Source organism: Canis lupus, chromosome 24 (assembly GCF_011100685.1).
Source record: "Canis lupus familiaris isolate Mischka breed German Shepherd chromosome 24, alternate assembly UU_Cfam_GSD_1.0, whole genome shotgun sequence".
NCBI lineage: Eukaryota > Metazoa > Chordata > Mammalia > Carnivora > Canidae > Canis > Canis lupus.
Genome location: NC_049245.1, coordinates 42,364,665 through 42,506,022, shown reverse-complemented (window position 1 = coordinate 42,506,022; position 141,358 = coordinate 42,364,665). Strand labels below are relative to the sequence as shown.

The window sequence follows — 141,358 nt, the reverse complement described above, 5'->3', positions numbered from 1 at the left end:
AAAAGCAAGACATATGCATGCCCCTCAAAACAAATGAGAAGAGCACAGAAATGCAGAAAATAAGGGCTGAGTTCTCCATTCCCCAAGCCATCCACGTCCTCGTTGTTATATTTGAAAATATTGAAGTATTTTCTAGATTCCTGAAACAGATGGGCCACTGGGTCTAGCATCCCCAGGGCCGGAACGCCTTCACTGCTGTGTTAGCATGACTCTGTGATCCAATCATATCTGAGTCCAATCATATCTGAGTACAAAGAAAGTGAAACGTCCTTCCTGGGGAGCTTCCAACAGCGATAAGCCCAGGGCTGTGCTGCAGTCCAAACAAATCTAAGACATGTGGCCCTAACCTCACACCGTATCTCTGTCTCCTTGGCACTTCTGTTTAACGCTGATCTCCATGCCTCAGTCTCTCACCAACGAAAGGGGCTTCCTGGGACAACCCCCATGAGTATCCATCGCACCATTAGTTTCGTCCACCCATAATCCTGCTGCAGAGTGCCATGTGTCCCTCCCCTGTCACCCTGCGCACCTAGCTTAGTTCTGCTCTGCCTATCTCAGCCTTTCAGAACTTAATGCCATTGAGATGGGGTCACTGACCACCCCCCCACCCCAAAGCGTGTTGGCTCTGGTACCACGCTGTTTTGCTTGTTTACAGGAAGTTTTAAAATCTTTTTGGGTGTATCCTCTTTTATTTTATTTTGCAAAGTTGGAGAAAAAAGAACTGAAAGGGGCTGGAGACCCTGGTGGTTGGCTCCTTGGGGACGAGGGTCATCTCTGATTTCGCATTTCCAGTGCCTAATGTGATGACCTCCCAAACGAACAGTTGAGAGACCTGCAAGTCCCCATCGTAACCCAGAGGTCACTCACATCTCCCATCAGTTCCTGGTACAGAGAGGTCCTATAGAGCTTACAGCAGCACTATGATTTTACCGGGGTTGCCGGATAAAATACGGCATGCCCAGTTATATTTGAATTGCAGATAAGCAACAAATAATTCTTTTCTTTTGCTTTTTTTATTTTTTTTTAAATTTTTTATTTATTTATGATAGTCACAGAGAGAGAGAGAGAGAGAGGCAGAGACACAGGCAGAGGGAGAAGCAGGCTCCATGCACCGGGAGCCCGACGTGGGATTCGATCCCGGGTCTCCAGGATCGCGCCCTGGGCCAAAGGCAGGCGCCAAACCGCTGTGCCACCCAGGGATCCCTTTTTGCTTTTTTTAAAAAATAAATATGTTTTTAGTAGAGGCAGGTTATACAATTATACTTGCAGAGGGCATAATTTACACTAAAAAAGTATTCATTATTTATCCAAAATTCAAATTTAGGGCATCCTCTATTTTTACCTGCTCGGTAGATCAATCCTACTCATGAAGAACTCTTTCTGTTTTAAGATTTTATTTTTATTTATTCACAAGAGACACAGAAAAAGAGAGGCAGAGACACAGGCAGAGGGAGAAGCAGGCTCCATGCAGGGAGCCCGATGTGGGACTCAATCCTGGGACTCTGGGATCATGCCCTGAGCCGAAGGCAGAGGCTCAACCGCTGAGCCACCCAGGGGTCCCCTAATGACGAATTCTTGACCAAAGAGTTTCACTTGAATCTAAGTAAGCCAGCAAACTCAACTTTCAGTTTATAGAAAATGAATTAAAAACACCACCAGAAAACAACAGGACAAGCACCGTGTGGCACCTTGTGAGGGTCCCTGGCCAGGTGTGGGTGGGGGGACATGGGATGGAAGACCGTTTCAGATCAGCAACTCAGGAGACATAACGAGCAAATGCAATACATGGATTCTGATTTGATGCTGGAGGATGATGATAGTGATGATGGTGTGTGTGTGTGTGTGTGTAGGAGGGGACAAGGGTCAGATATATTTTTGATATACTGTCTGATGTGCAGATATATGAGTTTTGATGGAGATTGAACCACAACTGTCTAAAGGAGGCCCCCAGGTGTGGGGATATGGTGTACGGTCACCTGTTGGCAAATTAACTGCTGAAAAGATACTTGAAAATTTACAAAATCATAAGGAATAAAATCAGGAGGTGGATGACATAGGATGGAAGAGCCTACCTTTTATTTTCTGCCTTTGTGTGCTCTTGTACTTTGATTTATCTGGATCATGGGCATATCTTGTTTTTGTAAGTAAGAACCAATTATTTCATTAAAACTAAGACCAAACACTCTCACACAAGCACATAAAAGTCCATCAGAAATGGCCTTGGAGGGGATCCCTGGGTGGCTCAGCGGTTAAGTGTCTGCCTTTGGCCCACAGGTGATCCTGGGAGTCCTGGGATCGAGTCCCACATCAGGCTCCTTGCAGGGAGCCTGCTTCTCCCTCTGCCTGTGTCTCTGCCTCTCTCTCTCTCTCTCTCTCTCTTTCTCTGTGTGTCTCTCATGAATAAATAAATAAAATATTTTAAAAATGGCCTTGGAGGGGAGATGGGGGGGATGGGGTAACTGGGGGACGGGCATCAAGGAGGGCACGTGGTGTAAGGAGCACTGGGTGGGATATGCAACTGATGAAATGATACACTATATGTTAACTAATTGAATTTCAATAAAGTAAGGTGGGGCGCCGGAGTGGCTCAGGAGTGGTTCAGTCAGTTAAGCTTCTGCCTTCAGCTCAGGTCAGGGTCCTGGGGTCCTGGGATGGAGCCCCACATCTGGCTCCCTGCCCAGCGGGGAATCTGCTTCTCCCTCTCCCTCTGCCCCTCCCCCTGCTTGTGTGCACCCTCTCTCTCTCAAATAAATAAAATCTTAAAATAAACAAATTAATAAAATACGTTTTAAAAATAACTAAAAAGAAAATGGCCTTAGCACAAGTCCTTCCCTTTGCACCACTGATGCTCAGACTCCTGCAAGCTCCCACTTTTGGGGGGTGGCGGGAAAATGCTGCTTGGTGCTTCTTTCCTTCTGGGTCTCCCCACTAGACCCTGGCTTCCCTGAGTTCAGAGACCATCTGCTCTTCCTTATTTCCATAAGCACCTACTTCGTGCCAGACCCTGGGCTAAAAGGGACCTGAGTTTGTCCCATGGAGGTAAAATCGGAGACTATTGGGTTAATGTCTGCACAGACTAGGTCTCCAGTTCAGGCAAATGGGCTAATTCCCAGCAGCAGGGCTCAGATCCAGTTCCTTCCTGGTGGCTGACACACCCCAATGCTGGTCGGGTCACACCCCAGGGAGCATGCCACCCTGAGGACAGGATGGAGGCCAGCATCTGTTCTCCCCAAATCTCCCAGGAAAAATAATAATGAAGATGAAACATTAACCTAAATACGACTTAAGACAAAGTCTTTATTTATTTATTTTTAAAGATTTTATTTATTTATTTGAGAAAGAGGAAGAGAGCGCAAGCAGGAGGAGCAGAGGGAGAGGGAGGGGGAGAAGCAGACTCCCCGTTGAGCAGGGAGCCTGATGCAGGGATGGATCCCAGGACCCTAGGATCATGACCTGAGCCAAAGGCAGATGCTTAACTGAGCCACCAGGGTGCCCCAAGACAAAGTCTTTAGTTTTTTTGTTTGTTTGTTTTTATTATTTTTAAAAGATTTTATTTATTTACGAGAGACACAGAGAGAGAGGCAGAGACCCAGGCAGAGGGAGAAGCAGGCTCCATGCAGAGAGCCCGATGTAGGACTCGATCCCAGGACCCCAGGATCACACCCTGGGCCGAAGGCAGACGCTCAACCACTGAGCCACCCAGGCTTCCCAAGTCTTTAGTTTTGATGCAGTTTTTAGGAGAAAAATGATTATTAATAAGTGAGAGGCCAAGACTGCCTCTTGGAATGGAAATTTCCAGATTGGCACCTTGGCCTCAGTCACTGTGTCTGTCAAGTGGGGTCCAAAGGCACCAGTGCCATAGAGTTGGTGTGACCAGTAAGTGCAATGGTCTAGGCGGGCAGCTTGGCACAGCGCTGGCTGGCGAATGTCCCATCCCCACTAGCTACTATTGAGGCTGGAAGGGACGAGAGGCTTTCCTCCTTCTCGAAGGGTCTCAACTGAGCTTAGTTATACTGACCAAAGGCAGATAACAGGTGAAAAGCACAAGAGTTTTATTAGATTTTTCCACGTCCATGGGGGCCTTCGTGAGGTAAAGGTACAGAAGGGACCAGGGAAGGAAGCTTCCGTACCGTACCTTCGAGAAAGACAGGAGAGTCACGAAGTAATGAGGCAGCGGGGTTTGAGCTGGAAGCCGCAGGGAGGGACCAGGAACTACCCGGGGAGGGACCAGCAGAAGATAAGGCTCAGTTCTCGGGCTTGTTTGAACAGATCCATCCCAGCACCGATTCCCAGTCTCTGGAATGTTCTCCTCTTCCTTGTACAGGATGGCCAGGCACCTTTCTCATGGGACATTGTATGACCTGTCTTTGGGTAGAGAGGAAGGGGTCAGGGGGCCTCACCTGCATCCACCGTTTCTCAAGCACCTGCAGGTCAAAGCAGTCAATAGGCCAAAGCAGCACACCTGCGCGCAACACGCTCCGGATGCTACCAAGGCCCTGCACACCACTGTGCCAAAGCTCGTGGATGAACAGACGCTGTCAAGCAACATTGCTGCTAAGAAAGTTTTCAAGAGCCCTTCACACTGGGAGGCTCAGTGGTTGAGCATGTGCCTTTGGCTCAGGTCGTGATCCCGGGGTCCTGGGATGGAGACCCACATCAGGTTCCCCATGGGGAGCCTGCTTCTCCCTCTGCCTGTGTCTCTGTGTCTCTCATGAATAAATAAACAAAAATCATAAAAAAAAAAAAAAAGCTCTTCACACACCCGCCAGGATGACAAGGATCGGAGACATGGGAAGCCCCGGGTATCGCCAGTGGGAGCGCATCACGGTGCAGCCACTGGACAGAAGTTTGCAGGCTCCTCCAAAAGTTAAACATAGAACCACCGTATGACTCATCAATTCCCACTTCTACGGATACATCTCCAAGAATTAAAACAGGCATTCAAAAAGGAGGAAAAAAAAAAAAACACAGGCATTCAAACAAAAATGTGGACACAAACGTGCATTGCAGCACTATGCACAATAGCCAAAGGCAGAAACATCCCAAATGACCGGCCCGACAAAATGTGGCACATCCCTCCAGTGGAATGGAGTACGAAGACTTGCTCCCATGAGGGTGGACCTCAAAAACATCATCTTAAGTAAAAGAAGCCAGTCACCAAAGGGCACATATGATGTGATTCCATTTCTAGGAAATATCCACAGTAAGCAAATCCACAGAGTGACTGCTTAACGGGCCCAGGGTTCCGTCTCACGGAGATGGAACATTCCAGAACTAGATAGAGGTGACAATCATACCACATCATGAATGTCGTACACTCCACTGAAGCGTACACTTTAACATGGCTCACATGGTGGGTTTTATGTTATGTGAATTTTACCTCGGTGTAAAAAAATTGGCATATCAGTATGATAGCTTTTATGCCGATTTTATTTATGTATTATTTTTGTTTAAGATTTTATTTATTTATTTATTTATTTATTTACTTATTGGGGGTGGGGAGGGACAAGCACACTCCCCACTGAGTGTAGAGCTGGACATGGGGCTCGATCCCAATTCCCTGAGACCATGACCCAAGTCAAAATCGAGAGTTGGAGGCTTAACCAACTGAGCCACCCAGTCGGTTTGTTGTTGTTGTTGTTTATAAAGATTTTATTTATTTATTCATGAGAGACACACAGAGAGAGAGAGAGAGAGAGAGAGAGAGAGAGAGGCAGAGACACAGGCAGAGGGAGAAGCAGGCTCCATGCAGGGAGCCCGATGTGGGACTTGATCCTGGGACTCCCAGGATCAGGCCCTGGGCTGAAACAGCGCTGAGCCACCCAAGCTGCCCACCCAGTTGGTTTAAATTTAAAATTTAAACCAATTTTAAAACATGCAAAAGAGGTATCAATCCCTCCGCAGGGAATAACAGAATAAAAATGTGAAGGAGAAGAAAACTCTGAACCCAGTTTACCCGGGGGAGGCTGGGCACTGCGAGGTCGTGGAGAAGCAGCCGGGCTTTTCAGTTGGCTCCTCTGTCCTCTTTCGTGAGCTGCGAGGTGAGCGTGCAGGAAGTCTTGGTATGTGATGTCTCCTCTCCTTGCTTCATGCCTGAAATATTTCATCTTTGAAGTCCCTCTGGACTGAAACAGGTCAGCCTTCTTCATCGTCCTGGTGCTTCTCTGTTCTTTCTACTATTTTCCTGGTGAGAGTTTACGCACTTACCCATTTGCCAAATCCGCCCTTTCCTTGGGACAGATAAATGAATGAGGTGTCTTTTCTTTCTTATGTCTTTCAGTAATATATGTGTTTTTGTCTTTCAGTAATATTATTTCAACTGATCAATTCTCCACTGATGTGAAATGACATGTTTTCCCATTTACCAAACCCCCACTGAGCTGACTGCTTTTCCTTCTGCTCGTAACCACATTCCATTCCTTTTGATAAAAAAATTGGAATGATCCATATTATTACCACAAGGACATGTGTTTGTAGCAAACAAAACTGAAATAGCACATAATGGCTGTGGTTTCCCATTGCCTGTGTCATCCCACCTCCCGGGTGAGGTCTGGGTTAGGGTTTACGGCAGGACCAGGGGGCAACAGACTAGCTGGGGTGCCAGCAATTTTGTGGACCTTCTAGATAGTCCTGATTTCCCCCCACCCCTTTTTATTAAAAGGTTTTATTTATTTATTCATGAGAGACAGAGAAGCAGAGACACAGGCAGAGAGAGGAGCAGGCTCCTTGAGAGGAGCCTCATGTAGGACTGGATCCCAGGACCCCGGGATCACACCCTGAGCCCAAGGCAGATGCCCAACCACTGGGCCACGCAGGGGCTTCTAGTTGTGACTCCTTCATGAGAGATGAGGACACTCTGAGAGCTGTGTCCGCCAGTTCGAATGCCACACCTCCTCCTGCCATCACCCAGTCCTCGTGTCCTCGTGTCCTCGGGTGCACTCTATGCACCAGGCCGAGGACTTGGGGGGTATCAGAGCCAGCAAGAGGCTGAGTGGCCCTGGGCAGCTGACCCCCATGCTGCCTAGAGCTGCTCAAGGGTGCGGGGGATTCAAATCCCATTTTCGGGCCTCACTAGCAAGTAACTTAACCTCTCCGTGCCTCAGTTTCCACACCTCTAAAATGGAAATGACATTCTCGACCTCTTGGGAGTCTGGGGGAGGGAGAAGTGAAAAGAAATGTCTGCAAAGCCCTTGGTGAGTATCCACAGTGGGACCTGTGACCTTGAGAGGGACTCACTCTGCGGTGAGCTCAGCGTCCGCGTTTCTGGGGCACAGGCCCTGGAGAAGGCCTAATTCTCGGATCACCGTGAGTCATATGTGTCACCTTCTCGACCTGGCCTTCCCCAGCCACCTGGGTCCACGAGGTCTCTCACCGTGTGATTCCCTATCTCTGCTCTGAGTTGTCTCTTCTGCATTCATGCATTCCACAAATATTCATGGAGCATCTACTATGTGCCCAGCGCTGTTCCAGGTGGGAGGGATCCAGCAGTGAGCAGAAAGGACTACAGGTCCTGTCCTCGTGGATTTTTTATTCCAGGGAATGCACCTAATAAATAAGTCCGGTACATAGAGCGTCAGAGCCCACCAAGAACCCAAGAGAGGAATAGGCAGGTGAATGGGGCAGGGAGAGTCCCTGGCCGGTATTTCAACAGGATGGTTGGGAGGGTCTCCCCAGGGGCATCTCGTTATCAGAATTTGCAGTGCTTCATTTGTCAGGTTCCTTATTTTTTGCCTGTTGGTTGATGTCAACACCCCTCCTGGCGCCCACTTTAGGGTAAGATCCCAGGAGGTGGGGGCTCTGTTCATGGGTTCACCACAGTGTCCCTAAGGATGGCCGCAGTCCCTGGAACATTGGAGCATCAATGTGTATTCATAGGATAGCCAGGGAACCCCCCCACCCCGGGCAGCAGATCTCAAAATAATAATAATAATAATAATAATAATAATAATAATAATAATAATGTTGAAGTGGAAAAATCCAGAACTGGCTGATAGCCTCTCAGAATTTCATTCAAATATCTTACAGGGCTTTGCCCATGGCCCACAGCTTCCCAGTTTTTATTTTGGCCTGAAGGAAAAGTTGGAAAATACAAGGTAGACCACGGAAATGAGAATGACGGGAGCTCAGATTTCAGGAGAGGTGACAATTTAGCTACAAATGCATCTGATTCAGGCTCACAGTGTTATTACTGGTGCTTAATATCTTTATCACCCGAGGGATCTGGATGCCGAGTGTCAGGATGATGATGCCATAGGCCTAGGTACATTTTCCTGAGGAGAAGGGTCAGGGCCAGGGTGCTCATATGATTTATGAGACAGGGAATTTTCGAGCGTGGGGTGAAGCTAGTAGTTGCCCTAGCTCATGAGACGCCAACCAGGAGGATCTAGGAAACCTGTCCAGAGGTTCCCAGCAGGTGTGTGTGTGGGGGGTCTGGAGACATTTGCGGTTGTCGTGACTTGTGGCGGGGGTAGGGGCTGCTGCAAGCACCTAGAGGCTGGAGTCTAGGGACAGTGCCAAACTTCCCACTTGGCCCCAAATATCAGCAGTGCCAGGCCTGGTTTGACCTCTCACCTGGTTCGGAACTGGATTGGGGTTGACTTCTCAGGGTTTTTTCTGCAGAGGTCTGGGTAAAATGTTCATTGTAATTTAAATTTTCTACTGCATCTGCCTCGCCCTGGCCAGAAAAAAAAAAAAAAATCTAGCCTGACCCGGGAAGCCCCTGAGCTGGTGCATTTACCCACAGAGGCACAGAGCAGAGCTAAGCAACATCCCCCCCAAGCCCCCCTGCTCCCCCCAACCCTGGCCCCAGTTTAAGCTTGCTACCTTCCTGTTTGTTTCAGTGCAGGGTGTTTTCAAAGAGATCTGAATACAATCCCCTCTGTTCACTCTGAAGAGGTAACAGACTCAACCAATTTGCATTTCTAGGCCTTCGTCTGGGCAGTCACCTGAATATCAATGCGCAAAAGTCCAGCATTAACACTTGCTTTGTTCTCTGCACTCAGCCGGGATGTCGCCTTCCCAGGGCCTCCTCACCCTGAGCACCCGGCAGGCGCTCCATTGTGTGCATATGGCTTGGTGCTAGGGCGGGAGCCCCTTCCCCCTTAATGCAGCTTGGGTTATTCCAGTTTTTCCTGTTATTACAAAGGGAGATAAAAAGAGCATCCTCGTGCACACCTGTCGGCCCCGAGTGCTTCTGCCCGGGAGTTTCCAGGAACTGAAACTGCTGAGTCACAGAGTCTGCTCCGATTTTTAGATCGTGTTTAAAAATTCTCCATAGCGGTGGAGGGTTGGGATATCGGAGCCCTACGTTACCTTAGTCTAAAGACGTGCGTGTAGATGTGGGTTCCTTTCGTCCCGGGAGTAGAGGAGCCCTACAGGGAAGGCCAGACCTAAAGCATTCCTTAACATCTGTTACTCTTAAGAAGAGTCACTGTTTTATCAGAGCCCAAAACTCCCATCTGATTGGACGGTGATAACTTTGTGAGGGCCAAGCCCAAGGAATGGTAATTACAGGAAAAAATCCTGTTTGCTGGGGACGCCGGGGTCAGGCCCCAGCCCGGCACAGAAACCATCCCCGAGAGAGCCCAGCGCGGGGGCAGCGTCTCCCGCTTCCTGGGTCTGCCCGAGGTGGAGGGTAGATGGTTAGCAGAGCCCCGTCAGGTAGAGTGAGGGGCCCGTGATGAATTCCGGGGTGCTGCTTCCCGGGAGGCCCCTGGTGAGCGGTGGGAGCAGCTCTGCTCTGTGGCTAAGCGTGCTTCTCCGGGCTGGGGTGACGGACCCTCCCAGAACTCCAGGAGGCTGGCACCTTGGGGCCTGGGTGTCTCCAAGGGAACAGCTGTCCTGCCTACAGGTGGAACACTTACCAGGCAGCAGGCTAAGCATCTGCATGTGAATGACAAGTGTCTGGAGGACCAAGGCTGTCCTGGGCACCCCGGTGTAGTCACGATGGGACGCACCTGGTCTGTGCTCCCGGGGAGCTCCTGATCTAATAGGAAAGATGGATTTAATATATAAACGGCACAAATGGGGGGGCCTGGGTGGCTCAGTGGGTGAAGCGTCTGCCTTCAGCTCAGATCATGATCCCAGGGCCCTGGGATCGAGCCCCGCCCGCATCAGGCTCCCTGCTCAGCAGGGAGCCTGCTTCTCCCTCCCCCTCTGTCCCTCCCCCTGCTTGGGCGCTCTCCATCTCTGTCATAAATAAATAAATAAATTAATTAATTAATTCTTAAAAAAAAAAAGATCACACCCATCAATAGTCACAAAGCGTGGTTTGGAGCTGGGGGTGAGGGACTACTTCCGGTAGAAGGAATAGCCTTTGACCTACTACGGACTTGTAATGGGCAAATCCTGCCCCCTCAGGGCGTAGGTGGTCGCAGCTGGTCACCCAGCCTCTCTGGACTTTCCCTACAGAGTGGAAATAATAACCTGCGATTCACTGTATTGAGCTGTGGTCATACAATTTGTCATCTACAGAGGAACACTTTTTTGAGAATAGTAAGAAGGGCACCGTTGCTGGCGAAGCCAGGAGGGCAGGCATGAACCAGGCCGACGGCAGGCAAACGGGGTGTGTGGCCCCCCCCAATCCAAGTGGACACATGGTGTGTACCTGGCCAGGGCCACCGTACACCTGCCTTCATCCTCGGAGCAGGAAGTGGTGTCCTGACTTGCAGGTGAAGAAGTGGAGCCTCACCCAGAGAGTTCACCTGCCCATATCCACCTGGAAAGTGGGTGGAGGAGCCAAGGTTTTTACGCAGGATCTTTCGACTCCCAAATCCAAGAGGGGAATGACTGTGCTATCCTGAGGTTAGGTTGAAATTCTTGCCTTTAGGCTTAATTGCTGAAAGGTGATCAAGTTGTCTGGCCTGTAGGAGGCGCTTCAAAAAATGGGCACCATTATTAGTGTGAGTAGTGAGAACTAAGACCAACATAATTCTTTTGTTAAGCAAGACTGGGATGAGCCTCTCTGCCTGTTCCAGGAAATACCTGCTCCTGGAAGATAAGATTATGCATCAGCTCCCGCTTCAGAACCTCACCTCCCTGGCCCACCATTCCAATGCTCTTAGGTCAGAACCTCTGCCCAGTCCTCACCTGCTCCTTGCCTTGCAAGACCCGCTTCAAAATCCCCCAGCCAGGGCCCTAAAATCCTATAAATACCATCCCTAATTTCCCTAATTTGAGACTCTGTTGCAGCGGTGTTGTCCTTTGCTGCAGGAGGTCTAACAAACCCAGTTTTGCTCGATCGACAGGTTTTTCTGGTGGAATTAAAGGCAGTTAAAAATGCTTTTTGTTATTTTCCTAAATAAAAATCAGTAAACGCGGTAGCCAGAATGACCCCCGCCAAAGACATTCACATCCAAATCCCTGGACCCTAAACTATGTCACTTTCCACGGTGAGAGATACTTTGCAGATGTGATTAAGTTAAGGATTCTGAGATGGGGAGATCATCCCAGATTATCCGGGTGGGTTGGTGTCGTCACAAGCATCCTTACAAGAGGAGATCGGTCAGAGGTAGATGGTGTAATGGGATCTGTCAGCTTTAACGATGGAAGCAGGGAGGGACCCCGAGTGGCTCAGTCTGTTGAGCATCTGACTCTTGGTTTGGGCCCAGGTCACAATCTAGGTGCAGGAACGTTGAGCCCTGCGTCAGGCTCCACGCTCAGCACAGAGTCTGCTTGAGAACCTCTCCCTCTATTCTCACTCATACTCACTCTTGCTAAAATGAAAAAAAAAATAAATCTTTAATAATTTGGGGTGCCTGGGTGGCTCAGCGGTTGAGCATCTGCCTTTGACTCATGGCCTGATCCTGGATTCCCAGGAGCGAGTCCCACATCTGGCTCCTTGCATGGAGCCTGCTTCTCCTCCCTCTGCCTGTGTCTCTGTCTCTATTTCTGTGGCTCTCATGAATAAATTTATAGAATCTTAAAAAAAAAATCTTTAATAATTTAAAAAAAAAAAAGATGGAGGCAGGGACTTTGGGCCAATGGGCCAAGGATGCTGGCGGCAGCTAGAAACTGGGAAAGGCACAGAAATGGATTTTCCCCTAAAGTTTCCAGGAGGAGCCCTGCCAACTGTTTTTTTTTTTTTTTTTTAAGATGTTATTTTTAGGTAATCTCTACACCCAACCTGGGGCTCGAACTTACAACCCCAAGATCGACAGTCACACAGTCTACCAACTGAGCCAGCCAGGCGCCCCTCGTTTTAGATTTCTGCCTTCCAGAACCAGAGAATAAATCTGAGTTGTTTTAAGTCACTGGGTTTCTGGAACTTTGTCACAGCAGCCGTAGGAAACAAACGCACCAGATGTTCTACAGTGAGAAACTGCACGATCCTTTTTCAGTAGAGATGGCTTTGAAGCTGGAAGTCTCTGGAGCTAGATTATCTGGGTTACAATCCCTCCCCTGACACTTCCAGGCTGGGCTGCATTGGTTGAGTTAGTAAGTGACTCTCTGAGCTTTGGTCTGTCCATTTGTAAAATGTGGGTGATACGAGTAACAGCCGTGTAAAGTTCCTGCGGTGCGCGGATGTCATGAGCCTACTCAGCGCCTGGCACATAGTAGGTGCTCAACACATCTCAGCACTGAGGTCAGAAACAGAGGAATTGCTTCTTGTCCATTTTCTCAAGAGAGAGTAGAGAAAGAACATGCGTTATTCGGATAACCAGGCAGTCTCCCCTCTAAGGCTAACCCCCCTGGCCCTGCCTTGCTTCTGAGATCGGTTGAGATCAGGTGCGTTCTGGGTTATTCTGTTATGCTGTTGCTGTATGCCACGAGCATTTAACTCACCCTCTGGCATTTCATGTCTCAGTCCACACAGCCAGTTGTATCCCCTGCCACGATTACTTCCACACGTCCACGGCATGTCTTTCTAGGTGGCTAGACACAAGCGACCATGTGCATCTAAGTGGCCCATATGTATGTGCAAGCGTGAAGCAAGGTGAAGAAGGATCCACAGTCGAGGCAGACGGGAAGAGAAGAACTCGGGGTGGAGAGTTTCTCTCCCCCTGCCCCTTCCCCTCCCAGTCCCTCTCCCGTTTCTCTGCCTCCTCTTTTTCTTTGTTGCATAGATTCCACAAAATGTGCAGAAGGAGAAAGGCAGGAATAGGGGTGGATGATAACGCTAGGCGTTTGAAACCAGCGGGCCCAGGTTCCCGGGTGGGCCACCAAAAATGCAGATCCCCTGGGCAGCTTTCTGAAATTCTGCTCAGCTCTCAGATATTCTGTTTGATTCTATGGGTCTCCATCTCCATCATTTATTTTGAAGTTGAAGTCTTTGAGCACCTCCTTACTTTGTAGCATGAAAAGACTGTCCTGCTCTTGCTCTACTCCCACCCCAGCCCTAGGATCACGCGGTGCTCTGTGGAGGCCTGCTTCCTCTTTAGTGCAGAGTAGAATTTAGAAACCAAGATCGGGTTGCTAGGTGTGCTCAGGGCTAGTGGGGTGTCCTTGCTCCCAGCCCCTCTCAGGGGACAAAGCTAGGAAATACGTGTGTGTAGGGCCATTTACATCCTTATTTATTTTTACATCTATACTAAAAATCACACATTCATATCAATCCTTGCAATTCTAAGCCAATTGCACACAATTTATTCTAGCATTCCCTCCTTCCATATTCGGACCTCTTCCCTTTAAGAGTAAGAGAGATGGATCCCGTGATTCTTAGTGTGTTTACTTATTTTCCCAATCCCCTGTGTGCAGCAAATCTCCTGCACCACTGGGCCCTGGCTCTCAGACACCCACTTTAGGTGGACACCGACTCCGGCAGGGCTGCCAGTCAGCCCTGCTCCAGCCGCCTCCACAGGATGGCTCTGACCCCATGTATGTTCTCCACCTTCAGTTCCATTTGCCTTGATGGCGCATTATGGAGGATTTTTATTTTTATTTTTATTTTATTTTATTTATTTATTTTTTTTTTAGGATTTTTAAATCTATGTTCAAAAGCGATGTTGGGCATGGTTTTTATTTCTCATGGTTTCTTCTCTGGTATCATACCAAGGTAAATCTAGCCTCAGAAAACGAGATGCATGGTTTTTCTTTCATTTTTTATCCTCTGGAACCACATAGGGATCATCTGGGTTTTGGTAGGACTTTCCTGTGAAATCATCAGGATCCTGTGGGGCCTCCGCTAGCTGGATGTGGAGCTGCTGGGACAGGTGGATACAGTAACGTAATAGATACAGGTCTCTTGCTGTCCTCCTAGGTGATGTTGGAAGGTTCCATTTTCCCAGGAAATTGTCAGTTTCCTCTAAATTTTCAAATGTGTGGGTGTAAGTCTGCCTCAGAGTGTTCTCTTACTTTCTAACTGCTACAGTGTCTGCACTGCTCCTCTTTTCATTTCTAAAATGTGTATTTTCTTTGTAATCTGTAAATACTATCATCAGGATTTTATCTATTTGTCTTTATTTTAGAAGAGCCAATTTTTGGTTTGTTGGTACCCTGAATTGATTCTAATGAATTATTATTATTTTTTTCATTCTCTCCCTCCCATTTTCTTTGGGTTTACCCCGATGTTCTTCCTCTAACTGGCTGAATTAGACATTTAGCTCATTTATTTGCCTGTGAGATCATCTACTTCTCTGGAGGTACCACCTTAGCTGCATCCACAAGGTCAACGGGGCTGGGTTTTCACTGTCCTGCTGTCATAATGTTTTCTTCTTTTTTTTTTTTTGTCATAATATTTTCTCATTGACATTATGATTTCTTATTTAACTCATGAATGTGTTCAAATTTCCAAACATATAGGATGTTTTGGGTTTTCTTTCTAGTGTGTTACATATAAACATAGTAAAATTAGGAACACAAAGTGAGCAATTTGTTTCTAGCAGAACACAGTTTTAATTTTTCCCCCTCATTTATACCTGAGACGATATTTTAAATGCACACAGTGTGTGCATTTCAATATGACTTATAGTTTGTGGGGTGGTGCTAGCTGAGGTATCAGCGCCTGGCCCCTACGAGGACCTCGGCTATCGGGCTAGCCTGCAGAGATTGGCGTGGTCCAAGACAATGAGGCGTTGGCGGGGAGCAGATGCCCCCTGGTTCCAAGGAGCCTGAAGATAGTGTGGATTAGAACGAAAGCACCCAAATTCATCATCCATCATGCATCCATCCATTGAAAACCCTTCTCCCACATCCAGGCTGCGGTCTGTGAAAGGACCCCTGTGGTTGCTAATTCCCAGGCTTAGTCAGAAGTCCTTCTGAGGAAGCACAGAATCAATGGCAGAGTCAAACAGGGACTTTTCCAGCCGCAGGGTGGAGGACGCTGTGCAGGGATGATGCTAGGCACAGGCTGTGACACTGGCGAGCCCAGCCGCTGAATGCCCAGGGCAGGCCATTGTGTGGTGTGGGACCTGCCTTTGTTGGGGGTCAGGTGCAAGGAACCTCACTGAGGCATCTGCTCCCTGGCCCCACCAACTCTCAGGCCCTCCCAGGTCCTGAGACTCTCAGGTTCTCCATTAAATGATGGGGTTGCCATCATCCCTCGGGGAACTGGGGTATTTCCAGCAAGGGATGCCCCTACTCCTCTTCCCAGGGGTATCTTGTTAAGGGGATCAGAAGAAATCCCCAGAGACATTCACACTTCATACCTTTCTACCTTTGGAGGCTTCATTCATCTGGTTCCTCAAGCAGGTGGAGGCTGGGTGGGATGAGAGGAGGAAATGTCTTTATTTGGGTCCTGAGTTCGTATCAAGGCATTGAGGCAGGTGCATCGTGCCCACCATCTTTTATTCTTTACTTCATTTTTCAAAAAGCAATGAGTGAAGGTTGGAGCATCTGGGTGGCTCAGTCAAAGTGTCTGCCTTCAGCTCAGGTCATGATCCCAGAGTCCTAGATTCGAGCTCCTGCTCAATGGGGAGTCTGCTTGTCCCTCTCCCTCTCCCTCTCCCCCTACCCAACCCCCAATGCTTCCTCTCTCAGATAAATAAATAAAATCTAAAAAAAAAAAAAAAAAAAGAAGCAATAGGTGAAAGTAACCAATTCCCTCCAGGTCAGAGAGAAGCTCATCAGCTCTGAGACAATGTGTCCCTCCTCATCACCTCTTTATAAGCCTCCACCCCGAAGAGCTCACAGCTTCTCTTGACTCCATACACTTTAGTGAACATGAACCCAATTTCTAGTTAAGCAGAGACGGTTCCTTTCTGGACCCTACCACTCAGTCGTCTTGTGCACGTCAAGACATCTCCCTGAGCCTCAGCTTCCTCATCTGTAAAATGGAATAAACTACTCGCAAGGCTGCTGGGAAGATTAAACAGAATAACGAGGTTATAAAGTGCGTTGTTCCGCAATCCCCCTAAGAAAAATGTTATTTGGTCGGAATGAGACCCAGGGCGACAACCTCAGCCATGCAGTTTGCTGGGATGGAGCAGCCACTACAACTGCCCAGTGCCTTGAGTGGCCCCTCCTCCCCGCTGTACCTCAGTTTCCTCTTCTGTAAAGGGACAGGTGTGGGGCAGGAGCTTTACTCAGTGCCAGAAATTTCGCACCCCCAGAGCCCACAGCCCCACTCACAGGTTCTACAGATGCCTCTTGGTCACAAAGAAGGACTCGGCTTCCAAAGGGCCATGAGCTCCATGATCTTTGTCCTCACTGGCCTGGTTCCTGAACCTGGGTCTGGGTGCCCACCTGGGACCTTCCGCCTTCCAGCATCCTCGCCCTGAAGCCACAGGAGCAGCAGTTTGCATCAAGCAGTGGTAATCTTGAAGAGTCTGGACTTCTACTTTCCTCTTTCCCTGAGTCTGTTTCTTCCTCTTTAAAATAAGGTCACCCTAATGACACCCCAAATCCCTTCCAGTACAAAACATCCACCACGTAGGCATCCCACTTTCTTAGTTTAAGGTAATGCTGAAGAAAGATGCTCGTATCTCACCCTCAGAGAAACCATACCCATCAACCACAACCAGGAGAGTTTCCAAAAGCCTGTGAGAACCAGAATCTTATTTCTCATTGGGTCTTTACCCCAGAAATGAGTGTTGCTGTCCCCGCCATTCAGATAAGACACCCGAATCCTCCTCAGTCCTACGGCTGGGAGGGTGAAACCAGCACGTGAACATAGAGCCTTAGACCCCAGATTCTGGAGGGACCACAGACAGGGGTTCAAATCATTAATGCAGAGGCCCTGGAGTGTAGGATGGGAAGTGTGTGGTCCTTAGGTTTGACCACAAGATGGCAAGCTGACTCAAGGCATTGCCCTTACCGTGCAGGAGTGGCGGGAGGGAAGGTCGGTCATCTGGGATCACAAATGCACCTCGACACTCTCAGCCAATAATTTACTTTCTTTCTCCAGGCCTGGATATGGCTTTCCAGAGAGTAGCAAAGATATTAAAAAAAAAAAAAAAAAAAAAAAGGTTATCAGATCAGGTGGTATGTTTAGTTTCCAAAGGGCTTCTCACCATACTGAGAATGAGATTCATAAGGTCAGGGGCACCTGGGGGGCTCAAGGTTGAACGTCTGCCTTCGGCTCAGGACATGATCCCAGGGTCCTGGGATCGAGTCCCGCATCGGGCTGCCCACAGGGAGCCTGCTTCTCCCTCTGCCTGTGTCTCTGCTCCATGTGTCTCTCATGAATAAATAAATAAAGTCTTTAAAAAAAAAAGAAGAAAGAAAAACCTGGTTTCTATAAAACCTAGCTAAGTATCTTTTCACGTGAGCAAAGAATAATTTCATTAACCAAGTCTCTGGTTTGATTATTTCATTTTCTGATGATCTGTCCCAATCAGCTGATCACATGAGTCACCTGTCAGGTAGAGATTTGTGTTTTCCTAGTGCTGTGTAGTTATTTATTTTTAGTTACGATCCTTACCCCATTTCCACTAAGCGGTAACAAAGAGGTCAAGTAAAAATGGTGCGCTTGTTATGCAAACAAACCTTCCTGATTTCTCCTCAGGGAAGAGAGGAATTTATGACTCAGTTTTTTGGTCTGATTGGATTTTGTTTGTTTTGGGAGGATGAGTCAGGGAAGGCTTCCTGGAAGAAATGACATCTCAGCCAGGCCAAGGACAGAGTGATAAATAGGAGCTAAGCGGAAGTGGGGGAAAGGGTAGGGTTGGGATGGGCATCCAAGAAAGGAGTAGCAAGTGTAAAGACCAGAGGGGAAGGAACGTTCTGGGACCTGAGCAGGCACCTGTCCCTGTGATTGGGACCTGGAGGACACCCTGGCAGGGGCGGGGGCAGGGCCAGGAGGTGAGAGAGGTGGGGAGGGGCCAGGCTCCGCAGGGTTGTGTCAAGCCTGCAGGAGGTCAGACTTCACCTTAACCGCAGTAAGGAGCATGACATGGTTTTAAGCAAGGGACTGATCTGATTCAGTTTTCATTCTAGAAAGATCTCAGTGGCAGCAGTGCGAGAAGCCAGGGCTGACAATCGCTTAGGAGATCACTACAGGTGGGAGCTGCTGGTGGCCCGGCCTGGGGTAGTGAAGCGGGGGTGAAGAAAGTGGGACCCGAGGGACATGTGTGGAACAGCACGACAGCTGGAGGTGGATTGGGAGGGTCTGGCGGTGGGAATGAAGGAACCAGGGACCACAGCTCGGGTGTCTGGGCTGAAGGGCAGTGCAGTCCCACAGGAGAGGAAGCCTGGGGAGGAAAGGCTTTGTTCCGGACGTGTGGAGAGGGGGATGCCCAAGAGACCTTCCCTTGGGGGTGTCAGTGGGCTCTCAGTTGTGAGGGGACAGCAAGAGTGGAGGGATATGCGTGGGAGCCCCCAGCCCCTAGGTCCTGGGGAAAGCCAGCTCTGCAGAACCCAACACTGAGAGAGCAGGCCGGGGAGGAGGCCAGGGGGAGTGGGGGAGGCCGGGACGAGGCCGGGGTGGGGGGGGTGGGAGGGGGTGGGGAGGCCAGAAAACCTCGAGCACATCAGAAGGAAAGCAGGGAGGAGTTTCTGGAAGGAGACAGTGGTCAGCTGGGTCAGGTGCAGCTAAGAAGCCCACGAGGGGGGACTGACAGGTGTCCCCGGTGTAGGGAGCACGGGCACCCGTGGTCCTAGCAGGAGGAGCTCGAGAAGGGGCAGGAGCTGATGGAGGGCAGGCAGCGGGCCCAGGGAAGCCGGTTTCTGAGGGACAGCAGCGACGGAGCTGGACGCTGGCTGGGCCTGGACGCTGGCTGGGCCGGGCTTGGAGCGCTTCTGTGCTTCAGGTCCCAGGAGCCGCTCCATTGCTGCTGAGATGCAGGGGGGGTGGGAGGGGTGGGAGGATGGTGGTGGGGTGAGGGTGGTGGGGGTGGTGGGGGGATGGTGGTGGGGTGAAGTGGTGGGGGTGGTGGGGGGATGGTGGTGGGGTGAGGGCGGTAGGGTGGTGGGGGTGGTGGGGGTGGGGGGATGGTGGTGGGGTGAGGGTGGTGGGGGGTGGGGTTTGGGGGATGGTGGTGGGGTGGGGGTGGTGGGGGTGGGGTTGGGGGGATGGTGGTGGGGTGAGGGTGGTGGAGGTGGTGGGGGTGGTGGTGGGGTGGTGGTGGTGGTGGGGTGGGGGGTCAGGAGGCGGAGAGAAAAGGACAGACTTGCATCCTGGACAAGGTGGAGGGTGGGAGCCAGCAGTGGCCTCAGGTCGGAGCAGGTGGGCTGCGGGGAGGGAGCGCTGAGGGAGGTGAGAGAGGAGCAGGCTGGGACCCCACGGACCGACCAGGCCCTTGGGCTCTGGAAGCGGGGAGCCCCCCCAGCTCTGGAGCAAGCGGCCCTCGAGCGCAGACCCAACCCAAAGCAATGGTCCGGCTCCCCACACTGGGCTCCCCTCCCTGGGCTCCCCACCTGGCCCCACCCAGCCAGGGGGAGCCCATGAGGCCCAGGGCGGTGTTGCCAGGCTAGTCTAGCACCGCTCCAGGCCTGGTCTCCAGGGCTCTCAGGGGGAGGCTCGGCTGGAGAGGAAGAAAGGGGAGGAAGAAGGAGGGGGGGGGGGGGAAGAGTCCCGAAGCCCAGGAGCCTGAAGGGGAGACTTGACGGCAGTGCCTTAGGCCCCCCTTCCCCAGCACCGAGCTGGGCGCCTGCACGGCAAGCAGGCTCCGGGAGGCCCGGCGACAGGCCCTGGGCACCAGGCCTGCAGAAGCTGCGGGTCCCCACGCCCCCGGAGGGACCCTGCTCTGCCGGCAGGGAGCCAAGGCTCGGGCAGCTCAGGGCTTGGCCTCACCTGCCAGCGAGCCCCGCACGCCCCGCACCGGAGACTCTGGGAGGGGGACGGGGGGGCGACCGTCGGGCCTTCGCGGTGATGAACCCGGTAGCTGCGTGATCTGAGGACGGCTGCGAGGACCCCGCTTAGAGCTGGGGTTTAAGTGAGTTCATATTCACAAAGTACACAGTAAGGGCTACGTGGTGTCTGGCCTCCACGGGGTCACTCCGGGGTCACCTCCCCGCCTCTCCGTCCCCCAATATCAAGACAACCAGAAAAGCGAATGCTTGGCCGCCTGGATGGCTCAGTCGGTTAAGCATCTGCCTTCTGCTCAGGTCCTGGGATAGAGACCCACATCGGGCTCCCTGCTCAGGGGCGATTCTGCTTCTTCCTCTCCCTCCACCCCTCCCCTCTGCTCCTGCACTCACACACACACACACACACACACTCTCTCTCTCTCTCAAATAAATACCAAAATTAAAAAAAAAAAAAAACCCAAACCCCCCAAATAAGCATATAATCTACATAAAAAGGATAAGCTTCCTAAGATTCAAGACAAATTCTGCTTCGAGACAAATACCTACATTTTAAGTAGTTCCTACTTCTAATCCTCCTCTACCTGCAGAATTTCAGGAACTGTTGGTTTACCTTTTTTTTTTCTTTTTGGCTGTCATAGTTATTTTGTTTGATTTTTTTGTTTGTTTGTTTGATTTTTTTTAAGATTTTATTTATTTATTTGAGAGAAAGAGATAGTGAGAGAGAAAAGAGCACCAGCGTGGGGGGAGATGGAGAAGCAGGCTCCCGGCTTAGCAGGGAATCCAACTAGGGCTCAATCCCACGACCCTAGGATCATGACTTGAGCCCAAGGCAGACCCTTAACCAACTGAGCCACCCAGACTCCCTACTTTGTTTTATTTTATTTTATTTTAAGTAATTGTTACACTCAACATGGAGCTTGAACTCGCAACCCTCAGATGAAGCTTTGCCTCTACCGACTGAGCCAGCCAGGCGCCCGTTATGGTTATTTTAATTAAAATCACTTTGGATCAAAGCAAGAACTATCTGAAGATACTCTCTGAACAAATCTTAACTTCCCAAGAAGGGGGGAAAAAAAAACAATAAAAGGTATTAGCCACATCTCTAAGTCACCACTCTGGCATTTTTTTTTTTTTTAACCACTCTGGCAATTTCACCAAACAACCAAAACTGTCTTTTTAGCTGCACATGAATAAAATGAGAACCAAAGGCAAGTGAAATTTGCCTCAGTCAGCATAATTTCAGGCTCTTTGCTCTACTGGCTTTCATCCCTATTTCGACTCCTTATTGCAAAACTCTTTGAAAGGGTTTTTTTTTCTTATATTAAAATAAAGGCTTTAATACATTTGAAGGAGGAGAAATGAAAGCATCCAAAGGAAAGAAACATGGTTTCTACCTACTACCTACTACCCTCTCCTCACATCAGATATATTAGGGGGAGGGTGTTCCCACACCAACCAATTCTCCAACTCCCCGGACATCGGTAGGGGCCTACAATTCAGGGCAGAGCTATTATGACACGAACTCCCAGAGTTAGAGCAGACCTCGTGGGTTAAGGGGTCAACACTGTAAGGTTCCCCTCACTTCAGATGCTCAGCACCCAGTACCTCTGACCAACGGGCTATAAATTAAAGTTCCCATGACCTGCTCTTTGGGTTCCATAATTTGCCAGAAGGCTCACAGAAGTCAGGAAAATAGTGTAGTTACTGGATTACTGGTTTGTTATGAAGGATATGACTCTGGAACAGCCAGATAGCAAAGGCGTCTAGGGCAGAGTATGGGGGAGAGGGCACGGAGCTTCTGTGTCCAGCACACACGTGGGGCACCTCCACACCTTCACCCACCTGGACGCTCTCCGAAGCCTGTTGTTCAGGACCTTCTGTAGAAGTGCTGTGATGTAGGCATGACTAAGTAAGTCATTGGTCATTGGTGTGATTAGTTCAACCTCCAGCCCCTCTCCCCTTCCTAAGGCTCAGGGCGTGGGGCTGAAAGCTCTGACCCTCCAAACACAAAGTTGGCTACCCTGGCAACCAGCATCCCCCTAGGGCCACCCAGGAGCCCCCAGCCACCCATCATCTCATTGCCATACTAAAAGACACACCACTTTGGAGATTCCAAGGATTTCAGGAGCTCCTGGCCTGGCAACAGGGGCAGAGACCAAATATATATTTATTATGCCTCAGCATCTCAAAACGAGTAAGGAGGTATTTGGAAGAGTCATTGGTGCACCCAAACTCTCTAGACAGGTGAGCATATTGGGGTTCCCTCTGCTCGTCTGCTCCACATGACCCATCAGAACCCTTCTCTGGGATTTTTCAGCTTGAAATTTTGTGGTTTCTCCCTCCTGTCTGTCCTTCAGGAAGGAAGACATGAATCTGACAGGGTCAAATTCTAAGATATCGAGTATGATTTACTGAAGGGCTAGGTCACTGTCACTTAGATGGCAGCTCTGACCCCAGCAATTCCAACCGGCAAGTTCTCATCCTCGCTGGGTCGTCTCTTGGCAGGAGTCAGTCCTGGTGCCCAAGTGAAGGTTGACCGGCCATTGGCAAGAGATGAAAGGCTACCCTGTCCCTCCATCTTCACCACTAAGCCAAGAGACACAGCTCTATTTGTTAACAGCCTGCCTGCGAGTTTTGCCAAAAGCCGAGTTGATACTAATGAAGTTAACTTTTAATTGGCTTTTGCTTTTGCCCTAAAATAATTCAGGCATTCCCAGGATGGCCTGCCCAGCAGGGCCCTTCCCACTTCCTGTGGGGAAACCCATCCACCTAGAGCCAGCCTCCGCTTCAGCGTAGCTGCCGATCACACCATCCCATCTCAATATCTCTTGGTCTCAGAGAAGAGCGCAAGACCCAGATCTGGCCAACCAGACTGCCCCATTTCCCTAGCCACAGTGAATGGCCCAGGAGTGGGATATGTGACCACCCCCCCCCCCCCCCAAGCCCAGCCAATTGGATTCCTTGAAATCGGAGGAAAAGGAGTTTCGATGCTGAGGTAGAGAAAGGATGAGAGATGGAATCTTGATGCTCCATACTGATTGTCCCCAGTCCTGGTCCTATATAAAAATCACCTCGGGCTGCCTGGGTGGTGCAGTCGGTTAAGTGCCCTACTTTTGTTTTCAGCTCAGGTCATAATCTCAGGATCGTGGGATCGAACCCCACATCTGACTCCATGCTCAGCACGGAACCTGCTTAGGACTCTCCTTCTCCCTCTGCCCCTCTCCCTAAAATAAATAAATGAATCTTTAAAAAATAACCACCTCACAGGCTTGTTAAGAGACACAGGTGGGAGCCCGGGTGGCTCAGCGGTTTAGCGCCACCTTCGGCCTGGGGCGTGATCCTGGGGTCCTGGGATCGAGTCCCCTGTTAGGCTCCCTGCATGGAGCCTGCTGCTCCCTCTGCCTCTCTCTCTCTCTCTCTCTCTCTGTGTGTGTCTCCCATGAATAAATAAATAAAAATCTAAAAAAAAAAAAAAAAAAAAGACACACATTCCTAGGTGAGAAAACTGAATCAGAATGTCAGGTGGGGAAAGAGGTGGGACTCCAGAGGTTTTCATCAGCAACGTGGGTGATCTTGGTGCATGCAGCCTGCCTGGGATGGCCTCAGAATTCAGAGTCACTCATTTATGATACAAAGAAGCCTAGATATGATGTGAAGCATTCCATCAGCTGTCAGGATATTTTTCTTATAGGGTACTCCATACCCGTATATTCCAGGATGGGCTGGATTTCCTCCTTCTTGTTTGGTTGAACAATAATTCTAAAATGTTTTCGTGTGGGCTGATTTGTGTGTGTATTTTGATGTACACTTTGCATCGACAAAAAAAAAAACAACAAACCCACACTATATCAGCTGCTTTTAATTACTGTTGGGAGACTGTGTCTTTGCATGTCACATCGCATGGAGAGTGGATGAGAGGGGGCCCAACCTTTCATTCGGGTTATATAGCTATATTTCTCTCACAGCCAGAGATGGGGAAATGGGCCTCACTGACAACCAGACACGTTTCCAACAGGACACAAATGGGGCCCCGAGCAGATCACAGATGAGGCCACACAGCGACCATAAAAATAATTTAACGCAACATCCCTCTCTTCTCACGCGAGTGACTGCACGTCCGTCAGTGTGCATCCCAACCCTGCTTTACTCCAATCAGATACTGCCTCAGTTGTTAAGATAGTTGCCAAATGGCCCAGCTTTTCGACAGCATCTGGTCCAGAACTGGCCCGTTTCTTGCATCCCTGCCTAGAATCAGCCAGCACAAGCTCTAACCCCCCACCAACTCCCTCTTTCCAAGAATCTCCCAAAGGCCCCTCTGGGTACTCTCCTCTGGGTGCTTGCAGCAGCAGCTAAATAAGCCTATTTTTATTCGACTGCAGGAATGTTCCTAATTGGACCTGGTCGGTGGGCTTCTACAACGTGACACACGCGTGTGTGTGCACACACACTAGCTACTCAGTTCTGATACTTTTCACTACAGAAACAAAATCACGACTCACACCAGCTTAAAATTTGGGAGCATCCTCTGTCACATAAGAAGGGCAGAGGCATAACAGGCATAAGGCACTGGGCTCCTGCTCTATTTCCTACTCCCTGTGCTCTATTCTCTTTCCCACATCTGCTTCGTTGTCCCGTCGTGGTTCCTGGGGTCCTGTCTGGTCACCAGAAAGAATAGCAGGAGAGCATCCCCGTCAGTGCATCTCACTTAGGAGGAAGGCAACCTTCCCCAGGCGCCCCTCCGCAGATACCTGCCTTCTCACCTCATGGCCCATAATTACATCCCATACTCTGGTCCAAGACACCTGCCGGGAGGGAAATGGCCACCAGGACAAATTAATCTCAAATTGATTACCCCTTATTCAGGGACACCTGGGTGGCTCAGTGGTTGAGCATCTGCCTTTGGCTCAGGTCGTGATCCCGGATCCACTTCGGGCTCCCTGCAGGGAGCCTGCTTCTCCCTCTGCCTGTCTGCCCCGTTCTTTCTCTGTCTCTCATGAATAAATAAATAAAATCTTTAAAAAACACCCACTTGTCCAGAGTGGATGCCAGACAAAATCAGGGGTGTCTTAGGAAAAACGAAGAGAATGGATGCTGAACAGACAACCCACAGTGCCTGTTACCCTTACTTCCAGTAAGGGCTGGAAAAGTCTGTCCTACAGTGTTGTCTGTCTGTACCTCCTTGAACATGGGCTGGTGGCTAAGGTTGGCTTCCATTTTCCAATTCTCTAATGACCGTGTATCATTTCATAATAACAGAATTTCAAATAAATTTCTTTTTTTTAAGATTTTATTTATTTATTCATGAGAGACACACAGAGAGAGGCAGAGACACAGGCAGAGGAAGAAGCAGGTTCCATACAGGGAGCCCGTTGTGGGACCTGATCCCTGGTCTCTAGGATCACGCCCCGGGCCGAAAGCGGCGCCAAACCACTGAGCCACCAGAGCTGCCCTCAAATAAATTTCAAATGAACTTCAGAGTCCAAAACTTTTTTAAAAAAGTGTTGCTATCAATTTGAAAAATGAGCAGAATGATTGCCTCTTATTTCTGTCTGGCTTTTCCAGTTTACCTACAAGTTGGGGCGGGGAGGTGACATGTCTGTTTGGGGTGTTGGACGTGATAAACCCAGAGGTATAACTAGCCTGGAGATTTTTGGTTTTTCAAACTCCACTATTGATTGGTACAAGAAATACCCTCCTGGCTCAGGAGGAGAAATGTTCATAGTTTTTCAGGTGAAAATTATACCAAGGGAACTTGGCAGAAGTCCAGGGTTATAGGGTGCAAAGACTGTAATTCCTCTTTAATAAAAAAAGGAAAAGCCTAAGAGGCAACACTTTCCAAACAATTGTCTTCTCCTGGGGCTCCGGAGGGATCTAAGGCAACAACGAGCCCCAGGTTGTTCACAAAACCAGGTAGGGTTTCTGCCTAAGAAAAGTAAACCCACAGCAGAATCTGGAGAGTGCCTTGGAACTAGAAAAACTGGTTCAAGGGATCCCTGGGTGGCACAGCGGTTTAGCGCCTGCCTTTGGCCCGGGGCGCGATCCTGGAGATCCGGGATCGAATCCCACATCAGGCTTCCGGTGCATGGAGCCTGCTTCTCCCTCTGCCTGTGTCTCTGCCTCTCTCTCTCTCTGTGATGACTATCATAAATAAATTAAAAAAAAAAAAAAACTTAAAAAAAAAAAGCCTGTGTCTTCAATCCTCTCCGTTGATCCAGCAGGAAGACCCCCAGCCCAGCTTGATTGTAGAGTGGACCCTAGCAAGGAAACCTTCCTCCAAATAAGACCAAGTTTAAACGGTAATTAAAATGGGGAGAAAGATTTCAAGGAACTCCTATAAACTGCTGAAAAGTAGCTTGATGTGAAGGGGACCCAGCTGCACGGAACAGAGGGATTTGTCCTAGATCTACCAGGAGAGGGTCAGCGGGATTCCCCAGCAGGTGGCCCAACTTAGGGGTTTGCAAAATTGCAAAAAAAAAATATCCAGACGATTGGATCCATGGGTCCTGAGAAGTGACTCAGAAAGTGCCCCCTTGTCAGCCCATCAGAGCTTAGAGACCAGGCCTAGGCTGGGAGAGAAGTCAGACAGGGCTTTGAGACACTCCTCATTGCTTCCCAAATTCAGAGGGTGACTTCCCACGGCAAACTAGGTTTCTAGAACATTGGCCAGAGAAATGAATGCCCTCAGTAGAGCAGCTTTGAAAATGTTAGTGGAAGGGAAGCAAAATGCAGTCAATTAAAAAAAGGCAGTAAGGCGGGGGGGCACCTGGTGGCTCAGTCGGTTAGGCGTCCGACTCCTGGTTTTGGCTCCGGTTGTGATCTCAGGGCTCGTGGGATGGAGCCCCACATTGGGCTCTGTGCTGGAGCAGAACCTACTTAAGATTCTCTCTCTCCCCTCACTCTTCTCTAAAAAACAAAAAAACAAAACAAACAAACAAACATAAGGAAGGGTATTTACTGACTTGAAAGATATTCATCATATCTGACAGGGTTGGCAAACTCTGTAAAGGGCCAGATAGAAATTTTAGGCTTTGCGGTCCATATGGTCTCAAGAGGCGCGGCAGGCAGTGTGTAAATAGTACGGCTGCTGTCACTACAACAGTGAGTTGAGTAGTTGTGACGGGGACCATATGGCCCCCCAGAGCCCCAAATATTTATTATTTCTGGCCAATTACAGGAAAAGTGTGTGGACCTCTGGATAGATTGGGTGGATTAGGAGCCAGGTCAGGAGAAGCTGCCTCCTTGAAGAATCCCTGCTCTCATCATTATCAAATGATGGGATGGACTCAGAGGGGGAACTCACCAGCCACCCAGCCGCTAGCACCCGAGCCAGGGAGTGCTGGCAGGTGTTCCTTCAGGGGAGGACCCTAGAGCCAGGAGACCTTGGGTGTGACTCGCTCCCTCTGGGATGCTGGCCCGTATCTCCCAGCTGCATCTGGGCTGCAATCCCGTCTCCCTTTGGGTCCTCGGGGATCTGCCCACGGCCTACCTGACCCTGAACCCCACTGCTTCAGGCTTTCACTTTACATTCCCATAAAGACAGTATTTGGTGTTTCCATCCTCCAATTTCCATTCATTCTTCCTCTGAAAACACGTCCCCCCACCCCCAGTTCCTTCCACTCCTCCCACCCCACCCCTGGTAGGTGTCTCCCAGGTTGACCCACCCTGACCTGACGAGGGACGGGGCATGGCTGGTCATCAGTCTTAGCCACATTGAAGGGTCGGGGACGGGCAGATCATCTAGAAAGAGCCTAGGAGAGGTCATGAGGCATCTGACAAGGAAGCCAAAGGAAAGCCTCAGAGGCTGTGGCTCCCGGCAGGGCAGCCGGCTTGCAAGCACAGGGGGAGGCCTGTCCGAGAATGGAGCCAAGAGAGTAGAAACGAAGCCAGCGACAGAGAACGAAGCGAGGTCCTGGGGATGCCATCTGATGGCCTGGGTCCTTAGCATCATGTCCACCCCCACTTGAACTTATCCATCCTTTGAACCAACGTTGCGTTTTCAATCTATTTAGCAACACTTGGGGCTGCAACTAAGAGTCTTAACTGGTACCTTCTGCTTCCAGTTCTTGGCACATCTCCTGCAGCTCTTTCTGTCCGGGATGCCCTTCCCAGGGTGGCTCGTCTGGCTCACCCCCCCCCCCCCCCCCACTGATTCTCTAGGGCTCAGCTCAGAACCACCCACCTCCTCCAGGAAACTTTCCTGAAACCCCTGCTCAGCCTCCTAGGCTTGCCTGGCTTCCAGATCGTGGCATTTGCATAAACCCCTCTGTGTACTGATTCATAGGAGAGTTTGTGTCGTGACAACCCAGTATGTCTTTGTATCCTCCCACTGTGCTGGAGTGAGACCTTGACTAGTGGCCGCAGACTCTGGAGTCACACAGACACGGGTTCAAATGCTGCTGCTCACCCGCAGGGTGACTTCAGGCAAACCGACAAGCTGCTCAGAGCCTCACATTGCAAGGCTCTTATGTAACTGTGCAAAGTGCTCAAGGCAGTGGAAGATTTTCAGTTTAGTTGTCTTTTTTTTTTTTTTTAAAGATTTTTATTTATTTGACAGGAAGAGAGCGAGCGAGCACAAGCAGGGTGGGGGGCAGAGGCGGAGGGAGAAGCAGACTTCCCGCTGAGCAGGGGAGCCCGACTCGAAGGCTCGATCCCAGGACCCCGGGATCATGACCTGAGCTGAAGGCAGGGGTTTCACCGAATGAGCCCCCCAAGCGCCCCCACATAGTGTTCTTTATAAGCAGAAATGATCTCTGGTTAATTTAGGCCAGAAAGGAATATGTTTAGAAGCTAAAAATAGCAAAGGAAAACCTCAGTAACTGGCCTTAGGCAGGATGTCGGCCAAGGTGGCTCAGGGTTACAGACCATGTTGTCTGGGTGCTACGGGCCCCGTGAGCCGCCAGCGTGTTCAGCCCTTGACACAGAGTCAGGGCTGGAGCGGAGTTACCCTGCTGGACCCCCGGATAACCGGTCCCACCAAGGTGATGCGCGCAGCAGGTGGTGGGAAGGGGTGCAGGGAGGAGGTGGCCGTGGCTCCCCAAGGGAGCATTGGGCTGCTTCAACCAAACAGGCATGGACGCAGGTGAGCAAACCCCCCAGACCCCGCTGGTTCCTGTCCCGGCAGCCAGAGGCCCCCTGATCCCTGATGGGCTGTTCTCTTCAGGGCCGGCCAAGCCTCACTCCTTTGCTTGCTCTTGTGTTCATTTTTTACCTTAAACATACACGATGTTATTTGTGAATCATACTTCCATGAAGCCTCTTCCGTGAGGCCTCTTCTCTATGTTTTGCTTGCGAGAGTCTCTTCTGCCAGTGAAGATGTGGGTGTCAGTCTAGTCATCTCCGCGGAAGGAGGTGAGCTTAGGTAGGGCCCTCCTACTCCACCATCCCCCGTGAACTCTTCTGTTTCTGTGTTAATTTAAAAATCAAATTTCTCAGGACGCCTGGGTGGCTCAGAGGTTGGGCACCTGCCTTCGGCTCAGGTCGTGATCCTGGAGTTCAGGATCGAGTCCCGCATCCGGCTCCCAGCGAGGACCCTGCTCCTCCCTCTGCCTGTGTCTCTGCCTCTCTCTCTCTGTGTCTCTCTCATTTATAAATAAATACATCTTTAAAAAAAATCAAATTTCTCCAGGGGTGGGTGCCTGGGTCAGGAAAGTCAGATAAGCCTTCGTTCGGCTCAGGTCCTGATCCTGGGGTCCTGGGATTGAGTCCCACGTTGGGCTCCCTGCTCAGCGGGGAGTCTGCTTCTCCCTCTCCTTCTGCCTCTCCCCCTGCTTGTACTCACTCTCTTTCTCTCTAATAAATAAATAAAATCTTTTTTTTTTAAGCCAGTTTCTCCAGGGGTGATTCAGTCGATAGAGTGTGGGGCTCTTGATCTCGGGGTTGTGAGTTCAAGCCCTAGGTGGGTGTAGAGATCACTTAAAAATAAAATCTTTTAAAAACATGAAGTCTCTTTAAATACACAGAGAAAATATATACAAAAATACACACATTTGGGAAGCTCGGGTGTATCAGCGGTTTAGCGCTGCCTTCAGCCTAGGGCATGATCCTGGAGTCCTGGGATCGAGTCCCACATCTGGCTCCCTGCATGGAGCCTGCTTCTCCCTCTGCCTGTGTCTCTGCCTCTCTTTCTCTCTGTGTGACTCTCATGAATAAATAAGATCTTAAAAAGAAAAAAGAAAATACACGCATTTAAAATGTATAAACTTGCATGAACATGAGTGTGCTGTATGATTGGGGGGGATGTACTTGTGCTGGAAATTATTCATTGCGTATCCGGAATTCAGATGCAAGTGGGCATGCTGGATTTTTATTTGCTAAGTCCGGCGGCCCTAAGTGGAAAGCTACTGGAACCGAGAATCAGCTTCTGATGCAAAGGCTCGTTCACACAGGCCCCAAATGTGTGTCCGTAGACCTACTAATCGCCCTCAACCGTGGTCAGTCCAGGACGGGACCCCAAGCTTGGGGTGTCTGGAGGTTTACCCACAGCAGATGAGAGAGCAGTGCCCTACTGGTGTGGCCACTTCCACCCGCGTCCTTGCTTCTAGGAGGAGCCGCTGGCCGTGCTGCCTGTCATTATTCTGACAGCCTGGCGCGCGTTGCAAGAGCCCAGCAGCCTGGGGTAGCAGGTGTGGGGGCAGACGGGTGACTTCGGTTGACTATGTGAAGATGAATGCTTGATTCCTTTTATTTTTTTAAAGATTTTATTTACTTATTCATGAGAGACACAGAGAGAGAGAGGCAGAGACACAGGCAGAGGGAGAAGAAGCAGGCTCCCTGTGGGGAGCCCGACGTGGGACTCGATCCCAGGACCCTGGGATCATGACCAGGGCCAAAGGCAGACGCTCAACCGCTGAGCCACCCAGGCGTCCCTAACGTTTGATTTCTAATGACAGGTGGGCTTTGGGCTCTGAGGGAATTGAACTGTACCCCGTCACCCTGTGTCATCAAAAAAAGTTAAAAAACTTTCAGTCTACTCTGTCTGAAGGCAGTGAAATGCGTAAGACAGCTCAAGACTCACATTTTTAAACCCTTTATTCAGGAGACTTCATTTCCTTGGGCAGCCAAACTTTTTTTTTTTTTTGGTGTAATAAAGTATTGTTGAGAAGCGCCTACTGGGTGCCAGGCGTCACAGTGGGGATTTCATGGCCTTATTTTACTGAATCTTAGCAGCGATCCTGCTCCACCCCATTGTAAACCTCATTGTGCAAATGAGACCCAGAGAGGTGAAGGACATTGCTTCGGGGACCACATTTTGGGGACCACAGCCAGCAAGAGGCAGCGCTGGGCTTAGGAAGGCAGGACCTCCCGATGCCAGCTCCCACTGGCTGCCCCCTGCCGCCCGCTTCCTGCCTAGCCTGTGACACCAGAGTGCAGAGCTGTGTGCCCATCACCTGTCTGCCCCCAGTGCGGGTGGGGAAGGATCCCGAACTTCCCACTGCGCAGTGTCTGCCTCCAGAGCCTCGCCCCTGCTCAGAGCCCTCCCATCGGCACCCAGGGCGGGACCGTGCAGGCCCAGGGGAGGGCGATCCCCATCCCCCAGCTTCTCCTCGCCTGCCCTGACACCCGACACTGTCCCGCTTACTGTCCTCGGTGCTATCCCAGAGGACAGGAGGGGCGCTCCGGGGCCGGGACCCTGCGCTCAGGAAGGCCCCACGCTTCATTCAGTGCTCTTCTGTAGGTCCCTTGGAATTCCTGATTTTTGGATGAGAGGCCCCAGGGTCTTCATTCTGTACCAGGCCCTGCAGACACGGCAGCCAGTCCTGCCTCGAAGGAATGGGGAATCCTCAAGCCCCCCCCCTTTTTTTTCATTGTTGTGGAGACTGCAGATGAGCGAGAAACCCGAAGGGAAAGCGAGTGGCCTCCCCCCTTCCTCGTTGCTCTGTACCCGGCTCAGCAGCCTGGGCCACTGGCTCAGAAATGCCCTTCGAGGGAGCGTGTGAAGCTTCCACTTGGCAGCCACCCGGCTTCCCCCGGGACCCAGAGCACCTCAGACAAGCCAGGAACCCCAAACCTCGGGGGCCCTGGGGCTGGTCACCTCTCGAGCCCGAAATCACGGAGCCAATGTGATTTGGGGGCATGTGAAGATACGAGAGCAGGTGCGGGGTGCAGGGCAGGTTCTCATGCCTCCCACCATCACCTCCGTTTCAGCCACGTGGGAGGGGAAATTCGAGAATGTGGTCACTAGTCCCAGGACCCACGGCAGCAAGGGATGGTGACCCGCAGCCCAGAGCTCTTTGCTGGAACAACTGTGGGGTTCAGTAGGTGAGGTGAACCCCGGGAAGCCCGTGAGCCCAGCTAGTGAGTCAATGGGGACCTTGGCACATGTGTGCAGGGCGCAGGGGTGGGAGGGGACACCGGGTGGGTCAGGGGAGCGATGATGTCCATCCAATGGGTTTTGGAGAATAAGGTGAGCAGAAGCCTGAGGGGCATCCCCTTTCCCTGGGCATCCTAACCCGCCCCCCGGGGGGCTGCCAGAGTTAGAGGTGGACGCAGGTTGTGGGGGCCTGGTGGCCTCAGGATGCTGCTGGACGGAGGGTCCTGGGCTGACTTCCAGGGAACTTTGGCAGAATGGTCACCTGGCCGCACTCCCTGGGGGGCTCCCCAGAACCTCCTAGCAGCAGGGCACAGGTTTCCCTTGTGAAGGTCCCTCTTCCAAGGTAGGAGAACCGCTCATCCCCGGAGACAGAGCTGGCGCCGAGGTGAGTCTGCACAGGCAGAGCCCACTCACATGACCCTTACCTCCCATCCGTTTCCCCGATATGTCCCCTGGTCACATCCCCATGGATTAGCATCCCTCAGACCTCAAACCCTCTGTCCTTTGCTAAAATGGCTCATAACCCCCAGAGTCTATCTTTTTTTTTTTTTTTTTTTTTTTTTTAATTCTAGGTAGGTTCCCTGCCCCATTGCGGAACCCATTGTAAGCCTTGAACTCATGACCCTGAGATCAAGACCTGAGCTGAGATCAAGAGTCAGATGCTTAACCGACGGAGCCCCCCGGGTGTCCCTTTCCACTTCTTTACTTTCACTTTTTTTCTGTGAACTCCTGTGCACGTGGATATTAATAAAAATCATGTGCCTTGGGGATCCCTGGGTGGCTCAGCAGTTGAGCGCCTGCTTTTGGCCCAGGGTGTGATCCTGGAGTCCCAGGATTGAGTCCCACCCATATAGGGCTCCCTGCCTGGAGCCTGCTTCTCCCGCTGCCTGCATCTCTGTCTCCCTCTCTGTGTCTCTCATGAATAAATAAATAAAATCTTGGGCAGCCTGGGTGGCTCAATGGGTTTAGCGCCAACTTTAGTCCAGGGCTTGATCCTGGAGACCCGGGATCAAGTCCCATGTCGGGCTCCCTGCATGGAGCCTGCTTCTCCCTCTGCCTGTGTCTCTGCCTCTCTCTCTCTGTATCTCTCATGAATAAATAAATAAAATCCTTAAGAAATAAAAATAAAATAAAATCTTAAAAAAAAAAAAAAACAACACGTGCCTTTTCTCCTGTTGAGTGATCTTTTTAATTCACAGGTCCCCATGGGTATAACCTAAGAGGTTAGAGGAGAAATTTATCCTTCAAGACAGGCATCACATCATAGGTGGTCTCCTGTCCCTGGCTTCTTTCACTCGGCATAACCTTTTCAAGGTCCATGCATTGTGTAGCATCTGCCACCTGTATTCCTTCTTATGGCTGAATAATGTCCCACTGCACGGACAGACCACATTTTATTAATCTGTGTATCCGTCGTAACGGACATTGGAATTGTTTCTACGTTTTGGCTATTACGAATAATGAATAGCTGTGCTGTGAACATTCATGCTCAAGGTTTCGTGTGGACCAATGCTTTCCTTTTTCTCCAGTGAACACCCAGGAATGGCATCGCTGGACCATACGGCGACTATATGTTTACCATTTTGAGGAAACGCCAGACTTTTTTCAAAAGTCCCTGCAAAATTTTAGACTTCCGCTGGCGTGTGTGAGGGCTCCAGTTTCTCTTCGTCTCCCCCAACACTTGCTTCCGTCTGTCCTTTCATCGTAGCCGTCCTGGTGAGGACACATGGTTTTGATTCGCAGTTGGTGGCTTAACGGGGTCGGGCGTCTCTGCAAGTACGCACTGGCCGTTCGTACACCGTCTTTGAAGAAATGTCAATTTATGTCCTTTGCTCATCTTTAGTTGGGTTATTGGCCTTTGTATATTTTGAGTAGTAAGTTCATATATTCTTTTTTTAAAAAAATATTTTATTTATTTATTCATGAGAGACACAGAGAGAGAGAGAGAGAGAGGCAGAGACACAGGCAGAGGGAGAAGGAGGCTCCATGCAGGGAGCCCGACGTGGGACTCGATCCCGGGTCTCCAGGATCAGGCCCTGGGTTCAAGGCGGCGCTAAACCGCTGAGCCACCCGGGCTGCCCCTCCCTTCATATATTCTTAATATTAGACCCTGGCCAGTTATAGGACTTAAACGTTTTCTCTTATCCTTTGAATTCTCATTTTGCTTGCTTATCATTTCCTTTGAAGTGCAAAAGTTTTTAATTTTGATAAAGACTAATTTTTTTTTTCCTTTGGTTACTTGTGCTTTGGGTTGCTTTGTTTTTGCAATCAGAATTTTTTTTTTTTTTTTTTTTTTTTTAAGGGGAACGTTTGACAGAAAAATGGGCCCGGATGAAACGCAGTCTATCTACCCAACCACCTCTCTGTCCTCAAGGAGCTGACACTCGGTGGGACTCACCCTCAGTGCTCGAGCATGCTTTTTATCTTCCTCTTGGGTTCTTTTTCGGGTTGCTAGGCAAAGTCTTTCATATTCTGATGAACCAGATGGCCCACTAAACAGCTTTGAATTTAAGCGGGATGAGTCATCATATAACGGTACTTAGGAATTCTAAAATTAGTGAAGTGTAAGCCATTTTAGGCTTTTTGTTTTCTGCGTCTTGACTGGCTGCGGCTGCAGTGTTTGCTGACTGTGGGAGCTACCCAAACACTGGCAGATGGCGGTCGTGCTATTTGAAGCGACGATCACCAAGTCCTACCCAGTCTGGAGAAACACGTACCCTATGGGTTCGTAGTAACAAGGCACTGGGGAGAGTCCAGACACCCCTCGGTAAGGAACTGGTTCGATTACGGGACATCCAAACTCTAGAATAATCAGAGCCCACACGTGTGCTGAGGGTTGAGAATTGAAAATGTGGGGGAGGCAAGCTTTTCCTCTACCCTCTTAGGTTATTTTCCTGAGGGTTGTGAATTAAACCACAAAAGGCGGAACAACGGGAGAAAAGACGCGCTTTTTCATCGACTTCTGCGGCCCAGCACTGCATGTCACGTCCAAAGAAGGAGAACTCAAAGAAGCAGTCAGAATGGAGGCTTAGACACCATTTTAGCAAAAGAAAGAGGCTTTCGGGCTCCAGGGGTACGTCGTGGAGAACTGGCTAACACATGTGTGGAGGACTGACGGACGATGGACTTTAAGGCCTGTTGATGCAAATTCATCCCACTTTTAACTTCCATCTTGGTGGGAAGAGTCACTCTTCTCTCTTGGCCTTGGTGGGAGGAGGAGACACCTTCCTCATCGGGAAATTTCCTTCCTGCTTTTATTTTATTTATTTTTTAAAAGATCTTATTTATTTATTCATGAAAGACACAGAGAGAGGCAGAGACACAGGCAGAGGGAGAAGCAGGCTCCATGCAGGAAGCCTGATGCGGGACTCGAACCCGGGACTCTGGGATCACACCCTGAGCCAAAGGCGGAGGCTCAACCACTGAGCCACCCAGGCGACCCTCCTTCCTGCTTTTAGACAGAAAAGGGGAGAGCAGGAAACTGTTTCTGCTTCAAATGCCTTCAGCTCAAAATAATCCTTATGCCGAGACGCCTGGGGGGCTCAGTGGTTGAGCGTCGGCCTTTGGCCCAGGGCATGATCCCAGGGTCCTGGGATCGAGTGCTGCAGGGGTCTCCCCGCAGGGAGCCTGCTACTCCCTCTGCCTGTGTCTCTGCACCTCCCTCTGTGTCTCTCACGAATTAATAAATAAAATCTTTAAATAAAATCCTTATGCCAAAGCAGCGCATTTGGGGGACACAACCTGCCTGGGATCCAATTATAGCACCATGAAGGTATAAATAAGGATGGGGGTTCTCCGGGGGAAGGAGAGGGTTTCCGGGAGAACTTCAGGGCCTTTGCACCTGCTCCTCCACCTGCCTGGAGGCTCTTCCCATCGCTGTGCTCCCCTCTCCCGCAGCCCAAGGTGTCCCCTGAACACTGTCCCCTGGCCAGCTGCTCAACCGGCCTCTTCTGGGCCATTTTTCTTCCCAGCACGTACCGGCTCCTGACACCCTGCGTCTCTCCCCTAATTGCCCCCAGCCCCCATCAAACTGCAGGATTCGACTACTTCTGTGCTCCCAGAGTCCACACGGTGCCGACTTCTGCGGCCCAGCGCTGCAGCGTGTGCATCCGTCCACTCGGTTTGTCCGTCCTTCCCCCCGCGGCCACTCGCTGCCTCCACAGCCTGGCTGTTGCGAACCGTGCAGCCATGAGCACGGCTGTGCAAACCCGTCTTCAAGATCCTGCCTTCAGGGATCCCCGGGTGGCTCAGTGGTTGAGCTCCTCCCTTCGGCCAGGGTGTGATCCTGGGGTCCTGGGATCGAGTCCCGCATCGGGCCTCCTGCATGGGGCCTGCGCCTCCCTCTGCCTGCGTCTCTGCCTCTCTCTCTGTCTTTCATGAATAAATAAATAAAATCTTAAAAAAGAAAAAAAAAGATCCTGCTTTCAATTCTTCAGGGTTTCTAGCCAGGAGAGGAGTTGCTGGATCCCACGCTAAGTCTGTATGTAGGTGTCTGAGGCCCCTCCGCCCTTGGTCCCAGCACGTCTTCACCAGCGGCCCCGATGGGGCCCCAGTTTCTCCCCGTCCACGCCAACACTTGCGATTCAGGTTCTTCGACAGTGGCCGGCAGTGAGGGTGAGATGGGATCTCAGTGGGCGCACGTCTGCGTTCCCGGGTGGGCCGGCGGGCCCCTCGGAGCTCCCCCAGTGCGAGCGGAGTGACCACCAGATGGATGACCCAACAGAGGAGAAATGAATGCGCGGGAGGATGTGGAATTTCTGGAACAACGGAGTGATGTGCTTATGGGTGATGCTGGTCCAGCCAAGAGGCCCGTGGTCCCCCAAGGTCAAGCGCCCTCAGCCTCCCAAGGTGTCCCCGAGCCCCACCCAAGGGCAGGGCTGTCCCCAGGGTGGGGGCAGGAGTGCACCTGGCCTGGGCCACCCCAACCCACAGAGACCTCAGTCCCCGGCGAGCAGGAGCCGCCTTGCTGAGCAGGGGTCCGAGGGACCCTGGGAGACCCGCACGGGGCGAGCAGTGGGGACACGGCCGCAGCCGAGGCGCAGCCACATGCCCCCCGCGACCCTTCGGCGCCTCTTCCACGCGGGTGCTCTGCGGACATGGGGTTCCCAGAGTTCCGGGGGTTGTCGCGGAGCTGAGACCCTGCAGGGCTCCCTGGAGGACCCGTCGTTTCTCGGGGTAGCTGCTCACGGGTTTTCCCGGCAGCAGGATCAGAGCCTCTGGGGGGCCTGAGGGTGTCCCTGCCACCCCCCCCCCCCCCCCCCGCTGTGACAGTCCCCGCAGCAGAACGGAGACCAGGTAGGTTCCCCGCAGGTGCCCCGGGGCTGGTAGCTGTCTGCTGAGGGATGAACTGCAGGCTTGGGGAGCGGGGAGGAGGGAGCCCTCTTTCTGGGCTTCTGGGGATCTGGTGTTCTCTCCCGTGGCTCCCATCTCTCACCGAGGAAAAGTCCAAACTCCCGTGGATGGCCTGCGAGGCCTCCACGACTGGCACCCCCCACGCTCCTCGTCTCTTATCTCTTCTCCCCACTCACTGGGCCCCAAGTACTCTGAGTAACCCCCATCCTGCCGGCCTCACTCCTGCCTCAGGGCCTTTGCACTTCCCATCACTTCTGTCCCTCACACGTTCCTGCTAGGTTGTCCTCATGGCTTACTCCTCAGTGCGCCCTTCCCCTACTACTGCCTGACTGTAAGCCCACCCCCCAACTCCCCGCCCCCCCACCTGCACACGCACCCCTTCCCTTACTCATCTGCCTCTGTAGTATCTGTGTGCACCTGGCCGGCTACATAGTGGACGTGTGTGTGTGTTTATGGCCTCCCTCCCCCAGGCAGGATGTTTGTCTAGGCTCTACCCCACTTTCACATCCCCAGAGCCTACAACAGTGCACAGAACAAATAAGTCCTTGAGGGAGTAAATAACCAAACGGCAAATGTCAATTGTTAACGAAAATAGTGGTATTTTTGCTGCTAGTACTATGCATGTTAGTCGCTGTTAGTAATAAAAACATGACTACTCTTCCTTCCCCTTACGCATTATTGTCAAGGGCCTTTGTAAACAAAATCTTGGGGCAGGGGGTGGGGGGCACCTGGGTGGCTCAGTGGGTTAAGCGTCTGACTTTGGCTCAGGCCGTGGTCTTGGGGTCCTGGGATCGAGCCCCGTGTCGGGATCCCCACTCGGTGGGGGTCTGCTTATCCCTCTGCCCCTCCCCCTGCTCCTGCTTTCTGTCTCTCTCTTGAATAAATAAATAAAACCTGTGTAAAAGAAGAGAAAAGAGGGTGCCTGGGTGGCGCAGCGGTTTGGCGCCTGCCTTTGGCCCAGGGCGCGATCCTGGAGACCCGGGATCGAATCCCACGTCGGGCTCCCGGTGCATGGAGCCTGCTTCTCCCTCTGCCTATGTCTCTGCCTCTCTCTCTCTCTCTCTCTCTGTGACTATCATAAATAAAATTAAAAAAAAAAAAAAAAAAAAGAAGAGAAAAGAGGGTGCCTGGGTGGCTCAGTGGTTGAGCCTCTGCTTTTGGCTCAGGGTGAGATCCCGGGGTCCTGGGATCGAGTCCCACATCGGGCTCCCCGCAGGGAGCCTGCTTCTCCCTCTGCCTGTGTCTCTGCCCCTCTCTCTCTGTGTCTCATGAATAAATAAATAAAATCTTTTTTTTTAATAAATAAAATCTTAAAAAAAAAGAAGAGAAAAAAATTCTTGGAAACCAGGTGCCCTGCTCTCTGCAATGGGCGCTGTCCGCCCCCTCGTGGCCGTCTCCGGAACTGCAGGCCACGCGCGCTCCAAGAGCCGGTTTGGTTCACAAACTCCGGATGGGCATCCCGGGCGGGCGAGGATGCACCTGGCTCCACCTGAGGGCAACTTGGCAACGCCCGACAGAGGTACATGTGAGCCACCTTTCTACCCAGCAGCCCCAAGCACAGGCATCCACCCTGAAGGTACCTCTCCAACAACACAAAACCGCTTTTGTACGAGGTTATTCATTGCACCATCGCTGGTCATTTCACTACTGGAAACCACCTGCATGTCCACATAGAGCAGCTGAACCAGCTACTGTCGGTTTTGGTGCGACCACGCGCGGAGCCCTCTGCGGGCAGGAAAACGAATGAGGAAGGTCCCTGTGAGCCTAGATGGAGCCGTATGCGGGACCCGCTCTTATGCAAAACAACAACAGCAAAAAAGCCCCAAAGAATATCGGGTAACATGGTATCCTTCACGTGAGTAAGAGGGGCTCTGAGAAAACACACCGTCTGGCCTGTTTGTGCAAGAGAAACACAGGAAGGGTAGAACAGAAACCAAAGAGGCTGATCCTTGATCCATGGGAGGGAGGAGGAGAGGAGCAGGGGGAGGGGGGCCCACGCACCAGGGACGGGGACAGGGCGGCAGTTGTCCGGGTCTATCTTTTTCTCCATCTTTGACTCTCAGCACCAGGTGATCCGTCCCACACCTGCACACACAGGTAAACAAGTGAACCCAGCCAGGATGTGGGGAACCCCAATTGGAGTGGACCTAACACACGGCCATGGGCTGGCGACCCCACCAAGGGGCGGGTGAGAGAAGAAGCCACCTCCGGAACCCTGGAAGTGTCTTGGCCGGATGCTGCAGGGCCAGCCACACTAGTTATAAGTGTGCTCCTCGCGGGGCCCGGGTTCGAGTCTCGAGCTACTCTATGTGCGTTCTAGAATTGAGCGAACCCGTAGATGCAGCTCTGGAGAGCTGGGTTGTCACTGCGGGAGGCCGAAGCTATAAACAGGGGCCGGGGGACGGCTGGAAGGAACCCGAGGTGTCGGACGGGAATCAGAGGCACCAGGAAGAGGAGGTCGTGGTCACAGACTCAGAATACAGACTGGGGGGGGATGGGTGACACACGCTCGTGGTCCCCGCTGCGGGGGCCTGGGTGCTGTGACAGCCCAGCGCGGCCTGCCCAGCCTGGTTGCCAGGTGCCGTCCTCCGGTACCGGGGCGGGGGTGCTCCGAGCAGTGGGGGACCTGACGCAGGAATAACCAGGATGATGCTGGAGCATCCGTGAGCTGCCAGAGAGGCGAATTGCTCGAAGGAGGGCGGGGCTTGCTCAAGTTCACCAGAGCTAACCTGAGGGCACCGGCAAAGTTGGAGCCAGAAAATAAAAACAAGAATGTTGGATTTGTGGGCGCCTGGGGGGCTCAGTCAGTTGGGCGTCTGACTCTGGCTCAGGGCATGATCTCAGGGTCTTGGGATCGAGTCTCGCATCGGGCTCCCTGCTCAGCGGGGGGTCGGCCTCTCTCCTCTCCCTCTGCCCTGCCCCCTGCTCACGCTCTTTCTCTCTCTCAAACGGATACAATCTTTAAATATATATTGGGCTTTAATAAAGTAAAATAAGTATTTATGTGTCTCTACTGGTATCAATCAACCAATAAACGGGGAAGAAGGCCCAGGTCTTCCTCACAGCAGACTTCCAATTGATGAATGAAGACGGAAAGAGGGAATCAAAATTACCATCAGGCAAATACCAGTATCCCTGAAATAATTACTGCGGAAGAGCCCCGGGAGGGATGCTCCCATCAGTGGGTGACAGTCGGAGGGGCCGAGGGCGCAGCCTCAGGGCGGCCTGGGACACATCTCCACCTGACCTGAAGCCGCTGCAGGCCCCACCTTGGTCACAGGTGAAGGTCGGGATGCTCAGCGCTGCGGCTCCTCCGGGGCACAACAGCACGTCTCGGGGCTCCTGCCCAAAGGCGTCACCTCATTCCCACCGCGAGAAAACAGGCGCCACTCAACCCAGACGGAGGGACATTGTGCAGGACCGCTGGTCGCCCTTCTCCCAACCGCCAAGGCCGAGGGGACGAGCGCGGGGACCGCAGCAGACACATGCCTGTCCTCATGGAGCTTACGCTCAGGGGACCGGGACGAACAAGGAGCAGGTCAACAGAAAGCATCATGTCGCACGGTGATGGTGATACAGAGAAAACAGAAACTGGGTGATGTGGGGAGAGCGGCAGGGGGGTCAGCGGGTGGTCAGCGGGGGCCTCTCTGAGCAGGTGACCCTCTGGGCAAAGACCAGAAAGATAAGCACAACAACCAGCACCGTGACAGCTGATGGCAAAGCGTCCCCCAGGGCGACAGGCCGCGTGCCACTGCCCCGAGGCAGAAGTGGGCCTGGTGCGGCGGGACCAGGAGGAGACAGGTCACGGGGCTCAGAGGCCGCTGGGTGCCTCTGCACGTCGGTTGGGAAGGCGCAGAGGGCGTACGTCCTGCAACTCCCCTTGTGTTTATTTGTGTTTTATAGAGACTTGCTGACTTACTGTGCCTCCCTCACTAGAATATAATGTGGAATCTCATCGTAAGATGTTGGCCACGAATCCCGAGTTATAACAATTTCACTGGAGGCCAAAACACACCCTTTCCCGTATGACCTGGCAATCTGGGCATTTGTCCCCGAGAAATAAAAATGCATGTCCACGCAAAAACCCGTACGTGATCCTTTGCAGCAGATGTCATCGAAGAGCCCGAACCTGCGAATGACCAGAATGTCCTTGAGCAGGTGGATGGGGAAACGAGCTCGGCTGGTGGACGGCACGAGGGGGAGGGTCGGCGCAGGGAATCACTTGCGGGGAACGCGGGGCATTATGCTGAGTGGAAGAGCCGACCTCCAAGGTCACACGCCTGGTGGCCCCAGTCATGTGACAGCCTCGAAACAACAAAAGCTGGTGGCTCAGCGGTTGAGCGTCTGCTTTTGGCTCAGGTCGTGATTCCGGAGTCTCAGGTTCGAGTCCCACATCGGGCTCCCTGCTTCTCCCTCTGCCTCTCTCTCTCTGTGTCTCCTATGAATTAATAAAATCTTAAAAAAAGGAAAAGAAACAACAAAATCTTAGATGAGCGGCTGCCGGGGTGGGTGCGAGGGGGACGGTATGCGGAGGTCCCCGAGCCGGCGCAGACCTGTCTCTCGGCTGCGTGGGTGGTTATTTATTTATTTATTTTTTAAATTTCTTTTTATTGGAGTTCGATTTGCCACCACATAGCATAACACCCAGCGCTCATCCCACCAAGCGCCCTCCTCAGTGTGGGTGGTTGTACCAACCTCCACGTGGGTAAGATGCCACAGAACCCTTCACCCACGCCGTCCCAACGTCAGGTCCCTGCTTTGGTGTTTGAACCAGTGACGCCAGACACGACCGCTGGGGAACTTGGGGGAAGGGCCTCACCGAGTCTCTTTTCTAATCTTTTCAACTTCTCGTGACTCGTTCGGTCCCCGCGCCAACACTTGGTAGCCTCTGGTTTCGAGGCCCAGGATATTCCCATTCTTGATCCTGTCCTGATACTGGTCCTGCTTCTCGGATCCAGAGGCCGATGTGCAGCTCAGAGGGCAGGTGGACGCGTCATCCCGGGCGTCAGAAACAGCAGGTGGAAAGATCTGGTGCGTCCGGGTGCGTACACGTCCTGCATTACTTTTTTTTTACTTCGGTGTAATGAATTACCACAGACTTAGCGGCTTAAAGCAACGCACACTTACTGTCTCCCCGTTTCCGTGGGTCCGGAGTGTGAGTTCGGACAGCGGGCCCCTGTGCTCAGGCACTTGGATGTCAGCTGGGGCTGCGGGTTCACCCGACTTGGGGGCCTCTGTCCAGGGCACTGGTTGTTGCTAGAACCAATCTCGTCGCTGCGGTGTGACCGAGAGACCACCGGGAGGGTGTCTGGGCTGGGATGGAGCCTCACGGGACACACCGGCATCATGCAGTGACCACCCCGGCAGCTCCAGCCCACACTCAAGACAGAGACTGACTACACAAGGCTGCGTGCCCCCTCCCCGGGCCCCCCCTTCCGCCCCCGTCCATGCCCAGACACACGAGAAAGGCCTTGCGGATGACCAGGCCGAGCGGGGCCCCGACAGAACTCCCACTTCTCCGTTAGCATCCTCTAGCGCTGGAGCCGCCGGCCGCCCTCTCTGCCGCGGGGTCTGCCGTGGCCCAGTCCTGCCGCTCATGCCGGGTGTCACCCCCACCCCTAGAGAGACACGTTTCTATTCAGTAGGTCATGTGACAGCTGTCACTCCTGCGATTTCCTGATTTCCTGGGGTCCTACTCCTCCTGCTGGCCTTCAAGGAGCAAACCACTGGGACGTCCCTGCTGCAGGAGACAAGCATCAACGCTGCGGGGGAGCCCCTGGGCCGAGCACGTCATCGCTAGAGGACCACGGTCACCGTTGGCCCGTCAACCGCTCTTTTGAAACCAGAGTGTGGTGACGTTAGGATTTGAGTTTTTGCTGGAACAGCAGAATTCAGTAGCTTTCTTAGGCTCTAGGTCCCGAATTGAATGCATTTTTTTGCATGAAAATATCGCATGAAATTGGGTTAAGAAAACACTGTTGTCTACGCAAAACTGTGGCCTGCAAAGAAATTGCTACATCCATGGGGCACCTGGGGGGCTCAGTGGTTGGCTCAGGTCGTGATTCCCGGGGTCCTGGGATCCAGTTCTGCATCGGGCTCCCCGCAGGGGGCCTGCTTCTCCCTCCACCTGGGTCTCTGCCTCCCTCTGTGTGTCTCTCACGAATAAATAAAATCTTAAACAAAAAAAAAGAAATTGCTACATCCAAAGGCACAGCAGCTTTTGTTCTAATTTGTATCCTTGTCAGCTTGCTGTAAGGAATTGTGCTGTTTTGCCTTCTCTTAGGGTCCCCATCTTTAGTTGCTCGTGACCTGGACAGAACTACAAAAAATGTGATTCATAAAATTACTTGTTTGCCTATCAGACAAATGTGGGAGGGTTGTGAAGGTTACAGCCTTATATATATATCTGCTCCTCTTGGACACTCTCCCTGGTTGTTAACATGTAAATAAGATTAGCATAAACCAGGGGTTGGCAAACTTCCTGTAAAGGGCCCCCATCAGCAAATATTTTCGGCTTTGTGGGCCACAGGGTTTCTGTCGCGCGAACTCAACCCTGCCAACCCTGCCAATGAGCACAAAAGCAGCCATTGGCAGTTCGGGGATGAACACGCGTGGCTGTGTGCCAGCAAGAGTCAATGGACACTGAAAGGTGAATTTCATGTTATTTGCCCGTCGTGAAATATTACTCATCTTTTTTCAACCATTGAAAGACATAATAGCCATTAGCAGCTCATGGGTAGTATGAAACCGGGTAGCGAGCTGGCCTGTGAGCCATGGTTTGCAGACCCCTGGCCTCGTAGGTGATCGCCATTCATCTAAAATCTGTGCCACGTGGAGATCACAGGTTCCAACCAAAATATCTGTTGCCTCTGAGTGTCCTCAGAGTCGGCTGTGAAAACAACTCGCATGGTCCCATTTGCTTGGACAACTCGGAATACTGAACGCACAACTCCGCTCCTTCCATTTTTTCCCATCCTGTTAAGACAATAAGTGTTCAGGAGGGACGAGACGGGAAGAGATGGGCTTGGCGGCTCTTGTCCGAGGCCTGACTCCCCCACACACGGGACAGAGCCTGAATGCTCGGCCCAAACAATGGGGGTTCGCTGATGGAGACTCAGGACTCCCCTGTCAGGCACACATTGATTTGGCCCTTCCGTGGTCCTCCCCACTAGCTTGCCTCTCCAGGCCTGCACCCGCTGACCTTGACTGGGGCTCAGGAGGCTAATTTAACAGCCTTGGGTAAGCATAGTTCCCATTAGCCATACAAAACATGCCAAAACATCCATATTTTTAATAAGCATTATACACATTCGTGTCAACTAATTTGGGAAGCCCTGGTTAGCTCACCTGTATCTGAATTACATTGAAAATATAGATCAATTCTCTATTTCTTAATCCAGTTAGACATTTGGTATAAGAAAAGGTCAATACGGGTCATCCACGAGACAGAATGAATAAAAAGACTTTTCTGATGGTAAGAAGATCAAGTGCTTCTAGAATCAAGCATTCCCCGACAGAGGCACACATGTGCGTCCACACGCGTGACCGCGCACACACACACACACCCCCTCTTAATTCATTTTTCTTTTAAACCTGTAAAGTTGGCCTTTATAATAAGTTATAAAGAGGGATCCCTGGGTGGCGCAGTGGTTTGGCGCCTGCCTTTGGCCCAGGGCGCGATCCTGGAGACCCGGGATCGAATCCCACATCAGGCTCCCGGTGCATGGAGCCTGCTTCTCCCTCTGCCTATGTCTCTGCCTCTCTCTCTCTCTGTGACTATCATAAATAAATAAAAATAAAAAAAAAAGTATAATAAGTTATAAAGATAAAAATTGGTTCCATCTTTTGCACAAATAGCTACTACAAGGATGACTACCATGAAGTTGGTTTCTGCATCGTATCCCAAATTTCCTAAGCCGTCTCGTCCTCCAGGGGCCCTGGTGCCGTGGCTGAGAAGGCCGCCCTGCCACCATGTTGCTGTCTGTGCTCTTCTCACCACTCTCTGCTCTAGTGGAGGTGAGGAAGGCAAAAACAAGAGAGTAACTGCTGCGGCTACTGGCTCACATTTATTTTTTCTTCCAGTTTCAAAAGAGAGGGGGCGGGGGAAGAAAAGGTGTCAAATTTGAGAATTCTTTTTCTTCAGAATAATTTTATTGGTTTGCATACGGTTTGTCAACACTCAATTTTGTCTCTCCTACTCTGACACATAAGTGCATTCATTCAGAGTCTTCTTCGCCCCATATTTCATAGATGGTAATATTATTGTGTGGCTCTGGAGGTACCTCCAAGTGCTGAAGCTTGAGGTTACTGCCAGTTGCCATGGCGACTTTCAGGTTCCGCACCTTGGACACGAATTTCACAAGGTCCATCTCCAGTTGGGTTAGGGTATTGAATGCATAGTCTTTGTTGGGGGAAGCATTTTGATTTTTCTTTAGTGGAGAGCGAAATGGACAGCCTCGAAGGCCGGAAGGATTCTGCTCCTGTCAAGAAAGATACTCAGGGTGAATAGCAACATGGGTGGCTTTGCTGTCCTGACGCAGTTCCGACAGGGTCGGGCTCACCTTGAGAGAAGACGGTTCTAGCATTGCGCTCTAGTCCAGGGATTGGCAAACTGTGGCCCAATCGGGCCCACCGGCTGTTTCTGTAAATAAAGTCTTATTGAAACGCAGCCTTGCTCATTTACTGGCACATTGCACGAGGCTGCTTTCACGCCCAAACGGCAGGGTTGAGGAGTCGCAACCGAGACTGTGTGGGCTGCAGAGCTCAAAGCATCTACTATCCGGTCTTTTCCAGAAAACGTTTGCCAAGCTCTGCTCTATCAGTTTGGACACAGTGTCATGAAGTTGGGGCCTGTCTAGTAGAGAACATGCTGTATTTCTCTCCCCCTTTCCCCGTCGGAGGCTTGTGCAGCCCTTTAGGGAGGAGCTGTTCCTCCCTTACACCTTTATCCCTTCACGACAGGTCTTTTCCTTTTCCTGGGATAACGATGCCACTTCCATTCGGTTCGGCAACTGGCGAGAAATTAAGAAACTCTTCTAGGGAAATTAAGAAGCGGGGGCGGCGAACCTGCCTCCAGGAATAACTTCGGCCCGAAACACCCCACGATCTCGAATCGATCTATCCCTTGTCAGGAAGAAGACCTCATTTAGTAGGACGGAGATCGAGCCACGCTCTTTGGGGGCCACCGAACAGCAGGGCGTCCTGGGCCGTGTGGGCCCCGAGCCCGAGGGCCGGGGGCAGGAAAGGATCGTGGCCCCGGGTCATCACAGGACCTCGGGGTGGGCGCCTCGCACCCCGCCTGCGCCCTGCCGCGTTCCAGCACCCCCCCTGCCTCCAAGGACCCCAACCAGCACCCAGGTCTCGGAGTCGGACGCGCCTGCGGCGGGCCCAGGGCGGCAGGCCCAGGGTGGCGGGGCCCGGGGAGGGCCCGGGGTGGGCCCGGGGTGGGGCCGTCCTTACCTTACTCTTCTCACTATCTCCTCGAAACTTCAGTATCACGTACAGCACAACAACGAAAAACAGCCAGAGCCATTTGCTCCCCAGCCAGCCCTGGGCATGCTCCGGGAGGTTTTGCCGGATTCGGAAGTGGCCTCCGCAGGGCACCTTCCCCTGCGGCTCTTTGGCCTTGTCTCGCAGCGGGGAAAACATGAAGGCGTAGCCGCAGGAGAGGCACACGGGCAGCAGCAAGAGCCATGTCAGCGTCCGCATGGTGAGCAGAGCTGGGGCGCGAAGCTGCTCATGGTGGGTCTGTTCCCGCGCACCCGGAGACCGGGTGCCTGGGGCCCGGCTGTTGGTGATGTCACAGAGGCCATTGTGACGCTTCGGGCGGGGGCTCAGGAGGCTCCCGGGGGTCGCCCTGGAGCAGCCTCCAAGGCGGGTGCAGCGAGGGCGGGGACACAGGCAGCCCCCCCGGCTCCGCCCTTTCTCTACGTGTCCAGTCCAGACGTTGAGGTGAGCGGGGCAGACGGAGCAAGTGTCCCTGTGGGAGCCAGAGCCGGGGGTCGGCGGGGGAGGGTGGCGATGACACCAGAGGCTACACGCTGGGAGCCCCTTGGGCTTTGCTTGGCCTGCGTTGTTCCCAGACATGATTATTTGGGGATATTTATTTATTTATTTTAAATATTTCATTTATTTATTCATGAGAGACACACACAGAGAGAGAGAGAAGCAGAGACACAGGCCGAGGGAGAAGCAGGCTCCCTGCAGGGAGCCCGACGCGGGACTCGATCCCGGGTCTCCAGGATCACACCCTGGGCCGAAGGCGATGCTAAACCCCTGCCTCCAGGAATAACTTCGGCCCGAAACACTTCACGATCTCGAATCGATCTATCCCTTGTCAGGAAGAAGACCTCATTTAGTAGGACAGAGATCGAGCCACGCTCTTTGGGGGCCACTGAACAGCAGGGCGTCCTGGGCCGTGTGGGCCCCGAGCCCGAGGGCTGGGGGCAGGAAAGGATCATGGCCCCGGGTCATCACAGGACCTCGGGGTGGGCGCCTCGCACCCTGCCTGCGCCCTGCCGCGTTCCAGCACCCCCCCTGCCTCCAAGGACCCCAACCAGCACCCAGGTCTCGGAGTCGGACGCGCCTGCGGCGGGCCCAGGGCATCAGCCACCCGGCTGCCCTATTTGGTAATATTTAAATATTGGGAGGGACTCGACTTTTGAAACCAAGGTTTCTGGCTTCCTTGGAAAACAGGGATGAGCTGGTAACACCGGCCACCACTCGGCTGAGGCCAAACAGGCCCTGTGGGTGGCCACGCTCTCCCCCGTGCCCACCGCTCCCTCGCGCCTCCCTCCCGCCTCCCGCCTCCACTCACCGATCGTCCCTGGCTGTGCGGTGCGTGGGGAAGAGGATAAATCACTTCATTCAAATTGTGATAAGCAGCGAGCACTTTAGGAGAACAGAACTGTAGGAGGCGGCTCTAGGTTAGGTTATGCAGGGAGGCTTTCCCGAAAAAGACTTTCGGGTAGTTTGAGGGGCAATGAGGTGGCTGGGGAAGGTGGGGGGTGCTGGCATCTGGGGGGGTGTGAAGACCCTGAGGGAGAAGGACCCCGCCTGTATGCCAACCGAAGCCAACGTGGGGACGTAAGCTAGGGCTCGCTGGCCAGTGTATTTGAAACCGAATGTTTTCGAAATGACACGAAACCGAAAGAATCACATTTAACGGAACACAAGGCCTATGTACCTGTTCCCCCGTGTCGTCTGGTTCACACTCGGTCCCTAGGAATGAAATGTTCAGCTGTCATCAAGGATCCACGGGGGACCCTCCCCGTGCCTCGAACCATGCTGAGCTCTGGGCAGTGACCAAGAAGTTTTCAGACTATCTGAAGGCACAGGAGAAGCCGGCTCCTACACGTGCACAGCTCATGGAGAGGCGGGGGCCTTCCTGTAGGAGGTGGTCTGCTCGGGGCCTGCAGAGAGGCAAAGCCAAAGGGCTGATTAGAAGGTAGGCCGGTAAGAGAACCCATTCCTCGTGAGGGCCTACTTTGAAGTTGCTCCTTGGGGAAGCAGCTGGCAGGTACCTCTGGCCAAGTGCTAGAGGGGGTGCCCGGTGCCCCTCGGGGGCTCATCCTTGGAACCCAGACTCTGCCCTGGCCCTCCCGAGCAGCCTCACCCGGCTCTGGTGGGAGGGTCGCCCTGTTGCTGAGCCACGGCTGCAGAGCATCTTGGGGTGGCCCTGTGTCTACATGCACCCCGTATTTTAAGTCACTCCCCCCCCACCAAACAGGGCTCTAATATGTGGCGGTTTTGGTGTGATGCAGTGAGGGGCAGACAGGCTTTATTCACGTAGATGACCACACACAACAGGAATGCTCAGGAAATTTCCCTCCGTGTGATTTTTGTCGTTTGGAAATGTTTATGTATATTTAACGATAGCAAATGCCGTCGTGGTTTATTCGGTGCTCAAAAGCCTAAAGCAGCTTTTCAATAGGAGGAGGACAGGGGAAAGGCAGGTAAGAAGCAGAAAGATCTTTGAGCCCAAGGCTCTCTGGGTCAAAAAGCAGGAAGGTTCATGGTGTCGAGTGGCAATCTTCTCAGTTCACTGTGGGGAGGCTGTAAAACGAAAGAAAGCGCGTTAAACAGCCTGTGTCCTGGAGCTCTTGCCTTCCCGTGTCCCCCCCCCCCCCCCCCCCCCCCCCCGGGCTAGCAGAGGCTCGGGTCCTGCGGGGTGGCCATGGGGCAGGAGCTGGCAGGTGCCCCGTCCTCCTCCCTCTGGCCCTCACCTGCTGGGGCTGCGATGCTTCAAGGAGGGACGATGGTCACCGGCCGCTCTCTGTGCATCAGTGAGTCCCAAGAGACGAAGGCCATCGAGTGCTTAACTCTTCAGGTGAGCGCTCAAAACAGGGCAGCTCCGAGCCCCTGCCGCCTTGCTCTCCCTCCCCTGTGTACCAGCCATCCTGCCAGGCCTGGGGTGGGGGGGCGCCGGATGAGTGCCACTGGCTCCTCGGGCCTCCGAGGGCTCGACGCCTCGCTAGGCACTGAAGGCTGAAAGGCCTCTCCAGAGCAAGCTCTCCTGGGGGGCCGCAGGTGGGGAGAGGCTGGGGCGCTGGGGGGGCTGCAGGCATGGAGGGAGGGGAGGGAGCGCCATGCAGAGCTTGGAGGTGACCTGGAGGGAAGTGGGCGGCCTGAGCTGCCCAGGTTCTGATGCTGGGGACACTGTGACCGGGTCACTGGGAAAAACTGGGGACAGTCGAAATATCCACCTCAATAAAATTAAAGCTAAAATTAGGGAAATCAAAGTTGGCAAAATAATGGCCGTTAACCTATAAAAACACCTCATGACTGAATCTGTGATTAGTGACATTCAGCTAAAAAGACTGTTTAGTTTTGTGAAAGGAGAAAACTCACTGTGACAGAGAAATTTTAGCCAAATAAAACAGGTACTGATCGTTATGAAAATAATTTGACAAAAGGAATAAAAAAGCAACTAGAAATGGTTTAACCGGGCTGTACAGGAAACACGTAAGAAGCGAGTGGGCAATTCAGGTTTGTTCTGGAAAAGTCTACAGCAAAAATTCACTGATGTTACTAGAGTTCTGATTAAAATGCTTCTGTATTCAAAGAAAGATGCCTTGGGGAGCCAAACTTTCTGCCCCTCAGAGGCAGAGAATGTGGGGCCTCTCACACCGCGCCCCCTCCTGCCCCCAGCTCCTTTTCCTGCTTGTTAACGGAAACCAGCCGGTCCCGTCAACAGTGCGACTGGCTCCAGAGAGCCGTGCTGACTCTGGGATATTCCCAGCCCTGACTCAGCTGTCCCATGGGAATTCCAATGACTGCTGTCAGCACACGTTACGCATTGGTAAGAGACACCAATATTACATATAATTTCCTTCATCTTCTTTTTTAAATATATTTTTAAAGATTTTATTTATTCATGAGACACACAGAGAAAGAGAGAGAGAGGCAGAGACACAGGCAGAGGGAGAAGCAGGCTCCATGCAGGGAGCCCGATGTGGGACTTGATCCCGGGTCTCCAGGATCGCGCCCTGGGCCAAAGGCAGATGCTCAACTGCTGAGCCACCGAGGCGTCCCTATTTCCTTCATCATCTGAGTGAAAAAGGAACTCAAGATATGCAAACGCTATGACACTATCAACGGAAAGGCTGTAATTTTCTTACTAAAAGATTATGGAAGAGAGAAAAATACACACAGGTGAGAGAAAAGCGGCCTTGCTTTATTTTTCTATCAAATCCTCAGGTACCCAACTAAATCGCTTTCATCTTGAAACTGCTAAAGTAGGGATCCCTGGGTGGCGCAGCGGTTTGGCGCCTGCCTTTGGCCCAGGGCGCGATCCTGGAGACCCGGGATCGAATCCCACGTCGGGCTCCCGGTGCATGGAGCCTGCTTCTCCCTCTGCCTGTGTCTCTGCCTCTCTCTCTCTCTGTGACTATCATAAATAAATAAAAATTTAAAAAAAAAAAAAAAAAAAAAAAAAAAAAAAAAAAAAAGAAACTGCTAAAGTAAAGGAACTTCCCTGAAGTACTCAATTAGCAAGGCCCCAGCTCTACTCAGGGGCACAGATGCCTTCCCACAAACAGACCTGCAGGCAGAGTGCATTTAAAATTCACTTCCTAGAGCGCAGTTTCATTTGGCCTAACTGTTGGCAGCAAAATCATTACAATTTTAGTCAAAAGGGCCCAACCATACACCCCACCAGGCATCTAAGTCCTTAATTATTTCAAGCATAAGAAGTGTGGCCAGTGCGTCTCTCTGGGCCGCGGGGAGAGCAGGTGCATGTGCGTTGGAAGGGGGCGGCCAGCTGCCCAGCACGTCTGTCACTGGGAACCCACGCGCCTCACAAGCAAGAGCAACTACACCAGCAAGGAGGTTTGGGAGGAGGACTTTATTGCCCCGCACAGAGAGTGAGCAGAGTACAGGGGACAGTGACACCTATGCCACCTGCTCCCGTGGAAACGAAACGGAGCCCGCATGGCGTGGAGTGCAGCATGGGCTTCAGAAGCAGTAGGACGTGTGGGTGACCCAGTGGGCCGACTCCTCCTTGGAGCGCTTGGCAGAGCTGTGAGTCGTGAAAAGGGACTTGTAAGCTTCAGATTCTTCGCTATCGGCAATGGATCTCTTTGCAGCTCCACTCAGAGGCTTCCCAATTTTTCCAGAAGAGCTCCCATTTGCTGCTGGAAGAATGAAAAGCCAAATACTTTACGGGGGGGGGGGGGGGGGGGGCCTACAGATCACTCCAAATATCACATTCTTTTTAAAAGGAAAAAAGTCTGTTAGTCTCAGTAATTTCCCCCTTCCTTTCTTGGGATAAACGTCACAGTATATCACCTCAATTGCCAACTCCTAAAGCAGGTGAAGCTACTGCACTTAAATCACTGAAAATCAACAACTATGCTCTGCTCTGCTCCCCACCCTGTGAATGCTGCAGATCGGACCGAAGCGTGGGGGCTGTCAGCCTGTTTCACAGGGCCAGGAGCAGAACTACAAGAAGGCTGGGTCACCTACCCCAGGCCAGGTGGCTACTCCGTGTAGGCTGGGGACCTGAAGCCATCAAGTAGTACTGTGGGTACTTCTCACATCATGAAATTATACATTCCTTCACCTAATAATAAATCTGTGTTTCCTTTTCATAAAAGAAATCTTTGAGTTAAAGGCAGTGAGGAGAAATGCACCGACTTCTGGACTATATGTCAAATAGCCCTTTGACATGTGGCCAGGAGGCAGGTAAAGGCTGGCTAAGTGCCTTGTGCGCCATGTAAAACCCCAGCCTTAGTGGGACTGGGAACATTCCCGCCCAACGCCGAGCCTCAGGCCACTAACCAGTCTCCCCAGTGAGTCTGAGTCCAGCTCCCCGTGGAGCCTTGGTAGCTTGGCAGATATGTACTCAGCATCTCTGCCCAGGCTCCTTCAACCAGGCTTTGGGATAGGGGGACTGTTTCTTGGCCTCCAGGAGAGCTCAATGAACTCCTCAGAAACAGGACTTAGCATAAGCTTGAGCTTTTGAATTCACTCCAAGGAAACTGCAACATAACCCTCTGGGTTACCAGCTTTCTAAACAGCTCCCTGTTGTCTTGGCAGGACCCACCTGCACTTTTGGGAGCTGAGTTGGCTTTCTTCTCCCTAGAATCCAGATTGTTTTCTTCAGGCTTCATTGCCTTAATTTTTGATGGTCCTGGGGATTCTGTTAAAAAAAAAAAAAAGGAAAAAAAAAGTAAACCAAACAAAGCAAAAGCATTAACTTTTTTTTTTAAAGATTTTATTAAAAAAAGATTTTATTTTTTTTAAAGATTTTATTTATTCATGAGAGAGAGAGAGAGAGAGAGAGAGAGAGGTGCAGAGACCCAGGCAGAGGGAGAAGCAGGCTCCATGCAGGGAGCCCAACGTGGGTCTTGATCCTGGGACTCCAGGAACACACCCTGGACCAAAGGCAGCCGCTAAACCACTGAGCCTCCCAGGGATCCCCATATTAACTTCTTCTAGTGTCTTACCTTCACTGACTCCTGGCTTTGAGACAGACTCTGCCGCCTTGGGTTTCTTTCCTTTCTGTAAAAAGAAAGAGGCAACTGGAGATGTGCTTGGGTCCACTCTCAGGGTACGTGCAGCTCCTGCCATCTGCCATCCAGGGGGCCCGGCCACCAAGCCGATGCAGTTCATCCACAGCAGGTACTTGTTCTGGAGCAGACTCTGATACCGCATCAATCCTAAACCTGGACCCTTGCCACGTTTCCAGTTACACTCCTCCGCCTCACTCAGGAATACACCTGAAGAGAGCTCCCTAGTTCTCTACTTATGTTCCAAAAATTTCAAATAAAGATGCCAGATTCCAGGGATAACAATGTTCATGGTGACTGCTGTATATAAAAGAGCAGTTAAACAACAAAGTATAGATGGGTACCTCAGGTCCAGCTGCCATAAAATATGTACTGAATCTAACCCACTCCAGTAACTCTTTTTCAGAGTTGTCCAACTGCTTTGATATTTAACTATGAGGACTTGAGGTTAGGGACACCTGGATGACTCAGTTGAAGACTGAGCGCAACTCTTGATTTTGGGGTCATGGGTTCGAGCCCCACATTGGGTGTAGGTAGAGGTTACTAAGAAAAAAGAGACTTAAAAAAAAAAGACCTGACACGATAGCGAATTCTCCTAAACTCTGGATTACTCCGGTTAGATTTTTAGGCACTAGAATTCAGTCATTCATAATAATCAACACTGGTCAGCAAAAATTTAAGAGATGACACTGACCATTCGAAAATCACATGGCTGTGTTACAACAGATTCAGTCACCGCACAAACAGAACGACGCTTACGCAGAGAATTTAACATGCCAGTCTCCAAGCTTCCAGAAGGTGGCGCTAAAGACACACGGCCTACTCGGCTGGGAAGGCTGCTGCCCCTAGAAACTGGGGAACCCACCTTCCTGGGCACAGGCCTTGAACTTGGAGCACAGGCAAACAGAGTGACCTGTAAAAGCCGCCCGTCTGTTTCACACACGCAGGACATGCACTCAAATCCGTGAGGACGATACCCCAGTCTTCAAAAACAGACAACTGGATTCTGAAGCCTTTCCTTCACAGCTGAGGTTATGGAAGAAGCAAGAGCAGTAAGAAGTTAGAGTGGAAATGCTATGTCCTGCCTTCGGCTGAGGGTATATTTGGGAAATATTTTGGTATCCTGGTAGCAGTATCTAAGAGGCATTCCCAGAAGCTGAGAGAGTATCTTGCGGAGAGGGCTGTGCTGGCCCCACTGGGCTCTGAACACCTTGGCAGGAACTCTGGGACTGGAGATGACTCACCCCAGTGACACCGTTAATGACCATACAAGACACTGGGAGCTTCCTCTGAAACACACTTTTTAAACAGTGAGCTCGATCATGATAGCGAGGGAGAGTCCTTTTTGTTAACTGTCAAAAATATCTCAAGCTTTTTTCTTTCTGTTTTGCTCATTTGTAACATCAGCCATTTAGACAATGGAGAACGAGTGCACTTATATTCCAAGGGTCCTTCTCTTTCCTCTGTGATAATTAAAACAAAACAAAACAGGACAACTCTGAAAAATCTTTAATAATTACGTCACTGGTAAATGCATGCCACACAGGCAGGCTATTTTTCCCCACAACTTTATGTCCTCAGGACACAGAAACAAATTTTTTTTTAATTAATTTATTTATTTATGATAGTCACACACACAGAGAGAGAGAGAGAGAGAGAGGCAGAGGGAGAAGCAGGCTCCATGTAGGGAGCCCGATGTGGGATTTGATCCCAGGTCTCCAGGATCGCACCCTGGGCCAAAGGCAGGCGCCAAACCGCTGCGCCACCCAGGGATCCCAACAAATTTTCTAATACTTTAAGCTTTCCTTTGACTTAGTTCTGATCCCAAAATTTCTCCCACATTTACCCTGAAACTTACTTTCTTTTGTGGTTTTAATTTATTTTTAATTTTTTAATTTAAAATTATGATTATTTTTAAAAATTTATTATTATTTTTTTAGTAATCTCTACACCCAACGTGGGGCTGGAGCTCACAATCCTGAGATCGAGAGTTGCGAGCTCTAAGGACTGAGTTAGGGACAAATAAGTCCCTAACTTATTTTTTTTTTTAAGAATGAAAATCTTGCTGTTCAGGAAAGATGATAGGGATCATCTGTAAATACTTAAGCAATAACAAAATTTCCTGCTAGATCTAGAATGGATGGCACATAAAAATGACTTCTTAACTGATAAACTGTTTTGAGCCTGGTTATTATGCCAAATCATGAGGCAATGAAACCACTGCCTACGGAATGGGATGCTAAGGCCAGGGCCACAAAACAAAGCCTCCTTGTCACGCATCCACCCTTAGCTTTGGTTCCTCACTGGCTTCCCTGCCAGTCCTCACCATTAGAGGCCCCACTGGAGGCTCAGGGAGGCTGGGGGCAGCCCCCAGTCATGGGAAGGCTGTTACCCCACCCCACCCCCCGCCGGCTACCTGAGGTGCCTCAGCAGTGGGCAGGGATCACAGGCTCTGGGGGCCCCCCCGATCTCCAGGGTACTCCCAAGGACATTCAGACCTGCACAGCAGAGGCTCTCCAGATGTGCTGGGAACCTCTATGGCACAAGTTTTATGCACCCAGGACACACTCTTAAAGCCAGTGGCAGCACAGTGGTGGTGGTGGCTGCCCCTCCCTGGGCTGCACTCCAGGGACAATCTTGGTGACCTCCTAACCACACCTGTCCTGTGCAGGGGCTGTCACCATCCCCACGTCACGGATGAAGCAGCTGAATAAAGGAGAGCAGAAGTGCTGTGCCCCACACAGTGAGCCCTGACTGGAACCCTTGGAGGTCATAAAAAGCACCTTAATCACTGCACACCCGAAAGCACCGCCAGGCACCTGAAGGCTCCATTACCTTCCCGACCTTTGCCCTCAGCCTCCTCTCCTCCATCCTCTTCTTCAGCGTTTCCACATCCTCCTTGGTGCCATTGAGCACAATGACGTCGTCGTCCTGGAAGGCAGCCCCACACTGGAGAGGGAGAACACAGAGGAGACTGCATCACCACGCAGAGGGCAGCTAGCCCAAACGCTCACCCTGAGCCCTGCTTTGGCAAGTTCTGGGTATGGAGTCAGCGTGGCAGGCTTGAGAGGGCTAGCTCTGCAAGGGCCTAGCTCTGCGCAGTGAAGGGTGCCCACCATTTCCTGTGTCAGGCTTCTTTCCACCCAGGTCTGTCCCATGGCCCCGGACACGGGATACCCCCCGCCCCCGCCCATGGGCATTCAGGAACAGTCTGTGGTGGGAATCAGCAATATCTTCTCAGCACCTGCTGCCACGTCCTCTCAGGAGGACCAATGTCACGAGAGCCTGTGCTGTGCCTGCCGCGCACCACTGGCCACGGGCTCAAAGGGAACAAGCCCGCAGACGACCTGTCCCAGATGGAGCGGACGGTCGGCAGCCTGGGGACGGCAGGGTCTCCGGGAGCGAGGGGAGCCCTGGCCGGTGCCCGACCCAGGAGCTCCGGGGGGGGGGGGTTCCCATCCCCTGCACTTCTCATGGTTCTCAGGTGACGCAGACGCTGCCCATGGAGAACCCCTCCCTGCTCCAGTGCCTGGGCAGGCAGCCAACTGGGGGAACTGGGCTCCGTCCCAGTAGGACAGCGGGAGGACCTGTCTAGAGGCAGGGGCTGCTCTTCAGCTTGGTCCTAAAGCCCCCCTGGGGAGCCTGCCCTGCGGAGGGAGGGAAGGATCTGGGGCAGCATCTGTTCTGTCTTCTTCCTCCTCCTGTGGGTCCCAAGGCCCAGACACACCCGTGGATGGTCTTGGCCTCAGTTACCACATCTGTTCAATGGGAAGTAAGCGGAACTCCCAACCCAGTGGGGGATGAGGCAAGAGTTTAGGGTGACGCTGTAGGGACCGTAGCACAGGGCTGGGCACCCAACAGCCAACCACCACGGGCCACAGCTGTGGGTTTGTGCTTTCCTGTAGGAGAGCGACCTGTTCCGACACAGCCCCATCTCCAGGACACATGACGTCTCTTAAGTAGCTTCCTTGGGAGAAACCTCACACACGTGTGGCTGCATCTGCCTTGCAGAGGCAAGTGTGTCTGTGTCCCTTCATGGATGGGAGAGAGCCTGCTGGATTCCTGCCGAGTCTGCCTGGGTCTCTGTCCCTTACCAGTGGCCACAGAGCCTTACTAGAATGCCGGGATAAATATGAGCTGTGAGCACATCATGTGCTGACCCCAGTGAGTCCTCGAAAGCCTACTATCCCCGAAACAGGAAGAGCCACTGACCTACTGTACCCAGAATCTCTTTTCTACAACACATTCTCAGCACAAGACACTGAATTGTTCTTCTTAAAAGCTGCCAAGACCTTCCCAGCACCTCCCAACACACAGGAGAGCCAGTCGACATGCGCTGACCCTTCAGGTGCTGCCTAAGCTTGGTTCTCACCTCCAAAACCCACCACACGGGCCCAAGGCACCTCCTTTTCTAGGGGAGATCTGGTAAGCTGTCACAACTGACGAGATCCCACTGTGGCCCACAAATCAACATCAGGGCCACAGAGAAGTCACATGAACAATAAAAGGGAACCTGACAGGGCACCTAGCTGGGACTGCCTTGGAAGAAAAGGAGCTTGTTTTTTGTTATCACTGCTGGGAGGCCTCCGGGCTCTGCAAGAGGCGGCCCTCTGGGAAGCCCCGCGCTGTGGGAGGTTTGGGTAGAGCCTTCCCCTGGGAGATCTCTGTCCTGAGGTGACAATGAAAAGGGATCTACAAGAACAGAATTGGGAGGTGGATACAGCCCAGTGGGGCCAGGGCTATGGCGTCAATAACCCTCCGAGCACACAACCAAGAGATAGAAAGGAGTCCCCATTTGTCCCGCTGGCCCGTCTTGCCCCCCCACACTCCAGGCTTTCTACAGCAGCTCTCAGCAGTCAACTGTCTCCTCCACCTGTGACCGTTTAGTTGTCTAGATAGGACTGTGGACCCTGTTCTACATACAGTTGTGGTGTGTTGTGCCTGGAGTTATATTTTTAAAACTGAATTAGCCACTAAGCATATAAAAAGTCAGGAACCTCTCACACTTTTAAAAATTGAGATATTTTTCTTTCTCCCCCAAATGCAAAAGATCTATCAATACTGAACCTGTACTCTCAAGGCCTCAATTGCTGGGACCTGAGCAGGGCTGCCCCCTAGAGCTGGGGCACATGACCCTCCCACTGGCCACAGGCCCTTCACATGCTCCTGGTATGGGTTTGACCCTGGCAGGCCTCTGACTGACCCCAGGAACTTGGGTGAGTGGCCCATCCCTTGGGGAAAGTGAAGCCAGAGCAGGAAGCAGATTTCTGTCCACAGTACCAGCTGCCAGGCTGGGTTCTTCTCTAGGGACTGAAGGGTTAAGGGAGGGTCACTGAGGGAGGGGAGGGCTGCGGCAAAAGCACGGCTGACCCAAAGGGACGGACCTTTTCTCCACTTATGAAGTAACACATATATGTGCAAACACCCATGTATGCCCGCAAATGCATTTTTCTTTTTGTTTTTTTAATTTATTCATAAGAGACAGAGGTGGAGACAAAGGCAGAGGGAGAAGCAGGCTCCCTGCAAGGAGCCTGATGTGGGACTTGATCCCAGGACCACAACCTGAGCCAAAAGCAGACGTTCAACCACTGAGCCATCCAGATGCCCCCAAATGCATTTTTCTATGTGTATGGTTACTTACTGCACAGTTGAAACCACAGATTTATCTTCAATTAGCTTCCTTTGATCAGTTATAATCTAGATGTCCCCCAAATGGGGAAATAGTTAAATATATCACAATAGGGGATCCCTGGGTGGCTCAGCGGTTTAGCACCTGCCTTCGGCCCAGGGTGCGATCATGGAGTCCCGGGATCGAGTCCCGCGTTGGGCTCCCGGCATGGAGCCTGCTTCTCCCTCTGCCTGTGTCTCTGCCTTCTCTCTTTCTATGTCTATCATGAATAAATAAATAAAATCTTAAAAAAAGGGCAGCCCCGGTGGCGCAGCGGTTTAGCGCCGCCTGCAACCCAGGGCATGATCCTGGAGACCCTGGATCGAGTCCCACATCAGGCTCTCTGCGTGGAGCCTGCTTCTCCCTCTGCCTGTGCCTCTGCCTCTCTCTCTCTCTGTGTCTCTCTCATGAATAAATAAATAAAATCTTTAAAAAAAAAATCTTAAAAAAATAGAAAAAAAAATCACAATACATTCTTTAGAAAGAAGGGCAGATAGTTATTTCAGAGTTTCTGAAAATGTTGAAAGTGCTTATTATCATGCTAAGAGAAGACAACTACAAACTGTATATCCATATGACCTCTGGAGATTAATAGTTTTTAAAAGCATTAGAAAAAAAAAAGTCAGCAGGAAAGCACCGAGGGAACGGGTAGAATTATGACTGTATGCTACTCTATCTGTATGTCTGTATCACAAACAAATGGAAGAGTGGTTTCTCAATCACTATTCTTACAAATAACATTTGTAAAAAACAATCAATGAAATGCATCTCAGACCCCTAAATCCCACTGTGGGACTTGTATATTCTCCGCCACACAGCCTGATTCCTGCAGAGTGCTTCGTGGCACACAGTAAAAAAGCATGTGCCCATGTGTGTACTGACTTGTAAAACAGTGCTTCCCTCTGTCACATGTCGGAGGGAGGGACTGGTCGTTGTCGTCTTCAGCTGGGGCCCAGGATCCTGCACACAGGGCATCCAGTAAATAATCATGCTATGTCTGAATGAAAATAGAGACTGAAGAAATACTACTCCAAATGAAGAGGAAAGGGAATAAAATTTTAAAGCCAAATAGTTCTCCTGAAAGATCATATTAACTTTACACTCCCTACAACATGTGAGAGGGCCCAGCAGACCAGATAATTTGAAGGAACAAAAAAACTTACCCTGATCTAGAAGGCAAAAGAAGGTAAACTCCTTTTTGGCTTTGGTTAAGAAACAAAAATCCCTACCGCATTCCTACTGCCTCTCTCACTGATTACGTGTATATGCTTATAGGTCCACTTTATTAGGACATTCATTCAAAAACATTTTGACTTGAACCAACCTGTATAAGAAGTCAATACATTAGGCCTATTAACCTTTGCTCCATTTATGACAGTAATTCCTCCCGTATGTTTGGTTTTATCCTATATTTCCCTTAGGGCTATGTAAGTGTAAAGATGCATGCAGGCCACTCTATGTTCTCAGCTGTTTCTTTCACTGCTTTTTGGCTTAGTGATTCTTCCTCCTTCCAGGTTCAGGCTATGAGGTCACAGGTGAAATCCAGCACCAATCCTTATCCCCTAGGGACAGGCCACTACAAAGGGCCCAGGTCACGAGTACCCACAGGATGACTTTTCCAACAAGCATTCAAGGTACAGGGGGCACACACCGCAGCAAGACTTCACCAGCAGCCTTGCCATATGTGAAAGGACCTTTCCTTTCCTGATTCTTGTTCAGGCATCCAAAGATCTCCAAACACATCCGAGATCTCACTACTGAAAGGCGGCACAAATCTTTTTTATAAAAAGCATACCTGCCACACACAGCCATGCTGCAACTCCATGAGCCTAAAGACACTAGACTTTATCTGCTCAATGAAGAAATCTTTCTATGGCAACAGAAATCTGTTCCACAGAAGAGCAACAGATGCTTCGAGTCACCTGCGGGCAGGTGAAGTGAACCTGTACTCCTCTGACTAAAAGTCAAGCTCCAGTGCCTGGATCCATCCATGCAAGAGGATAAGCCTCCACCGTGTGTAACTCTAGTCTCTTGGCTCCACTACTCTTAGCAGAGCTGTTTGTGGGAAACCTAAAGACATAGCAAGTGAGGGAAGCTTTTAAACTAGAGGAGGGAAAGAAGGGGAGAGTACAGGCATCCAGCAGCGGAGAGCAACAAAGGGAAGAGTCACTGACGGTGGAGCAGAGGGGCCACCTCAGCCACGTGCCGCGGCACAGCCCCGCCCCTGGGAGCCGCAGAGGACTGAGCAGGGCACGGCTCACCTGCGTCCCTGAACTCAGGCCCTCTGGAGAGCCGTGCTGAGACGCTTGCATTGTTCCGAATGCTATTTAGGAAGCAAACAAGATTTTTTTTTTTAAGATTTTATTTATTTATTCATGAGAGACACTGAGAGAGGCAGAGACACAGGCCGAGGGAGAAGCAGGCTCCATGCAGGGAGCCTGACGCGGGACTTGATCCCGGGACCCCAGGATCACACCCTGGGCCGAAGGCAGGCGCCAAACCGCTGAGCCACCCAGGGATCCCCGCAAACAAGATTTTTAAAGGACTTTTATTATTTATTCTTCTGATGAAAACTGGCCTCCAATTTTTAAAAACATTTATAGAATTTGCCCTGCAACTGCTAGGGCTTCATCCAGCTTTCAGAACACCAGAGCACTCTGCTGCCCTTCATCTGGGCTGAGTGATTACGGCTGCTGTCTCGTCGTGTTTTGTGAAGCAGTGATCCGGTCGTTGAGAAATACTCAGAGAAGAAGCGACTATTTTTCAATCTGCAGGTTGCAACCAACAAGAATAAAATCCTCCAGGGATGAAAGGGTAACAAAACCTGCCAAGCAACTCCGTTCATGTGATTTGAGCGGAAGCCATGGGAAGAGAACCACCCATGGGAGAGAAAAACTGGGCTGGGACGGACACGGCCAGCATTCCAGCCCTTGGAATATGAGGAACGGCTTTTGGTAAGTGCTTCACTAAATATGCCCAGATCATGAATGCCAGAGGCTGAGCAGGTTACAATTATTAAAAATTTTTTTTGCCTCCTTTATAGTTTTAAAACATAAATAGTGGAAGATCAGTAATATTTTAAAATGCATATGTAGCAGGCATCTTTTTCTCTCAAAAACAGCCCTTGGTCTTCGTTTCAGCCAAAGAAAATAAAAGTGGAATATTTTCAAGTTGGAGATTAGATTTTTAAATTTAAAATGCCACCAGCTGCTCCTTCCTCATACCGCAGATAATAACCAAGTCAGCCTCAAGGCCATGTTCAAGGCCTCACTTTGTGCCAATCATGCTATTTTTGTTGTGGTGATTTTGGGTAGGATATCATAAAAAGTTTTCCTCTTTGTATTGAAATGGCTGAAACCGTATACATGCTGTGACTAAGACATCTATTTTGCTGGATAGTTGAACAGTGTTTGAATTCAAAATCAGTCTCACGTTGTAAACTAAAAGAGTTCAAGAAAACCAAATGATTTAATTTGTGGATACTGGGCATCATTCTGAGCCCAGAGACCATAAAATAACAGGCACCAAATTTTCATTGCTGTGGCTTAAGTGGCTTTTTTAGGATAAACCTACTATAAATAGAGAGCATCGACATTCATGGTCTTGGGGTCAATGCTAAGCACCCCAATCCTGCTAAAGCTGAGTACGTCCCCCAGCCAGGCTCAGTAGGAAACTCACATCCATCCACCTGCTCCGGAACTCCTATCCCGGTGTTCCTATGGGGCAGGTCCTATCGTACATTCCATCTTAAGTCCAGAAAATGGAGACTCAATGATTTAATCTTGGCAAGCTAATGTTAATGCTCTAAAACAGTAATATTCTAAAACATACAGGAAACTATTTTAAGTTCATCTTTAAAGAGGCCCACTCATTATCTGTTAACTCACAGAAATTACCCTTGTAAAAAAAAAAAGTATAAAAGATTTAGCAAAAAGAGTTAGCTTCTACAGGATGTTGTCAACTCCCCTGAAAAGTCTTTATAATTAAATCCTATCCTAACAAATTCAAAATGACTGCTCTTAAAGAAAGTGTTCTCGTGGTAATACACGATATCAACCCACGCCGCTAACTTTTGTTTCTGGCTGTTAAGGCTTGCCATGGGGTGGTGAAGGGGGGGCACTGTGGCTGGCTAAAGAAGAAAAGAAAAAGAAAAATATACTCACTTGGTCTAATAATTAGGGGAGTAATATGTTTTGAAACAACTCCTTGACAGTATTATATGCTTGGGCAAAAACATAAAAAGCAAAACTAGGGATCCCTGGGTGGCGCAGCGGTTTGGCGCCTGCCTTTGGCCCAGGGCGTGATCCTGGAGACCCGGGATCGAATCCCACATCGGGCTCCTGGTGCATGGATCCTGCTTCTCCCTCTGCCTGTGTCTCCGCCTCTCTCTCTCTGCCTCTCTCTCTCTATCATAAATAAATAAAAATTAAAAAAAAAAAAGCAAAACTAGTCCATTTTGAGAACTATTACCTGAAAATCATTTCTCCTATTATATAGATTCTAACACTATAAATAGGGAAAAACTATTTTTTAAAAGATTTTATTTATTTATTCATGAAAGACACAGAGAGAGAGAGGCAGAGACACAGGCAGAGGGAGAAGCAGGCTCCATGCAGGGAGCCCAATGCAGGACTCGATCCCAGAACCCTGGGATCACACCTTGAGCCAAAGGCAGACGTTCAACTGCTGAGCTCCCCAGGTGTCCCAGGGAAAAACTTTAAACCCCATCCTTAACCATAGCTTTGGTAATTATTTTTACTGAAAGAGACTCTCCACTATCTGTTGGGTGTCAAATGTCTTCAGTCAACTAAACATATGATCTTCAAAACATTACTCATGGTCTATTTAATTCTATTTGCTATTTGATTCTATTGCACCCTGAACATACTCACTGATTCTGCCTCCCAAAGGCTGTGGTGATGGAGGGACTAACAGATTATTAGGGTATGTAAGGCCCAGGAAAGGTAACTTCAGTAACTGACAGTACATGAAAAGAGAATGTTCTCACACACAAAATAACAGTTTCAGGAGCCATGTGTGACTCCAGTAAGGTGAGGAAAGAACATACTGGAATAGTAAAAATGGGCCTGATCTGGACAATCTTCATATTATCTGCTCCATAAAACACAAGGATAACTGCTACTCTTTCTAAAGTCTTTTTCTTTTTCTTTCTTTTCTTTTTTCTTTTTTCTTTTTTTTTTTTTTAAGATTTATGTATTAGAGAAAGGGAGGGAGAGATAGTGCGAGCAGAGGGAGAGGGAGAAGGGGAGGGAGAGAGAAGGAGACAGCAGGGAGCCTGACCTTGCACTGGATCCTAGGACCCTGAGATCATGACCTGAGCTGAAGGCAGATGCTTAAACAGCTAAGCCCACCCAGGCGCCCCTTTCTAAAGCCTTCAAAATAAATATTTTAAATATAGTTTTTTGTGGGAGAAAAAAAGGGTCCAGAAGTCAGTAAGACTGTACTTTTTAATGAGCTGTGTATTATCCCCACACTTGAAAAACACCACTTACATGTCTCAGAAATTAGTTCAGTGATAGAAAAGTTGCATGTTTAATAATTACATTTTCATTATGGCAACAAAAGTCGAGTTTACATGATAGACAAACCCACAAGTCACCAAGAATCAAGGCTAGCCAATATTTGCAAACTGAAAATGGTGCCCACCCCCTGCTGAAAGATGACCTGGCCAGCCCCGAAGGGGGGAGGCCCGTGGGGATTTCCACGCTGCCCACTAGGTGTCGTATTAAAGCCACAGCAAGAACCGCGACAGTGGCGAGGCCTCGGGAGGCCGCACTTAGGAGGCAGGGCTGCCTGCCTTAAAGGGCCTGTGCTGAAGCAATGACAACAAAGCTTCACTGCTGCTGACCCTGGTCCCCACGGCCGGTGGCATTCTAGGGCACACCTACTTCTCAATCACAGAGGGAACCTGAGCTGGAAGGAAGGTTTAACTGGGCAGCGCTTCATTGACAGAATTGGGAGGCCGAGTGGCGGCAGATGAACACAGCCAAGCTCTTCTGTCTCTACAGAAGGGAGAGAAAACACTTAGCCCAGGTATTACCCTAAAGGATAGCGGATTACACATGGGACTTGTCCTCATTTAATTATTACAAACTACTGAAAAGATCCAATTCCCTGTGGTGGAGCCACAGTTTACACGGGGTGTGATTTGTCAGTGAAGTGGGGCTAGCAAAATTTCTGTGATGAGACCACAATGTTTTACTTTGACCACAAGCCTAGAAACAAAACCAAACAAGCCAAAGCTATAGTACAAGAGAAAATGCAACAAACTATGGCACATGGGTGCCCTTGAATTAAAGTTTGTAAAAGTAGTTAAAAGCTTTATTTTAATTTCAAGAAGGAATTTTCTTCCTGCTAAATTTCTAGGTTTTATTTTACATACCAGATATGAAATGTGTTCATTACGTGAGTTTTTGCATTTGTAAAAAGTATTACATAATTTCTAAAAATGTCTTTAAAATTATGCCCTAATGTTTCATGTTTGGGGCTATCTATAAACATTTACTGAACTGGCCTAAAACACTGTAACTTGGTCTATGTGGGCAGTAGCTGCTTTTTATGTTTGAAGCAGGGTGGGTAAAACAAAACCATACAAGGAAAATAAATACTTTTTTTAAACTCACAGCCCACAGTCAGCATTTAGAACTTTCACTGGCTCACAGTTTAAGAACACAAGGATAACTCAAAAGGCTGCCTGGTCAATGCTTCATCTAAATGCCATTTATAATAATGTAGGAGGCCAAGGGACTAGTGTCAAATCTGAGACAGAACATTGCTCAAAAGCAAATGGGATTTTTAAATAGGCAATGGTAAAGCTTTTTATGGAAATTGTAATTACTAACAACACAGACAGTTTACCTGCTCATTCTTCTTCCTAAATTTCAAAGATGATGATGCCTTTCATGCATTAATAATTAATTAATTAAAATGCCTTTGGTCACCACCTTTACTCCTGCTAAGCCATTTATGCATTTCTGCAGGGCTCCAGAAAGGCAACTCAATTATTATCAAATAATATTAGATAAAGATATCTTGTTTTTAATCACTGAAGCCTTCTCTAAACATAATCAACTCATGTCAACAAGACAAATTCTATGATCATAATATTTCTGATTTGTTGCTTCTTTTACTGGAAAAGAGTTATATAACATGATACAGAGAGACAGCACAAAATGAACTCTGAATAACGCGGAACAGAAAAGTATTTCTGTCCAAAATAAATATTTGAGATTTTTTTGCCTGTCAAGATTACAGCAGTAAACACATGCAAATATGCTCAACATCATTAAGGAAATGCAAAGTGAAATGCAAAGTAAAATGCAAAGTAAAACCAAAATGAACCATCACCAGTCACCTATCAGAATGGTTAAAATAATGAATCTGACCACACCAAGTGCTGGGGAGGATATAAAGTGACTAGAACTCTGCTACACTGCTGCTGGGAATGTAAAATGGTACACCCACTTTGGGAAATAGCTGGCAGTTACACTGCTATGTATTTACCCCCAGGCAAACAAAAACAACAGTCCTGTTAACATCACCCTGGAAACCTGCTGATTTAACATTCCAGAAGTTTTCACTAAGTGTTTTTTTTTTTAAACTGCTATTGCTCCTAATTTAGAACTGTGTTTAAAAGGATGAGAATTATACTTTCACTAATTGCCCCTACTGTGCCAAAAGCAAGTCTTAGGTAGGCAACATTTATGATTATGAACTTTTTAGTCATCAGGATTTTCTAGGATGTCAGTGAATGTAAGGAGATCTCCAGCATCACAAGTTTTGCAAACGGCTACTCAGTGCAATGTGTAGCCTGAGTCCATCCAGGACAGCTGTGCCCAATTCTGATATCACATTATTGGTCAATAAGTACCGGAAAATAAACCACAGACCCACAGCATATCTTACACTTTTGTAAACATGTTTCGTGGATAACTTTTCAGTTTTCCCAAAGGCTGATCTATATTTCAATAGTTTGAATACATCAGTGTTAATTCTGAGTTGCTGGAGGTCACCTAACAACTACTATGTTTTGGTGCTAAGGGCTATAGCTTTCAATAAAGCTACTGAAATACAAAAACAAAAACAAAGGGTCAAAGTCTTGTGCATGAATGCTTATAGCACCTAGTAATATCCTATAACTGGAAACAATTTCAATGCCCACAGCAGATGAACAGGTAAACTGTGGCTTGCCCACACGATGGAACCCTGCTCAGTTATAAAGAGGCAAGGACGGTGATGAATGCAATGATGTGGATGAAACCTCAAAATCTGTACCCTAAGTGAAACAAGCCAGGCAAAAACTACACAGTGTACAACTCCATTTATATAAAGTTAATGGAACATGCCAGTGAATCTACAATAACAGAATATCAGAAATAGCCCAGAGGGAGGGTGGAAGGAGGATGGAGTAAAAGGCATACAAGGAAACTTTCAAGGGTGAGGGGAATGCTTGTCCTGGTGACTGTGGCGATGGTTTCGCAGGCGTATATGCAAACAGGTACAGAAACACTGAGCATGTTATACACGTTATGCCCCTGCGCTTCAGTCGAGCTGTAGGTTGGGGAAGAGTTGCCACACCCTAAAGTCTACCTGTTGTTCTCTTAGGAAGCTGAAAGGAAAACATTTTAAACCATGGTGACAAGAAGGCCCTTGGAGCCCGAAACATGAGCCAGCTGCGAGCCACGAAGCCTGGGCTCCTCGTGTGTGCAGGCATTTGCATCTTTGTTTTTCTTTATTTAAGGAATCCAACTCCTGAGGAAGCAGAGGAGAAACCCACCTATCCAGCAGTAGTGGAATGTGGTTTTTATCCAGATGAACTGTGTTCAGCTTTACTTGAAGGGAAAGGGGCCGCCCTTCAAATCGCAAGATTTTGTAAAACCCCTCATGCTTCTCAAATACTTGCTCATTTACGCACACCAGGAAACTGTTCTAGGATTTCCCAGGACTTGCATTTCATAACCAGACCCTTGTCTGCAGAAGAGGGAAATTTCTCTTTGGCATATATTGTAACTATTCATAAGGAGCTGGCGATGTTTGTGCAACTTCTCAGAGCTATTTATGTGCCTCAAAATGTTTACTGTATTTATGTGGATGAAAAGGTCCCAAAGAAGTACACGACTGCTGTGCAAACCCTGGTTAACTGTTTTGGAAATATTTTTATTTCCTCAAAGAGAGCAAGAGTGGCTTACACTGGCTTTACAAGACTACAGGCAGATATTAATTGTATGAAAGATCTGGTCCATTCCAAATTTCAATGGCACTATGTCATTAACCTTTGTGGACAGGATTTTCCAATCAAAACCAACAAAGAAATCATACATTACATCAGAAGCAAATGGAATGATAAAAACATCACTCCTGGAGTAATCCAACCACCAAATGTGAAATACAAGACAAGTGAAAGTCATCCTGAATTCAGCTCTGAAGGAAATATGCACATATCTCCAAATTCAAAATTCAAAGACAAACCACCCCATAACTTAACAATTTATTTTGGAAGCGCCTACTATGTCCTAACAAGGAAGTTTGTAGACTTTGTACTGACTGACGCCCGCGCAAAAGACATGCTCCGGTGGTCCAAAGATGTGCAGAGCCCAGAGCGCCATTACTGGGTGACGCTGAACAGGCTGAGAGGTAAGGCCAACCCAGCAATATGGGGTCTGGTCAGAGTAGAGGCAGCAACAGCAGAAGTTTACTCTTGAGTGACAAGTCTTGCTATTTCACTATTTTACTATGGCTTGGCAAATAGCTCCACGTTGTACAGGATCTTTCACTTGAGGTTACAGAAGGGTCTTCAGTTTTAGGGGTCTGAGGTTTGCTGAGAGCGCACCACATTCCCAAACCAGCCCAGCTGCTTCTGTTTCCTCTCTGGAAAAAAATCATACCAGCATCTGGGCATAGATCTTCAGAAACTTCTTCATTCATTTAGTAAATACTACTGCATACCTACTAGAGCCAGACATTATGCTAGGGGCTCTTGAAGAATAGAATATATTGGGGCGTGTGGGTGGCTCAGTCAGTTAAGCGTCTGCCTTGGGCTCAGGTCATGATCCCAGCATCCTGGGATGGAGCCTCATGTCAGACTCTGCTCAGCAGGGAGCCTGCTTCTACCTCTCCAACAGCCTGAGGCTCCCCCTGCTTATGAGCCCTCTCAAATAAAACCTTTTAAAAAAGGAATAGAAAATATTAAAAGTAGTAATTTTCTGGGTGGCAGACAGGATACCTCTGGTTCTCTGAAGGGCAGAGGGAAATCTGATGTCCTTCAAGTGGAATTATTTTCTCTTTGTACAAAGCTGATCAGCTTCTATAGCGGGTGTGGCTTCAAGTTCAAACAGCTAAGCTAACTGGTCCAGATGACAGCGCAAACAATGAATCAAGCAGAACTCATGGTCTGGTTAGGATCTCACTATAATCTCTCATATCTATTAAAAATCCTATTTTCAAATCACCTCAGAGGGCTATCATGGAGAAAACACAATCCCAAGAAACCCAACATCATCATGCCAAGGACAGGCTGTTCAGTGAATTACTAGGAATGGAGAAAAGGAAGAAAGCGAAAGTGAAGCCCAACTCCAGAACAGAGGGCCAGCCCAGCACCCCCCACCCATCCCCAGAGCATTAACCCCTCATCAGATGATGACCCAACACTCCGAGTGAGGCCAGACTTTCCGTTTCCCCCCTCCCCCCACCTCTATCCCTGACAGTGGAGGAGGGGAGGGCTGAGGAGCTGTCTGTGTGCTGCAATGCTTGTTCTGTTTCCCCCCAGATGCCCCAGGAGCCACACCAGACTCCGGCTGGGAAGGAAATGTTCGAGCTGTTAAATGGAGAAACGAGGAGGGAAGTGTTCATGATGGGTGTAAAGGTAAAAACTGAACCAAACCAAAAGCAAGCCTTCCAATTTTATGAAAACTATACAACTGCTGCCAGGGTAACATGGGGAGACGCAGACGATCATTAGCAGAAGTAGCGATGTGATTAGTGACAGTCCAATTCCATTGGATCAATCTTTTTAGAACTTACTTAATTCTAACATCTAGACATTAAAGTGCACAAATTGATAAATTTTCACAAAGTGAACACAAAACCAGGCTGTAACTTTAAAGGTTTTAAGATAAAAATACACAAGCTAGCTGGCTTCCACGTGCTCCTAGAATTCAAACTCAAACATTTATTTAAAAAAGCTCCATGTAAAAAAAAAAAAAAGCTCCATGTCTCCCTAAGTCTCTACTGGAATAGACGAGTAATACGGGTGTATGCTCCAGAGCGGGTTTTTGAGTAGTTCTTGCTGAAGGAAGATCTTTTCGCTTTGCCCTCAGAAGACTCTCCCTGTGAACTGTGAATTATTTTGCCTCTGTGTCCGCTGTCTCAGAGGTTTTAGTTACCAGGACAATACAGAAAAGCAAGACTTGGGGTGGGGAGGGCAGTGCCTTCTCTGGTGAAAAGGCTGGAAAAGAACTGGCTGACTGCAGATTCTCAGGCACCACAGTCTAGGGGGAAAGGCCCAGGGAGTGGGAGCACTGGGCCTGGGCTCCCGCCAGGCTGTTCATGCCTCCTCTCTGGGCACCGGCTCCTCCCGCCCACCTGAAGCCCAGGATCTGATGGCTGTCTGAGAGGAGCAGATGGTCTTGGGGAGGAGATGGAGGCAAACGGTCACTGCGCCATGCACACAAGTCCGGTAGAGAGAGGTGCAAATGCTCTGGGAGCCCACATGGAAAGGAAGTCGAGGTGTCTGACCTTTATGGGGCTGCCAACTGTGGGGGACAGAGAAAGCAGGGAGAGCACAGCAGACGTGCGTGCAGGGGACTGGGGAACAACATCCTCTGTCTGAGCAGATCTGGCCCACCCTTCTGCCTGCTTGCAGCTTTCCAGCCACAGTGGGAGCTACTGTGAAAATAGAACCACCTAGTCTCATGGTACATTCGGGTGCGGTCCGCGGGGTTGAGTTACAGCAGACCAGATATGCAATCTCAGCTGGGTTCACCCCAGTTCTCAAGGTATTTATAAGACTGACCCAAAAGAGACAGGTTGTAAACAAGTGAAAAATGTAAAACCTAATATCAGAGTAATTCAAAGATGAGTAATTCCTGTTGTCATGTGCACAGCCACCCTCCTGACAGGTTATCAGGTCAGGAAGGGCTAGAATAATTTTCTAGTAATAAATACTTTCGCCAGGATTCAATTAGGGAGCTCTTCACACACAGAAAAAGGTGATAGCCAAACAGGAGGGTAAGCAGCAACCTTGGCCTTTCTTCAGAAAGCAGGTTCTTGCTGCCATGATGCACTGGGATTGACAAGACTGGGGAATAAATAAATGCTCGGGAAAGGCCAGGGGCCTGCAGGGTGGAGCTCAGATTCTTCCTGAAAACATGATTCACTCACAGAAGAAGTCATGTAGGGCTGCTGCTATCAATAATATCGATTTAGAATTTCATATAGTGACAACCTGGGTATTTGAGCGTCTGCCAAAAAGCCTAATTACTGTGGATCTTATCAACAATCATCACTGCCCCAAAGTAAACACTTCTGAAAGTTCTTGCTGTTGCTCACTTCGGTATGCACACCGTTGGCCAGCAGAGCGGTGATGTGGCCATGGATGGCCAGCATTCCGCCGGCCCCCGCCACAGGCCAAGCCCTGGCAGGGACTGTGCTAGACCCTGCCCCCTCCCAGAGCCCGGCTCTGGGCCTGCAGTCAGGCCTCACAATGACTCTGGGTTATTAACTATCATAAGCACACTGTACAGATGGGGAACCCTAGGCCTGGAGGAGCGAGTCACCCCCGATGTCCCAGGCAGCGGCACAGGATGTGGGTCTCGAGCCAGGTGCCGCTGCCTGGTGCCCCTCCACTGGATGAGCTGATACAAAGAGTGCCTGTCACCCTGCTGTTATCAGCAACAGCCTACTCCTGGTCACCAAACAGCATGAACCCAGCTCTGAGGACTTTCCCCTGGCTTGGGTTCCCTTTCCCTTCCAGCTCTAACTTGTGTGTATATAAAGGACAGGATTATCCAGGCACAGTCGAGGGACTCTTTTTCACTCTGTCCGAAGTTCTTCACACTGCTTGTCTTCATACTCCGACTTTCCAACTGGTGAAATGCAATTCTACTGAGACTCTGTGACGCTGTACCAAGGATGCCTCTCAGTGAGAAAGATCTGAGTCCTGAAAACAGGGCCATCGGCAGAGCGTTCTCTGCGCGCCAGCTGCTTGGCTCCTTACGGGATGAACACCTGCTCCCAAGGGGAAGGTTCTCCCCACCTTCTCCTGCTCACAAACACCACTCAGTGATCCTGTGCACACAGTTCCTCCCGTCCTGTGGTATTTCCCTCCGGCAGGTTTTAGGAGAAGGAGGGCTGTATGGGCGTGGAGAGAGGAGCAGGGCCCACCTGGACAGACCCCTCCCTCACACAAACTGAGTGCCCGCTCCTCTGTGAACCACAGTGGCGGCGGGGCCACGTCACGCTGCCGGGGAGGGCCTGTGAGTGCACGGAACAGGCTGCTGGGAGGTCAGCACAGGATTCGAACCACCATTTCAGTTCTCCCTCCTAGTTACATCACACACTCACCCTGCCGGAGCAGAAATGGACTGCAGCAACGACCTGTTAGCACCTATGCAATTCTTGCGCACCCCCCACAACTGAGGTTGTTCGTGAAGGCTGATAGAGAATTCAGAGCTGACCAGGCAAACGAGAGACAAGCACTACTATGCCTCCCTTGCGTGTTCATGATTCACAACCATTCCACCGCATTCCCTTAAAGTAGCACCCATTGCACACAGCACGCCTGTCCCCCATTTAGATTCTAAATCCCACACAGAAGCTCCCATCAGGGCCATCCGGGAAATCGTGTCCCGTCTAAGGTCCTGTGAGGCAGGGGCCCGACGGCTGATCCGGGAGAAGCGTCCCTCTCTGTGTGTGAATGTAAACTGACGGAGGACACAAAGGCAGCTAAGTTCTCATGCTTCTTTTGCAGGTCGCTATGTCCATGACAGCTGCGTGTACGGACCAGGAGACCTGCCGTGGATAGTTCGGTCCCCTTCCTTGTTCGCCTACGCGTTGGACTCGACGGACCCCCTGGTGGTGACGTGCCTGGAGCGGTGGCACCGGCTGCGGGCGCTGCGCGGGGCGGAGGCTGCAGTGGAGCCGCACTGGCATTTCCCACGGCAGCGCCACCTCAACGGGAGACTGGGCCGCTGAGCGGGAGCTGCACGCTGCCTGCCCCCCTGGGGCCATCGCCTGTGCCCCAGACTTGTAATGAGAGAACTTTCAACCAAAGAGACAATGAGAGACGACTCCTTGATACAAGCTAGTCGTGAGATGAATTTACAAACACACTGCTGACGAGCGTAGGCCACTTTTCTAGCTTTGAGGAAGAAATCACGAGGAAAAGGAGCTCAAGGAACTGCTGGGGGCATGTGGATCCGCCAGCCGGAGGGCTGACTGTTTCCATAAACGGCAGCAAATCAAAATCTCCAAACACTTAGACGCTGGCCCAAGTTCGAGTTAAGAACACATCTTGTTTTGAACATACAATTGCATATGAGATTCTAATAAAGAGCAAACTCCCCCTGAAAACTAACCTTTGCTTATCTAAAACAGCCTCTTTGGCTGTGAACCACAGAACTCTGTTCTGGTAATCCTAGGAAAACACAGAAGAGTCTGCTTCCTTTGGGTAAAATGAAACTAACCAGAATCCAAACACACTTTCTTAAAACGGTTGCTGTGAATTCCCGTAGTCTCGGGGTGCTAACAGCACCGTCTGCCCTGATGGCTACAAGCTCCACCGGGCTGTCCCACACCGACCATGACCACAGGGCGGCTTCGGGGCATTTGAAATGCAGACAGTGTGACAGATTAAGTGAATTTTATTCTTTATTTAAAGAAAATTTTAATGAACTGAAATTGAAATAGTCACATGTGGCTGGTGGTTACCATACTGAACAGCACTGGCCAAAGGCAGGAATGATCTTAACCCTCTCCACTCATAGATTCAAGTCTCTCAACAGTCCATGACCTTTTCATTGTTCTGAGAACTTTCTCTCTATTCTCTTTCTCCAAAACAGTTCATGGCACCATATGAGACTGAACATGTATAAAACTATGAAGTGGCACAACACGGGAGAACTAAAGGAGAAACGGGAAGCACAGGAAATAAATATATAATTCAGGAGCAGAGTCTAAAGCCTTAATAAACTGAAGCTTTGCGAGGAAATGAAATCAAATCCACTAAGTCAATGCAATAGCCCTTGGAAAGCAAAAAGCGAAATAGAAGGAAAAAAGGCTTTGAAAGCACATCCCACAAATCAAATGTAACTAACCAAAGAACATTAAAATGTCCGTTTCAACAAGCATTTTTTTCATCCAGGCACCTCGATCCAAGGAAAGCACACACTGAAAATGTTAAAACTGTCAAAGGTGAGAACCCAGGACCTCTACAATCGCACAGCTCTGCTTTTCAACACACTCTTATAGGCAAACACAGTGCTCATGGATGGTGCCAGCTGGCTGGTCTGAAGGCTCAAATTCACCATGACTGTGTCCCTTATATTTTAACAACTCACTAGCAAGTTAAGTGCAAAACCCATTTAAAAAAAAAAAAAAAAGTTTACATCTTTTCAAGTTACTTGAAACACAAGCTTGCGTTCATTTTGTTTCAATGTCAATTCACAGTATAATCACATTATTATGAAAGGGTCTACTCTGGATACCTACTTGCCAGATTTGCCGTATTTTGCCATATGAAGTACTTAGAATAACATCTGACTTGTCTCACAGATGAGGAAACCAAGGCTCAGGGCAACAATGGAACTTTCCGGGACCACACAGCTAAGCAGGTGGAGCTGGGACTTGGACCCAAGCCGGGAGTCTGGCCCCAGAGCCCATGCCTTTACCACACCACCTCACCTCATACAAAGAAAGATGAACTTTGAGAGCTGCCCTCAAAGGGATCACACATAACAGAAGAAGATATTTCAACAAGTCATTTCAGTAACAGATAAAGTACTAATACCCATACACCTTACTCACTGACTACAAAGCCTAAATAAATGAAGCCAGTGGCAAGTCAAATGCTACAGGTCACACCTCTAACATCTAGAATAGGGGTTCTTATACTTTACAGTGCATGCAAATCCCAGGTGAGGGGGAGATCTCATTAAAATGCAGATTTTGATTCCAGATCTGGGAAGGGACCTGGGAGTCTCCATTTCTTAAAAAGAAAAAAAAAAACCTCCCAGGTGATGCCAATATTGCAGGACCATGGATCATGCTTTGAGTAACAAGCACATCAATTATTCAGCAAACTATAATTACTCCAATGTGTTTCTCTTTATTCCAAGGAGGAAGAACACAGTGAGGAATACAATTAATTTTTTGGCTAGTGACTTGTTTAGAGTGAAAACAAACCAACCAACCTGGCAACTACATCTCTTTCTAGAAATCAAGTGTGCCCAGAGTGATCTGAAGCCCTGAGTCTCTTCTAGTGAACTGAAAAACCAAATGTGTATAAAGCTACAGACTGAAGAATAAAGAAAACGTATATCCTAAATATTCATGAGGTTCCTGAGTCATTCTTATGACACTGGTTTCTCTAAATTTCAGACATTATTTGAAAAAATGAAAATATTTGTTTTTAGACTTAGACGCTGTGGCTTCATCTCACTTTACTGACCGTTCCCTGATGTGCTGCACATCACTCTTCCTTTTGGCAGTTTTGGCAGAAACAGCTGGGGTTCACTTCTTCCCTGACAACCAGCTCTACTACCTTTCCTAGGTATCCCTGTAGTTCAGTGTGGCCACATGACTGAGTGATGGATGTCGGAACTGCACCACTCCCCGGCCTGGGCCCCTATACTGTATGGTCTCCTCTGTTCCCATCAGTCAGCTGAGTGCACAATACTCCACACCACAGGGGAGGTCTGAGCCAGAAGAGAGCAGGAGCCTGAGTCCTTGAGTTTCCCTTGGCAGAGAGCTGCCCAACCAGAACTTTCATGGAATTAGGTGAAAATGTGAAAGCTGTGGGTCACAGCAATTAGCCAACCTTGGTTGATACACTTAGCATTTCTACACTTCAGAGACTTTAAATTAGAAGCAGGAGTTTGATATCTGATAGCAGCATACAAATTTGTCATTTATGATTTTAAAATGTCATGGTTTGGAACCTGGATCAAAAAGGAAAATGTCTAAGAATTTACTATAATCCTTCATTTTACATATTAGAATCCGAAACCCAGAGAAGTAATATTCCCAAGCCAGTGCTGGAGTGTGACCCAGCGTTGATACATACCAGGCTATCAAGCGTTGGTTATATGGCTGAATGGCTCCCACTCAAGTGGGCTCCTGACTGTCCCACGCTCTATGATTTTCTAAATTGCACAGTGTTCTACACTGAACGTATCCCCCCACAAAAAGTTGAAGCGCTAGCCCTCACTATGTCAGAATGAGGCCACCTTCAGAAGTCAGGTCGCTGTAGATGTAGTTAAGATGCTGTTACTGGGGTGGGCCCTGATCCAATATGACTGGTGTGTCCTTATAAAAAGGGGACATTGGGACACAGAGACAGACTCCACAGAGAGAAAATCATATGAGGACATGCAGGAAGAAAGTGGCCATCTCACAGCCCTTAGAAGGAACCAATCCTGCCAACACTGTGATTTCAGACTCTGTGCCTCAGGAATGTGAGTAAATTTGTGTTGAGTTACCTGGTTTGTGGTGCCTTGTTATGGCAGCCAGTATTAGCAAACTAATATGGGGGAGAATTCTATGTGGCTCTGCAGGGACAATTTTTATGTGAATCCTGTAGTTAAAAGTGTTCATTATCTTGCTCTTCTGGCAACAGATTCATTGTTCAGAAAATTCTCTCCTGAGGTATCCCTGGAGTGTAGCCGGTGTCCTGTCTTGACTGGCAGTGGCTTCGACAGCCACCTTCATGAGACAGGAGGAGCCAACACTCCTAGTTCTCACCTGCCCTGCATTTCCCTTGTGCAACCCTGGTACCCTCAGTTCCCCTTTCCTTCCTACTTCCTTTCCCTTGAAGCGCCCAACGTGCTGATCTTCAAAAGTTTACCAGTGTCTGATGAAACTTCTCAGGTAACCAAGAAATGTTTCAGACTTCCCTTGCAATGTTGTATTTCAGTGACATAAAATCAACTTCTCTGTGAAGCTCTGTGCAGACAGTCCTGTTTTGCTGTAGGTTTGTCAACACGGTCATTCATATGGATGTGCGAGGTCAGCCTACGCAAAGGACGGCTTCGTGCCATCTAAGGGACGGTGACCATTATGGGGCAAAGAAAATAACATCTGATTGCTCTGGATCCGGCAGTTCCCCAAACTCAGCTGCCCACTGGCATCACTCTGGGAGCCCTTAAGTTAAATCACAAAGCCATGGGGCTTTACCTCAACTGTAAAGACTCAGATTTGGTGGGTCTGAAATGGGGAACTTACACTACTGTTGTGAATAGCCTGGTTTTGGTACCACTGATTTAGGGTATTGGGCTTCTATCATAAATTTCAGCTTAATTTCCCACCTTCTCGTATTTCTGTTCTTTCAAGCAGACTTCGAGAATGTACCTGTGAATGTGTCTAACATGTAAACACACCCTCCATACTATGTGGGAAAACACACACACCCTCTTGAATCCAATGTATAGAAAGTTCCCTTCCTGCCTGAAGGAGCCCCAGGCCAGCCGAGCACTGGATCCCATAGTGCTTCTCCCACAGGAACCCTGCGCTCACCTGCTGCCAAATTCCTCCTCTTGTTTGGCCGTCACCCTCTGTGCATCCTGCACAGGCCTACACATTTATGTTCCCACAGGTGTCAACGGCTCTACACTGCATACCCACCTGGACCTACCCCTTGGGCTGGCCCTCGAAGTTTCCAACGTCCAGTCTGCTCACTTCTCAGGCCTCTCTCTCTCTGCTCACACACCCCGCCCTGCCCATGTGAGCACTACCTCTGGCACTGCACCTCCGTCTCCATGGGCTGCCTGGGCCGCCTTCTCCTTCCGAGGTGGCAGCTGCTGCTCCTCCTCCTCCTGTTCCGCTCCCACCTGCTACCTGTCTTGTACCTTCATGCTTCCCTGCTGATGCACTATCAGTGTCTTGTATTTCTGTAAATGTGCCCATTGGTTCTAATTTTACTTACTTTTACTTTAAATGTTAGCTTTGTATCCCTGCCATAAATACAAAACAGCACCCCTTGCCATAAAGCAAGCACAGAGTGCAGAACACAAAACAAGTCTCACCAGAACTGCCTGCCAGAGCTCTGAGTGTAGTGTCCTCTCTCTCGGGGGGCCTGGCATGTGTTGGAGTGAAATGAAATAAAACCTATTCAGAGCCTTTCTCCTCAAGGCAAGCAGGCATCTGAAGGAGCCCAAAATGGGAGTCCCCATGTTGCTGTGTGTCTCGCAGACCCGTCTGGGGTCCTGTCTGTGCACTGCCTCACACCAGCACTCATACCACTGGTGGTCACATCCGAACCTCTGGGAAAGTCTGACCAATGAGAACCATGCTCTGCCTTGAAGGCTTAGAATGAACATCTCCTCCTTCATAAAGCCACTGCTCACCAGCACAGTCAAAACAAAGTTCTCAGGCCCCTGAATTTAAACAATATCTTTGTCATCCACATGGTAGCTGGCCTCAAAAAAAAAAAACGATTTTTCATATAACTTAGGATTCCTGTAGGACTATAGTCTCTCGTTGAGTGCAGGGACTATGTCAACTCTTTGCCCTCGGAGTACCTGCCACTTCACCTTTAATACAGAAGATGTAATAAACAGTGGTGAATAAATAAATGACATAAGTCAGTTTCTGAATGCATTCCGTGAATTTCTTTTCTTTTATAAAAGCTCAATGAGACATGCCAAATTCTGTGATGGCTTTATTCACAATCACCCCAAAATGGAAACAACTCCATGCCTCTCAGCGACTTCCTCACCAACAATTACTTTTGGCTTGTCTTTGCATCCCAAATAAATGGAAACGCTCTGGTGTCATCCTCTGCATCTGGTTTCTTTTATAGAGGGACCATTTTCAAACTAAAGTACATCGAGTCCACTTTAAAGCTGCCCTCTTGCCTTCCTTCCCACTGTTCTTAGAATAAAATCCATAAGCCCCAATGTGGCCTGCTGGGCCCTGTATGAAGTGACCCCTACCTAACCTGTCTTTCCTACTTCTCCCTCCACTGGCCACTCCTCCACCACACTTTCTGTTCCTTACACTAGCCAAGTCCTCTGTTACTTCAAAGCTTTTGCTCCTCCTTTGCACCCTTCAGGTCAGCTCAAACCTCTGGAGGTGCCTTTGCCAACCACCACTATGGCAGCCTTTCTCCCTAAGGGACATCACCGTGTGTCTCCTTCCTAGCATTTGTCACAACTGCAGCTGCCTTGCTCTGCTATCTGAGTGCCACTCTCTCCAACTAGACTGTGGGTTCCATGAAAGCAAGAGCTCTATCAATCTTATCCCTTAGGCCATCCCACCATATGCTGCTTAGGACAGAGGCTGGCCCCGTCCTAAGCAGGGGGAAGCAGAAGGAATAGGGGAAACCCCTTACTTTTCTCTTAATTTTGCTGTGAAAACTACTCTAAAAAATAAAGTCTTACAGAAAATAAAAAAGGAAAAAAAAAAAAAAAAAAAAACAACCGACCCAGTCCAGTGGGGAAATCATCACATAACTAGCAATTACACTCTGATGAGATCAGTTCGATAACAAGGTACCCAGGGAATGGGGAAGGAGGCTTGGCAGCAGGGGTTTACAGAGGAAGCAACTGCTCTGGAACTAAGGTTTACGGGGGACATGACTTCCGGGCCGGCAGGTTAGGGCTGAGGGAACAAAGGCACAGAAGAGGGGTCAGGGCGTGGCCCGAGCTTGGCCTGTGCGGGACAGGCCGCCAGGGACAGGTCACAGAAGGCAGTGTGAATCTACATCCAGCAAGCTTGAGCCACGGAAGGGTTTTAAGCAGAGAAACAACTAATGAGATCTGTGTTTCAGAAAGAATTGAAGGATGTTGAAATATCACATGAAGGGAGGGACCCTAAACCACCTGATTTCCTCAGCTACTAAGACGGAAAAAATGATATATGTCAACAACTCACTGTGTGACAAACTTCTGCTTTTATCTCTTTCAAGGCTCGCTCAGAAAACACACAACCACAGCACCGCAGGAAGCAAAACCTGGAGAAATAATCCAAAATGGAGGATGACTTAAATAATTTAAAAATGATCACCCAGACTATCAGTTAACATTTGTCCAGTTTGTACAAAGGCCAAGAAGTACAAAGAAAAAAATGGTCACATCTGATTTAAAGGAAAAAAATTAACACGTCCCATATATATCTATATGCTACTTTATATATATACACACATATATAAAAACCAGAAATATAGGCCACAGTCCTATTCCTGCTCCCCTGTAATAATCCTTTAGAATAAAGTCCCTTCTACAAAAAATAAATTAAAAAAGCCCTACAAACATAAAAAGTCAAAAGACGGGGGCAGCCCGGATGGCTCAGCGGTTTAGTGCCAACTTCAGTCCAGGGTGTAATCCTGGAGACCCGGGATCGAGTCATGTGTCAGGCTCCCTGGGTGGAGCCTGCTCCTCCCTCTGCCTGTGTCTGTGCCTCCCCCCGCCCCCCCCCCCCCCCCCCCCCCCCCGTCTCTCATGAATAAATAAATAAAATCTTAAAAAAAAAAGTCAAAAGACAGAATAGGACCTCTGGGAGAAAATATCTTAAATATATAAGAGATTCAGTGTTTATGAATATAGAAAAAGGTCTCAAAAAAGCAAAAATAAGCAATATATTAGAAAAATGGGCATAGGCATTCACACAGGAGAAAGATAAATGGCCAAAACCTATAAAAGATGCTTAACCTCAACTGTTAATTAAAGAAACTCACTGCAAAACAACGATGTGCCATGTTTTACATAGCCAGCAGTAGTGAGAGAGACTAAAGGTATCCAGTATCCAGCTGGAAAAGGAGGAAACAGGCGAGTCTTGGTGGCAGACACCGCATGGTGTGTCTCAGTGGGACAATTTGCAGTATCAAGGAAAGAATCACTTTTTTGACCATCTCTTAAAGGTTGCAAGATATGTATGTTTCCATGACTGTGGGAAGAACGCTGTTTATTTGTATTTCTAATGGCAGAGGTACAGGGAAGTGCAGAGTATGCGTGTTGGTATTGGGCAGGTCTGTAGGGGGCATTAAACTCCAAACAACTAAGTCCACTGCCACTGGAGGCAGGAACTGCGGGAAAGGGGCAAAAATCACGTGCACATCTAACTTTATATATTCCTCTAAAAATGCCACAACAGAAATTCTCACCAATTCTCTAGGGATTGTAGTGGATACAGATTGCCATAACAAAGACCCAATTTTTTTTTTTTTTTCAAAGACCCAATTAATAACACTTACTACATTCATTTACTGTTGCTTAGGACCCCCCCAAAAAAATCCTATTTTATGGATGATTATTAGTAATTTAGAAAATGATATTTTTTTAAAAAATATTTTATTTGAGAGAGAGAGAGAGCGAGCGAGCACGAGCAGGGTGAGGGGCAGAGGGAGAAGGAGGTTCCCTGGTGAGCAGGAAGCAGGATGCAGGACTCAATCCCAGAACCCTGGTATCATGACCTTAACCAACTGAGCCACCCAGGTACCTCGAAAATTATTTCTCTTTAAATAAAGGCTCAATGTTTTCATTACACTAGTCATTCATTTCCATTTTTCTCTGTATTTAAATATTCATTGTGTAAACTATAATAGCGACACCTGGGTGGCTCAGTGGTTGGGAGTCTGCCTTGGGCTCGGGGCGTGATTGAGTCCCCTACATGGAGCCTGCTTCTCCCTCTGCCTGTGCCTCTGCCTCTCTCTCTCTCTATGTCTCTCATGGATAAATATATAAAATCTTTTTTTTAAAAAAAAACTTTAATAAATGTATGAAGTAACCTTCAAATCAATTTTGCAGTGTGGAGGCCCTATTAATAGCAGGAGGGCAGAGCCAAAACAGGCAAAGCTCATTTAATGGGGAGGAGAGAAGAGAGGAGAATAACCAGTGAATAAAAGGGAAAAACTAGAGAAGCCACAATTGGAGCAACAGGCTGTGTACAAGGAACCCCTCCTCAAGACCCCAGATTGAGTCTGTTTCTAAGTTCCTCTTTTGGGGTGAACCATAGTTTTCTTAAAAAGAAGTGGGATGCCAGACACAAAAGGTCAAATACTGAGTGATTCTACACATTGGAAATCTCCAGAACAGGCAAATCCATGAAGCCAGCAGACTGGTGGTAGCCAGGGGCTGGGGGTGGAGGTATGTGGAGGACTGCTCCGTGGCTAGGGACTTTTCCTTTGAGGTGAGGACAATGGAGAAAATGGAACCAGACAGAGGTGCGGGCTGCCTAGCACTGTGGTTGTACCAAACACCTCTGATGTGTGCACCTTAAAATGGTCATTTTTTTAAAAAAGATTTTATTTAATCATGAAAGACAGAGAGAGAGAGAGAGAGAGAGAGAGAGGGGCAGAGGCAGAGGGAGAAGCAGGCTCGATGCAGGGAGCCCGACGTGGGACTCGATCCCGGGACTCCAGGATCAGGCCCCGGGCTGAAGGCAGGCTAAACTGCTGAGCCGCCCGGGCTGCCCAAAATGGTCATTTTCATGTTACAACTTTCACCTCGAAATGGTGCATGCATACACCACATACAGAACCACACACAAAAGTGGGACAAAGCTAGGTACATTAGTCTGCTTCCCCAGAACTTCAGCTTTTTAATTAATTACTTTTTCTTTCAGCTTTATTTAGGTACAACTGACCAACACAAATTGCATATATTTAGAGCGTACAACTTGATGATTTGATATATATACACGCTGTGAAACGATCGTCACTGTCAAGCCAATTAACATATCCACCACCTCAGAGAGTTACCACTAAATGGGAAACTTTGAGAGGCTTAAATGATTTAAAGTCAAATGGTCTGAAGAATGTAACCTTTACATGCTCCTTGGGGCTAAAATTTTACTTCTCTCCAAGGCCACAAAGCCACAGGCTATTCTGTTCCAGAGCATGCTGGTTACACTCTCGGGCAGTTTGCCACGCACAGCATACACATGTCCATTAAGTGGATATGCATAAATGTGCCAGAATGCTCCAGAGTCAATGTGGCTGTTTATAACTCAATGAAAGTTTTTACTTACTTGAGATACTCCCTGTCTCACCCCCACCCGTTTCCTGAATGAAAACAGTAAAACAAAGTACTACTTTCCAACAAGTAATATGTTAGATGGAAGATTCCATGAGATGGTAGGTGGGACCACCAGTTACTAAAGGTATTTCTAAATGGTGGGAAAAGAGTTGGAAGCTTTGACTTACTGACACATCCTATAAAAAGGCACCTGATAACCCATTCAATATTCATATTTTTTAAGGCAGAAACATACGGGTTGCTTACATTTGCTATAGAACTCTTGACCTTATGATTACTGGTACCCTAGTTAGAGGATCTGGTCGCTACAACTTCAAAGCAAGTTACCTTTATCAGCTGGGTTTTAGCTGACTGAGCGACCACATGCTCAGGGATATTGTTTTCCACAATTAGAAAGAAACGGGGGGTAGCCCAGGTGGCTCAGTGGTTTAGGCACCATTTGTTCTCTGCTTTGCTTCCCATAGGGAAAGACCAAGTAATCCTATTCAAGTCTTGTTTTTTTTTTTTTTTTAAAAAAAAAGATTTTATTTATTTATGCCTGTAAGACAACTCCCATTTCTTTTCTTTTTTTTTTTGAAAGATTTATTTATTTATTAACACAGAGACACAGAGAGAGAGAGGCAGAGACACAGGCAGAGGGAGAAGCAGGCTCCATGCAGGGAGCCCGACGTGGGACTCGATCCCGGGTCCCCAGGATCACGCCCTGGGCTGAAGGTGGTGCTAAACCACTGAGCCACCTGGGCTGCCCCATTCAAGTCTTGTTAAGTGTCACACTGGAAATTTTTTAAAATCCCTCTTTACTTCAGGTGCTCCTATTCTCAAGAACAGAAAGCACAGACACCAAAGCTGGGTGGACTTGGATGCCACCTTATAGACATCCAGCACTTCTGCCCTAGGCACGACCCAAAACAAACCAGACTTTAATGAAGACTGTGTGATCATAAAGCTACAGGACAAAACAGCACCAGTATTCTCTAACCAGACCACACACCGTCTGCCCCATGTCCGTTACTGACCTGTGCCGGCCATTCATCTCTAAGCCCACGACGGGGCAGATGAAACGTGCCCGCTGGAGGTCATCATGTTTGTCACCTTTTGTGTTTCCTCTGTCTCCTTCCCAGGCAGGATTATCAGAAAGTCTTAGTTCTGTCACATTCTGTGAAAAACCATCAATATATTAAGAATTCATCTGATTAAGGGATTATTCTTAGCTTCAATAGCCACCTAAATTAACCACCTAAATTATTCCAGTTCAGAATTTCACATCCAAACCTGATCTTCCTAGCTACTTCCTTTGACCACCAATTGTAACATGGATGAAAAACTTAAACCATAAATTGTGATAAAAAACAGGACTTTTAAAATTCACTGGCTGGCAAGTGATTAATTTCCACTTTGCCAATATTTTGCTATTTAAAAAAGTAACTTTTTTTTGGTTTCTGTTTTATTTTTTTAAGATTTAATTTATTTATTCATGAGAGACACAGAGGGAGAGAAGCAGAGACACAGGCAGAGGGAGAAGCAGGCTCCATGCAAGGAGTCTGATGTGGGACTTGATCCTAGAAATCCAGATCAGGCCCTGAGCCAAAGGAAGATGTTCAACTGCTGAGCCACCCAGGCATCCCTAAAAAAGTAACTTTGGACATGAAAAATAACTCCACTAACAGAACATTTTGTATTCGTTTTATCCAGAAAGGAACACTTCCTTTCCCTGTGAATGAATCCTCACTAAGGCTGCTCCATATTACTGCTACCCTCGTTTATTTAATAGTTGGACAGACAGTAAAATCTATGAGGCCAACAGTCTAATGAGCCCAAGGCAGAACATTAGCCAGAGAATACTTCCATATTCCAAGATCTGGCTATTCAGGTTCTCAAAAACTCACCTTCACAAGGAGTGATCTAATGGCTCCACTTTAGCATTTGAACACTTCTTGACATTTAATTGTACCATTTTGTTTTCAGCACCCCAGAGAGCAGCAGAGTGCCTCGAAAGGAAAGCCACCCTGGTACGGTCAACTTCCTGGTTGACAGCTAGCCGCCAAGTGTCTCATCAAATTCTCCACTCAAGAGTATTTGTGGGCTATTAATTGACGGTAATGATCATTTTGCTAGTAGCATTGTTTTATTTGAATTCTCTGCTTAAAAGTTCTGATTTCGGGGACGCCTGGGTGGCCCTTTGGCTCAGGGCGTGATCCCGGGATCCCAGTCCCGCATCAGACTCCTTGCATGGAGCCTGCTTCTCTTCCCTCTGCCTGTGTCTCTGCTTCTCTCTCTCTCTCTCTGTGTCTCCCATGAATAAACAAATAATATCTTAAAAAAAAAAGTTCTGATTTCTTGAAGTTTTTTTTTGCATTAAAAGTTCAATCATATACCTTGAATATTATTTTCAATATAGAATTGCATAAATTAATTTCAATGATAATCACTTTTTTGAAATAAAATAATTATGCTACCATGGTTGTTTTAAGAATGAATTCTCAAAAAAAAAAAAAAAAAAGAATGAATTCTCTTCCCAAGATAAAGGGTGACAAAAACCAGGATGGTTACTTCTGAAGCACTATTTTAGCTACATTTCAGAATTACTAATTTGCCTGAAATTAACATATTTTGCATCCTGTAATCAATCCAAGAATTCAAACAAAAAGCCTAATAGAATAAAAAATTTACAAAGAAAGAAAAGAAAAAAAATCCAAAGCCTTATATAGGGAGCTAGGAATTCTGGTTCTGGTTTAGGTGCCTGATTAACTGTGTAGCCTCAAAAAGTCATGGAGAGTGAGCATTCTCACCTGTGAGATGAAGTGTTTGATAAGCTTGATGGTCCTCAAATTCTCTATCATTTTTCTGATTTTTCTCCCATTGACCAGATTTGCAAGATTTTGTCCTCTCAACCAACCTCTTTTAGTGAAAAATTTGTTTTTCCATTTTTATAAAAGAATTTTAACTGCCAATCAGAATGTCTAATTAGTTGGAGATACCACACAGATTTAACAAGTGATCTCCCTATAAAAACGGTAATTCTTTAGGTATATTCCAAATCAGAAATTCAAGTCGCTGAGTTTTAACTACAAAAAAAGTTCCCAAATATTTATTCATCATATTAAGAGTTTTCGAACCTCTTTTGCACATATTAAATTATAACAGATGTTTAAGGCAGAAGGACAGGTGTGGGAACTTCTGGCTTGAGCTTTACATGACCTGCCCCAAATCACACTTATTATTAGGCGGCTGGGTAGAAATGGAATTCCAAATTTCTGAGTTCAGTCTATAAAGTACATGAATTCTATAAAGTAAACACTAACCACTGAGATCCTTGGAGAACTTCAGAATCACTGGTCTTACCTTAATGCTTTTAATGTGGGATGCGGCCTTCCCAAGAGCCTTTTCAGAAGATTTGTCCAATAGAAACTCAATGACAGCATCTTTGTTATAAAGTCTGCAACAATAAGGATTAGTCAAAACATTCTGGCAACATTCTGTGAAAAACCATCAATATATTAAGGAGTTCTTAATATACTAAGAACCTTAATTTATTCTTACTCCACACAAAGGAGTAAGAATAAATTCACTACAATCCAAAGCAATTTACATTTGATAACAGAAATGCCCTGCATTATTAAAAAAGTAAATTAAATCCTGCCTCAACTATTTCCAGAGCATACAAAGAAAGAATCTAGTTTTGTTTTGTTTTTTTAAAGACTTTATTTAGGGGGATCCCCGGGTGGCGCGGCGGTTTAGCGCCTGCCTTTGACCCAGGGCGCGATCCTGGAGACCCGGGATCGAATCCCACATCGGGCTCCCGGTGCATGGAGCCTGCTTCTCCCTCTGCCTGTGTCTCTGCCTCTCTCTCTCTCTCTCTCTCTGACTATCATAAATAAATAAAAATTAAAAAAAAAAATAAATAAAGATTTTATTTAGGGATGCCCGGGTGGCTTAGCAGTTGAGCGTCTGCCTTTGACTCAGGGTGTGATCCCAGAGTCCAGGGATCAAGTCCCACATCGGGCTCCCCACATGGAGCCTGCTTCTCCCTCTGCCTATGTCTCTGACTCTCTCTCTCTGTACCTGTCATGAATAAATAAAATCTTAAAAAAAAAAAAAAAGATTTTATTTATTTGACAGAAAGAAAGAGTGCAAGCAGGGGGATCAGCAGAGGGAGAGGGAGAAGCAAATTCTCCGCTGAGCAGAGAGCCCAATCCGAACCTGAATCCCAGGATCCTAGGATCATGACCTGAGCTGAAGGCAGAAGCTTAACTGATTGAGCCACCCAGGTGCTCCAAGAAACTAGTTTAAATCAAGGGTTGCAAACTGGCAGTCTTAATGTGATCTGAATAGGATCTTAAAAATTGGGAAATTTAATAGAAAAGTACACATTTTCAACTTTTCCTGGGAAAAACAATCAGAAGTTCTGGAAGCAATAGGCCCACATTCTGGAACTGCAACACCTGGCTGGAAATGAGCAGTAGCCACCCTTTGAGACAGGACGTGAACTCCCCATTTTCCTACAGTCCCCACCATTCTCTACTACCCCACATTGCTCCTTCATGCATTTATGTTTATCATTCAGCTCTTATTGGGCCCTGAATTTTCAGATCATGGATTAAGTAAACCAAACAAAATAGAAAAATGCAGAAGTATGTTCAGAGACAGGGAATGATAACTCAGACTTCGTAAGTTTGAGATAATTCACATTTCATGAATCAAGAACTGTATTTAAAATTCTTTTTTTTCACATTAAAATTCTTTAAAAAATTAGTTAATAAGAATTCATCTCAATTAAGTAAAAGAACCATACCTGCCAAGTTCACAGGCAACTATTGGTCGCCTTAGTATTTCTTGACTTAGAGTACAATAGTTCCACTGGGCCACTAGTTCAGCATCTTTGTCAACCTAAGAAAAGAAAAAAAAAAATCCTTTCAATTAACTTTCAGCTCTGAAAGACATATGGTCCACAGTTCTACATATAAAGGCTTATTCAGTAATACCACAGGTGATGATTTTTGTCTTTTATATCAAAAACAGTGACATATGAAACTGGGACTTAAAAAGTCAAAGTAACTACTACCATGTCAAATAAATTTCCCTCCAAATGTGACGCCTACAACAGAACAGTTCACATCAAGTCATTAAGTTGCTTATGAAAGCTTCATATAAATATCACTATCTTGTTTTAAGTTTATTTATTTATTTTTTAAATAAATCTCTACACCCAACGTGGGGCTTGAACTCATGACCCCAACATCAAGAGACATGTTCTTTGACTGAGCCAAAGGTGCCCCTAATATTTGTATCTTAACAATAAGTTAGAGAATCCATACAGAAAAAAATAAGCAATACAGGTTCATTTCTGTCAATGGGAAAGGCTCTAAAGTTTTCGCTGATTTTAAAGATTAAGAATTTTAGAAAATAGATATATTTTCTTAAAAAGTTCAGCAAAAGACTATAAACTTCTTTATAAAAATCACCAATTTAACCCTGTTCATCAGGGGGCATACGAAATCCTTACCCAAACTATTAAAATCCAAACACAAGACCTTCTAATTGCCCTCAAATGATATCTCACCTATGTAATATTCTATGTCTCACTCTTCCCCTCCTAGAATGCCAAACCTGAATATAATAGGATGGCCCAAGTGGGAGAAAATAGGAAGAGAGAAAAAAAATGTGGAAAAATTCCCTTAAATTTACTTTTTGTAGTAACAACTGCTTAAGTGTTTACTGAGTGCCAAGTGCTGTGCTAAACAGTTTCCGTGACTTGATCTTTTAGCCCTCATAAAAATCCAATAACTTATTATTTCTACTTTGTTACTGAGGAGCTGGAGGTACCAAGAAGTTAGGTTACATGTCCAAGTTTTCACAGCAAGTAGATGAAGGAGCTAAAATAAGAACCCAAGCAGGCTGTTTTATTTTGTTTTGAGATTTTATTTATTTATTTGAGAGAGAACGGGGAAGAAGTATGGGAGGGAGAGTCTCAAGCAGACTCTGCAGTAACCGCGGAGGCCAATACAGGGCTCGATCCCACAACCCTGAGATCATGACCTGAGCTGAAACCAAGAGTCAGATGCTTAACCTACTGTACCTCTGAGACCATGCCTTTTTTTTTTTTTTTTTTTTTTTTATTCATGAGAGACACACACAGAGAAAGGCAGAGACACAGGCAGAGGGAGAAGCAGACTCCATGCAGGGAGCCCGACGGGGTACTCAATCCCAGGTCTTCAAGATCACGCCCTGGGCTGAACTGAAGGTGGCGCTAAACCGCTGAGCCACCCGGGCTGCCCTGAGACCATGCTTTTAATCACTACTTTCTATTGCTTTTCTATTATTTCAAATAGAACAAAACAGAAAAAAATAGAACAAAGCCCACATTACTATAACTGTTATTCTATCCACACCCCAGATCCAAGAGCCACATTTTGGCAGCTTAAACAGCTTTTATCAAAATTCACAATGCAGCCAAGCCCTAAGAAAAACCTTAGTAAAGTTCGATTTTCTATACCCTTTGCAACGTCAAAAAAACCACATTAAGTAAGTCTACTTTCTGGAAGCCTCACCTGCTTTACCCATAGTCCTCTGCTGATTCAAAAAATAACCGGGAGAACCGGGGATAGGGAGAAAAGTGTTAAACTAATCCTTATACCCAGAGATTTAAAAATTAGCAACCCCAAAAAACTTCTGAAATCCTTTTTTTTTTAACCAAGGTCTCTTTTCTTTTCAGGGAAAGGCCTTGAACTACAGCAATAGTTTTGTCAGATCAAACATACCATATGAGTGATCAAAAATATTACATTATTATGTATCTATTTGTGTTTTTTAAATTATGTATCTATTTGAAATGTAAGCAATGCAAAGGCTGGACAATGTTCACTGCTGTGTCCCCAGGGCCTAGACTGGTGTCTAAGGTAAGCATTTAATAAAATATTTGTTAAATAAATAAGGTTAACAAAAATCCATCATGCCTGAGCACTCTGGTTGTCTCAGATCACCCTTTCTTTTTTCTACCCCCTACTGACACCTTGCCAAGCTTTTCATTAAGCTGCTCCTCTTCAGTCCTAGCCACAAGTTAACAAAATTAGCTGAATACTTTTTTTGGCAAGAGCTCTCATGAGTGTTAACCATCTACCATTAGTGTATGTATATGTAGATATGAGTGGAGGGCACACTCCATCCTCTTGAGTGCTCATTACCACATTCAACACATTTACTAAGCGTCTACTGTGTGGTGGGCAGAGGTAAGACACGCAAAGTCTCTGCTCACTTTGGAGAAAGACAAACAATAAACAAACAAGAACAACGATAAGCTCTATAAAGAAAAGGAAAGCAGCAAAAGAGGATAGAGAACAACTGGAAGTGACACGTATTTTGGCAATAGTGGGGTTGAAATGACATCTGAGGAAAGAACTGAATGAAGTAAAGAAATGAATATCTCAGCAAAGAACATTATCAGGTTGTGGAAATTATACTCCAGGCTGAGGAAAACAAGGCTTGTACGACTGGAAAAGGATGAAAGACCTGGAAGCGGGTAGAAGATGAGGTGGAAAAACAGGCAAGGCATCTGATCACACAGGACTTTGTGCGATTTTGTTCTGAATATGACAAATGGCTGGAGGATTTTAAATATAGTAGTGATATGTGAGATTTACTTTTAAAAAGATTTCTCTAGTTGCTGAAGGGAGAATATATGGAGCACCCACATGTGCCAGGCACTGTATCTGATCTTTTACATGCCTTCTGTTATTAAAAAGCAATTATTGGGGGTGGGGGGCACCTGGGTGGCTCAGCAGTTGAGCATCTTCCTTCAGCTCAGGGCGTGATCTTGGGTCCTGGGATCCAGTCCCACGTCGGGCTCCCCACAGGGAGCCTGCTTCTGCCTCTGCCTGTGTCTCTGCCCCCCGCCCCCCATCATGAAGAGATAAATAAATTTAAAAACCTTAAAAAAATTTAAAAAAAATCTTTAAAAAAACCAAGTAATTACTAACATGGGGCACCTGGCTTAGCTGGTAGATCACATGACTTGATCTTGAGGTCACCAGTTCAAGACCCATGATGGTCGTAGAGATTTTTTTTTTTAAGATTTATTTATTCATGACACACAGAGAGTGAGACAGGCAGCGACACAGGCAGAGGGAGAAGCAGGCTCTCTGCGGGGATCCCAATGCGGGACTCAACCCCAGGGTCACGACTTGAGCTGAAGGCCGACGCTCAACCGCTGAGCCACCTAGGCGCCCAGGTCGTAGAGATAATTTTAAAAATAAAGCATTAAAAAAATAATTACTAATGCTGACTTTGAATTCCTGAATAAATGGCTGGAAATTGGGATCCCTGGATGGCTCAGCGGTCGAGCGCCTCCCTTCGGCCTGGGGTGTGGTCCTGGGGTCCTGGGATCGAGTCCCGCGTTGGGCTCCCTGCATGGAGCCTGCTTCTCCCTCTGCCGGTGTCCCTGCCTCTCTCATGAATAAATAAATAAAATCTTAAAAACTGGCTGGAAATCCTGGCTTCATTATCTGTCCGTTCTGTGATCCTGATCACGCCACTCACTCAATTCCCCTGTTAGCAGCACGGAGATGATCACAGGCGACCTTCTCGGAACACCGCCGGCTCGTTCACATACTCACCGAGCTTACTGGGCCAGGGGCCGTGCGCTATAGCGGCAGGGGACGGACAGACAGACTTTGCTCCGGGAAGCTCACCTGCCTCTGTGACCGACACTAATCAACCACGAAGGCAGGGTGCAGGGGAGTCAGGTGGTTAGGGCCCGAGCTCGTGTGGATAAGGGAACCTCTGGGAGAAAATGAGGTCCAGCGTGCACCAGGCTCAGGGAGCAGCAGCCGCCTGCCCCGGCGACCAACGGCAGCCAGTCTTCAAGTCCCGGCCCCGCAGCTGTGTCCTCCGGGCCCTCGATTTCTCCGTCTGAAAAGCGACGGGGCAACGACAGTGCGTGCCCGCGGGCTGCTGTGAGAACGTACGAGCCACCCCGCATTATTAAGAGCGGGCAGCAGGCAGGGTCCGACAGCAGTACCGCTGTCAACTCTGAGTCTCCCCCCAACCAGCACGGCGGCGTCAGGAGCCCCGCTGGCCCCACCCCCACCGCCCCTCGCTCCCTGGACACCCCACGGCCGCCGGGCCCCCCTGGACCCACGTCGCTGACCTTCTCAACCTTCTTCGGCCCCTTGACCAGTTCGTGTCTCTTGGGGATTGTTCCTCCGTCGCAACCCATCGCGAGCCGGGAGCCCGAGCCCGCAGCAACTCCCCGCAGCCGCCACTTCCGGAAGTCCCTGGCGAGCCCCTGGCGACTGCGGCCGTCACTTCCGGCGCGCCCGGATGACGCAGGCGCCCCTCGCGCGCAGCGGGGCGGATCCGTTGCCAAGCTCCGGTTGCCATGGAGAGCGTCGCTAGGCGCTGGGCCGGGGAGGCCCCAGCGGCGCGGGTTGCGGGAGCGCCGGCCTGTGCTTGCGCGCGCGGGGCTGGCGGAGCGTCCCGGTCTCCCGGGCCCCCGCAGGTCCCTTCCTGCCTTCGGGTGGGCGCAGGGCGCAGGGGCTCGGCTGCACCGTGGAGGTGGCTCGCCGCGCTTCGGGGGCAGGGGTGACACAGGGGTCACCCGCCCCGGGTGTCTGGCGCCGGGCGCGCCACATCCCGGGACCGCGAGGGAAAGGGCTGCATTTTCTTAGTGCAATCAGCGATGCATGTGACGGCGCCTGTTATTTCCGCTAACGATTAGGTGTTTACTCGAGAACTTGTTAGGGAGCACCCCCGTGACTTCGGAGCTCACGACAATCCTGTGAAGGCTGTTGCAGGAGGTGCAGGGGAAGTACCTCTGTCTGGGTAGGGCCTGCAACTTTGGCAATGCCGCGGTCCGGTCCACGGAGGAAATGCTGCAAAGCAAATGCATGCTGTGCCTGCATGCATTGGAGTCACAGCCTCCTCTTTTATGGAGTTTATTTATTTATTTATTTATTTATTTATTTATTTATTTATTTATTTATTTATTTATTTATTTATTTATTTAATGGAGTTATTTAAAAGCAAGTATAGTGAGTGAAGAGAGGCAGGTATGAGAGCCGCACTGATGTCAACCTGCCTTTTCCAAGACACAGGTTGTATTACTTCGGAACGACAGCACAGATCCCTTGCAGCCCCCCTGCTAACATCCATGACTGTCTACTTTCATGCTCTTGACCTTCTTTCTACTTGTTCCTTTAATTATTATAGCCATTAGGGGAAGGTCAACCACAGGGAGTAAGGTGGGCCTACCTAAGTGGATGCTACCTTGCTGACCCAAAGTGAGACGGAAAAACAAAAAACCCCCAAAGACACACACACACACAAAAAAAAAAACAACCCTGAAAACATTCCCCAGTTGGGAACAGAAAATATGTGGCTATGAAAACTTCATAGATTGTAACATTGGATTATCTGTTCCTGCAATTAATGGGAATTAAAAGAAAGTAAGTCCTTTAATCGGTTGGTCTCTTACGGCCTTGGGATGTATTTTTATGCCAGCTAGAGAAATTGTTGACTCTGTGAGGTGGGGGCTTCATTTTCATCTCTATTATATCCTCAGTGCACGGAAGAGCCTTTGGCACACTCAATGGTCATTTCCTCAATGAACCAAAAAGGAAGTGCAGACACATTCATGTCCAGTTTGGGCAGCCCCTAAAACTGATAAGTGCCATGAAAATCCATTTGCAAGTAAGGAACCAGAAGCCTGGAAAGATCAAAGGACTCGCCCAAGGTCCCACAGCTAGTAAGAGGGAGAGCTGGAACTGGATTGCAAGATTAGTTTTCTCCCCAAAACGACAGAAAACCAGGAACAGAGTAGCATGAACGTGAAGGCCTTTAGACAGACTCTCAAACCAGTGCTCTTTTCTGGCTACTAAATATGCCCCTCACCGACTTCGTTTGGAGAAATTAAAATAAAAATAACCATTCTTTATTAAACCATGACTGTGCCCGGGAGATTTGGAGGCATGGTTTCCTCTGTCTTCACAATTTAGGAGGTTGGGGATATCATGCCTTCCATCTTCCAAATGACAAAACTGCGATTGAGGTGTACAAGGTGTCTCGGGTCAGGGGCACACAGCGGTTGAGTAAAAGGAGTACAAGATGAGAGGCTTTCTCAAATGAGGCCCATGTGACTACCAATGCCACGTTCCTTAACTTCTCCCTGAAAGCTGCTGCAACACCCAGCAGTGCCAACTGGGTGGGCATTGAAGCTTGGGCAGCTGAATTTTTTTTCTCTCTTCCTCCCTGGTTTCCTCATTTAGAATATTGTTTTTTTGTTTTTGTTTTTTTTTTTTTTAGGCTACTCTGTGTCTATAAAGTCTGTCCCTATGCACAGCTTAAGCTTTTGTAGAGTTAAAATCATCAATAACAAGTAATTTGTATTGAGGGTTGGCTGAGTATCAGATGCTATATTCAGGGCTTTACACGATTTGAGACAGTTTGTTGTGGGCACAGTAGACACACTGGTGTCCTTAGCTGCTATTTCCACTGCCTTTGCTGAATGAACTGGTAACAGGTTATTTCCTTACAAGGATCTTTTTGTAAAAAAAAAAGATTTTATTTATTTACTCATGAGAGGCACAGAGAGAGGCAGAGACACAGGCAGAGGGAGAAGCAGGCTCCCTGCAGGGAGCCCGATGCGGGACTCGATCCCAGGATCCCCAGATCGCTCCCTTAGCCGAAGGCAGACATTCAACCACTGAGCCCCCAGGTGCCCCTCCTTACAAGGATCTTTGGTGACAACTTTGCCCCAGTCAAACCGTGAATTTAAAGGCTGGGAGAGAAATAAAACCAGGAAAGAGAAAACCATCACCCCTTAGCAAAACCAGTGTTTCTTAACCTCTGTGGGGTCATGGGACCTGATAGAGAATTTACTGAAAACTTATTCCCCTGAAAAATAGCCAGTAGTACATAGAAAATTTTGCTGCAGTTTACACATCTGTGTATTTCATTCATCACCCTGTGAGGCCCAAGCTAAGAACCCGTACACTGCTACTGCCTGCTACAATCTTTCTCAAACGTGTCGGCCTTCTGACCGGTGAGGGTCTGATTTCCAGTCCGGTGCTCTTCCGAAGCTGTAGTTTACAATTCTGCCCAGACAAGGCAGACAGACAAAGTGACTCATTTTAAGGGTTAGCATGGAAAAACGACACCAGACAGTTATGTGTTAGGATTCTTCAAGAGGTTCACGGCATCATGTAATGTTGCATTTCTGAGGATGTCCCAAAGAGGGTACAGTAAAATAAAGTGGAAAACTGAAGTAATTGACATAATTCAAGTCCAACAAATTACTTTTATTTTTTTAAAGATTTTATTTATTTGAGAGAGAGAGAGAGAACGAGAACATGAGCAGGGGGAAGCAGCAGGGAGAGGGAGAAGCAGACTCCCTACTGAGCAGGGATTTCCCAATCTGGGGCTTGATCTCAGGACCCTGGATGGTGACTGAGCCATCCAGATGCCCCCCCAAAATAACTTTAAAAAATATTTTATTTATTTATTCATGAGAGACACACACACACACAGAGGCAGAGACACAGGCAGAGAGAGAAGCAGGCTCCATGCAGGGAGCCCAATGCAGACTGGATCCCAGGACCCCGGGATCACGCCCTGAGCCCAAGGCAGATGCTCAACCACTGAGCCACCCAGGTGTCCCAATTCTGCATTTTCATCAGCAGTTATGAGAGTTTCGGTCGCTCTGCATCCTTGTTAGTACTTGATATCAGTTTTTATTAATTAATTTTTTTTAAAGATTGTATTTATTTATTCATGAGCAATACAGAGGGAGAGAAAGAGGGGGCGGGGGGCAGAGGCATAGGCAGAGGGAGAAGCAGGCTCCCTGCAGGGAGCCTGACATGGGACTCAATCCTGGGTCTCCGGGATCAGGCCCTGGGCTGAAGGCAGTGCTAAACCACTGAGCCACCCAGGCTGTCCACCCATCCCCCCCCCACCCCCGCAAAATACCTTTTAATTTGCAGTTTTAGGGAAATGTTAAACACATTCCAGGAATAGACAGGCCTTGCATGATTTGGCCTCAGGCTACCCATTTCATCTCATGTCACCCACTTTCCCTTCCTCTCTGGTTCCAGCCACACTGGCCCCTTCTGTCCCTTGAGAGCTGCAGGTACGCTTCCACTTCTGGGCCTTGCCCTGCTGTTCCCTCTCCAGGAACTCTCTTTTCCTGTAGTTTGCCAGGCTGGCTCCCTGAGTGACTCAGCATCTGCTCAGGGGATGGTCACTTACCACCACTGACCTCATATTATAAATTTAAATTTTGATGTCTTGTTCATCATGGACTTCTTTGCATTGATTGTGATTTTTAAAAGATTGCATTTTAAAAGGTAAAATACAATTTATCTTGATTACTAAGCGTTTGGGTGCCCCTCTACATTTTTTATTCAAGGCGAGTGCCTCTCACTTCACCTTTTCCTGGCCCTGGTTTCCCATCCCCCTCAGCTGGAATGAAGGCTGCAAGTTGCAGAACCTTTGTTTTGTCCCCTGCAGCATCTCTAGTGATCAGCAGAGGCCAGGTAGATAGGAGATGCTCAATAAATATTTGTTCAGTGAACGAATGAAAGGAAAAAGGCATTAGCAAGTCCTCTACACAAAAGGGGAACTTTTGTAAATGGGCAGCTTTTGGAGACCTGGGTGCATACTTGGAGAGAATATAAAATTTTAAAAACATGTTATATATATATATAAAAAAAAGATAGTTGCCCCCAAACCAGAAACATGGCTCTCTACTACTTGTCACACTGGAAGATCTCTCAACTAGGTTCGTCACCACTTCCATCCTCCTGATGAAATTTAACTTAATTGAGGTCAAGTTGCTACCACCAGCACCACCACACCACCCACCATTTCCTCTTCCTACCTTGAGACGAAGCAGCACAGAATTCTGGGCATTATAGAAAACTGCCGAGCAAAACTGTGCTAAAAGTTAAAAAAATGTGATATTATTTTACTTTTAAATATTTTTCAGGAGCAATTATCCTATCAAGGTAGTGGAAACTCATCCCATAACTGCCCTCTTTCAAAAAAAAAAAAAAAAAAAAAGGGAAGGAAACAAATTTAGCTAAAAGCAGCAACTTTCAATATTTTCAACCCAATGGCTTTGTACTTTGTCAACAATCATCTCAAAATATATCCAGAAAAGGAACACTTGGGTGGACTCAGTAGTTGAGCATCTGCCTTTGGTTCGGGGTGCGATCCTGGAGTCCCAGGATCAAGTCCCACATCAGGCTCCCTACACGGAGCCTGCTTCTCTCTCTGCGTCTCTCGTGAATAAACAAAATCTTAAAAAATACATATATATACAGAAAAAAAGTACAGATAGGCAGATATATCTCCATATATGTTTTTCTACCTACCTATCTACATACCTACATCTATAGTGTTTTGAGGGCAATGGGGAGCTGTTGATTACCTGTTAGAGCCCCTCACGGATGAAGCTCTGAATGAGTTAAAACATCTAAAGAATTAGGACAGGGTCTGGAATGTAGTAATCACTTAATAAATATGTACTGTTGCTATTCCTATGGTGCAAAAATAATCTTGCCATCCAGAGTAAACATGTATTGGTGCCTTCCTGCAGCCACCCCTTCCCTTCTTCCAAAAATACTCCCAACTTGGGTTGGGGTCTCTGTTGAGACACAGTTCTCTGGGGTCTCTTGCATTTTTGTGTGTCCTCTGAACAGATGCATCGATGCCATTTTGTTCTGAATTACCTCTTCAAGGTGGTTTTTAGCGAACACCCTTGGAAGATAGAGATAATGTCTCCCTCCAGAGCAGAAAGGCAGGTTTGTTTGCCGTCTAGAATAATAACGATAATGTTTTTTCTGAGGCAAAGCTGGGCCAGGTCTGTGCAGAGACCATTATGAAAGACTGGGATTGCCTCTGCTCAGAGTTCTTTGGCTTTGACACAAACCCAGAGTGTGCACAGCATCACCTGTGCCTTCCTTTGCTCTGCCCTGGGACTTGAGGTGAGGGGGACATGATGTAAAGATGAAGCATAAGCTGCTGGCAAGGCGGTAAGGAAAATCCTTTGCCTCAGGGCAGAAGAGTTGACATCGCAGGCCTGAATAGTATCCTTAGAAAGGCTGGCTTGCAAGGTTGGCCTCTTGTTGTTTATGAAAACTTGGATTTGGGGAGGGTTCTCACCCTCCCCAGAGTTGACGAGAAGGGGTCAGCATGCCTAAACTGTACGAACAATGTGGTTCATGCTGGACACTTGCTTTCCTTCTGAGAGTCTGGAATTTGAGAATGTGCCATGTAGAGGCTGCTTATGTGATCAGCTCCATGGAAACCCTGGATGTGAGGCTCTTGTGAGCTGCCCCAGCTGGCAACATCTCACGGGTGCTGTCACAATTTGTTGCTGAGGGAATTAAAATGGTCCTGTGTGACCATGGAGAGAGGACGCTTGGCCTTTTGAACCTGGTATTCCTTCGCCCTGCACTTTTTGAGTTTTTCTTTTCCCTTTGCTGTTTCCTTTCATTGCAATAGATCATAGCCATGAGTATGAACATAATGTTGAGTCTTAGGATTCCTCCTTTCAAATCATTGGACCTAGGGGTCATCCTGGGGACCTCAGACATGATCTCTGATCCCAGAATCTTGTGTCTTCTCTCAACATCCATGAAACTGGCAGGTAAACTTGTTCATTTAAAGCAGAGGGATCTAGGGCATATCATAGTTCTTGGCAGGGCTATTCTTTTCCTTCTCTTAGGACACAGTGGGGAGAGAGAGAGTGAGAGCGTGCGCAAGAGAGCACAGGGGTGAATCCCAAGTGTAGGTCAATCTGGGTACTACAAGCCCTGTTTGTTGTGGGGCTTTCAGGGGCAAGCAGCCACTCCAAGCAGAATCAAGGCTCTTTCTTTTCTTCTGGCCACAATCCAAGGGCATAGCTTGGGGAAGCCACCTTGCAATCATGAGACTTAACACAGAGAAAGTGGGGCTGAGAAACTGGGCACCCATATCAGCTGGCCTTGAAGCCAGTCTGCCCCTGGGTTATTTTTAGATACTTGAGTCAATACATTTCCTTTATTGCTTAAGAAAGATTGGATAGGACTTAGAAGGAGTCCCAACCGATACAGATCACAGCTGTTCAAAGAATGTGGCCTCTCTGTTCTAGTGTAGAGAACCAAACAAGCCTCACAAAGATGGTGGTCCTTCTTTTGAGATCCTAGGAGTAACTCGGTGAAAACAACCAGTCATCTAAGAGTCAACCATTTCGAAGTGCCTGCCAAGTGCAGAATAGCTGGCAGGAGCAGGAGCTGGTGACATTTTAGATGCCTTCCGGCCTGAGGATGCTGTTTCCAGGCTACCAAGGTGTTTAGTGGCCGATGCGTAAAGGAGACGCGGGCCTTCACTTGAGGTGAAGTAGAGATGGTGCAACCATAGCAACATGAGCTGAAGACCCAGCTGCAAGGAGAGGAAGAGGAGGTGGTTTGACGTGAGGGGAGCTCTGCACCACTTTCAGATCCATGCCCAGCAGTGAGTATCCTGTCCACATTACACCTCTTGGTTGCACCACCACGGGTGATGGCTTTGCTTTTGCTGTACTAGCCTTGTGCATGAGCGCTTGGCCTCTACTACATCTCCTTGTGCACCTTGGGGAGAAGCATTTGAATAAGAAAAGTAAACACTGGTGGCTTTGCTTTGGTGCCAGAACCTGGGTGGCATGGATCACCAACTCTTCCAAAGAAAGGATTGCTACAAAGGATGTTTCGATTCATGATTATATTTACATAACGTTATAAAAGGTCACAGATCTGAGACTGTTGAACTACAAGCCTTTTACGAGTAAACATACTGAATTTATCAACATAGACTATTATATACAAAATAAATTAATGAGGAACCCAACAGAACATGTTATGTTTTAAATATAGCATGAATCTTTAACTTGGTTAAGATAAAATAGAATATATATATCCTATTCTATATGTATATAGAATAGGATATATATATTCTATATATATAGTGTAAGATGCAGATACATAATTTGTACCAAATCTTACAGAATTAATTAAGTCCAAAATAAAAAACTTACATTTGCTAACGGATGCAACAGAAATTCATCATTTGAAAATAAGTCTTTCCTCCTTTACTGTCTTCCTAGCACCTGACATATCGTGCATGTAATTCTTCATCACTTATCTTCTGTCTCTCCACTAGATTGTAAGCTTCCTGAAGGCAAGGCCTCTAATTCCCTACTATATGCCCACCACCTAGAACCTGACACATAGTAGGTGCCCAATAAATAAGCATAGAATGAATGAATTTAAAACAGGTATACATTCAACCAATGTAACACTGGTTTCTACAACGTCACTTCATACACTGACCCCACATGCCATGCTAAAACCTTAGCAAGGTCCTTATTTACTACCTGGCTGTCCATGGGATAAGTCAATGTCCTGGGGTTGTTTAGCCACTTGGTAATACCAGCTTCATCACTGCACCCTCCCCGGCTGGCTTTTCCCATAGGCACAGGTTGGGGCTGGGGGCTCAGCAGGGAGAAAGAGAGAGAAGGAGGCTCATTCCAACATCCCTCTGAATTGGCGAGTGTGTTGCTCCAGCTTCTGGGCCTCTGCCTGGAGATGCCCCAGGGCTGCAGGGCTGGGGTACTTGAGCACGGCATGCTTGGTGGCCAGGGCAAGGTTCTTGAGCAGGCTGCAGAGGTGACTGCTGCCGCAGAGGATCTCGTTGCGCACGTCCCTCTCCTGGGTCTCCTTGCACAGCGTGTCCACCAGCTTCTGGCCCACCATGATGACCAGCTTGCTCTGCGTGATGAAGATCTCGGGGGGCTGGCTGTTGCTGAGGGTGCTGTTAAACACGCCGATGGCTTTGAAGAGCGCCCCGAAGTAGAGGCGGCAGTGTTCAGAGAGGTGGAATCTCTTCTCAGGATTCTGCTGACTCAAGGAGAGGGAGCTCGGATTCTGGAGAAGGGAGGAAAACAATTGATAAGAGACACGTCTGGTCACCAGGCTGTGGTTGTCTCCCTTCTTCTGGTGTGCTCAACTTCCTAGGCTTTTTATAAGAAAAAATATAGTTTTGCTTGGGAAGCCCCACAGTGCACCATTTGCCTAACAAATCAATGTTTTCAAAGCACTTACATGTAAATTATAGTATTTACTTTTCTTTTTTTTAAAAAGATTTTATTTATTTATTCATGAGAGACACAGAGAGAGAGAGAGGCAGAGACACAGGCAGAGGGAGAAGCAGGCTCCATGCAAGGAGCTAGGCCACCAGGGCTGCCAAATTATAGTATTTATATATACAGTCTTATCTATTGCATTGTATATATAACCTCACATGTTAAATATATAAAATCCTATTCAATACCCTCAACAAACCATTAGCAGCCCCTTCTAAGAAGCACATTGACAATGACTCAATCTATAACTTAAAAAATAAAATAAAATGAGAGACGCCTGGGTGGCTCAGTGTTTGAGCATCTGCCTTCGGCTCAGGGCGTGATCCCGGGGTCCTGGGATCGAGTCCCTCATCAGCTCCCTGCAGGGAGGCTGCTTCTCCCTCTGCCTGTGTCTCTGCCTCTCTCTCTCTCTCTCTCTTCTAAATAAATAAATAAAATCTTTAAAAAAAGTTTTCATCTAGAATTTTACTCTCTTGAGTTTCATTTTCTAAAATATGGAGCCAGTGTCTTCCCAAAGCCTAGGCATTGTTGAAAGATTCTCAGTATCTAACTTAGTGGCAACCACTCCAGGTAATGATCCAAAGCTCCTTTGTTAGGTTACAGGTGGGGCGATGGGCACTCTCTGAAGTGAGGGGGCTGCCCATGGTCATTCCTTCAGTGAAAAGAAGAGCTGGAGTTCTGAACTGAGTCAGTTAGGTCTGAATGTCTTAATCTTTTCATTAATCTGCATGCTCTCTCATCCACCTGCCGTCTCAAAACTTGCAGCCTCAAAGCACTCAGATGGTGTTAAGGTCTGATTTTTCACGCTTCCTCCACTTCATATGTTGAAACTCCATCCCCTAACATGAAGGTAGTAGGAGATGAGCCCTTGGGAGTTCACTGGGATTGGATGAGGTCATTTGGATGTGGCCCCGTGATGGAATGAGTGCCCTCGCCAGAGCTCGCTTCCCTTCTCTGCTTTCTGCCTTGAGAAGACACAACGAGAAGATAGATCACCAGGATCTGACCATGCTGGCACCCTGACCTAGGGCTTCCAGCCTAGAGTTCTTGGTCCATTTTACCCCCTGAGAAGACAAATGGTCTTCCCATGTCATCAGACATCTCTGTTCTTGCCTCTTCCACCCCCATGCACCCCTAGCCAGGGAGCTAATCTGGTTCACTGGTCCTCAGGCTTCAGGTACTCAGATGACCTTCACAAGTTAGGCCCTATTTGCCTCCCTCTTGACCTTGACTTGCTTCATTTGCGTCTTTAACATAATCCACTGGTTTTATATATATTAGTTTAATGGAAACTTTTCAAATTGGTAACTGGAAAGTCATTGTCACTTGCCACCAGTAGAAGGTAACCAATAAAAATAAGCACAATGATAACATCTTTAACTAAAAAAAAAAAAAAAAAAAAAAAGGAAGGTACATTAAGTGTCAAAGAGTTGATGATAAACAAGCCCCAAACCAAAATGGTTTTTCTATCGTGATCAGAAGCATTAAAAGAGAATACAAAAAGGAAATGTGAGTACATGCTATTGAAAGCCATGTCAGTCCCACCCATGATAAACCTGCAGGCCACCGAGAACTATGTCCCTAATGGTTAGAAAATCATGCTCCACCCTACTGGGGTGCATCGGGCCTGCTCATCTCCAGGGGTCCTTCTACTGCAAATGGGAAAAACTATCATAAAAACATCTACTCCCAAGTGGGTCGTGGCTCTCATGCTGACTTGTTCAGAGCAGAAGACATCTCTAGGGACAAAGCGTGTGAGTCACAAGTACCAGGCAGACTCAGCACCATCACTTACCTGTGCTTCAAAGTTTTTGTTTTCATCCAACCTTCCTTCTGAGATGGATTTTTCTGTCTTTTCTAGGTTAGGCAACTTCTGAAAAATAAAATCCCTCCTGATTACCAACTTGAATGGTTTTTACACGGTATAGAGGTATTTATGTCCACTTTAAAACCTGAACAATTCTCTCTCTTTTTTAAGGATTTTATTTATTTATTCATGAGACACACACGCACACACACACACACACACACACACACACAGGCATAGATACAGGCAGAGGGAGAAAGCAGGCTCCATGCAGGGAACCTGACATGGGACTCGATCCCAGGTCTCCAGGATCACGCCCTAGGCTGAAGGTGGCGCTAAACCCACCTGGGGTGCCTCAACAATTCTCTTTATAGTTTTGCCAATGGTTCTGCCTCCAGATGCCCTTCCCTTTTAAAATTTAAAATCAATCAATTGACATATAGTATATTATTAGTTTCAGAGGTCTGATGCCTTTTCTTAGCAAAGGAGACTTTGCAAGACCAAGGGCTGAATTTTTCCTACCAATATGGCTTCATATAAGGACACATGGGTTTTTAAAAAAGTATACATATATTTATATTAATGTGTACTATATCTCTTTATATCTATATTTTTAAATTATAATTAAACTTGGATAATTAAAAATTATCCAAGTTTCTAGCTTCTCTGAGAATGTGTAGAAGCTGTTACACCGACTACCAGGCATTTTGTCAGAATACCATGCAAGATTGGGGGTAAAGGGCCAAGTCATGTTGAGACAGCCCTCTCAGTATGTGCTGTGCCTCTTGATCCTTGATCCTCGAAATCCTTGAACCAGAGGTTCTCTTTCTATAGCATCTGAACTCATGCAGCAAAGAATTTCTAACAGTAACTGCAGTCTGGAGGCTGCTAAGATCATGCACAACTTGGAAGAGTGTTTACACTTCCTCTTCTGTTTCTAAGAAACACAAAGAAAATGATTAAATCTGAAACTTTCAAAAATGCAAGGAAACTCATTGGTGAGATTAAAAAAGGTGCTCAAAGAACAGATTTCAAAAGGTTTTCAAAGTCCTCCCTAACCCCAGTATTAGAGACAAATCCCAAGACACCAAGTTTCCTGAAGACATCCGTTGTGCCTTAATATTAAAGTGTTTAGGGATGCCTGGGTGGCTCAGTGGGTTGAGCATCTGCCTTCAGCTCAGGGTGTGATCCCGGAGTCCCGGGATCAAGTCCCACATCGGGCTCCCTGCATGGAGCCTGCTTCTTCCTCTGCCTACGTCTCTGCCTCTCTCTGTGTGTCTCTCATGAATAAATAAATAAAATCTTTAAAAAATATATTAAAGTGTTTATCTTACTTCTTAATAAGATTTCATCTGGAACATTACTTTCATGAATTTTATTTTTTTTTAAATGGAACCAACATCTCTCAACAATTATTGGAAGACAATAATCCAATTATTGAACTATCTAATAATTAATCAGTGAAATATTCTTAGCATCTAACTGATGGGTGACCACTCCAGATAAAATTTGAAAGCATCCTTATAACACCACGCTGAACTCACCGGTTCGCGGATAATTGTCCCGTTTTTCTTCAGTAGCTCTGGGGAGTGTACACTTTCCTTTTGTTTGTGAACAGGAACGCTGCTCTGATATGATTCAATCTCCCTTTGGGGAAGCTGGAGGCATTTTGCAAGCTTCAATGGTGCATGGGGGGTCATGGGCAAGGTATCTTCCTTCTCGCAGTTCTGCTTGAAAAGGAGCTTCCCATTGGCAATGACGATGGAGGCAAACCTCTTGATGTCTTCTGGAACCATCCGTGCCACCATGACAAAGCGCTCGAGGTCATCCGGGTTGTTTTGGACCTTGTCGGTCACAAGGACTTCCAGAGACCAGTTGCAGCTGTCCAGGCTTTCCTTTGTCCCGAGCAGGATCTGGTAGGAGTTGGAGATGGTCTGTAGCTGGTCCCGGATCCTGGCCTGCAGGGTGGTGTCGCTGAGGTTACAGGCGCTCCCCTGGACGCCGCGGGCGAACTCCAGGAATGCTCTCAGAGACTCCTCCACGCGGTGGGCAGCCGTGCGGATGGCGCCGAGGTTGGCCTCCAGGTAGTCTCGGAACCTCCACTTCCTGCTGACAAAGAGCATCAGGCCGGCGACCGAGCCGGCCACCTGCTGCTGAAGTGCCGCTACCGTCTCCCTGGCCAGGTCTGGGTCCAACGAGAGCTCCTTGCCTGAGTCCTCCGAGCAGGAGCTGGACGAGGAGTCCGTGGACGTGGATGAGCACGAGGACACAACGCTGGCTCTGCTGTCACAGCTGGAAACGGACAGCCTGTCGGGGTCCGGGGACAGCGATGGTGCCTGTCCTGAGGGCCACGCGGATTTGCAGTCCGTGTTCTCCGAAGGCCCGTTCACTGTCCCCAGCTCGGTCGCGGCCCGTCGGCCCCCGGCCACCACTTTCGGGGTGTCATAAATGTTTGGCTTGGTGTTCTGCTGTTCCACCCGGGGAATCAGAAAGCTCGAAGGGACCTTGTAGCCTGCACTCTCGTCCAAGGGGATCGTGTCCCTGGGAGCCAGAAATTTGTAGCAAGGAATTTCTGGAAGGCTGAGTTTTTTCTGCATGGGCACGTTTTTATGCAGGTGTGGATTGAGGGACCTTGCTCTGCTATTTGGAGGATTCTGGAAGCTGGACATATACCTGGGGGGAGTGTGGGGCTCTGATTCTTCCACAAAGCTGCCTAGAGATGCATTTCTGCCATCAGCTTTTTCTGGAGACACTGGCGTGTCATAGATCCATTCCGACTTCTGGGGGCTCGGCAACGTGCTGTAGCTGCCTTGCCTCGTGGCGATCGCCGACATCGCGGCAGCGCTCTGCCTCTGCGAAGAGCCCCACAAAGATGCCCAGGTCAGCAGCAATAAAAAGAGGGTTCGAGCGACTCGTCTGACAAATGTGCATTACGCTGAGGACCTACTAAGTGCTGGGTTGCGTGCTTCTTACAAATCTGATGGTCACTCCCCCACTCAAGTGTCTTCAGCAGCTCCCCATTGCCATCATCGCTCAAGGCCCTTCATAATCTGGTTGTATCCGCCTTTAAGCCTCCCCACCACACCTGCCACCAGCCTCCCTGTGGGCTCAGTCACCCTGGCTGTTCACCATCCCCTGAACTCCAAATGCTCACTTAGCCCATTATAGTTCATTTTGCCCAAACCAGTCCTTCTGTTCTACCTGCCCTCCCGACCCCTTCCTTTCCCTCTAACAAACCTCTATGCATCCCTCACGATGCTGCAGAGATGCCATCACTTTCTAAAGGCCTTCCCCAATGACCTTGGGCATAGGTATATGTATTTTTAAATGCATTCGATAATGAACATGGATTCCAGATTTTCAAATTAAGACATGTCCTCTATAAACAGATAAAAACCCATTTTAACACAACCCATCTCTGGGGTGTGTGGAAGGCGAGGAAGAAGAAGCATTTACCTAAGATCTACTGAGCTTTTGCTCTGTGCCAAGCACTGTATCTGTACTAGGTCCTCTGCAGGAATGATCTCAGTCCTCACAATTAGTTTGTTATAAGAAACTGAGGCACGGAGAAGGTAAGAGGACTTGCCCAAAGCACATTGCTCGCCCTGTTCCTGAACACCACGGCCAGCAGGGGGTTCAAAGGAAATAAGCTCTGTTATGAGGAATTTGCATTCCCAGTTTTGGCCATGTTAATAAAACATCCTGGAGGATGCTCACATTTTCCTAGTATCGAATCTCTGGGCCTCATCATACTTACACCTGGTGGGCTGGTCATGGAGCCAAGTGCTGCCCTTTTGGGGCTGGCGGGTATATCATATAACTGCTGCTTCTCTGGCTCCTGGGGAAAGATGGAAAAGGATAACTTGGAGTTTTCCTTCCTGATGGATACACATCACAAACTACCCACTGCAAGCGTTCTTTCCAAAAGAGAATACAGAACACCAAAGATTTGTGGGGCTCTCGGTCATGATGCTCACATGGTGGAAGTTTATGTGGTTGTTTTCAACAACAGACTTTGTGCTTTAAAAAGATACCTTCTTGGGATGCCTGGGTGGCTCAGTGGTTGAGCATCTGCCTTCGGCTCAGGTTGTGATCCTGGGGTCCTGGGACCGAGTCCCACATCGGGCTCCCTGTGGGGAGCCTGCTTCTCCCTCTGCCTCTTTCTCTCTCTGTCTCTCATAAATAAATAAATAAATAAAATCTTAAAAAAAAAAAAAAGAAGATGCCCTCTTGACGGAAGCTGGGGACAAACTATAGGGTGGCTCATTTGCATCTGTAGGTTAGCCTTAGCATGGACTTAAAAAGGAATACATGAAACTGTGACTTAATATGCTTCCATCTTTTTTGTTTGTTTTTCTCAGCAGAAATTTTCCTGGTGCTTGTAGGTTGTGTCATCATCCTGCAAATATTCACAGAATAACCACCAGGACACTGGGCCATATGACATATAGACACCCAGTAAGGAGCATAAGACATGGTTCTGGACAGATGATGTGCTTTTTTTTTTTTTTTTTGTACAGCAATTAGAAAATACATATATCAGGATGTGAAAAGTAGGTGCCGTGTTCCAAAGTGAGGGGAAAGAAAGTAGGAAACAGGGTTCTGCAAAGAAAGAGCTGGACTCTGGAGAGGGGGTTGCTTTGGAGAGAGCTGAAATGTGGGTTTCCTACCAACTCCTCCTCACTGGGGAAGGGTGGGGTGTACTTCATCCCCCTCAAGCAGAATGGAGAGTGCCCCAGCAGGACCTTCAGGGACGAATCATGCCACCTGAGCATAGTGTCCTAGTGCACAGGGGCCAACTCCAGCTCAGGGAAAGCTAAGGGTGGGAATCTGATGGCCAAGCACAGGGGGTGGCTGTGCTAGAGATGGCGTCTTCTCGGGTGGGGACCAGGGAGAAGGAAGAGAAGCAGCTGCCTTGGCCACAGCAGTTGAGAGAGCACCAAAATTCTCAATCATTAAGGTAAATAACAATGTGATGCAACATTAAAAAAAATCACAATTAATGCAAAAAAATCACGATGAACAAAACCTCACTATTTTCAATAAAGACAAGGGTGAGGGATCCCTGGGTGGCGCAGTGGTTTAGCGCCTGCCTTTGGCCCAGGGCGCGATCCTGGAGACCCGGGATCGAATCCCACGTCAGGCTCCCGGTGCATGGAGCCTGCTTCTCCCTCTGCCTGTGTCTCTGCCTCTCTCTCTCTCTCTCTCTGTGACTATCATAAATAAATAAAAATTAAAAAAATCTTTAAAAAAAAAAAAAAGACAAGGGTGAGAGGCCCAGGATGAGGGTGAGGTGAGTGAGGTGAGTGATATGAGTCCAGCATGTGTGTCTTTATTTAAGACTTTGGTGCCCGAAGCCAGTGCCTCAACTCTGCTTGTCCTGTGTGGGGGCAGCCTGTGCTTCCGGCATCTGTCATGACAAAGGGAGCAAGTGTGCTCATCCATGGGCCAGATGAGGGTCACACCTGCCCTGGAGCAAAAGCCAGGCCGGAAGTGTGGGAGGGGGTGAGAGCATCACAGGAAGCCAAGGTTAGAGATGACCTACCGGCCTGTCCCCAGAGCCCAGGGAGGAGCCACCTGGGAACCTGCCCCCTAAGAGATGCTCAGTGACAGGTGGAAGGAGAGGCAGGAAGCAGAAGAGCAATCTGTGTGATGCTGGGAAGGCCACACTCACCTTCAGAGCTGGGGGGCCCCGGCTCTGGGCCGGCACGTCATACACCTGGGAAGGCAGGGTTGGCAATGAGGCCCGAGCTGGTCTGGGAATCGTGAAGAGGGCCTTGGAGGGGAAAAGGAAGAGCCAAGGGAAGGAAATGTCACCGCGGAGTCCACATGTCACGTTGCAGGTTACCCTCACACAACAAAGGCTGCCCCCACAGCATGCAGGCAATCCCCCTGCACCCCTAAATGGCAGCCCTTCACTCAGACCCCCAACACGGGATGGGGAAGCAGGTTAGAACGCAGATTCCCAGGCCCCGTGTCAGTTATACTGCGGTCTCTGAGTCCTGCCGGGGACCCTGGGAATCTGCACTATCAGCGAGCCTCCCAGGCGATTCTGAAGTTCTCTAGGGATCTGGGGCTGTGATTTGAATCTGGGTGGTTAATGTGTTCATCCGATGATGCTGGGGATGCAGCAGTGAGCCAGACAGGCAGAGAGGCTGGAAGGGTGTCAAGTGAAGGGATTATGGGGGTGGGGAGGGAGCAGGGTCCTGTCGCAGGACATGCCACTGGGGATGAGGGTCCCATGGGGCAGCAGGAGGTGAGCAGACCCGTGGTGGCCCTCAGCCTTGGAGGCTGTGCCTATGACTGGATTCCAGTTAATCCTCCAGAGTTTATGAATATCCGCTCTCCACGGAGTACCACACTGTCTGCTCCAGGGCGGCAGCACCCAGACCTGGCCAGGGAAACAACCACCAGGCGAACTTTAAAATAATGCAGTTGCCAGGGCTCCATATCAGACCTTTCAAGCAAGGATGTCTCCAGGAGGGATGATTTTATCGGTGAATGGATACTGTCTGCCATGGTTAAGGTCTAAAGGGAGAAACAAGGTGTGGACACAGCCAGGATGTGGGCTGGAAAGCAAGACAGGCCCTTGAGGAGAGGAAAGGGTCAAGTCCAGAGAGTCTGGCAGAGGGAGATGTATTTCCCACTGGGCACCCAGGGCTTTCTGAATTGGATCGCGAGGATGGTTAGGACCTGAAGAGGTGCAGATGGGTGGGCGGTCCAGATAGAGGAGCAGCTGATGACTAGAGCAGAGTCCCTTTGTTCAGGAGGGCAACCCACCTCTGTGCCTGGCATGAAGGAAATGCTAGAACCTACTTATTGATTTGTTTGTTTGGGGTGAAAGAACTGGTACCCCTTGAGGCAGTGGTAGCAGACCAGTGGGTCCCACCACCGATTGGGCTGGAATAACTGGTGCAGGTAAAGCAGCTGCAAAGCAAACAGGACAGACAGCCCCCTTTCCCCCAGGACACAGTCAGCTGTCACGTGTCAAAATAAGGTCCCTCCGAATGCTAACTGCTTTCTTACAGAGAAACCTGGTTCTCTAAAGTCCTAGGTTCTCAGGAGCATTGCAGCCTGAAGTTCTATTAGGGAAAAGGAAACATCCCACTCTTGTCAGAGAAGCAGGCTCGCTTTCCACCCCTGACACAGAGCTCCAGGCAGGTGGCATCAGATGGGACATTCCACGTCTACCCCAACCTGGAGGGTCCCAAGGAGAGAGGAGCCTGCTTTGCAGCCTGGGCTGATGCCAACCCTTTACACGCCGCCCCATTTTGCATAGAGCCTCTGCGTACCCGTCACCTAAACCCCACCTTTTCCCAACCCGATAACTAACTGTGCTCAAGGGAGCTTGTGTTTGTGAGACGCCCCACGGTTCCTCTGCTCTATGAATGCTCTCCCTGCGGTGGGGCAGGAAACCTGACTTCGCCCCTGCTGCTCTTAGGCTATGACAGTGGTTTTCCACCCCACTCGGGGTTAAATCCAAGCTCCCGACAGGCCTGCCCTGTCCAATCGCAGTGACCGTGCATGGTGTGTCTCGGGCTAGGCCAAGGGCCATCACCTCCAGTCCGGGCTTATTCCAACATCCCAAGCTCTCTCCTACCACAGAGCTTTTCCAAATGCACTTCCATTGCCTATTACCCTCTAGGACCCCGAGGCTCCTTTTCTTTTGTAGCTGGCTTTGTGGGTAGACCACCTGCAGAGGACAGAGGGACTTTCCGGTGGGAATTTCAGGTAGAGGAAGCTGGCTCGAAAATGCCCAGTGTTTTCTTGGAAAAGAAATTAAGGAACAATGTTTGGGCACCACGGTTTCAAAGGTTTAGGAGGATAGGAGGGAACTCCTGTTCAAGAACTAGTGGGTCCGGGCAGCCCGGGTGGCTCAGTGGTTTAGTGCCTCCTTCAGCCCAGGGTGTGATCCTGGAGACCCGGGATCGAGTCCCACGTCGGGCTCCCTGCATGGAGCCTGCTTCACCCTCTGCCTGTGACTCTGCCTCTCTATCTGTTTCTCAAATAAAAGAAAGAAAGAAAGAAAAGAACTAGTGGGTCTGAAAGTAACCCCACTGGGAAGTTGGAACCCCTTTTACTTGAAATACTAAAGATTCCCCTTCCTGAATTCAAACCAGCATCAAATATGTTCTCTGTATGGTGATTAAAAAAAAAGTCAGGCCAGTCCTATTCTATTAAGGAAGTTGAAATAAAAAGTAAAACAAATCTCAAGATAGTGGCCACCCCAGAGGAAGTTAAGTGACCAGGAGAAAGTGTGAGGGGGCTCCTGGGGTGCTAGTTTTGTTCAGTCCCTTGATCTGGATGCTAGTGACTAAGCTACACCCTTAGGATCTGGAGGTTACGTCTCAGTAAAAAGCTCATTGCAAAGAATGGACAGTGTCAGCCGTGGAGTCAGGACAGCCAAGGGCAGGGGCATGCAGAGGCTAGGTGCAGGGACAGCTGTGGGCAGACTCACAGAAGCTTCGGTCCTGGGCATCCGTCACCCTGTGACCCTGGATGGGCCACCCCACCTCTCTGGGAATTAGTTCCCTGTTTGGAAAGTGAAGAGTTGTCCTCAAGACCCACATAGGTCTCTTCCAGAGATGTCTGCTTCTGATACGGGGGTCCCTTGATCAGACAACTCGAAAAAAAGTGATATCTTTTCACCTTTCTTGGTTTTTAATTTTTGGCCATCTTACTTGAGTGAGAGTCAAAGCAGGGGATAAGGAGGGGGGTCTGTGAAATGGGTCATCTGGTCGCATGGGCCGGTTCCAAGCCCATGAACTGCCCGTTGGAAAACAGCTCCAAGCTTGTGGCTGGACTTGGCTCGTCCCATCAAGTGCTTCTACTTAGTATGCACTCCCTCCACCACCACAGAGTCAGGGCCGACCCCCAGACTACACGAGCGGGGTGGCGAGGGCTCCTCTTCCGCAGATCAGAAGATTCTGAACCGGTTTTCTTTTGAAAGATTTTTAAAATTTATTTATTCCTGAGACACACACACACAGAGGAGCAGAGACACAGAGGGAGAGACAGGCTCCCCACGGGGACCCCCATGTGGGACTCGATCCCAGGACCCTGGGATCACACCCTGAGCCAAAGGCAGATGCTCAACCACTGGACCACCCAGGTGCCCCTGAACTGATCCACCTCTTCTAGCTCCTTCCTTCTCGTAGCAGAGGAAACAGTGGAATTATTTAGAATAGCCAGAAGTAAAACTTCAAGACTTCGAAATGGCAGAGTAAGACACAGAGTTACAGAGGAGCGTTGGGACGTGTCCCCTCTCCCAGCATGGCCCCATCAGCCCCATCAGCCAGCCCTGCTGATTTCCAAGCCACAGGTGGCACCTCTTGCTCTGAGACAACCCCCCGCCCCCAAAGCAGAGAGAAGGCGATACAAAAAAAGTGGGGAAGGAGGAAGCAAAAATGCAGATGGAGCAGCCACAGAGGAAACAGGCAGGAAACTTCCCCAGGTGTTTTACTGGGGCCACGTCAAGCAGCTTCCTTGAGTGGCCAAGAGCCCCTGGTTTCTGAATTCCCCTCGGGTGGCTGTGGTTTGTGTGCACGGCCGCAGCCTCACATGTAGGAGGGCTCCAATCACAGACACGCTTCGTGTCGAGGCGACTCGCACAGCCCATGCTCTGACCCTTTTCTGAGTTAGGTTTAGAAAGTAAACTCGTCTTTATCATGATGCCAGTCTAGAACTTGGAGTCCACAGTCACTTCATTTACTTAGCAAGTGTTAACGTTGGGGACGCCTGGGTGGCTCAGTGGTTGAGCCTCTGCCTTTGGCTCAGGGTGTGATCCCCGGGGTCCTGGGATCGAGTCCCGCATGGAGCCTACTTCTCCCTCTGCCTGCGTCTCTGCCTCTCTCGGTGTCTCTCATGAATAAATAAGTAAAACCTTTAAAAACAAAAACGTTAAAGTTGTAGGAGCCTGCGCTGGCTGGGGTGCTAGGGATACCTGGTGGACCGCAGACATGGCACCTGTTTGCCTTTTAGGGAGAGGAGGAAACTCAAAGTCACTTCAGAAAAGGCCACTTGTTCTTGGAGAAACCGCCACCAAGGCCCTGCCTGGAGTCAGCTGCTCAGACAGCAGCTGAGCATGCCAGGCCTCGACTGGCCAGCTGTTCCAGAAAAGTGCCTTAGGGTCCACCTTGGGGGCAGCTGTAGAAGGCTTGACCAGCTTCATTTTGGTGTTTGTAGCCAGCGCCTCTGAATGGCAGCTGTTCTGCGTAACAAATGTCTGGTTCTCCACCTGGCAGCCCGGGGGGTTAGAAAATCTGAAGTGTTTAAAATATTCTAAGAAATCAACACCTTTCTCTGGTCGGAAGTGGTGTGGAGAAGGCATGCATGGTTAGCAGGACCTTCCCAGGGCCCCCAGCATGTACATCAGGGGGAGCAGCCTTCCTGGACATAGACCTGGCCAGGACCCCCCTGCCTGGAGCTCGAGCCAGGTGGGATGTGTCCTTTGAGCTGGAGGCAGAGTGTGCAGGAAATGCCCACAGTGACCGGAGACCACGCAGATCTTTTCTGCATGCTTAACACCTCGTGAAGGCCTGGCCTGGGAAAAACAACACTTGATTTTTCTCCTCTGTTCTTTAAATTTCTTTCCTTCTTAAAAAAAAAAAAAAAAAAGTGTTCATTCTGCATTTACCTGGTGCTTCTTTCCCTCTGCTTTTTAAATGGCTATTTTAAAAAATTGCAGATGCAATACATACTGCATATAACACACAAATCAGCTTCCTTATCTCTCTGCTCATCATGTATTTACTGAGTACCCACCCCAGCCAGGCACAGTCCCAGGAACATAAAAATGATCAACTCCACTTCTTAAGGGGAGCCACTATTGGTGTGTGATCTCTTCTGGATGGGCATGCACACATATACAAACACAGATTTTTCTTTTCTTTTTTTTCTTTCTATTTCTTTTTTCTTTTTTTTTTTAGTCTTTGTTTGGTTTTTGTTTAAATGATTGTTTTTTCGCCCTGATACATGTCCCCTAGAATTACTTCATCTTTTTTTTTTTTTTTTTTGACAAGTGCCTAGTATGTTGTAGGGATAATAAAAAGTTAGGTAACCAATCCTCCCTCATTAACAACCATTTAGTCATCTACTATTTTACCCTGTGACCAAAAAAAAAAAAAAAAATGCTATTATGGCCATGGCCTCCTCACCCAGATATGTTTGCCTTCTTGTGTGTTTCTGTAGCAATACTGGAAGTAAAGTCTCTTGGGTTGAAGGGAATATAGATATTAAATCTGTTGGGTGATTCCTTGCCTTTGAACCCATCACTAGAAGTCCTAGTGCACCAAGAGGCCACCGCGAAAGTTCTTAATACTTTCATGACCAGCCCCACTAAGCATCCAATTTCCTGCCAAGGAAATCATCACCGAGTCAGAGGAGTCCAGGTTCCCACTTAGCACATTTGATCCTTCCTGATAGACACCAAGAATTCAAGGCAGAGGTAAGCCCCTGGGTGTCTCACATACTCCTTGACCCATCTGTTTTATTTGGAAACATGCATACCTGTTTTGGAAAGGTTAGAGTCTTTTCACAGATGATTCTGGCACTGGCAGGTGGGTCGGGGAATTCGTAGATTTCGGCGGTGGCAGGTGGAGGCCCCTCCACCCAACTCTTCATGTGCTCGTACACGGGGCCTGGAGTCAGGGGCTTGAGCAGGGTGGGCACCTGGTAGGTCTCCTTGGAGCTGGCGAGACCTTCTTCCAGGCCTCTCAGGAAAGGGGGACAGGGCCTGTCTGCAGGGGCCTCAGGGAGGATTTGGAGGCGGTTGGCAGGAGCCAGACCTTGCCTCCCGTGGAGCAAACACTTCCACCAGCCCTCGCTTTCTGGCACGTCTTGTTCCAGGATGGTCAAGATGTCTCCTCTGCAGAAAGCCAGCTCATAGGAACAATCTGGGTGGTTGTCGTAAAGTGCTCTGGCCAAGAGTGTCTGGGGGTGGGAGGAGAAAGCATTCATTGTTATTACTGTTGCTGACAACCACTCCACCTACGCCACTGGCTTAGAAACACTAGAGGACAGTCATATGTTTCCTTGACGCACAGGCTCTTGTTCCCTACTCTTTGCCTGATTGTTTCCTACCCATCCTTGGGGTCTCTGGTGAAATGTCATCTCTTCAGGCCAGTCTAATTTGGCAAGTCTCCTGAATGTACCCCCACGGCACTGTTTCAATTTGTGATGACCATGACCCTGCACGGGTGAGTGCAGCATAGCATGTAGTCGAATTGAAATCCTGGCTTGATGACTTCCTAACTGTGTGCCTTTGAGCAAATGAGCCACTCTCTCTGGGCCTCCATTTCCTGGTCTGTAAAATGGGACTAATGATAATACCTCCCTCAGGGGGTGAGAATGAAAAGGGTTGTTATGTACATAAAGCTCACTGAACAATGCCTGGCATTTAGTAGGTGCTCCGTAAAGGTTGGCTGTTACTGTCATAATGATCGTGGTGCTCTTTCTCTGCTTGTTATTTTTCTCCTGAATTGGATTGGAAGCTCCATGACTGCCTGGGACCATATCTCACTTATGTGCTGCTCTGGCCCCAGCACAGACTCAGGTGCATAGGAGATGTTCAGTGAATGTTCATTAACTATGAAGCAGAGATATGGGGGTTAGTGACTAGTCTATGGTCACATAGCCAGGATCAAAACCCAGTCAGGGGCGCCTGGGTGGCTCAGCTGATTAAGCATCTGCCTTTAGCTCAGCTTATGTTCTTGGGGTCCTGGGATCAAGCCCCAAGTCGGTCTCCATGCTCAGCAGGGAGTCAGCTTGTCCTTCTCCCTCTATCCTTCCCCCTGCCTATGCTCATTCTCTCTCTCTCTCTCTCTCAAATAAAGAAATAAAATACTAGAAATAAAATTCTTTTAAAAAATCCAGTCAGTCTCCATAATTCTCAGACTCATTGTCTTTCCATAAGCCACATGATCCTCAAAGGTAAATCACCCTGTCGCAGGGGCAGCCATGGGTAAGCATCCTTCTTATATGGATTTTCTGCTATAATTAAACAAAGGCAGTTTGTTTCTCTGGGTTTTAACATAATCACTTGTTACTATATCAGTGCACACTTATCACAGAAAAATTAGGAAATATATGGAAGCAAAAAGAGGTAAGTGAAAATTACCCATAAACCCACCACTCAGAGGTACCTTTTCATACCATTTTGGTATTTATCCTTCTGGTTGCTTTTTTCTTTCTTTAACTAAGTTTAGTTAATTATACTTTTTATACTCACTAGCTCCTAGTACATACAGTTTATAAATAAAATGAAGCAAAAATGTTCAACCACCCCATTACGTTTGTTAAGAAGTGTTGCTTTTTATTTATTTTCTGCATAAAGTTCTTCTGTTACAAAAATGGAATTGAAAAAAAAAACAAAAAACAAAACAAAACAAAAAACAAACAAACAAACAAAAATGGAATTGGATGTCCAACTATTGAAAAGTATCACCTTAAACCACAGTCAGGTCTATAGGTATTTAGAGAAGCATTGTTACACGTGTATCTGAGAAGCATAAGTGGAATCAAATTCTCCATGCAGACACTGAAAATCCCACATAAAATCTACTGCAGTTGAGATCCTCAGAGACCATGAACAAGTTTCATCCATGGAACCTTCTTCTTACTACAAAAGCAATAAAAGTTCACAACAGAGAGACCATAAAATAATGAGAAGCAGGTAGAAGAAAACAGAAATGCCTACCACAGAAAACCACTGTCACTCCTTTTGTTCATGACCTCTTGGATCTTGTGCATATTTGTCATTTTATTTTATTTTATTTTATTTTATTTTTTATTTGTCCATTTATATACCCAGAGTCAGTTGTATTTTAAAAACCTCATGGGATCATATGCTACATACAGTTTTACAATCTGCTGTTTCCCCCTGCTTAATGATAGGTTATGAATATATTTCTGTGCCCCCAAAGACACATGACTCAGTATCCTTTTAAACAGTGGCACTGTTTTCTGTTTTAAGGGTGAACCATGCTTGTTCTTCCTGCTTCTGCGTCATGCTAGCTAATTCCAGTTTTCAGTTATTCCAAACAGTGCAAAGATGATCATCTTTATAGTCAAATATTTGCAAGTCTCATTTATTTTCACAGAGAATTTCCTGAAAATAAATTTCCAGGTGGGTAAAATCCTTAGAGCTCCCCTCCCTCATTGCCCTCAGGCACAGTTGACCTGTGTACACTTCCGTCCCAACAGTGGAACAAGACTGCTCATTTCCTCACACCCCATGACCCTTGTCATGATCTTGGTTGGATGGTGCATTTGTTTAAAAATCTTTGTCGTGGAAACTTGAACTGTTTTTTTTTTTTTTTTTTTTTTTAAATTTTTATTTATTTATGATAGTCACAGAGAGAGAGAGAGAGGCAGAGACATAGGCAGAGGGAGAAGCAGGCTCCATGCACCGGGAGCCCGATGTGGGATTCGATCCCGGGTCTCCAGGATCGCGCCCTGGGTCAAAGGCAGGCGCCAAACCGCTGCGCCACCCAGGGATCCCTGAACTGTTTTTTTTTAAATACATTTTTGGAAATTAACTCATTTTTAAAAAGGAACATGTTCCTGAAGTGTTAGAGGCATGTGTGTTGCGAAGGACATGCCTGCCTGTGGGCATCTCCTCTCCCATCCCTGGGGAACCAGAAACCCTCCCTGAGAGGGATGGCGCAGATCTCACTGGTTGGAGGCAGAGTGTGCATGTTTGGGGGGTTGCACTGAAAAGCAGAAAGCCAAGTTAGGGCTAATAAGACACCGACTGCCTTCTGGGTGTGAGGGACCCCATGAAGTGTCCCCTTGGCCAGCCACATATTCCTTTGTAAGGGAAGCCGACCTTGGCTGAATGTGTGTGAGGTATGGCACTGTCCCCTGTGCTTGTGTGGGGCCACCAATTTTGATCATGTGATGGTCCACTCTGAGCTTTCGATGGCTCCCTTGGAGCCTTTACTCTGCCCAAACCTTCAGGCCCTAAGAGATCCCACCCCCGCCTACATTTCCAGGCTCGTGGTATCAACTTCCTCATCAGCCCCACAAGAGCACCACCCTTTGTGGGGGTTTGAGTCCTTCACACAGGCTGTTCCCTCTACCTGAAAGAGTGAGCAGCTGGGTGCCTGGTCAGACCCACTCATCTTTCCAGGCTCCATATAGATGTCCCTTCCCTGCAAAAGATTCCCTGATGCTCAGACTCCCCTAGACTACACTAGGCCTCTCCAATTCTTTTGCTCAATGCTTTTCCATATCGGTGCTGATGATAATCACATATAATTCACTAAGTAGGTGATGATTGTCTATGTGGTGTCTATGTCCAGGCTAGAGCACTGGCTCTGGAGAGCACACCTTCCTTGCTCTAACAGCATCTCCAGCTTCCGGTATAGGAGCTGCTCGTTGGCCACTTTTTGAGTTAATGGGTGGATATGGACGCACAATGTAATGCCCCTGCGTTCAAGTCTTTGGGAGATAAAGAGACACACAGCACCAAGGTGAGAGCCCCTGTTTCCTTCTAGAGTAGAGTAGATGGAGGCTCTCTGTGACTCTCTGCCCATCTCCTTAGGTGGCCATCACCATCTCTTGATGGTGAGAATGACCATCAAGACGTTCCAGAAGGTGGGCTCAGGACCTGGCTAATCTGCCCACTCAGTGACTGTCCCGTCAATGTGGTGTGAGCGCCTTTCCAGCTTGGAGAATCCAGCAAAGATGAAGCATTTAGAGGGAACAGAGTTTTAGAATCTTATAAAGAGTACGGATTAAAGGCCAGGATTCAGTGAAGTTCCATGCTACTTTGTAGATTTTTTTCTAGTTAAATAATAATAATCTCTGTATAGTAAGAAACGAACCTGAAAGTTTATAGTTTACTACTTTGTCAGACTTTAACCAGATGTATAACTAGCCTTGCAATCGTCTCTTAATAATCTTTTATTAAATTATCTACAACGGGGGCACTCAGTTGGTTAAACGTCTGCCTTCGGCTCAGGCCATGATCCCAGGGTCCTAGAATCCATGTCGGGCTCCCCGCTCAGCAGAGTCTGCTTCTCCCTCTCCCTCTGCCCCTTCCCCTGCTCATGCTCTCTCTCTGTCTCTCTGTCTCTCTCTCTTTCTCTCATGCTCTCTCAATAAATAAATAAGACCTTTAAAAAAAATTGCCTACAACTACCTAGGTTCTCAAATGCTCTTTGACTTAGTTTGAACATCTTACTGTTTCTCCCATTCATTGATGAGTTTAATAAAATCTTTGACGTGAGGTCATTTTAAATTCTCCTGAGAGTCATGATTTTACTGTCTTGAACATTACACTTCAACTGTCCACACAGGCAAGAAAACAAAAACAGTCTCCAGCCAATCACCATTTCATCTTCCATCTTATGAAAGACACTTGACACATCCATAAAAGAAAAAGCCGATCATCTGAGTTGTGCTTGCATTTGTCTAGAAACAAGATCATGTGTATGTCCAGACAAAGCAGTTGCTGCAGCGTGGCAGCTGCTCGGAAGCGTCCAGATTGGCAACAGCTTCGTCGGTGGATTTGCCTATTGCGAGAGGCAGGGACTATTTCCCAGAGAATAGTGGGTTTGTCTGGTCACCCACGCCCCTGGGCACCCACAGCTGTCCAAGATGGACAACCCCAGTCTTATTTGGGAGGCAAGGTTTACTCCGGGCTTCCGGCCTGCAGCCTGGGGGTACAACCACGCCTACCTTACAGGCCATAAACTCCCAGCAAAGGAAAATCCTGCGTCTGTTGCTATCACTAATTCCCATCGTTATAACTGGCAGGGATGTTTCTGGACACCTCATGCAGTCAGTGTCTCAGAGTTTTAATAACAAAGCCCATCAAAGTTTCTGTTCCAAAAGAATTTAGCACAAGTGAGGTGTCTTGGGGGCTCTTCATCTAGAAAACAGAGGACCATGTTGAAGGGGGCCCTATTTGGTGTTGGGGGCACTGCAGTCATTATTATCATTTAACTCTCAGAAGCCTCAGAGGTGGGTTTTCTTATCCTCATTTTACAGAGGAAGAGACTGAGGGTCAGAGAGGTCAAATGACTTGTCTAAAGGTCACTTGGACCCTAACTGCTCTCCCCATATCCATTAGTGCACCATTCCCTTACAATTCATTTTCCAGACATTTATACACATAAGTATTTATATCCATAAACCAGATCATATTGATCTGTTATTTAAAAACCTCCAATGACTTAGAAATACACTTAGAACAAAACCTGCGCTCCCTGTCTGGTCACCCTCCTGGCCCACCACTCTGCCTGCTAATTTTTCTTCAGCCCCATTGTTTTCTCACTCTTCCCAGATGCACTAAGCCTGTTTCCACCTCAGGACCGTTGCCCTTGCTATTCCTCCTGCCCAGAGCCCTCTTACACCAGACCTTGCATCACTTGGCACCTCCTTCGGATCTCAGCTCAAAGGTCATTTCCTGCAGAGGCTTTCCCTGAATGAAAATCACCTCTTGCAGAGGTGTCCCTGACCCCCACTTAAGGCTAGTCTCCTCCTCTGGATCCACACAGGCCTGAGATGCTGAGCCTGTGGGCATGCTGAGGAACGAACCCAGTCAAGGCAAGCCAGACTCTTTTGGGCTGACTGGTGGTGTGGGGAGGAAGAGAAGAAACAGCAGCAGCAAACACTCATCGTGCACCTATGTTCCTGGCACTGTCCTCAGCTTTTATAGACAATACTTGGAAGCAACTGTCAGCCCACCACGAGAGAACCTAACAACAACTGCAATAATCTCTGAGACCACTCACAAGGTATTTTTTTTAATAGGGTGTTAATTTGGAAACATCTGTGCAGATATTTAAGAGATGAAGGAAGATATGTGTTTATAGTTTTGTTCCCTGCGGGCACACTGGCAGCTAACTTCTATGAGCAGTGAAAGAAATATTCCTGGGGATCCCTGGGTGGCGCAGCGGTTTGGTGCCTGCCTTTGGCCCAGGGCGCGATCCTGGAGACCTGGGATCAAATCCCACATCAGGCTCCTGGTGCATGGAGCCTGCTTCTCCCTCTGCCTATGTCTCTGCCTCTCTCTCTCTCTGTGACTATCATAAATAAATAAATAAAAATTAAAAAAAAAAAAGAAATATTCCTAACTAATTTCCAAAAACGGCATTTCCCTCAAATGCCCATCTCCATACAGCAGCTAGAGGAGGGAAAAGGAAAATGAATATGGAGCTGGAAGAAAGAGACGAAGGCGAAGAATAATGTTCTCATTCTGGAGAGACCTTTGCACAACTGCCAGATGCAATGTGTTCGTCTATGTTGAATCAGCAATGAGCTATGGGAATAATTAGCTACAATTAGAGAAATCTGGGATGTTGTTACATCATTCATTTATTCATTCATTCATTCATTCATTCATTCATTCACGAAGATTGTATAAGCCCAGTGCTCTGCTGGAGACACAGCAGCGAACAAAACAGTTCCTGATCTCATGCCAATCTACGTTCCAGTAGAGGAGGCAAAGTCCAATCAGATTTTCATGGAAAGCAATACAGGTTTCCACCCCTCTTCGGGCAATGAAGGAGAATATGGAAGTTGTGAGAAATATGGGTGTAGCGAGAAAGGAGCTGTGAAGGTTGTGCTCTGGGGGTGAGTAGGAGTCAGAGCAAGAGTTGGGGGAGAGAGCATCCAGGCGGAGGAAGAGAAATGTCTGAGGGCTGAGGGAGGAGACGGAGTGTGTGTGTGTGCGTGTGTGTGCAGTGGGTAGCAAGCTAAAGGAACTGAAAAGTGACCAGGCTGGCTGAAGACAAGCAAACAGAGGATCTGGAGCTTGATTCTTTATCTGGTTGCTGGGTGAAAGGGATCGGAGTGGGGCTACTGTGAGGCCAAAGAGGCTCGTCAAAGCCAATACCCCAGTCCAGGTGGGGGATGCCCGTCGCTGAGATGAGGGTACAGGTTGGATTTAAGTTAGCCGTAGGGAGCAGGTGGTGATGGCATGCAGTCTTTGAGGCGAATCTTGAAAGAAGGGCAGGGTTATGATTACCAGAGAAGGGAGGAGGGACGTGGTATGGACCAGGGAGAGCAAGAAATGGAGAGAGAGAATTGGTTCTCGTCCTTTCTGTCTTCCGCAGCAGCTACAGTTCTAAGCAGAACCAGATGGAACGAGCCCATGGAGATGCCACCTGCAGAAGCTTCAGTTCTGTGCTTCTTCACTCATCACCCTCTAGACCAGGAGGGTGGGCACAGCTCCTTGGAAACTGCAAGAGCTCTGCTTGCCTTCTGGCTTTACTTTCCATTTTTATTTTCTCTACTTCACTTGAAAGAGCGAAGCTGCAGAAACTCAGAGCATTAGGGCAGGACGGGGACCCTGGATGCTGTCTTCTGGGTTTGCCTCATTTGAGAGCTTTATGTGCCTGAGACCAGGAGAGGTTACATGGCCTGCCTAAGGACACACAGCAGCAGACAGTTGTGTAGGGATTCAGATTTGAGTCTGTCTGATTCCAAAGTCTGCTTTGCCAGCCTCATGCACGGCCTCTCCAAGTCCAGGTTAACATCTTGCTCTGATCTGCTAAAGTCTAAATGCAAGTGCTTTTAGAAGAAGTGGCTTTAAAGACATCCATAGGAAGGAGCAGCAATCTCACATGATTATAGGATCTGGGCAGAAAGGATATTGAGGCAGGCCAGGTATAAGGCATTTGGGAGTGCTGGAGGCTGTGGCATGCTCATACAGATTTTAAAATATAACTTCTTGGGCTAAGTGAAGTGCTCTGCTGCTGAGTCCAGCCCACACCTAGGGTCTTAGAGGCCCTCAGGCTGTTTTCCTTGGCAAACCCAAAGTTAATGGGCAGGAGGCTGGAGCATTTTTGCTCAGTGCAGGGCTTCTCTTAACAGGTGATCTGCTCTTCTGTCCTCCCTTTCACAGGGGTCAGATCAGCATCACAGCTGATACAAGTGCTATCCCCACCTCCATCCTCTTGTATTCCTAACAGTAAAAAGTTAGTAGCCAGGGGATAGGATAGACCCTGAGATGGTTTCCTTCAAAGTAGCCAGAATATCATCATTTCCTTGGGGACATAAATCCTACTACAAAGTGACCAGCTCAGGGCAGGAAATAGTAAATAAGAAGTGCCCTGAATAAGACAAGAGGAGATGGTCCATGGGGCAAGGACCATGAGTGACAAGTGGTGGTTGGATCCCTGCTCTTACAACGTCATAGAACCTCATTGTTGACTAAATGGCCACCTGTCTTCTACTAAACTCCTTCTTTGAGAGATGTCCATGTTTATCATTTTAGCTTCTTTCTCACAGAATCCATGACTTGTTTCCAAGAATCTGAGTTTCAGGAGAAGGTGGCAAAATTGTTCATACTTCCCCTCTGAGGATCATGAGAGAATAGTAACACATAAACCACAATTTTTTTTAAAGCATACGCTGTAAATATTTCAAAGCCTTTGACATATGGCAAGTATGAATCGTTGAGGTTAATAAAGGGCTTCCCCTGGCTGTAGGAGCCTTGACTTTGAGATCAGTGAAAGCTTCTCTCATATACTTCTATGGGGCGGCTGAATCCAGAATCAGATGCCCAGGAGTAGACGCAGGGCTGAGAAAGCCCTTTGATTGTCGCTAAGGACAATCATCTCCCCTCAAACGCACTAGAAGAATTCACTGGAAGTATTTCATGCTCCGTAAATATGCAGATAGGCTTGGGAAGACGAAAGCAGAGAGAATGGTGCTATTGCTTGGTTTGCGCATGTTTACTTTCCATCATTTGTAAAAGCACATTATGTTAAAAAGAAAATATAAGTTTCCAAGAGCAGAAGCAAAATCCCCTCAACCACCTCCGTTTTCCCATCCACATTCTCCAAAAAGGGAAGAAAGACAGAGGAAGAAGGACAACCCTGAGGAAGAGACCAAGTATCTACATGACACTCGTTCAGTAAGAGGTTTTGATGGGTAACAACATCCCGTGAGGTGAGATGCCAGGGTTGACAGGGTTTTAAGCAGTCATGGCAAAGATTGCCTGGAAAGGATTCCTGGTTTGCAAACCCCACAAAACAATGCAGCCTTCTTCTTACACATGCTGTGTGTCCGCTACTACTAACTTCCTGTAATTAATCAAAGTGAAAGAAAAATCCCTGCTAATCTTTTGGCTGCATATGGAGTCAGGCATCACTTTACTTTCTTTGTTAACTATTTAACCAATGCCTCCTGGGTGAGGATAGCTCACAGTGTTTCAACTTCTGTGCCAGGCCATAATTCGATAATTCGCCCAGATTATCTCCTTTGGTCTACACAATCCCATGAAGCAGTTACTTACTAATAGCCTGTTTGAGAGATGAGAAAACTAAGGCACAGAGGGGGGGATTAAGTAGCCTAAGGATGCTCAGTGAGCAAGGCACAGGACTGAACGGAACACAGGCAGTTTTCAGCCTGGAGTCTGAGTTTTTGGCCTACAAATCACAGTGCTCGGCATAGACTCCACTGCAAGATGACACGCGCATTTCGATAGACAAGCGAGTGACCAAATATGCCTCGGAGAGAGGGATGGTCAGCTAATACTGTTTTAACTCAGGGGTGTACATTGCATGGCCAGTAACCAGAATTAGATCCTGCCCTAAGAATTTGTAAAATAGCTTCCATGTAATTATTGGTAAATAATGAAACATTTTTATAACAGGGTATCATACAGCCATCAGAATGAGGTGGTATTTATATGAGTTGAAATGAAACATTCTCCAAAAACACAGTATTAATTTAAAAAAAATGGGATGATAAATCGTGCATGGTATGCACCCACTTATGCTGTTGGGAGGATAGCATCTTTCTGGAAGACAACATAAGGTTTTGGTTGCGGCTTTCGCTCTGGCCGGGGGAACCAGAGCCCAGGAAACTATAGAGATGCGGGGTGAAAGGAAGACGTTCCTTCCATCCATGCTCATTGGTACAGTTAGAATTTTGTAAACCACGTGTATGTGTTTCAGTTTTTAAAAAAGGCTTTGGTTCTATTGGAAGAGAATGGCTGTAGGTTGGTAGACCCGAATGATTGGTCACTGTCCATCATTTCTGTCCCTTCTGCCCCGAGTGGATAGGAGCCTGGCCTCCAAGTCAACCTCATCTTGGCTGAAAGCAGTTTTCCACGCAGAGTCATGCCATCGACAGCGAAACCCAGGAGGAGCCGCTGCAAGAGAGCAGCGCTGCTGTGGCACCTGTAACACGGGGGACGGGGCGAGATGGCCTGCTTCCTTCTCCTGGGGCTGTGTCCTGAGGTCTGCAGTTGAGATGGGATCACCTCCTCTTCCTTTCCTTGCCCTTCACCCCATTTCCTGTTTTCCATTTGTCCCTCCTTCCTTCTTACCTCTTTTTTTTTTTTTAAGATTTTATTTATTATTTATCTAAGAGAGAGAGGACTTGATCCCAGGACCCTGAGATCATGACCTGGGACTTGATCCCAGGGCCCTGAAATCATGACCTGGGATTCGATCCCAGGACCAATGGGGGACTTGGTCCCAGGACCCTGAGATCATGATCTGGGACTCTATCCCAGGACCCTGAGATCATGATCTGGGACTTGATCCCAGGACCCTGAAATCATGACCTGGGATTCTGTCCCAGGACCAATGGGGGACTTGGTCCTAGAACCCTGAGATTATGACCTGGGATTCCATCCCAGGACCAATGGGGGACTCGTTCCTAGAACCCTGAGATCATGACCTGGGACTCGATCCCAGGGCCCTGAGATCATGATCTGGGACTCGATCCCAGGACCTTGAGATCATGACCTGGGATTCCATCCCAGGACCAATAGGGGACTTGGTCCTAGGACCTTGAGATCATGACCTGGGACTCGATCCCAGGGCCAACATGGGACTCAATCCCAGGACCCCAGGATCACAACCTGAGCCGAAGGCAGATGCTAAACTGACTGGGCCACCCTGGGCGCCCCCTCTCTCCCCTTTAAGCATCTCCCTTTGGAACAAGCGTCCAAGGAAGAAGCTGGTGCCCTAACTTCTGGTTCCCCCCGCGGGTTTCAGTAGCTTTCCACAGCGACACTTACATCAAAGAGCACAACTCCACTAGGTATAGGGAACTAAGCATCATGGCAGAGAGCAAGACGGTCTAGTTCATACTCAGAACTCGCCCTGGGAGCTGGACCGTATTCAATTACTGTCGTCCCATTTGTCACGCCCGATGTGGTGACAGGATTAGTTTGCTGCGCTGTGGCGCTCGGGACAGCTCCGCTCGATAATCTGCATGTTCGCCTCGGAAATACTTGGGGTTTTTTTGTTTCTGTGTTTTTTTTTTTTTGTTTTTTTTTTGTTTTTTAATGAGGTGACAGCCATGCAACTTCTTGCATCATCCTACACATACAGAAGAGCTGCTTCTCTTGGAGTGAATTTTTAAAGACTCAGCAAAGTGGGTAAAGGAGAGACTCTGAGGAAAAGCTGCTGTTGTCGGCCAGGGAGGCCGGGGAGGCCGGGGAGCTTCGGCTCCAGCAGCCCCTCTGAAAAAGTGGACGAGTTCTGCAATGGAAGGCTCCAGAATATGGAGAGAGTCACCCGAAGTCATTGAACTGGAGGTGACATACTGGAACATCTCCCTCCCCACCCCACCCTTGCCCCAATTACCTTTACGTCTAGCGTCACACTTAAGCTTAAAAAAAATTTTTTTTAACCTAGTAGAATATAGCTTTTTAAACAAAACATAAATTCTCTTTTTGGTTTCAAAACATGGGCCATGAGTAACTTTCAGTTACTTCCACTGGGGTGACAGTTATTTGAGGAACAGCATTACCTCCTCCCTTAACATGGGGGAAAAACTTGAAATAACAAGTCACGGATCCCTTTACAAGGTTAGAGTCCCAAACACTTGGATAGTTGCAAGACATGGATATCCGGAGAGAGAAACTCAGATACTCACATTCACCTTCATCTTGGTCCCTTACAGAGATGATTTGTAAAGGTGATCATTCCATATCTGGAAAGCACGGCCGGGAAGCGCGTGGGGAGGGAAGTTCTCCGGGGGCAGTTTGTGCCGGAGTGCAGGGACGCGTGGGCACGGACGCGGGGGCCTCACGCTGGGGCGTGGACGCGTGCAGCTCTGCAGCTGTTCCCGTCAGCAGGTGTGGGCTGCGCCCAGGGGCCCGGGAAGGATGGATCTGGCCACACCATGCATCCCCTCCACCTGCTCCCTGACTACCCCCCCCCATCTGGGTTCAAGTAGCCTTGTGGGGGGAATAACCCTGGTGGGCTCAGCAATGTGAAGATAATAGAAGAGAAAAAGAAAAACTTAAGAGTGATTCCTTGTCTTCCTAACACCTGTAAAAACGGCCCTGGCTGATGGCATCGTCTGTGAAAAAGCACCAGCTGGATGTGCTTTCTCCACCGTAACGTCGGACTCTGGTGTCTCCAACTTTAAGTTCTTCCTGACGGTTCAGAGGAGAAAGCCCCTCGTCGCAGGACTTCCGTAGCGGCAGAAGGACTTTGGGGAAGTGACTGGCCAGAAAAAAATTCCAAAGCCACCCCCATGGAAAGGAAATGTTTTCTTCCCTGATGCCTGAATACGGTGGTTTTCCAATAAGTTTGGGTCTTGACCAGATGGACTCGTTTGAATATGCCTCCCCGACTCCTGAGAACCTCACTAGAAGGCACTTGCAGCGCTTCGTTGGTTTGACAGCTACACATTAAGCACCTACTGTATGTCTGGCAACGTGTGCTGGGGGGAGCGAGCGGCACCAGGTCCGCTTGATCTAGCCCCGGGATTGAAAGGACGCAACAGAGACCAGGCCTTCCAGCAACTGATTCGGTAAAGCTACGGCCCAGGACGGGTCCATGTTCTAGCAAACCGTGTTCGACAGCCCGTATGCCCTGGAGATCCAGCATCCGCATCTGTTCCTCTCTGTCCCCCTTCATGTTCACCCTTTGCCAGCCACATCCCTGGGTCATTGATGAAGGTACCTCGTTTGGGCAAAAGAGAAGTTGGAAGGAACTTCTGGAGGTGGTTGAGGTTCCGCCCTCGCTCTTGAGCTCATGGAGGGAGGAGGGCGAGTAACTGGGAACTTCTCGGGGCCTCTGCAGGTAGGTTCTTTCCCTTCTTAGCTCCCTTTCCTCTCTTCTTTCTTTCTTTCTCTCTCTGTTTTTTTTGTTTTTTTTTTGTTTTTGTTTTTGTTTTTTTTTTAAGGGGAAAAGAAGATGAAAGGCAGGGGAGATCCAGCAAAGTGTTCTGTGTGATCTTACCGCCTCGGATGAGGAGGACACTTTGCCTGAGACTGAGCTTCAACATCCTGTGTCTACCGACAGCTTGCTTCTCCCCACCTCCACCTGCTGTCTGGAGGGTTTTTTTTAACTTAAAGTGAAATGTTACTTGAAGCCAATTAAAAGCAACTCTCCCTAAGCAACGTTACCTATAAAATTACACTTTGATGAGCTAGTTTAAGGTGTTTTTTTTTAAGATTTTATTTATTTATTTATGAGAGACACAGAGAGAGGCAGAGACACAGGCAGAGGGAGAAGCAGGGCTCTCTGCAGGGAGCCCGATGCGGGACTCGATCCCGGGACTCCGGGACCCCGACCTGAGCTGAAGACAGAGGCTCAATCACTGAGCCACCCAGGGACCTCTGGTTTCAGTGTTTTCTAACGCACATCAGAATACATAACTGACATTACAAAAAGGTTCTATCTGTATCCTGCACCTAAAATCATCTTGTGTGACAACAATCAAGGTCCCCGCGGGGTGTGATTTTATTTTTTTTCTGTCTGATCAAGGAGATATCAAAGCTGGCCCAAGCCATTTAATGGATCACAGAAAAATAAGGGAAGGTTCATGCCTATTCACCAAGTTCTCCATCCCCCCCAGGGTCGTTTTTATGGGGTGTTAGGAAAGCAAGGAGCTGCCCTATTATTTAAGGTGTGGGTCTCCCAGTCTGTGGGTGTGGATTTATTCCAGTCCCTGGCCTTATTCATTTTGTCATCAGTAACGGGCTACAGATAAACCCATCGCAGGTCTTACAGGGGAGACCACATGGAAGATTGGAGACGGCTGTGCGTTGATCTCACCGTGCTTGCTGATTATCTCCTCACTTTGGGCAACATTCATGTAGGAAAAAAGCAATTTAAAGGGCTCACTATCTATAACCGACTCTCCTGCCCTTTCTACCTCGGGCAGGTTTGAATTCTGAACCTGGAGTGACTATCCCACAAAGCTCTTTTTACTTTTTGCTAACCAGGGGGCAAACATCTCCAAGGGAGAAAGACCCTAGTGCGTTCTTATCTCATTTCTTCTGTTTTCTTCTCCCCAGATGACGGACCGCCTGTAACACATGTGTAGCCAAGGCTGCTTTTGATTCTAAGGAGAAGCAACCCTTTAAGGAAAAGAACAATGCTGTACGTTCGGTAACTTCTAAACGCACGGAGACATTCTCTGTGGAGTGAGTGGCCACAGGGATAGCCCAGACTGGCCCATGGATAACTTTTCAGAGGTTCTCATGCGTTCCCCAGAGGGGTTTGCAGAGGCTGCCAAGCCCTTATGCAGGAGCCCCGGATGCTGTCCCGGGTGCAGGATGCGCTGCCTTCTTGGCATTAACTCGGCTCCCATGGTGTGGACACAAGAGTCCTCTTCCATTCCAATCCACAAATGGCTTCTGAGCAATACAGTTGGAAATGGTTCCTAAAATATTTATTTCCCCTTTTTGCAACTCATTTTGGAGTGTCCGAATATCACTTGTGTAGCATATTTTCTACCCGCCTCCTACCTCCATCCTTTGAAGTTATTTCCCCTCTAGGCACTTGTCATTTCCTCCCTTAGTCATCCTAGTTCCAAAATGACCATGTTCTGTTTCTACGGCTGCTTCCCCATTTGATTATCGTGCAGGCCACTTTCCTTTGAATAGTCTGGTAACTTTTGGGCTCGTGAGGGTGTTCTGTTTAACTTTTTTTCTTCTTCTTCTTTTTTTTTTTTAAATATAGTGAGCTCTCTGGCAAATATAATGTTACGAGAATACAAGTTCTTAAACAGGAGTGATCATATCATGGGACAACTTTTTACTACTAAAACGACGGTTTATTATATGCAGAAAAGGGGCCTAGATGCTTTTGTCCTTTGTGGCATTTAGAACAGTGTGTGGCACGGGGCAAAGCACTTGATATTTGGCGAATGGATGAAAGGTATATTGTCTGGAAATAATGTTGGTAAAAAAGAAAAACACTGGTTTCAAAAAAAAAGAGGTGTGTAGCACATGTAGTTCAATAAAAGCTATTTATATCTTTATTTACTATTCTTTCTGTTCATATCCTCTGACAATTTCAAATGTCAAAAGTTTTTTTCCAGAAGGCAGGGCAAGCAATTTTTGTCCGCATCCCCTGAGGACCCCACAGCAGTCTCCAGAATGGAAAGAGAGACCACCCACCCTTGTCTCCTCACCCTTCCCTTTGCTCTGCTCTTCCTGGCCAACAGTCCATTAGTTGTTGGATAGCAGCCTGAGGGATGTCTTAGAAACATAAATCAGACCATGTCATCTCCTGCTTTAAATAGGCCAGTGGCTTCCTTTGCAGTTAGAATGCACCTCAAAGTTCTCACAGGACCCACAAGGTCCTCTGTGAACAGGACCCTGCTGACCCTTCTGATCTCATTTGTGCCCACTCTCTCTCCTTGTCCTCCTGTCCCAACGACACTGGCTTTTTTAAAATTTAATTTAATTTAATTTAATTTAATTTAATTTTTAATATTTATTTATTTATTTATTTACTTACTTACTTACTTATTTATTGACACTGGCTTTTTAAAGGATCCTTCATTAGGCCGCATTCATTCCCACCACAGGGCCTTTGCATTTGCTGTCTCCTCTGTCTAGAATGCTTCTGTCATCACTGAGGTCTGCAGAGAGGTCCTTTTCTGTCCGTGACTTCTATCAGATTACCTTGTTTCATTTTCTGTGTGGCCGTTATCACCACCTGAAATCCTTGCGTCCGTTGACTCATTTACTGACTCTCTGACCTCACTGGAACATCGGCTCTGTTGATCATCCGAAGGCCACAACCTGATAACTACACTCTAGGTAGAAGGCTAAACGAGGGACAGTGAATTGTATTTTGAAGCTGGCTGTTGTATCTGGGCTCTTTTGCCTTGTGAGGCAAGTGAAGGGCTGGAGCTGCTTGACCAGGTCACAGGGAGGTCACAGGTTCTTGTGAAAGCTCAGATCTAAGGCAACAACTGACCATGGGAGCAGTGGGGGCCAGTTCTCAAGAGACTACACTGAGTGGGTCAGGCTGGGGCCAGGTTGAGGTTAGGGAGTTAGAGTCAGGGGAGGCCTCAGTTCCCAGATGTCTGACAACTAGGAAGTGCTATCTTTGACCTTGTGGCAGGGCAGGGCTGTGTGGCAAGGGCTCTCACTCTCTGTAACCTCCCATTCATTCACACGCACATATGCGAAGTGTTTATTGGACACCTATTATGAGCAGGTACTGCTGTAGCTGCTAGAGACGCAGCTCTGAACAAGAAAGCCCGGCTCTGGGATGCCTGTTTGGCTCAGTAGTTGAGAGTCTGCCTTTGTCTCAGGGCGTGATCCCAGGGTCCTGGGATCGAGTCCCGCATCCAGCTCCTTGCCTGGAGCCTGCTTCTCCCTCTGCCTGTGTCTCTGCCTCTCTCTCTGTCTCTTGTGAATAAATTTTAAAAATCTTAAAAAAAAAAAAAAAAAAAGCCCAGCTCTGTCCCTCATGGAGCGACACTTCAGAGGGGAAGACAGATGATGAACAAAGGGAGAAACAATTGGGAGGGATGATTTCAGATGTTGATTAATGAAGAGGAGGTGGAGGATGAAAATGACCAGGGAGGGTGTGGGTGGGGAGGTGACTTGGATGGGGTGGTCCAGAGAGGAGTTGAGCAATCGAGTGAGCAAGTGTGGAAGATGCTTGTGGGGATCCATGTGATCCAGTCCCCAAACATCCCAAGGCAGAGGAAGGGGAGGAAGTGAGATGAGGGGGTGTGGTGGGGGGGAGGGGTCAGGCTGGGCTTGTGGCCGTAGTAAGTTCTCTGCATACATTCCTACTTGCTGCTCCTCAACAAAGCCTGAGTTAAATGTGTTGCTGCCCACCTCAGAGGTTCTAAGGCACAAGGAGAGCCTGCATTGTCCCCCATCCACAAATGACATCCCCACTGCTCTTGCCTGGAAGCACTGAAGCAGTTGGGTCTGGCAAGTGGCAGACACTTCGCATTTGGGTCTGTTGTTGTCTACACCAGCCCTGGGGATGTTGGCGATTTTAATTCTACATCTTTGGGATGCCTGGGTGGCTCAGCGGTTGAGCGCCTGCTTTTGGCCCAGGGCGTGATGTAGACAACAACTACATCCTGGGATCCTGGGATCGAGTCTCACATCGGGCTCCCTGCCTGGAGCCTGCTTCTCCCTCTGCCTGTGTCTCTGCCTCTCTCTCTCTCTCTCTCTGTCTCTCATGAATAAATAAATAAAATCTTAAAAAAAATTCTATATCTTTCCTGTGACTCTTCTTGAGGGGCTCTCGGACCACTCCACCCAGGATTGGGAGGAAAGAGGGCTAAAGGATATTTGCTCTTTGCTCGAGGCTGACTCTGAAATGTTAAGGACATCTAAGAACATTTAAATGTGCGTAAAACATAAATATTATTTTGATCAGTTCTCTGGACATCCATCCTTCAGCAACAGGAGAAAGACATCTGTTTGAAAACTCCCTTCAGAAAACCAAGTGCGCAAACAGCCATATTGACAGAAGAAAGTACAGCGTGTAGAGAAAACACTGTGATAAAGCCGGTTTAGAGTAGAATCGAGTTTCAGAAATTCTCAGAAAGTGAAGGAAGACAAACACCGTGCTTATCTGCTCTGTAGTTCTCCTTCAATTCCTGGACATTTACCTCAATGAGACAAAGCTGCCTGTGCCCAAAGATGCTAATTTCAATGTCACCTCTAATGGCCTGTACTCATGGGCACACGTGTACACACACATAAACCCAGGCATACTCAGATGTGAACACAATTTGTAACACATGGGACTCCACCAATAAAGTACATGCAGACTCCATTTTCATAAATAAGGCACTTTTGAAACTACCCAAAATCCCAAATAAGGGCTTACCTATAATAAAATCACTTCTTCACCCTGTTAGACCAAACTCTCCATCATTTCTTGAATGGAGTTGAACACAGAGTCAACCAGCTACAGTCCAGTAAGCCAACGAAGGACATGTTAGAAGGACCACCTTGCCACACACGACAGGTTCCCCTCTCTGCTGCAAATGTACCGCTTGAGCCCAGCGTTTCCTACCACTAATATCATAATATTTATTTTCCGGTTTTCTCTTGAATTTTACAAGATAATTAGGAAAAAACCTAATGAGAGTCAGACAACTAACTACACAACAGCTGCTGGGAACTAAGGTGAAGACTCTACTGGCACAGAACTGCTGTGTGGCGAGCAGCAGCACCAGGGGACAGTGCGACGGGGTAATCACTGGTCACGATCTACTGGCCACGGGCCACCTTCAGGGTATGAGAGGTGTTCTGGGGTGCCCCTGATGAACGCGAGAGTGCTTCAGAGCCAAATGCACCAAAGCGGAGAACTGCTTTACGTAGTATGACCCCTGACTGCCTTGTGTCACCATCTAATAAAAACCAATCAATGAACAATAATCAAGGAGCTCAGTTGTGCTAAAATAAAAGGAACTCTAATACATAATTGTAAAAAGTGAGAAGCTCAACAGTTAGTGCTCAGTTAGTGCTCCTATTTATAGAAAGCCTTTTATTTTATTTTTTTTTTATAGAAAGCCTTTTAAAACACAAATCATATGTGCATTGGCAGTTTTGTAGGGGAACCACAAAACCCTGAGCTGAGGTTACATCTGGACGAGGAGCTGAAGACGTACTGCCATTATGTGGACTGAGTATGAGAAGGACGTTATGCATTCAATGTTAAATTTTCTTGCCTGTCATCATATTGGAGTTGTGTAGAAGAATGTCCTTGTTTTTAGGAGACACCTATTGAGGTGAAGTGTCATTTAGGGGTGAGGTGTCATTATGCCTACAGTTTGTTTTCAAATCGTTTAACAATAATCACAACAAACTGTGTGCACATGTGGGTCCAAATAAATACAAATGGATGCAGACGAATGTGACAAAGCGCCACGAACAGTGAATCTACGTAAAGGCTATACAGGGGTTACCTGAATTAACTGACCCCCAGTTTTCCATGGTTTAAACATTTTTCCAATAGTTTAAACATTTTTCAAAGAAAATAGTTGAGTACAAAATTCTAGGGTAGCTTAGATATTTACAGACAATCCATATAAGAGAGGCTGTCATGGGCTTGTTAGCCATCAAGAGACATCCATTGTTATTATTTGAATAATAAGAAACATATATGTAATTCATAAGCAAGCTTCCTCTTTAGTAATTTTTTTTCCTGTTCTGATTCAGATTTTATAAAGGTATAGCAAGATAATCCTCAGACTTCATTTTCCTTGTGTCCTAGCTGTTTTTCCTTTCAAGCAGCCGTTGCGACTTTCTAAGTGGCGAATCTTTTTCGATGCGTGCCACAGACCTGAGCCCCACTCACACGTATCAGTACAGAAGTTCCCGGGAAATAGCCTGTAGAATGCCCCCTATGGACTCAGCACGGGAGGCTGAAGCCAGATCTGGACTCTGCTCCTGGAAAGGGACACAGAATCACCCAGGCCCCCTGGGAGTGACACTAAGGGCCTGCGGGGTCCAGAGGGAAGAGAGGTCGGGGTGGGCTGAGGCTGAGACTCGCATCTTGCTCGAGAAGTTTGTTAGAAGGTGAGTGGGCCCAAAGGGATGGTTGGGTTGTGTTATCAACCCCATAAACTGGCTTCTGCTGGGAAGTCATTTTCATCCACCTCTGAATCAAGCCTCACTGGTAGGGGCGTTAGAGCACGTATCTTCTCCGCACTTAGACTTACATGAAACTTTTCCATCTCTAACTCCCATGTTACTAGTGTTCATTACTATTGACTTTTTTGACTTCCTTAGAAGCTTGGGGCTAAAAATCCGTCACTGTCCTTAACCATAGCGGGCTGTTTTTGCCCCCTGCCCCTCCAAAGGGCCCCGCACTCACCTTGGGCGCACCATCCATGACGCCTGCTCCTTTCATCTTGGTGTGAACCGGCTCCCGTGAGCTCTCCGCCTGATATCTCCGGCTTCACAGGAGGATTATGCAATGTCACTGCATGCCTCTGGCCGCTTCTCAGAAACTGGATTCTATGGAGCTGACAACAGGGGAAATTGTCAAAACGATTCTCCCAGCAGACAAACTTTCTGGAAAGCGCGATGAGAGTAAAATAAAAGGCTGATGGAGACGCAAAAGAAATCCAGGCCGCGCTCACTCCTCGATGCCTGGCATGTCACTTGGTCTATAAGTAGAGATTGTCACACATTTGCTATGTGAAACCACAAAAGAATAAAAAAAAATGCTCTTCTGCTTTATAGGGTGAAGTTCCTACTTTGAAAGCTCGGCGTTACGAACGCTCCACATTCTCCTCCCCACAAAGACTCTGAACGACTGCCACTACACAGACCGAGCTCGTTCTCCTGATTAGAAGCCACTAGGCCAAATTTGTGATCATGGTCAACGACTCTTCCTTCCTGCTTCCTAAACTTGCCCCGCAAACGGCCGGGAGAAAACAAGTCGAGGGTAATGCCCTAAAGGACCTAGTCCCAGCTCATCTGTCCTCTGAAGCACACTGCTCCTTGCTCTGACCCCACGCCCACCTCCTGCTCTTTGCTCACAAAACTTTAAGATGACCATTTTCTGAGTTCTGACTCTGTACCAGGGCTCTACTGAGCACCTTTCGTTTCGATTAAATTATCTCTTAAATCTCTCCCATCCACCGTCTGAACTTGAAAGCCACAACACTAGCTCATTGCAGCTCAGCATTACTTGCTAAGTCTTTTTTACTTTCACTAAATTCAGACTAAACACTCAGTGGGAACCTATAGGGAAGAACACTTCTCGTGAGGCACATTCACAGTTTTATTTCATTCAAACGAACTGGCACCCATTCTTCCGAGCCTGGCTTGGTTCGAGTCTCCAGCAGGTGGCCTCTCCCATTGCTACCTTCCTGCCGTGATAGCACTCGCCCACTCGCCTTCGGGTCTGCTGGGCATCCATCCCCGTGTAGGAAGGCCTCACCAGTCAGGACACCAGGAAGGATTTACTGGTGTAAATAGCTGACTGATTTCTGGCTGAGACGATCCATATTTTAAATTGTTAGCATTGTTGGAATTTAACTTCCGGGCCAAGTAATGGACGTGCTGCAGATGGGAGCGCATAACAGGGAGGGAACAATGACCCCACAGAATGAACCCAAGCTGACTTAGCAACAAGTTCAAAGTGGAGGTCCACAGAGAAGCGGACAGAGATGGGAGAATGGGGAGGTATTTAGGGAGGGCTTCACGAGGAAGGCAAGATAGGAGAAGCAGGGGCTGATCGGTAGAGAGGCAGAGCTTGTTCCTAGCTGCAGCACTGTGAACGTGCAAAAAAAAAAAAAAAAAAAAAAGGATAGAATTAGCAAGTTCCATTTAAGGAAACCAAGCAGATTCAGATGAAAGAGCAATGAGTCATAAGGGCTGAGGTTATGAATGACAGCCTGGACTAGCAGGAGGATTTTATCCTATTAGTCTTTACAGATAAGACGAATCATTAAAGCAGGTACTTCTGCAAGGCACATAGCCAGTGATACTTGTAAGGTAAAGGCCTCTACCACCCGGCAGGTGATTTCCATGTTGTTGAAAGTGAATCTGGACATCTTTCGTGGGTGTGCCTCCTGGCTGCTGCTTTCTTCTGGCCCCACTGGTGCCTCCACGTTGGTGGGCGTGGGTTGTCTGCGATCTTCCATGAGGAAGAGGCAGGCATTACGGAGCTGAGGCCGAGGTTCATGTTTCCAGGGTGGGAGTCTATTAACTTCAATTTGATGCTTCCGTGTAGATTTAGATGTAATTATGTTATGATTTTGTTTTTTAAAATGCCCTTACCTCTCAAATGCACATACTGAAAGATTTACAGATAAAGATATGAGATTTGCTTCAGAATCATCCAAGAGAGGGGAAAGTGGCTGGGGGGATAGGTAAGTAGGATTGGCTACGAGTAGCAAACTGCAGAGCTTGAGTGATGGCTACATGGAAATGCATTGTACGGCACTGCCCACACTGAATTAAAAAAAAAAAAAACAGCTTTATTAAGATATAGTTCACATATCACAAAACCCATCCTTTTAAAGAGCACAGTTCCATGTTTTGTATACGCAGAGTTGTGTAATCATCAGCACTATGTAATTTGAGAATATTTCGTCACCCTAGAAAGAAAACTCATACACGTTAGCGGTCACTCCTCATTACCCCAGTCCCTGGCAACCATTGTTTTTGTTGTGTAATTGACTTTTGCATATAATTTGGAAAAAAAAGTAAAAGGAAAGAATGGACAAACTGGCTCAAGGTCACAGTGATTAAGCTGAGGTAGAGTCCAGGCCCGAGCCTCTCAGAAAAAGGCTACCTTTACTCCAGGTCCAGTTTGGACAGTTCCTGTCATCTTGGCAAACTCCAGAGAGTGATTCTTCCCAATACCGAAGGGCTGACCCTGGAGTTCCCAATACTGAGGTCAGAATGCTGTAACTTGCGGGTCTTCCTAATTTATTTTGTTTATTTAAGGGAAGACAACCCAAATTAAAAAGAATTAAAGACACAAAAGCCATAGATTTGGCCCTGAAATCAAACAGACTCACCCTTAAGTGGATACCTAGTGTCCTATTGTGGGAATGAGGGGCTGGGTTTCTCAGTCCGCTATTTGGCCCTGCCATTTGTCTGAATGAAAGCTCTTAGACATTTTGCTGCAATCCATTCGTATTTACTTATTTAGGCAAGTGGGTCCTTGTGTGCACAAATATTGAGGAGTTTGCTATTCCAGGAAATCAGGTGGCTTTTGTAACATCTCGCTGACCAGAGGTTGAAACAGCTAGACTTCAAGGGAACTAAGTTCGCGATGCTAGTGAGGTAATTCTCTCCCTTCTCTTGACAAACACTACTGAGAACAGTATCTTGGATGAATTTTCAAGATCCAGGGTGTCTGATCACATCCCTTCTTCAGCTCCTCATAAATGTGCAGGAAGTTAGACTGCTTTTTTATGTGGGACTGTTTTTAGGTATGCTTTATACGGTTTTCACGTGGACTTTTAGCTACCAAGCTCCCCCAGGGGTAGTCTTTGAACACGGGGCACTCAATGCCTGAGTTTTTAAAGTGCAGCTGGACATCAGGTGAAGAATGTCCAAAACATTAAAGGCTCGGCAGGAAATGTCAGACTGCGTGGCTGTAAGATCATCTGATGACCTGGCAGGTTTTAACCTCATGAAGATAACAGATAAATACAGCTCTTTCAGTCACAGCAGAATTTCCTGAATTGTCAACAAATTCACTTAAATTCCCTAACGCATGGATGAAACAGGGAGGACAGGGATTTTACAGGTCCTCTAATAGTAAGCGATGACTCCATTTCATAGCCTGACTTTTGATGCCAATGTGGAGAGGGAAAAGGAAGCAAGACTTGAGAAAACAGGATGCAAAGGAAACGCTGTGGGCATGGGCATGGGGGAGGCTGGAGGACAGGGCTGAGTGTTAGCAGAGAGCACGAGAAAACCCTGGGGAAGGATGTGGGGCCACAGGCAAGGGGTCAGTGTTGGGTAGGTAGCCAGGCTGTGAAGAGCAAATTGGCCAAACGGTGAGTGGGAAAGACGCTTCTCAGATCAGAACGCCCACCAAGGGAGTCAGAAGGCAGAGGGGAAAAGCTCCATCAAGACCAAAAGAATGAGGAGTGAAAGCTATAGAAACGTTGACTGTGTTTAAAAGGTTCCTGTCGGCGTTGTTCAAATCCACTTGGTCACTTTTAAGTCTCTTGGTCCTCGATCCTGTTTTAGGTCTTCATATTCGATGCACTCACATATTGTGCATTTGATCAATTCCACGTCTTCCAGCCGGATGCTCCTTTCTAGTTTCTACTGCTTCTCATCATGGGGGCGGTTTCCTTAAATACTTGATTATGGAGTCATGATTTTCAGAGCTTATCTGGGAGAACTGGGGCCTGGGGTGAAGACGTGTTCTTCCTTCACTTGTGCTGGCTCCTTTTCTTCAAGCTATACAGGTAGTGCGAGTTGTTCTCATGTTACTTGGACAAATAGTGTGTAGACGGGACTGTTGGGGAAGACCCTCCCCCTAAACCTGAGCCAGCACCCAGTCAGGAAGGTCCTCGTTCCTGGAGGCAGGTTTTTGGCAAGTTCACCCTTTTGGGGGAGGGAGGGACAACTTCTGGCTTCTGGGCTTTCTTTCTAGGTCTTGACCAAGGCTCCCACCATGTGAAATCAGAGCTCAGAAATCATTAAGCTCTGGAGGACTGACAAGTGTCCTTGGTGCAACCAGCCACCCCATAGCTCCTGGCCATCTGGATTTGTGCTTTCTGGTTGTTTTTGCCTCTCAGGAATTCCCTGAGAATTTTTTAATAGCTCAGCTATTTAGAAATTTATTATTATTTTTAAAAAAGATGTTATATATTTATTCATGAGAGACTCAGAGAGGCAGAGACATAGGTAGAGGGAGAAGCAAGGGGAAGCCTTTTGTGGGACTTGATCCCAGGACCTGGGATCACACCCTGAACCAAAGGCCAACACTCAACCACCGAACCACTTAGGTGCTCTGCTATTTAGAAATTTAAAATAAATTCTATACAGGTGTGTACCAAAGGGCTCTCAGAGTATTCGGTTCACTGTATTTTCAGAAACAGAAGTCTCCTTGCAAAAATAAATGCCTTCCCCTCCCCCAGATCTGTTTCTATGGTTTCTAGCATGCTGCGTTAAAAAAAAAAAAAAAGCAGCATGTTTCACTGACTGAGTGCATGGTGGGGATGATTGTGATTAAGCTCCTTAATCACAGAAAAGAAAGCTGTGGCCCTGAAGAGAACTGGTTTGTTTTACTACTTAACAAGTCAGTAACAGAGGTGAGATGCCTCCCCCACATTACCCTTCCTAAGAGAAACCAAAGTCTAAGATGATTCTCTGAATCATCAAAAGAAATGGAATTATACTTTAGTTTTTTAAATTCATAGAGTAGGTAAGATACATAGCTAAAGGAGATTCGGCTATAAAAATCTGACTTCTAGAACAAAACACTAAAGAAACAGAAAAGTACTGAAGTCATAATTGTCCTTTGAGAACACATGTCCAAATACGGCAACATTCAAAGCAGGGTCCAAAAAAAAGAACAGCAACAAAAAAAAAGAACTAGCTTTAAATTATCATTATATACAAAAAGTTTATTTTAGAAATCACATATCTTTAAAAAATAACATAGAAGTTATAAGCTCTTATCCTGACTTTGTATTTGCCGTTGGAAAGTCAGGGTGGTGCATGTTAATCACATGCTGATGCCAAGTCCAATATGCCAATATTCCTGGCATCCAAAATATTAATGCAATTTAAAAAAAAGTCTGTTTTGGAAACACAAAAGTATCTTGATCTTGTAAGTAGGAGTCCTGAAACTATACATGGACTGCTGAGACAATTCCAGAAACTGGAAAAAGTAGGCATCATTATTTAAATTCATGAACAGTTAAAAAGACCCAGCAGAACTTAAATTGGTAATGCAATGGGGTCACTCTAGTGCATGTGCTGGAGCAGAACGCAGAAATGGTCAATCTCTACTGTAGTTTCATAGGGTTGAAAGCAAAAGAAACATCAGAAAAAGAAGCGAGTTTTGGTTGGTAATTCTATGGAACTGGTTATT

At 48.1% G+C, this 141,358-nt stretch overlaps 4 protein-coding genes and 1 long non-coding RNA gene across 12 annotated transcripts; 1 reads left to right on the top strand and 4 right to left on the bottom strand.

The window, feature by feature from the left end:
* Positions 1 to 45,915: 45,915 nt before the first annotated feature.
* On the bottom strand, positions 45,916 to 47,576 carry LOC611771 (protein FAM209B). Its single transcript, XM_038572653.1, has 2 exons — positions 47,246 to 47,576; positions 45,916 to 46,266 (listed from the first exon to the last, which is right to left on the bottom strand). The coding sequence occupies exons 1-2, from the start codon at positions 47,492 to 47,494 to the stop codon at positions 46,003 to 46,005; spliced, it is 513 nt and encodes a 170-aa protein (XP_038428581.1). The 5' UTR covers positions 47,495 to 47,576; the 3' UTR covers positions 45,916 to 46,002.
* A 42-nt stretch (positions 47,577 to 47,618) lies between these two features.
* Positions 47,619 to 76,027, top strand: LOC102156144 (beta-1,3-galactosyl-O-glycosyl-glycoprotein beta-1,6-N-acetylglucosaminyltransferase 7). 5 transcript variants are annotated; one of them, XR_005378013.1, is made up of 5 exons: positions 61,968 to 62,418; positions 68,090 to 69,118; positions 70,251 to 70,346; positions 73,452 to 73,980; positions 74,542 to 76,027. XR_005378013.1 is itself a non-coding variant. In XM_038572648.1 (4 exons), the coding sequence occupies exons 2-4, from the start codon at positions 68,149 to 68,151 to the stop codon at positions 73,673 to 73,675; spliced, it is 1,290 nt and encodes a 429-aa protein (XP_038428576.1). In that variant the 5' UTR covers positions 47,619 to 47,737; positions 68,090 to 68,148; the 3' UTR covers positions 73,676 to 76,027. The 5 variants fall into 5 exon arrangements, 3 of the variants coding, with proteins under 3 accessions (XP_038428576.1, XP_038428577.1, XP_038428575.1); XR_005378014.1 differs by having other exon boundaries at positions 73,452 to 74,893; positions 75,817 to 76,027; XM_038572648.1 differs by lacking the exon at positions 61,968 to 62,418 and adding an exon at positions 47,619 to 47,737 and having other exon boundaries at positions 73,452 to 76,027.
* LOC119865697 lies at positions 47,635 to 51,619 on the bottom strand. Its single transcript, XR_005378016.1, has 4 exons — positions 50,011 to 51,619; positions 48,972 to 49,840; positions 48,603 to 48,692; positions 47,635 to 47,765 (listed from the first exon to the last, which is right to left on the bottom strand). It is a non-coding gene; the product is annotated as an uncharacterized LOC119865697 (long non-coding RNA).
* Positions 52,112 to 92,971, bottom strand: RTF2 (replication termination factor 2). 3 transcript variants are annotated; one of them, XM_038572650.1, is made up of 9 exons: positions 92,813 to 92,971; positions 88,463 to 88,557; positions 87,013 to 87,106; positions 84,687 to 84,826; positions 80,570 to 80,648; positions 56,632 to 56,745; positions 53,734 to 53,788; positions 53,331 to 53,426; positions 52,112 to 52,419 (listed from the first exon to the last, which is right to left on the bottom strand). In XM_038572650.1, exons 1-9 carry the CDS (start codon positions 92,879 to 92,881, stop codon positions 52,241 to 52,243), a joined length of 921 nt encoding a protein of 306 aa, XP_038428578.1. In that variant the 5' UTR covers positions 92,882 to 92,971; the 3' UTR covers positions 52,112 to 52,240. The 3 variants fall into 3 exon arrangements, with proteins under 3 accessions (XP_038428578.1, XP_038428579.1, XP_038428580.1); XM_038572651.1 differs by having other exon boundaries at positions 52,112 to 52,416; XM_038572652.1 differs by lacking the exon at positions 56,632 to 56,745.
* A 7,415-nt stretch (positions 92,972 to 100,386) lies between these two features.
* Positions 100,387 to 136,435, bottom strand: CASS4 (Cas scaffold protein family member 4). 2 transcript variants are annotated; one of them, XM_038572645.1, is made up of 7 exons: positions 135,653 to 136,394; positions 115,137 to 115,559; positions 109,303 to 109,404; positions 107,386 to 107,466; positions 105,173 to 106,480; positions 103,617 to 103,694; positions 100,387 to 101,603 (listed from the first exon to the last, which is right to left on the bottom strand). In XM_038572645.1, the coding sequence occupies exons 1-7, from the start codon at positions 135,686 to 135,688 to the stop codon at positions 101,202 to 101,204; spliced, it is 2,430 nt and encodes an 809-aa protein (XP_038428573.1). In that variant the 5' UTR covers positions 135,689 to 136,394; the 3' UTR covers positions 100,387 to 101,201. The 2 variants fall into 2 exon arrangements, with proteins under 2 accessions (XP_038428573.1, XP_038428574.1); XM_038572646.1 differs by lacking the exon at positions 109,303 to 109,404 and having other exon boundaries at positions 135,653 to 136,435.
* Positions 136,436 to 141,358: the final 4,923 nt, after the last annotated feature.

What these genes read in the sequence shown, in the direction of transcription:
- LOC102156144 (XM_038572648.1), top strand. Translation starts at nt 68,149, where the DNA reads ATGAGCCAGCTGCGAGCCACGAAGCCTGGGCTCCTCGTGTGTGCAGGC. An exon ending in GACGCTGAACAGGCTGAGAG is followed by an intron (nt 69,119 to 70,250) that starts GTAAGGCCAACC and finishes GTTTCCCCCCAG; the next exon opens with ATGCCCCAGGAGCCACACCA. An exon ending in TGTTCATGATGGGTGTAAAG is followed by an intron (nt 70,347 to 73,451) that starts GTAAAAACTGAA and finishes CTTCTTTTGCAG; the next exon opens with GTCGCTATGTCCATGACAGC.
- LOC611771 (XM_038572653.1), bottom strand. Translation starts at nt 47,494, where the DNA reads ATGCGGACGCTGACATGGCTCTTGCTGCTGCCCGTGTGCCTCTCCTGC. An exon ending in GAGATAGTGAGAAGAGTAAG is followed by an intron (nt 46,267 to 47,245) that starts GTAAGGACGGCC and finishes CTTTCTTGACAG; the next exon opens with GAGCAGAATCCTTCCGGCCT.
- CASS4 (XM_038572645.1), bottom strand. Translation starts at nt 135,688, where the DNA reads ATGAAAGGAGCAGGCGTCATGGATGGTGCGCCCAAG. An exon ending in GGGGCCCCCCAGCTCTGAAG is followed by an intron (nt 107,467 to 109,302) that starts GTGAGTGTGGCC and finishes ATCTTTCCCCAG; the next exon opens with GAGCCAGAGAAGCAGCAGTT. An exon ending in ACAAAAACTTTGAAGCACAG is followed by an intron (nt 101,604 to 103,616) that starts GTAAGTGATGGT and finishes TCCCTTCTCCAG; the next exon opens with AATCCGAGCTCCCTCTCCTT.
- RTF2 (XM_038572650.1), bottom strand. Translation starts at nt 92,881, where the DNA reads ATGGGTTGCGACGGAGGAACAATCCCCAAGAGACACGAACTGGTCAAG. An exon ending in GAGATGAATGGCCGGCACAG is followed by an intron (nt 80,649 to 84,686) that starts GTCAGTAACGGA and finishes TTATTTCTCCAG; the next exon opens with GTTTTGCTTCCTGCGGTGCT. An exon ending in AAGCAGAAGTTTGTCACACA is followed by an intron (nt 56,746 to 80,569) that starts GTGAGTTGTTGA and finishes CTCCCTCTCCAG; the next exon opens with TGTGGGGCTGCCTTCCAGGA.